This window comes from Onychomys torridus, chromosome 7 (assembly GCF_903995425.1).
Source record: "Onychomys torridus chromosome 7, mOncTor1.1, whole genome shotgun sequence".
In the NCBI taxonomy this organism is placed as follows: Eukaryota; Metazoa; Chordata; class Mammalia; order Rodentia; family Cricetidae; genus Onychomys; species Onychomys torridus.
In genome coordinates, this window is record NC_050449.1 from 35,682,305 (window position 1) to 35,799,288 (window position 116,984).

Below are 116,984 nucleotides of genomic sequence, written 5' to 3' on the forward strand. Positions count from 1 at the left end.
AAATACACACTAGAAAAAAGACAGTGTCTTCAACAAATGGTTCCAGTCAAATTGGATGTCTGCATGTAGAAGAACGCAAATAGATCCATACTTATCACCCTGCACAAAACTCAAGTCTAAATGGATCAAAGACTTCAACATAAAACCAGATACATTGAACCTGGTAGAAGAGAAAGCAAGGAATAGCCTTATTCTCATTGGCACAGGAAAAGACTTCCTGAACAGGACATCGATAATGCAGGCACTAGGATCAACAATTAATAAATGGAATCTCATGAAACCAAAAAGCTTCTGTAAGGCAGAGAACACTGAACACTATCATTCAGACAAATTGGCAGCCTACAGAATGGGAAACAATTTTTATCAACTCCACATCTGATAGAGGACTAGTATCTAAAATGTATAAAGAATCTGATAAAGTAGATATTTAAAAAAACAAATAATCCAGTTTTTAAAAGGGGTACAGATTTAAACAAAGAATTCTCAATAGACAGAACTCAAATGGCCAAGAAACACTAAGAAATGTTCAACATCCTTAGCCATCAGGAAAATGCAAATCAAAACTAATTTGAGATTCTATTTTATACATTTCAGAATGGCTATGATAATAACACAAGTGACAGCTCAGGCTGATGGGGATATGGAGCAAGTGGAACAGTCTTCCATGGCTGATGGGAGTTCAAATTTGTACAGACACTATAGAAATCAATATGGCAGTTCCACAGAAAGTTGGGTGGCAATCTACCTCAAGAGCTAGCTGTACCACTCTTGGGCATATACCCAAAGGATGCTCCATTATACCACAAGGACACTTATTTTAAAATGTTCATTGCTGCTCTATTCATAATAGCCAGAAACTGGAAGCAACCTGTGCCCCCCAACAGAAGAAGGGGTAAAGAAAATGTGGTACATTTATACAATGTAGTATATCTCAGCTCTTAAAAAAGTTGTATCATGGAATTTTCAGGCAAATGGATGGAACTATGAAAAAAATCATCCTGAGTGAGTAACCCAGACCCAGAAAGATAAAATGGTATGTACTCACTTATATGTGAATGTAAGTAAATAAATAATTGATAATGAACCTACAATCAGTAGACCCAGAGAGGTTAAGTATAGAGTAAGAGGCTAGCGGGTAAACATGGATTTAACAAAATAGATTTTATATTTGGACTGGGAATAGGGAGATCTTAGTTTGGCTTCATTATTGCCATGAAGAGACACCATGACCATGGCAACTCTTATAAAGAAAACATTTAATTGGGGTGGCTTGCTTACAGTTTCAGAGGTTCAGTCCATTATCATCAGGATGGGGAGCATGGCAGCAGGCAGGCAGATGTGGTGCTAAAGCTGAGAGTCCTACATCTTGACTCAGAGGCAACAGGAAGTCATCTGACTATTATACTGAGTGAAGCTTGAGAAAAGAGGCCTCAAAGCCTGCCTCACCATGACACACTTCCTCTAACAAGGTCACACCTCCTAATAGTGCCACTCCCTTTAGGGCCATTTTCATTCAGACCACCATAGGGGGACAGGAACAGGAGGATCAGGTTGGGAGGGGGAGAGGAGATAGGTTTGAGGGAGAGAATTTGGGAAAAGACAGCTGGAATTAAGAGGCATTTGAGGAGTAGATGGAAACCTAACACAGTGGAAACTTCCTAAAATATATGAAGGCAATCCTAATAAGACCTCCTAATAATATGGGATATGGATTCCCAACTGGTTATTTCTTGTCACCAAACAAGGCTTCCAGTCCCAGGACTGGGTTGTATTCAAGTGAGTTGTTGGTCAACAGGGTCCCATGGAAATCCCCAAACAACCTAGGCTATTGTCAAAACAATGGATTGCTCTCTGCAAACTGACAGCAGGGTCTCATTGTTGAAGATAACTTCCACACAACACATTGAAATTGGAGAAGTTGAGCTGGTGCCTATATGGAGCCTTCACCCCTATGTTCTAGTGTCTTTGGTAGAAGAAGGTGTTCTACAGGCTATCAAAGAAAAACATGAATACCAACCCATTCACAAAACCTTTGACTGACAATCTGTCCTGCCTGCAAGATATGCCAGGGCAATGGTGGCAAAAAGCTTATGGCAGTAGCCAGCCACTGTCTGACTTGACTTAAGGCCCACTCTGCAAGATGGAACCCATACCCAACATTGCTTGCATGACCAAGAACCAGAGACTAGATAGCTCAGAGACCCCAGGTAAAACCAAATACTACTGGTCTAAAAAAATACCAAGAAAATGACTCCTAATGATATTCTGCTATACTCATAGATCAGCACCTTATTCAGTCATCATCAGAGAAGTTCCTCTTGCAGCAGATGGGAACAGATGCAGAGACTCACAACTAGATTCTCTCTCTCTCTCTCTCTCTCTCTCTCTCTCTCTCTCTCTCTCTCTCTCTCTCTCTCTGTCTCTCTCTCTGTCTCTCTGTCTCTCTCTCTCTCTCTGCCTCTCTCTCTCTCTCTCTCTCTCTCTCTCTCTCTCACACACACACACACACACACACACACAGAGTTCTTGGTACATCTCTAAATGGGATGTCTCCATCAGTTCCCTCCCTTCAGAGCTCAGGGAACCCCATGGAAGATGAGGCAGAAAGAGTGTTAAGAGTCAGATGGAATGGAGAACACCAAAGACCCTCTGAATCAACTGAGCAAGGCTCATATGAACTCACAGAGACCGAAGCAGCAAGCACAGGGCCAACACCATCTGCCCCAGGTCCTCTGTGTGTATAATACATATATTTTTTTATTAAATAGTATACATATAGCTGAAAGCTCTAATATATCTATATGCATATATTTCATAGTATTATATATAATACATAAAATTATATATAATATATAAACAAAATATATAATATATCATATGTAATATATAAAATAGCTTTCAGCTTGGTATTTTTATGGGACTCCTGTATGTGTGAATGAGTGGGTCTCTGACTCTTGTGCCTGCTCTTGGGGTTCTTTTCCTTCTGTTAGGTTGCCTTGTCCAGCCTCACAGCAAGGGTTTTTGTTTTATCTTTTATTTTTTCATGTTTGTTTGTGTGGTGGTTTGAAAAAAAGTGGTCCCCAAAGGGAAGTGGCACTATTAGGAAGTGTGATACTGTTGGAGTAGGTATGGTCATGTTTGAGGAAGTGTGTTATTGTGGAGGCAGGCTTTGAGGTCTCATGTGTGCTCAGGATGCCCAGTGTCTGAGATCACTTTCTGTTGCCTGCATAAGATGTAGAACTCTCAGCTACCTCTCCAGCACCATGTTTGCCTGCATGCCACTGTGTCCTGTCATGATGATGATAAATGGACTGAACCTCTGTCTTTTATAAGAGTTCTTGTGGTCATGGTGTCTCTTCACAGCAACAGAAACCCTAAGTCAGAAGCCTGTTTCTAATGAAAGACTGAAAGGGAGTGGACCCAGAGGGGAGGGGAGGCAGAGAAGAACTTGGGGGAGTAAAGAAGGGAGAAATTGTAATTAGGATATATTGTAGGAGAAAAGAATCTACTTTTGAGAAAGAAAGGAATATTTTTGATATAAGTAGGCTGAAGAGTGAAGGGAGCTTAGGGAGTGTAAATAGTTTTTTACTTTTATTTATTTATTCTGTGTGTGTATGTCAGTGTATGTGCACATGTATGTATGCTACTGTAGGCATCTGAGGGTTAAAAGACAAGTTCTGAGAGTTCATTTTCTCCTTCTACCACATACATTCCTGTAGTTGGCTGTTTTTTATTATTTGTTATTTTCTCTTTGACCCTTTTTTTTGGGGGGGTCCCACCACCCAGCTCCCAAATAAATATACACGGAGATGTATTCTTACTTGTGAATGCCCGACCTTAGCTTGGCTTATTTCTAGGCAGTTTTTTCTTAAATTATCCCCTCTACCTTTTGCCTCTGGGCCTTTACCTTTCTCTATTTCTGTATATCTTTTCCTTCTTATTCCATGTCTGGGTGGCTGGACCCTTCTTTTCTCGATCCTTGATCTCCCTCTTCCTAGATTTCTCCTATTTATCCTCTCTGCCTGCTAGTCCTGCCATCCTCTCTCCTGTTTCGCTATTGGCTGTTCAGCTCTTTATTAGACCAATCAGGTGTTTTAGACAAGCAAAGTAACACAGCTTCACAGAGTTAAACAAATGCAACATAAAAGAATGCAGCACATTTTTCATCATTAAACAAACATTCCACAGCATAAACAAATGTTAACACGTCTTAAAATAATATTCTACAACAGGTACCAGAGATCAAACACATGCTGTCAGTCTTGTTGGCAAGCCCTGTTATCAACTGAGCCATTATGCTGCCCACCCCAATACAGTTCTTTTAAGAACTTTTGCTTTGAACTGAAGCCAAGAAATGGGTGGTAGCATGTGGTAGACAAGTGTGTTTCTTAACACTGGTATTATTTAAGGCATGGCTGGATGCTGCTGGGAACATCCCAGTGATGGGAGTGAGACTGATAATGTGAGAGAAAACTGTGATGAAGGCAAGAGTATCCATCTTGGACCAGAGCTGGAAGTGCATCTTTCATATTTGCCAGTCAGTGGACTTGGTGAAGGGCTCTTGGTGAGTGGCTCTCTTTTATGTCCTGTGTGAGTTAAGCATGACTTAGGGAGAAGCTACTAGGGACTTAAGAAGAGAAAGTAACCCAGGAAATGGTCTCTAAGAGAGAATTTTCTGGAAAATATGAGAGGGTTGTTTGGTTGAGGTGCCTGTGCATTTAAGCTTTGGTGACTTACCTAGTGGGAAGCCCATGGACACAGGTGTGTGGTTTCAGGCAGCTATATTCGGCTCCTGGACCAAGAGGCACACAGTTTCCAGAAATTTTTATTACCAAGCTTGACATATTCCAGATGACATTTAAGTAGAGCTGACAAAGGGTTCTTGCTAGTTCTAAGGGAGGGGTTATTTGATAGCCATTGGATCTAATGTAGGTGAAATGTGAAATATAGATGAGAGGTATGTCATAGATGAAGGGAAAATGGCTATTAGCAGACTAGCTTTGTCTGGGTGAGAGAATTGTTGGAAGATAAGGAAATTGAAAAGCTAAGAGATGGGGATCTGTGAATGTGGCACTTAAAATCAAGATGGCTGATTTGTTTGTCTGTCTGTTTGTTAGTTTTTTAATGTGTGATGGCTATTGTGAGTAGCCAGACCCTTGCTTGTCTATGGCTTTGGATAGGTCTTCTGCATGCATCTGAACTCTCCAGGAATGACTGGCTGCAGGCATAGGTATGGGAAAAAGAACCCTAAGGCCAAACTAGAGGCTACATCAGGTGACGTTGAGTGACCAGCTGAGACTCAGCAGGTCATGAGCACCTAGTATGGCAGAAGCCTAGCTGACAACTGGCTCACCCTTAACTCCTAACCACTGGCTCTGGACCGCTAGCCCTTCATGCTCTCTTAGCATGTCTTGGAAGGTGGGGAGCAGGAAGCAAAGCCAAATGGATTTCAGCTGTGCTTTAATATGTGCTTCTCCCTGCCCTCCCCCCCACACACACACTCCATTGATTTTCTACTTTGAATCACTTACTCATGCTTTGCCGGATGAATAAAGTTTGGAGCAAGGTCTGCTGATGGGATTAGAGGTATTTGGAAGGATTCTCTCCATGATTGCCTGATGCTAGCAGCTGTTACAATGCTGGGGGGTGAAATTCTACTAACAGCATTACTTCACTGAGCCTTGTTAACTGGTGCATGCCAAGAGCCAACTGTTTGCACCTGGTACCATGCCAAAATTTTTTTTCCTTCCTCCCCAATCACCTACACGGGGCAAACCTTCATCCCCAGCATACTTTTTTCTATTAGTATCCCTCAAATAATAAAAAAAAACAACTCTATCATTAATAAACATAATAATGACCCTTTACTGAATGTCTCCCACATGCCAGGCATTGTATTATTTCTAATAATACCTTAACATCCAGCATATTGCAGCACACATAGGGTAACTCACCATGGTATGTTCTGTCAGTCTACTGTGTGGGTTCTGCGAACTGAACCCACCAGTTGTCAGGCTTGGCTGCAGGGGCCTTTATTGCAGAGCCATCCCACCAGCCCTGGTAGGCTTTTGTTTTATTTCTGGCCTCTGTGCTTTGGTTGTGTAATCTGCTGTACTCACAGTGACCTGGTGAAGGGTTAAGACTGTGATAAAGAGGTTACAGCTCAACAATTCTTAAGCAAGATCACACTGTATTAAAATCTGTCTATAGACTGGGGACTCAAAGTTGGACTTGAAATGGACATGTTCACACTTGTCCTCATTGTGTGCTGAAATAGGTGCAAAGATGAGCATTCCTCTGGAGGTTAATTACCCAGGAGAGAGAAGCAGGCCCATGAAGAAAGAGGTGCAGAAAAAAAAGTGAGAGAAAATCCACACCTGAGATGTAATTGATGGATCTGAGACACATTAAAGAACTGTACACGCCGGACGGTGGTGGCATACGCCTGTAATCCCAGCACTCGGGAGGCAGAGGCAGGTGGATCTCTGTGAGTTCGAGGCCAGCCTGGGCTACCAAATGAGTTGCAGGAAAGGCGCACACAGAAAAGCTACACAGAGAAACCCTGTCTCGAAAAACCGAAAAAAAGAAAAGAAAAGAGAAGAAAAGAAAAGAGAAGAGAAGAAAAGAAAAGAAGAGAAAAGAACCCATATACTTAGTGGGCTGACGCTGCTTAGTCACACTGAAGCTTGTCCAGTGGGGGTCCCCTGTCACCAGGTGTCCCTTCCCCACCATTCCATCGCCACTTCGAGTCTACGTTCCTGAAACAGCAATGCCTAACAACACCCACCGGCTGCAGTCTCTGTGTTACCATGTGCCAGCATATAAGTTTAGTGTTTTCATTGTTGGTGATTTGGTTTCTGGGGTCCTGGGATTATGTGTAGGGCAAGTATTGTACCACCAAGCTTAGCTTTCACCTTAGCTTTCCACGTGCTTAGCTCCCAACACCACTTTTCTTCATGAACTAACCCCCGACTCTTGCTGTAGTAAGCATATGTAGCAGCTTCTTCCCAAACTGCCTCTTTCTGTAACTGCCCTCCATCCTGTGCACATGGCCATCATTCTCATACTAGTTTCCCCTGCTGTGCAGAGGAGGAACCACCAGTGACTCTGCCTTTGATATCATGGCTTTCTCTAGCAAAAGAGGCCCAGCTCTTCTTCAGTCTTGATGCTGAAAGCCTGGGGTTGACTTTGATGGGCAGGATAGGGTACAGAGTTCTGAGGAAGTGGATGACTGCCAAAAGTGTGCCAGAGGCTGGTGTGTGACATAACTATAATATAAGGAGCATGGTGGCCAAGCATTGAGGAGAAGGGAAGAGAAAACAATAGAGCAAGACTGGATTGTGTGTGTGTATGTGTTTAAACATAAAGTTTGGGGAAACAGGGTAAAAGGTTCATGCTTTGTAAAGTATAAGGGAATTATTGGTGCTATTTTTATATTTATGTCTGAACTTATGTCCAAATAAATGTTTAATCAACTTTAACATATATATGTTTATGTTCAATTTTTATGAATGAAAACAATGAGTGGGGCCTGGATGTTCCAGTATCAGTTCTTACAGGACGCATACTCCATTGTCTTGAACTTGTCCTCACACAGATATCATGCCTATCAAACCTCTTCAGGGCAGTGCAGACAGAGAAGGATGTTGAGCACTGGGAGTGGGAGGTGTTATGTAATGGTAACAGGAGGTCATTGGGCTCTTTGAGCAATAGAGAGCATGCTCCTACACAGGAAAAGCAGCCTTTGGGGAGGCTAGATCCGAGGAGAAGAGATTGCCAGTGCATATCAAAATGGGAAAGAAAGGCAGAGATGGATACTAGATTTTAAAGGTAGAATTGATACCGGTAACTGGGAGGCCCAGCCTCCAGTCACCACCAGGGTATGCAAAGAAAAAATAATCCACAAATGGGGTGAAGGCTTAGGGAAAATTCTTATCTGTCTGAAGGCTAGACCTTTCTATCTGAGGGGAAAAATAAGGAAACACATGTACTTTCTGATGGTAGCTTTCTCTTTTACTTCATCTTGAGAAAACCTCTTACTCTCTCCTTCCTACTACTCACTCTCTCTTCAGCTCCCTGTGCACCCCCCCACTCTAACACATACACTCACACACTCCCTTCATAGCTCTTTACACAGTTCCTTCATATTGCTCCTATATATAGCAGCAGCTCTTACACACACACACACACACACACACACACACATTCACTCATACACTCCCTCACATCTCCTTCCTTCCCATAGTCAAACTCTGGACAATTATATGTTACATTTTCAGGGTCTGACCTATTTTCATAATGCATGATAAATCACACAGTTTTTCTCAGGCTAGAGATGTCACACTGACCAGCCAGTGAGTAATGCTTGGCCATGCACATAGCTCTTTCCCAGACAGAGAATGACATTGAAATTCAGGACTTGACAATAACAGTTAGTTGGCTGAACCTTGAGTGGTTGGGGTATATGCAGAGAGAGAATTACTGCAGGGGGTTATGTCTACCAAAATTGCTTCAGTTCTGACCTTGATTCAACAACAAATACCTGGAACTTATCTTTGTGTATTCCCTGCTAGTATGTTTTGAATTTGAAGCCCAAAATTAGCTGTCTTTGTGACTGAGAATACTATTGCTTTCCTGTGTCAGTTATGAAAAATGTTCTAGTATTATTAGAATTATACAGCTTAAGCAGAAATCATCTTCCTGACCATCCACAGCTATGTATGTACCCAAAAGATGGAATATTTTTATGAAATGAACACACAGGCAGTGGGGAAAATACCCATAGATGTTATAAGGGAAGAAATGAAGTGGCACATGAGAAAAATTACAGACAGAAACAACCAGTCATTTACAGTCAGTGACTCCATGGTCTTTCCAGCTGGGCCTCCCCATCAGCTGGTGGATCTACCTGTTAAATACTAGTTGTCACCTGCTGTATACTCCCATGGTCTCCTAAAATTGACAGAATCTGTCTTTTCCTTGTGATGCCATTAATAGAAAAGAAGACATTGGATGTTAGCAAAAGAAACAGGACTGGAGAGGAAGCAGAATAGTTTTGTCATCGCCAACTTGAATTTGGGATGCCCAGAAGGTGTTGGAGGGATCATGAGGTGAGGACACAGTTACCAGTTCAGTGGTGTACATCTGGAGGCAGCTGTATGGAAGGGATTGATGAAACTGTAGGACGAATAAGGGAACACCAGGAAGCTAAGCTGCTGGCTAGGGCTTGGGCCTTAAGCAGAAATCACCTGTAGGAGGTAACAGTGAGGGAAGGAAAGCCGGTGAGGAGCAGTGAGGAAGAAACAGGAGAAACACCTTGGTGCTGAGGATCCAAACACAAGTGGGATGTTTTCAAATATCAACCCAGATATTCTTTTTCCCTCACGATGCTCTCAGCCTCTCCAGGCAGTAGCCAGTGCTTTTCCACTATGCTGCTGTCTTTATCTAGATGCCTAATGTCAAAAAGCCAGCATTAATGAGGGTCTTCCAACATGGTAGAGAAGATGTGGTGAGACAGACAGCAATTGTGCTAGCTCGATTCTCTATTCTGATAAACCCACCAGTGCCATCTTGCCTCCACCATGTGATGTTTTTAAATCCCAGTTCCTTCCTGAAGAGTCCAACTTCTGGACACCAGCAATGTATGTGTCATGGTGTGAACTTTAGAAGGCTTTTGGGCCCATTTGAACCGTGGCCAATGCCTTGAGGAATGGATGGTGAGGCCAAAGAGGAGTCTGAGTTTCAAGGTATGTTTTCCAAAAACAAACAAAACAATGCACATTAAAAATGGACTAAAGGCCAGGGAGATGGCTCACAGGATAAAAGTTCTTGTCACCAAGCCTGAAAGACTGAGTTCAATCCCTGGGATCTACATCATAGAAAGAGAGAACTGACTCCCAACAGTGGTCTTCTGGCCTCCATATACACACCATGAATGATTTACCCCTGCATATTAAATAAATAAATAAATAAATAAATAAATAAATATTAAAGATAGGCGACACTGTGTTATTAGAGAGTTGAAAATTAATCCTATGATGGGGCATTACTAAATGCATAATAGAATGGCTAACATCCAAAGCAAAAGCTGACAATAACACATGCTGGTGAGGAGGCAGAGCAACAGGAAGTCTGACTCATTGCTGGTGGGAACACAGAATGGTGCAGCCTTTTTGGAAGAGAGTTTGGCAGTTTCTTCTCTTAAGTAAGCACTGGGTAAAGTGTGGCTTTTAAATTGGAAACAAACATTCTATTTGGAACTGGTTTAAAGAAACTTGCACCATATGCAGATTTCCTTGAAGTGGCTAAACAAAGAGTCAAAAGTGGGTAACAAGAAAAGGAAATGCTCCTAGTGCAGGCCTGGCATCACAAGTGTGTCCAAACACCTGCGGGACACACAGTTTGCAACTTTATGTGCATATGACTGGCAGCCCATCATCCATGTGGTTATAATTTCTCACTGTAACAACACACTGACACTTCCTACAGAAAAATTATTCTTTAAAAAAAAAAAGCATAATGGATGTTCCCGAATCTGACCGATTCTAACTTTAGATGTGTTCAGAGGCAGGCACCTGCAACAGAGTACTCAACCAGTTTTCAGGCCAATGGCAATAAAATATAGGAGGAAAACAGTGGCAGAAGGCAGTCCTAATGGACACACATGTGTATTCATCTGGTAGGAGAAACTTCCATAGGTAAATTACAGGTGGAGAGAAAGCAAGGAAACAATTTTGGCTGTGTTTTAGGTACACATCCTGTCTTTACTCTGAAGCTATCATCTGTACACACTCGCTCAGGTTCTTTAGATCAGTTGATGTTGCTGACCCAATAAGAACACACTTTCACACAGAAACATGCAGAGAGAAGACTCATTGGTAATTAAAAGCATAACCACCCCAATCCATTCCAGAGGCAACCAAGTTGTCCTTCAAATAGTAAATGTGGACCTACAGGAGGTACATCCATGCAATGGAATATTATTCATTGAGAAAAGAAAGTGCCTACAAAGTCACAAGGCATGGATGGATGAATCATATTGTACATATGCTACATATACCACATTTTGTATCATATACCACCTTTTTTTCCCTCCTCAATCTACCACTTTCTATAGTTAGCATCTTAAATGTTTCCCTTTTGTTAAAGGCATAATGTCTAGCTTGGGACTCCTAGGGGATGATGAAAAATTCCATTTTTTTTTTTTGAGACAGAGTTTCTCTGTGTAACTCTGGAGTGTTTCTTAGAACTCACTTATAGCCCAGGCTGGCCTCGAAATCACAGAGATCTGCCAGCCTCTGACTCCTGAGTGCTGGGATTAAAGGTGTGTGCCACCACTGCCTGGCCCAAAATTGCATCTTTTTAAAAAAAACTAGTATTTAGTAATTATGAATAGTGGGTTTATTATGACATTCTCACTTGTGTATATAATGCATTTGCATCATGTTTACTCCCATTACTCTCTCTTGCCCCTCTCCCACTCATGCTGACCCTGCCTCCCTTCCCAGTCAGTCACCCTTCTCCTCTCATATCTTTTGTTAAGTGCTCCACTGAGTTTCACTGGATCTGCTGACAGAAGCACGGACATCTTACCAGTGGCTTCACCTCTGAAGAAAATGTCTCTTCCTCACCCAGCAACCACTCATTGCCTGCAGATCCTTAGGGACAGACGGTCCCTCCTGAGATAGGACCTAGTGATGACAAGTCTTGTGGTTGTTGAAGACATGTGTATTGGGACTCCAGAGTCTCTGCCTTCCTCTTTTGCTTCCCGGCCATTATGATGTGAGCAGCTTTGGTCCACCAAGTATGTCCTACCAGGGTGCGGTGCTTCCCCAGGGGTCCACAGACATCAACACAGACCCTGGCTGTGTTAGAACCATGGACCCAGACATTCTGTGGCAGCACAGGCTGCCTCCTACATCAGCTTGTTCCTCACAGCTCCAGTTCTGCCTCTCTCCACAGCACATGAACAGTGCACTCTGTTTCTTTCTCTCCCATCTCTCCACCTCGTACTTACTCAACTTAGGGGCGCCTATCTGGCCTGCACCATGTGGCTGCAGGCCAAGCCTGTGGCCTCTGGCTGTCAGCACTTATTTTCTTATTCTGACAGCTGTGGGGGCTTGGAAGTCAGCATAGAAGCAAAAAGCACACTTTATGCTAGGCTTTGGGCTTTAGGAACAATCTCCTGATTAAAGCTAAAAAGGGCCCTTGGAGAAATGACAGGCTCTAGAGATGTGGCACATTATCATTCAAGAAACTGTTAGGGAGAAGTCCCACAAAAGACCACCATCCACATATGCAATCAGCAAGAGCATTTATTATCTCAAGAAAGATTCCAATATACAGGGGCCCACCATCCCACACAAAGGCAAAAGGACAATGACCCTGAGAGGAGCTTGCAGGTTCCTTTTAAGCACAGCTAAAGGGAGGTCCTAGAGCAGTTAGGTCATTTTGGGTATGATTGGCTTAAGCAAGTAGCAATCATATTAATATATTCTAATTGGCCAGGGCTAGCCAGAGGCTGATTAGGGCTACAGTTTTCCATTTTGGGGCAGGCCTGGACAAGTCCAAGGCTTTGTCCTTGAGCTACTGTGGAGGCTGGCTGGCCTAGTATGCACTGACTGTGGGGGTTAGCTCAGTAGACCATGCTTGGTGCGTCCTATCTCCATTGTCCCTGTGGTCAGAGGCACCAGTGACTAATTGCCCTTTCTTTGTGGCTTTCTTTGTGGCTCTTTCAGAAACTGCTTGTTCAGTCCCAAGAAACTGAAATTGAGGCCTGATCTCTGAGAGAATACTGAGCAGCCTGTTATGGTGTCTGCTGGGTCATCTCAAAACTAAGTGTAAAAACTCTTCTTACAGCTCAGACTTGATGCTTTCCACCCAAGCTTTTGCTTGAAATAAGTGTCCCTTTGGTGGTAGACCTGTTTGAAGAGGTTATAGAATCCTTAGAGATGGAGTTTGGCTGGCAGAATTGGGTCATTAAGGGTGAAACTTTGAAGGCTATACCCAGGTTCTGCCTTCTGTCACAGATTCTCCTTTCTGGTCCTCTGTGCTGTGAATGTTTCCACTGCACACTCCCACCATCGTGAACTTCCATGAATGTTCCTGCCCTGGTGGACTGAAACCTTTTGAAACCACAAGCCCAAATAATTCTTCCCTTCATGTTGTTTTTGTCAGGTGCTATGGTCACAGTGCTGCAGGAGTGACTAATGTATCTAACAACAATGACCTCACAGTGACAGTCAACAGTTATGGCTTCTGTTCCCACCAGGACTGGGGCATTTGTCCCCAGATGGACAGCTCCTGAAAGAAGACACTATGGAGACAGAATTTGCTGGTAGAAGGTGTCAACCTACTAGATGACTGATGGACAGACTCTGAAGCCTGATGGAGATATTCTTCAAGACTGTCCCATCTATGGCCAGAACAACTTTTGATTTCTTACTTCCTGGTTCAAAAGGCATCCATCTTTTCCAGGGTAGCCTGTGGGGCTGCTCCCCCTTGACCTTGGTTCTTCTAGGTATCTTTGAGACTGAAAAGTTAGAATGGAGCTGCGGCCACATTTGCAATGACAGAAGATTGTCTCCATGCCTGACATAGGGCTGTCAGTGTGGGTTGCAGGCACTCTGTATTCATATGCTTTGAAGAGCTGTATGAGCTTTATGTGAGCTCTTGTCATAGGAATGGTGTGAGATCCAACAATGTTGAAATTGCTGATTATTTGGATTTATAAAAGAATTTCGTCAAATCCATCTGTCTAAATATAATAGAATTTCCCCACAATGTATTATGGAGAGGCTCCCAAAATGCTCCTGGGCTCTCTTGGCTCTTCTGATTCATTTCTTCTGTTTTCACTCTGACATCCAGCTTTGGCCACCCCCATTCTTCATTAAATAGTGGTGTTTACACTGTATCACAGTGGGTTAGGAATAGATGCCAGTAGTGGGGGAGGGACCTCTGCCCATGTTCTTGATTTTGAAGAATGAATGTGTTGGGGTGGGATATGCACACAAGATGAATTGGGCAAAATGTGTTCCAGCTTCAGCATGAGATGGCCACTGTGACTTCCTGAGAGTTGAAGAGGAGGGAGGCTATCAGCAGCTTCAACCACAGGATGGGGCCTGGGGAAGGTAGAGAAGGATCTCATTTTCTTGGTCAGTAGTTGTATATGCATGCATGTGTGTACATGTACATGTACATGTGTTTAAATCAGTGCTGACTTTTTGTATTTCAGTATGTATTTTAAATGACTCTAAGTGATTTTAGGGGATGGATTCTGAGATATAATCTCACTATGTTTCAAGGTCAAACAGATATATACAAACTAATTATGTATCCCAGGATGGTTTCACACTTACAATAATACTTCTGCTTCAGCCTTCCAATTTTGGGGGCTACAGGCCTGCCTGGGAAAAAATTATATAAATAATACAAAATCTAAATGCTAAAGATCCATAATCATGTTGGAAGAATTTGAAAAAATAGATCAAAGTAGGGTTAGATTGCAACTCAATATGTAAAATAAACCCCTGAGGGCTCAAATTGTGATATACATGAATTATTAAGTGGGGAATAATGGTAAAATCTTTCAGGCATAAGAATTTTAGGTAAGATGTATGGATGCTTTGCACTATGAAGCTAAGGTAAAGCCTCCCACCTTTAAGTTTGGGCTGTGCACACTGTCTTCCTTCCAAAGAGTATAATGTTGTGGGGAAAAAAGAACAAACAGGAATGACTTCAAAACTGGAGGAATCTAACATGACTTCAGACACCATGTTAACATCAGCATCCCAACACCAAGTCACATGGATGTGTTGGGATGACAACAGCACTTGGCTTCTGTGATCATTCTCCCCCAGGGACACAATCCTAGTTTAATTATAGGAAAAGCATCATTCAACTCCCAGTTGCATAATATTCTGTAAGATTTCTGTAGCAGTGTGCTAATGAGCACTCCTGAAGACTGCCAGGGTCATAAAACAACAAGAAAAATTTTAGAAAATTCATAGCCAAGAGCCATCTAAAGGGACATATTACTTCAATGTGCTATAACACCTAACATCTGGTGTCCAACTTTTGAGGCATGAATTCACAAAAAAAGCTGCTTGCCTGTGGCTCAGGCCAGAGCTACACATGCCTGGAGTCCCTACCCCACAGGCTAAGTTTTTGTTGTAGCCTCTCTGCAGCAAACTCCATAGGTTTTGAGATCCAAAAACCTCAGGAGTTAGCCACTTTCATACATTCCCCTATAAAGGCAGCTGACTCTAGTTTCTTCCCTTTGGCTTTCTCTGAGCCTCCTTCTCAGGCTGCTGCCACACTGTAATCTGAATCATCATTGTCAGCAGATTTGGCGAGTCAATTGAGATTTCTTAAAGGGAGGAATTAGTTAAAAGGAAGCTTTTTTCCCCATATTAAAAAATGGAAAACATTTTTTACAATGTAGGGAGTTTAGTCTCTGTTTAGTAATATGATTGACATTCTGAAAATGAAACAATTAAATGAGAGGATAATTAATGTTGATGGGATTTACATAATGTCAATTATAAATATTTTTTTTAACATTTCTGTTTTATCATTTAAAAACTTGGTTAATATGAATACCAAGATAAAAGTTTTAGAAAAACTTATTAAAACAGATCATAGAGATACTCAGACCCAGACAGAGGAATTTAAAGAACCAATTTCAGCATTTCATTATAAGATTACAGAGAAATACCCTAAGGCTTTCAAACAGCAAACCTTAATCTGTCCAGTAACCTTAGAGGAACTACCAAATGACATAGATACTCCCAAAACTGTGTATGAGCTGATTGGACTCCTGTGCAAATGTTAGATTTAAGGAGATTCAAAGAAACAATAGCCTCATATGGCATCCACTCATCTTTTGTGAAGCAGATGTTAAACTCGTGGTCAACTCATAATAGAATTATCCCTCAAGACTGGAGAGATTTGGTTATAGCAGTCTTAGAGGCTGGTCCCCAATTACAATGGAGGATCTGGTGGAAGGATAAGGCTAAGACCATTGAACAATGAAGTAGAACTGGATATATAGAAATTTCCCAAGATCAACTTCTTAGAGAAGGCAATTACGCTGATGTACAAAGACAATCTTTATATGATGACCACACCCTAACTTTATGCCAAATGGCAGCCTTGAAAGCTTAGGACAAAATTGAAGAAGTGGAAAAAAAAATATTGAGTCATTTACTAAAGTTATACAGGGCCCAAAAGAAACTTTAACTGATTTCTTACAAAGACTGATTTCAGTAGTAAATAGAATGATACAAAATTCAGAAGCTAGACAATTAATAATTGAATCTCTCTCTAGCTTTTGAAATGCTAATGTACAATGAAAAAGAGTAATTAGGCCATTAAAGGCAAGATCAGCACCCTTGGAGGAATAGGTCTGAGATACAATATTGAATTTCATGGTTGTGATGACACTTGAATAGGAGAGATGATTTCCAGAGGTTTGAAGAAAAATAGTCATGTCATATGTTTCAATTGCAGTAAACATGGCCACCTAAAAAGGGACTATAAACAGGGCATTCCTAGAAACAATGTTATTTCAAGGAATAATTCCAACAGAATGTCCCTCCCTTCTGGATTATGCAGAATGTGTGGCAAAGGCAGACACTGGACTAACAAATGTAGGTCAACAAGGGACAGACAAGCTAATCCTTTGCCTTTGCCATTGGGAAAATCCCTTAGGGGCCTCTTGTAGGCCCCCATGTAAAATTCAAGTCAGTCCTTTCTTGTCATTGTGGAAGAAATCCTTCCCAGAGCAATTAAAGAATCCAATGCCTATTGTAAAAAACCATACTGGTCTGGATGATAGAACAGTTATAGAAGAGAGAACAAAAAGTTCAGAAGAAACCATAAATCAAAATTTTGGTAAATATTAGATTTGGAAACTCCCCAAAGTTAGGGTTTTAATTTTGTCTTTCAGGAGAATGATGGCTAAGGAATCTGAAGACCACTGGACAAAAGAGACATCCAAAGAAAAAGGACACACCACCTAGGGAAAAAAATGACCCACAAAAAAGATTTTCTGCAGTGTACCATGATCATGCCTAACAGAGACTTTGAAGTCTCCAGAAAAAGATGGGACCCCACAACAATGATTCCATCAGAGCAATGATAATGCCATTCAGCTGACAAACATCACCCAAAGATCTGCTTTGGACTACAAACTGCTCAGAACAATTATCAAGATGGCTAGCTGAGATGATACAGCCTCACAGACTACTCCAATAAGGATTTGACCAGAATCTTAAATTTTCTTTTTGTCTCCATAAGACTACCAGTGCCACCAATCAGCAGAAAGTAGCCTAGAAAACTATGCCCACATTCCCCAAAAATGGATTATGGATGTTTGTCTTTGTTTAGAGGTTGGTTAAAAATTGTTATTGGTCATAGCCAGTCTCTTTCTAAAAGAAGAAAAGGGGGATATGATATAGAAATGTATTATATAGAAATGATAGGATAAGAAAGTAGATTATTAAATCTACTCTAAAAAATGATAGGATAAAGAGGTAGATTATTAAATCTACTCTGAAAAAGAAGATATAGAAATGATAGGATAAAGGGGTAGATTACAGAATCTACTCTGAAAAAAAGACATAGAAATTATATTGTATACAAATTTTATATATTGATACAAATTTGAGATTATTTTTGTTAGAACATACTGTACCTATATTTCTATTCTTGTTTAAGGTATTGTACCTATACAGCTCATTTAACAACATAATGCAAATTTCTACTACCTGAAAGTTATTATTACCAACTATTTAGGATAATAAATAAATGCAGATTAGTAATTAGTCACCTATTACAGCCGAACTTGTACTTAAGTTAGGTATGTTTTCAAGGTCAAACAGATATATTTTAGATAGAAAGGTCATCTTTAAACACTTCAAAGATCTGCACAATATGGCATTTAAGATGTTTTAATGACATACATTTTTTTATAACCATGAGACATGTCTGCTCCTGGCAGCACCAATCTACTTCCAAAAAGATGATGGGCATCAAAGAAACTCCATATAGAGTTTACTTTCTTTGTGGCAAAAGTTAGTCACTGGGCAAAAATGTGCTCTTGCCTCGACTTCTGACAGTATGCTGTCCAAATGGACGATCAGGACACAAAAAAAGGACTGCCAAACCTTTGCCAAGACAAGGTAGGAAGGCCCTTTAGAGAATCCTTCTTCACAGATGTGTCTGTCAGATATGTTAGGCATGTAGGCTGAAGACAGATGCCCCACAACGTTGCTGAGGAACCTTGGGTGACTGTCCAGGCAGCCAGCTGTTTCTCCCATTTCTCACATTTTTTGGAAGTCACTTATTTGCACTTCCTGCTTACTTAGATAATATTATTTCCTCCTTGGGTCTCTGAGGAAGTTGAAGACTAGATAGTTATAGTTATAGTTTTCTTTCTTAACAAATTTAGAAAAGAAACTCACTAAAGAGGTGTATATAAGTATATAGGTATATAAGTTTATATGTAAGTTTGAAAGACATCAAAAGATAGTTTTTGGTTGGTAATACAAGCTAGGATAGAACATGAATTAGGTACAACATTTTGGATTCACCAAAATAGGATAGATAATGGAATATTTTCTCTGAGTCTGCCAAATGTAAATGGACTGGACATTGTTAATGTAATTCTTGAAAGTATATATTATATATATATTTTATATAGTTTTTCTTATATGTTATAACCTTTTTATTATTTTAGACAAAAAGGGAAAATACAGTGATATATTGTGTACCCTAACAAAATTTGCCTGAAGATCAGAAGACAGAACAAGCCACTAGATTAAACATCAATACCAGACAGTGGTGGCACACACCTTTAATCCTAGCACTTGGGAGGCAGAGATCTATTTGGATTTCTGTGAGTTCAAAGCCCTGGACTACATGAGATTGATTCAATCTAGGAGGAAAACAGAGCCAGGCAGTGGTGGCACACATCTTTAATCCTAGTGTTTGGGAAGCACACATGTCTTTAATCCCAGCACTAAGAAATAAGTGATGGCTGGGTGGAGAAAGGCATATAAAGCACGAGAAGACAGGAACTGAGGCTTTTTCAGGCTGAGAAGTCCTAGAGGTAAGATGTGGCAGTGACTTGTTCCTTTGTCTCTCTGATGTAGCATTTACCCCACTATTTGGTACCAGTTTTTTTTTTAAATTTATTTATTAAAAGACCATTTAGCAATTCATGCTACATCTGGCACCCAACCATGTGGCTCTAAACCCCACGCACCCCTACTGGGGCTACTCATGTGACCAAACCCTAACACCCATGAGCTGGTGAGTTTCTCTGCCCATTTGAACCGTCCTTCCCATGATGCCTGAATACAGAGGCTGTGCTGGCTGTGCTGGGAGCCCGTAGGCCAGACAGCTCACATGGCAGCAGTTCTTATAATCACTAGATTCATTCGGATTGCTGGGCAAGACCATGTGGATTTTGAGCAACAAACCTGGACATAGAAGTGATTACAGAAGCCCGAATAAAGTATGGGCTCTGTTGATGATGATGCATCAGCATTGGTTTATTAGTTGTTAACAAGGTACCATGTAAGATGTTTAATAGTGGGGAAATTCATTGAGCCTGTGGGAATTCTCTACACTGTCTGTAATTTCTCAGTAAATCTAAAATAGTTCCAAAATGTAAAGCTGATTTTTAAAATCATAGCACATGAGAAAAGAAACCCAGAGCTTAGAAAACGTCAAACTTAGAAGAACATTGGTTAGTCAAAGGCAATTTTCACCACCCAGAGGAAAAAAATAAGTTTCCTTCAAAAGAGGAAAAAGAAGTTACCCAAGAATTAAAACCTTGTATTTTGGGGCTGGAGAGATAGCTCAGGGTTTAGGAGCATTTTATGGGTCTTCCAGAGGTCCTGAGTTCAATTCCCAGCAACTACATGGTGGCTCACAACCATCTGTAATGGAACACTCATATACATAAAATATATGAATAAATAAATCTTTGAGAAAAACCTTACATTTCCCAGAGAAAGGAGCCCATGCCTGCTTACCATCCTCCAGAGTAAATCCAGAGCTTCAGAATCCAAAGGTAGGATCTATACTGTTTTTCTGTGGGATGGGAGGCTGTCCAGCCCCCAGTATGCCATGGGAGCAAAGCAGTGGAAATGACTAGAAGGGGCTTCCAGGCACATTGGCCTGAGGCATCCTCACAGTCTCTACATGTCTCACTATAGCTCAGGGACCAGCAAATTGTTTTAATGTGTAGTCAGCTGTATGGATTGTGACTCAGCATCCTAGCAGCCCTGGAACATCTTGCAGTGAGGATAGTGACCCATAGCCATTCATGTGGTCCATGACTGGAGACCAAATAGCAGCAGGAATGTCTGAACTAACTTCACAGTAGATAGAGGCTGAAGATTCCCACACCTTGCTAATTTATGAACCTCCTAAGCTTCAATAAGGTTTTGAGAAAAGAGAAGAGAAATTTCTTCAGTGATTGGTACTGAAGTAACTAGGACTTGGAATCTATCACTTAGAGACTCTAAGTCCAGATGTAGACAAATAGCTATATTTTGTATACTCTGAAGTGGGTAAGCTGATAATTCATACTCATTGGACAAAGGATGGCCATTTTAAGAAGACTAAGGCTGATAAATTTTCTGGGCTCATGATACACACAGGTTAAAGATCCTGTATTAGTTTCCTGAGACCATCACAGAAATGCACACTGTCATAGTTTCTTAAACCCCCATGTAGGCCTGCCATACACCAGCTTCCTCTTTCCCCACCTTAAGCCTTTTAATTTCCTCCCACTCCAAAGGGGTCTTAGGGTTTCTATTGTTGCAAGGAAATACAATGACCAGAAAGAAAGTTTGGGAGGAAAGTGTTTGCCATTCATCATCGAAGTAGTCAGCACATAGCCAGGACAGGAACTCAAACGGGGCAGGATCCTGGAATCAGGAGTTGATGCAGAGGCTTGCTCCTCATAAGTTGCTCAGTCTACTGTCTTACAGAACCAAAGACCCAGGGATGGCACCACCCACAATGGGCTGGGCCTTCCTCCATAAATCACTAATTAAGAAAATGTCTTACAGCTAGATTTTACAGAGGCATTTTCTCAATTAAGGCTCCCTCCTCTCTGATAGCTCTAGCTTGTGATAAGTTGACATAAGACTAGCCAGCAGAGAGAGTATTGGCTTGTTTTTGCTGTCTCTATGGTATCTAGGCTGCTGGCTTTCATGGCTGCCAGTGAGACAGAGGGGAATGGGATCAGAGTGAATTAGAATGCCTCGTGATTCCCCAACCCCCGTCTCTGTCTCTGCATGTCTCTTGTTCTGATCTGTTACCTGCTTCCTTCTTCCTTTGAGGCAGAGTCTCTCACTGGACCTGGAGCTTGACCAATCAATCAGTGGTCAGCAAGACCCAGAGATTCTCCTGTCTTCATAATCTCCAAGAGTGCTGAGGTTACAGGCATATGTGACCTTGGTTTGGTTTTTATATGGGTGCTAGGAATTTGAACTCAAGTCCTCGTGTTTGCTTAGCAAGCATTCTTACCCACTGAACTTCAACCCTCAGAGATTGTGTGTGTGTGCGTGTGTGCGTGTGTGCGTGTGTGTGTGTGTGTGTGTGTGTGTGTTTGTGTGTGTGTGTAATTTTGCTTTTGTTTTGTTTGTTCTCAGTACTGGGGATTGAACTTAGGCTCTCCTGTTTAAAAAGTGAGATCTCTTCCACTGAGCTAAAGATACAGCCCCGGCCTTTGGTTGTTGTTCCCCTTACCTAGATCCACACAGTTTGCTTGAAAGTTGGTTCTGGTTGGCTTTGCTGGTATCCCTGCTGCCTGTCTGAGGAAGTTTGGAGAGCCTCATAGTCCATTCCCCTGATGTCCTGTGGTCCTTGGCTTTTGTTGCCAATCAGTACATTTTTTAAAATGAGCATATATTGTTCAGGTGTGTTCCAAATATCAAGAGCAGTTTAGAAGATTGTTTACACTGTAGATTAAGACTAGATTAAGACTATTGATGAGGATCTTGCCAAAGCAGAGTATCTTCTTGTGCTCTGAGATGGGGAGTGGGAGGAGGGGGACCTGATTTATATCTGGATGCTGTGAGTTAGCTGTTTGCCTTGGATCTGCATGTAAATGCCAGCTTGGAGAGAGGATTGCTTATACATGTAGTGAAGTAGAAATAAACAACCAGGCTCCTCAAATGCCATTAATAAAACATTGGGGGTGTTATTTTGAGTTAAGCAGGTCTACATGGCTATGTTAAAGATGACTGAGAAATGTTTTCCTTTGAAAATGCCATTCCTTAGGGGAGGACTCGAAATCCATTTCTCACTTAAAAACATTTGTCTTTCTTTCCAATAAAATGTCACAATGTACTCGACAAGACCTCTCCTACACCATTGTCTTTTTTGAAGATGCCCAATGCTCCAGCATGTCTGAATGTGAAGGAGTATGAGTCACTCTGTCCTCTGGCTGGGGGATGATTCAAATCAGCACAGCTGCAGTGGGTACCCTCCCACACACTGGCTAGACTTCAGCCTTGCTTTGCTTCTATGACATACTTCTGCAGAACACATCAAGGACAGAATTATATTTTGACAAATGTCCCCTAAGTTTGGAAGCCATGCACTGGGGTAACATGTAATTACCAGGAGAGTTAACTGCCCGTCTGTGGTGGCTATGGTCACTGCAGAGATGAACTTGGGCCTGTGTGAAGACATTGCTCAGCATTCTGTCTATAAGGTCCCTTCTTCATCTCTTAGCATGCCATGTAGTGAAGTGGATGTTGAAATACTAGAGAGACTCCATGAGCATCTACTCTAGTTTAAAATCACACACACACACACACACACACACACACACACACACACACACACTCCTGTATGTGTATATGCATATATATATATATATATATATATATATATATATATATATATGATTTTTTTCTAATATCTCACCATATCTGCCTCAGTTCTAGGACCTCTGAAATAGAAATAGTTGGTGTGGACTGTGGGCTGAGGACATGCATTTCTAACTAGTTTCTGATGAAAACCGTGGTCACAGGAGATAGGCAGAATGGCTATCAAAACACAGGGGGTTTATTTTAGATCTGGGTTAATCTGCAGTCTCATGAAAATGTTGAGTTCTCCTTTACTTCAACTGGAGAGATGTTTGAGTTCCTACTATGGGCCAAGCAAGCACTTTGCTAAATCCAGAGAGTGGAGTGCATGGACTCATTTTCCTGGGGAAATATCTTAGTAGGAGGTAGACAAGCAAACAGGCAATTGCCTTAAGATGTGATGGGTACCCTAACCATCCACTCTGTGGGAACCCAGGGACCCCTCCTCAAGGATATGGATCAGCTCTCTTTAGGATAACTAATTTTTATTAGGAAATTTCTATGTATTTGCTTTGTCCAATCTAATATTTGGGAAGCTGATTAATATATACATTGCTTCGTGTACCTATTCTTTTCGTGGCGAGAATACTTAGATCTACCCTTGGATTTTTTTCAGGATCCCAGTTCATTGTGACTGACTACAGTTGCTATGTGGCACAGCAGGTCTCTCGGACTTGTTTCTGTCTAAATGTACTTTTCATCATTTCACCAACACTGTCCCACACCCTCCTTGCATCACATCTACTGTACAATGATCTCCTGGAAGATAACCTGAGAAACATTTGGTAGGTTTTGTGTGTGGTTGTTTTTATATTTCAAAATGATCTTATCTCTGAGTATAAAGTTCAGTTCTGTCTCTTCATATTCCCCATTCCAAGAGGCACAGCGAGTTTCTGGCAGATCACAAGCACATGCTCTTCTTTCTGTACAAGCAAGCGTGGAAAGGAGAATTCTTGTTCGCCATGCTTGGGCAGCTGGAGCAATAGAAGATGTTCCTGTAAATGTTTCGCGTTTCTGTTCCTTTTAAGTGTAATTAAAATAACTTGTCTAGTGCGTAGGTTACAATATTTGCTGGTAAGCAACTCACTGATATGGCTCCTGTGAAACACTGGATAACAGTGATTAAAATGCATGACGGGGTGTTTTCTGGAATGAATCAGTCAAGCACCGTTTTAGATGATGAACACCGAATGAGAAAAATGAGAGCCCACATCACTTGCATCACTTCAGCATTACCTGAGAAGCTCTGTCTGGTAATTCTCATAGGAGAGGATGTTCACATTCCTCATAAACATTTGCGAACCTGCTAATACCCACTATTTAAATTACTCTGCTTAACATCTATGCTGATAAATGAGATGTAAAAAAATGTAAAACCATTTTCTTTCTTTCTTTCTTTCTTTCTTTCTTTCTTTCTTTCTTTCTTTCTTTCTACTTCCTTCCTTCCTTCCTTCCTTCCTTCCTTCCTTCCTTCCTTCCTTCCAGTATTTTAAAACAGGGTTTCTCTACATAGCCATGGCAGTCTTGGAACTCTCTCTGTAGACCAGGCTGGCCTTGAACTCAGAGATCCACCAGCCTCTGCCTCCCAAGTGCTGAGATTAAAGATGTGCGCTAACATGGCCTGGCAAAAACTACTTAACCAATGCCCTATGGTGCTTAGTTGTCATGGTGTCCCTGGCTTCCTTGTACCCTTGCTAGTTTTTGATTGAGATGACAAAGAAAACAGAAGGTGGGACTTGGGGACCTGCAGTGAAGAATGATGATGGCTGCTGAGCCTGGTCTTCTTACAGAGCGATCGGCAGCTGTGAGCAGCAGCTCTCTCTATACTGGGCAGCAGGTGCCAACCACACAGTATCAGATCAAAGCACCTTAGCAGAGATTATGATTCAGATTCTGTTTTGGAGTGGGCAGGGTCTCACTGTTTGGCCCAGCCTGACCTCAAACTTAACATCTTTCTGCCTGTGAGTGCTGATTCACAGGAGTGCAGATTTCTTGAGAATCCCTGCCTCCTTTACAAATTCCAGCAGGGATGACATCTTTCATGAGTCAGAAACTGGTCTGTCCCTACCAGGAGATGCTGTCCTCTGGCACCACCATGGATGAGTGGACTTAAAATCCACTAGGGGAGTAGTGGAGAAACATTAACTTCCTCATATAACTATTTAGTTACCAAGGAAACAAATTAAACTTTACTAACAATGAATGTTAGTTAATACTGATACCCTCATTCAATTTGTAAATCAGATAGCTGCCATTTGTGGCAGGCTAGTCCCCAGGTTCCAAGGGAAGGATGGAAATAGCACAGTGTAGCAGGTTTAACAGTGATGTTTTCAGTCATTATCTCTTATCATACTGTGATTTAGTCAAGTTATTTACATTAATTTAAGTAAAAATCATAGGTTTTAAAAGACCATGGCTAAAGAAGAGTCTGATAAAAAGATCACAGACAAAATACAAAAAAAACATTTTAAGACATTCAACTTAGTAAGAAGATGAAATGAAGTGTCCATATGTGAAAACCAACCCTTATGACAGCAGGTGATACTTACAATGACTATATATACAAAATAGAACTGTGACAAACTAAATGCTACATTTTGTAGTAGAAATGAGGAGACTTTTAAAAAGAGTCATCATAGAAAATAACACTAATCAAATTTTTTAGGATTGAGCCAAACATTTTTTCAGAGAGACACTTGTAGTGTTAAATACTTACATTAGAGGGAAAAGAAAGAGATGTTTAATTAGTTCAGTCTATATTTTGAGAATTCATGGGGAAAAAGCAAAAGTAACTCAAAGAAAGCAGGTAACAAAAATGGGCAGAAATTAATGTAACAGCAATATGGTCAGAAAAGATTAGCAAAACTGAATGCTGGCTTTTTGAAAACTAAGTAAAGTTGGGACTGTAGAGATGGCTTTGGGGCTGAGTGCTTGATCTTCTTTCTGAGGACTGAAGTTTGGTTCCCAGAACACATGTAAGGTAACTCACAATAACCTATAATTCTATCTCCAGGGGATCCAGTTCCCTCTTCTGGTCTCCATGGATATTGCACTCGTGTGCACACACCCACACACAGACACACAGACACACAGACACACAGACAGACACACACACACACACACACACACACACACACACACACACACACATATGTAATTAAAAGTAAAATCTTGCTGGGCATGGTAGCCTTTAATCCCAGCACTCAGGAGGCAGAGGCAGGTGCATCTCTGATCTACAGAGTGAGCTTCAGGACTACACAGGAAAATCTTGTCTCCAAAAACAAAAACAAAAATAAAAAAAATCTTGAAAATACAATAAATAGGTATAGTAACTTATAACATAGCATTTAAAGTTTAACCAAAAGTCCCTGGAAAGGCATAAGATCAAAAATTGACTCAAGAAGAAATAGAGAATTAGAAGATCTTATAATTGTTTAAGAAACTGAATTGATTAAAATGTATTCCCCGCTCCAAAAAAATACCCCTATCTCTACACAGGATTTGAGGGTGAAGCTTCAAAAACAGGCAAACAAACTTTAATCTCCAAAAACAGCTGTGGATAAAACCAGATAATATTCTAGAACTCACAGCCAGGCAAAATCCTCAAAAGATACGAAAATTGGACTGGGGTCTGTGGTGTGGCTGGTGGCAGAGCTTGCCTTGTGCACATAGCCCTAAGACAGAGATGGACAGAAATGGAGATAATAGAGATGAATAGAGACAGAGATGGGTAGAGATGTGCAGAGAGGTATACAGATAAGTTATCAGAACTACAAAGATTATCAAAATAGAGAGAAACATTCAATATACAAAAGCATCCGAATTTCAACACCAGCAGCAATTAGAAAATATATTAAGAAAGAAATACAATTTCCATTAACAACAAATCTTAAGTATCAGGATTTTGAACATAAATAATTCTGAAGCCTCATGAGCAAAAATGAAGGCTATTTGGAAAGAACTTAAAACTCAGAATGGATACAGATACTATGTTAGTCATACTATGTTTGTTTTATGAAGGTGACTGCTTAAAAATGGATCTTTGGATATAATACAATTCTTATAAAAAATTCTAACAGTTTTTGGTTGATTGTTTTGACTCAGTAGAACTTGAGCTGATTTTAAAATCCGTATGAAAGAGCAGAGACCGAGACTATCTAAGTCATCTTAGATAAAAGGGGATAAAGTAGAAAGATACACTCTTCAGTGTATTGAGATGTGTTATAAAACTACAGCAATTGAGACCACAGTTTTAAGGCATAAGTAAATAAATAGGCCAATATATAAAACATAGTTTAAAAAAATCCATATGTAAAGGAACACTGAAAAATCTATGGAGAAAAGACAGGCTGTTACATAAGTAGGTTTCAGCTTCTCATTACCCAGTGGTAAGAAAAATTGAATTTTATTTCAGTTTCATACGAAACATAGTCTTAGCAGATTCATTATGTAAATATGAAATTTTTAGTTAAAAATATTTAGGAGAATAGCTTTACCTCCCTAAATTTTCGGTAAGAAATTGTTTTTTAAAAACATAGAGTGAGACACTACTAATCACTGATGGAATAAATCAGCTGTATTAAGATTAAAAATTTGTGTTCTGTTTTTTTAAAAAAAGTAGAAACGAGAACAAAAATATATCTCAAGATGGGAAAATGCATTTTCAGTGCATGTAAATATAAATACTAGACTATAAGTGAATTATATGATTCAGTAAGAAAGAGACAAACAACTAATTAGACGAACAGATGACAGTAAAAATCATACAGGAATTTATGGACTGATAGAATTCACCCCAGCAAAAATGAAAATTTAAAGATACCTATTTTCTTCTTTAAAATTGTGTATCCACGGCCAGGTGGTGGTGGTGCATGCCTTTAATTCCAGCACTCAGGAGGCAGAGGCAGGTGGATCTTTGTGAGTTCGAGGCCAGCCTGGTCTACAGAGCAAGATCCAGGAAAGACGCAAAGGTACCCAGAGAAATCCTCTCTTGGAAAAAAAAATGTGTATCCATATGAGTGCAGGTGTCCATGGAGGCCAGAAGAGGGCAGCAGATCCCCTGGAGCTTGAGTTACAAGCATTTGTGAGCTACCCAGTGTGCTTGTTGGGCACTGAAACCAGGTCCTCTGCAAGAAAAATACATGCTTTTGACTGCCGAACCATCTCTCTCCAGTTCCCTTTATATTAAAACCTTGAAATGTAGTTTCGGGTTCGACAGACTTGGGGGGAAACAACTTTACAAACCTAGTAGGCAAGAAGACACAGCAGCAGAAACAAAATGAGACAAATTGATAACAATCACTAGAAGAAACAGTCTTCACCACCCTTGTGACAGTTCACATTCCCCACGATCCAGCAAACTCATGTAGGCATCTGTTGAGAAATGTTTAGGTTTGTGAACCAGAAAACAGGAAGGAAAAGGTGCATAGAGGTAGCATTGTGTGTGGGAAAGTGTGCATATGTAACTAAGTAGTCAGTTGTGGCTTACTTCTGTCGTGAATTCCTAAGCCATGATGGACATGAATGAATGAGAGTTACACACACACCCCTGGATGCTTCTCAGAATGATAAGCATGGAAGTCATCACTGTGACAAAACCCAAGAGAAGTGATTGAAGAGGGGAAAGGGTTTTTTTTTGTTTGTTTGTTTTGTTTTGGCTTACGTTTTTAAAGTTTCAGGTGGTATTGAGAATGGCAGGAGAAAACAATGCTGCTTTACGAGAGTGGTCAAGAAGTACACACAGAGAGAGGCAGGGCTTAGGGCAAGGTTTGCCCTTCCAGAGCATGGCTCCTTTAAACCACCTCTTCCAGGGAGGCCCCCTTTCTGCTTTCCAGGGTCTCCCAACAGTGATGTCATTCTGTTTTAATCCATCAACTGGCTTGTCTAAGTCAGAGCCCTCGTGGTTTAATCACCCCTCAGTGTACCAACCTTCAATCTACCAGCTGGGACTCAGCTTTCCTCAGGGGAACCTTTTGGAGGGACGTGTGATATCCAAACTCTGACAGGACCTATAGGTATGTCCTATCTATTATAATTCTTTAAACCGTGTATGTATTGTTCTACAGATATACGAGATTTCACAACAAACATATAGATTAAATATTTATAGTTCTGTAAATACTTGGGCTGTAGCAGGGATCTTAAAGAGTCTTATTAATAAAATCAAACCTGAGGCCAGTTATTGGGGTGAATGCTGGAAGATCAGAGAAGCAGAACAAGCCACAGCTACCTCACCTCACCAATTTCTCAGCTGATCCTGTTTCCTTAGACTGGATGGCTCTCACCTTAACTGTGCTGCTCAAAAGCCTGAATGCTTAACCAGCCAAAAGGCTTCTAGTTCCTGGTCTTCATGCCTTATATTCCTTTCTGCTTTATACCACCACTCCCTTGGATTAAAGGCTTGTTTCCCAGGATTAAAGGCGTGATTCATCGTGCTTGGCTGTTTCCTTGAACAGATGGATTTCTGCCTCTGGAATGCTAGGATTAAAGGCGTGGGCTACCACTGCCTATCCTCTATGTTTAATATTGTGACAGTCCTGTTCTCTGACCCCAGATAAGTTTATAAGTGTACACAATATTTCGGGGAACACAATACCACCACATTGGGAATTTTTCTTTGATTACTTGCAAATGTGTTTCTCAAAACAGCTTAACAAATTAGATATCACATTTCTAAGCTAAAATAGCATTAACAATAGAAAACATTATTAATTTTTGCTAGTATTTATGGAATGCTTGTAGGATTTTCAAAAATAGAGTGTATAGACATTTCCCTTCTATGCTATTCTTATACAATAATTACTTTGAATTTAACCCTTTAGTAATTTTTGTACGCTTCATAACATACATTTGTAAACTCATGCTGGTGTTTAGTTTGGTGGGATAACATAAGTTGAGACAAAAGTCTTTCTTTAGCACAGGCTGGCCTTGAATTCAGGGCAACACTTCTAGTTCAGTGGTCCAGGTGCTTTCTTAACAAGCAGGTGCCACCATTCCAAGTGAGGTTTTATTTATTTTTTTAATAAAGTCTTTTTTTCCCTTAAGACAGGATCTCATTATATATCCTAGGCTCCCCCATGAAATCACAATCCCCATGACTCAGCCTCCTGAGAGTTGGGATTATAGGTGAACATCACCCTACCCCACTACTCAGAAACTTTCCCACCAGGCTATCCAAACATTTGCAGTCCATTGGTCAGGACAGGGTTAAACAACAACACTTCAACTGAAGGTGTTTAAGACCCACAAGTGTACACATTCAGCATGCTGCTCTTCACATTCAACATGACATCCAGGATTATGATCACTTTGCAGAGGGCCCTAAAATGTCTATGTTTTGAATCATACTTCACACAGTTCTATCACAAGTAACTCTCCTGCTACAATTTTGTATTTAACTTAGACCCCAATTTAAGAGACATCTTTCCAGAGAGAGCTGTGTCTATGGTTTAGATTATACAGCTGTGTTTTTCTAAAATTAACTCGGACATGATGCCATTGACCTGGACAGAAGGCCTCCATAAGGAAGAAACAGCCCTTTGAATTCATGCCAGCAATTTGAATGAAGATGTAATTGTAGATACAATGCAGGGGGAGGGCTGATCCTAGAGCTCCATATGCAGTGAGCGTTGGGTCAGCGGTGATTTCTTACTTTTACAACACAGTCTTCCTCACAAGAGCACTTAGGAGGCAGTGTTTTCTGTTCTCTGTGTCAGGGATAATTATGCTATTCTTTGTGATACAGAGACTTGACAGTTTGACTTGCCCCCCCCCCCCCCCCCCCCCCGTCATCTGATCCTTGGTTTAAATGGTGTCATGGCTGGCAGAAAGAACCTCCTGTGGATAAGAAGTGACTCATTGTTAAGCCTTACCAAATGATTACACCTATTCCTGCCTCCTCCCCCCCCACACACACTAGTTAGTCTAAGAAAAAAATGTTTTTTATCCTATAGACAATTGAGTGACTTTGGGATTGTTTGCTGGAGAGCCTACAGGTCCATCCTTGGCACTCAATGTAGATCCAATGCCTCTTATAATATTTATCACTTTTCCTCATCTACCTGCAATTTTTTAAATATTAATTTTCTGTATTCCTGTTACTGCTTTAAAGAATCGTTGGGTTACTTGGAGAGGAAGGGAAGAGAGTGGAAGTTGGAACACGAATGAGAGAAGTCTTGAAAAAGTGAGTTAGTCAGGTTGGGCTTGGTAAGTTCAGTGTGCATGCATCAGTTCACAAAACAATTCATCATGTATGCTCCTTTCCCTCTGTCTTTATATTTATACCGTAATTGGATCGTTATTGGTGAAATTATTAAGGCAACTCCACATAGTTAAAAGGGAGGTTTATTTTATGGGGTAACTCACAAATGAAGGAATAGGTAACAGGGTCTGGGAAAGGTGTAGCGCAGTATTCTCTGGAGAACTCTGCTTGGTCTACCTCCAGCATCCAGGGTCCAGGAACCAAGAGAGCTGGCACATTCGGATCTTGGGTCCTCAGGGTCCTCTCTTGGCCCCACCTTGTAGGTGTGACTGTTACTGAAGCCTCAATGGGAACTGGAAATTCCAGATCAAAGCTGGAATGGCTACCCACTACATCTCCCCATTTTGTCTAAATAAGAAGGTTCTAACCTAATACAAGACTATATACAAAGGAATGGTTATCAAATATTATCCAGGAGTAATGAGGGATAATGACCTAGATAAGATGGAACTACAATCAATCAATGCAAACAATATCAAGCAAGAAACACATACTAAAATCCAGAGAAGTCTAAAGTGTAGGTAAATGGCGTGTTACAAAGATCATTCTAAAAAGTGTCTTATCCTAAAGAACCTGAATCTGATATTTAATATGTTCTATCTAAGAGTATATATATATATATATATACTAAGTTGTAACTATAACTGCTAGTCTTCAATCCCATCAAAGACCTGAGAAGGAATATAATGGTACCTGAGAAATGGAATATGGATGCAAGCAACTTTTGGGAATCTTTCAAGAGTAGACAAAGATAGCGAGCAGCCTGGACAGTCACCTAGTGTTTCTCAGAATTGTTTGTGCATTCATATTGGCTACAGGCCTAGAGTATCTGACAGACCATTTTCAGAAGCAGGAATTCTGAAAGACCATCTTACCCTGTCTTGGCAGAGTTCAGAAGTCACTTTTCCTGTGTCCCTCTTGTCCAGAAGGACAGCACTCATATTGTCATCAGTTGAGACAAGGGCAGTTCTTTGCCCAATAGGCCGTTTTGTGCCAAGAAGACAAACTTCCAAATGAAAATGTCTTAGAAGCCCAACATTCTCTTGGGATCAAATTGGTGCTGCCAGGAGCAATTGCTCTCATGTCAACAGAATTCTAAGTTATTTAAATGCCATATTCTCTAGGTCTATGAAGTATTTGAAAATTACCTGTCCATCGACCTATGTATCTGTAAATCTGGGTAACCTAACTAACATAACTATAGAGATGACAAGCATAGGTGACTATAAATCTGTAAGTCTTGTCTACCTAAATAACCTAAGGACTAAGGCTTCATGTAAACAAGGTAAACAGTCTATAAGCAAATGTATGGTAAAGGACGATGACTTCAAAATTGTGACAATATACAAGATATTTATAACAGAGGTAGGAATGTATAATGTAATATGCAATATGACAATAATCTTAAATATATATCAATATACAGAATATCCTAAACAGAAGTAGAATGTACATACAGTATGACAGATATAAATTTACAGTTGTATCAATATACAAATATTTCAAATAAGAGTAGAAATATATGTACATTATAACAACATAGTTCTGTATTTGTATCAATATATAAATTATTTTAAACAGGAATGTGAAGAAGATATTTTACATTTGTATCAAGAATATAAGAGTCCATAACAGTGCAAATTACAGTGCAAATTATCTAAGGCTGCTATTTTACTAAATTTATTTACTAATAATATATACAGTAATCTACCATAATAACTTATACCTATCCATTCCATTTCCTAGTAAGCCACAAGCCACATGGCAAATTATAGATTATTAAAAATGGGTTAATTTAAGATATAAAAACAGCAAGAAGCCTGCCACAGCCATACAGTTTGTACCAATATAAGTCTCTGTGTGTTTACTTGGTTGGGTCTGAGTGGCTGAGGGATTGACTGTGGGACTGGCGGGTGAGAGCGATTTGTTCTGACTGTGAGCCAGGCAAGGACAAGAAAAATTCCAGCTACAGATTATCCTGTAGTAAATTCTAACAAACTAAGTAGCTCTTTGTGGCTTTGTGGTTGCTCTGGTATTTGTTGGTGTGGTTTTGAGACAGGGTCTTGCTATGTGGCCTAGGTTGGCTTTGAATTCCTGATCCTCTTCGGTCCCTACATCCCAAGTCCTAAGACTAGAGGCATGTGTCACAAGCTCTGACTCTTTAAGGAGATCTAAGCACAACTATGTTCCTTTTGTTTATAAGATGGTATTTATTGCCCCATAAAACACTTGAGGTGAGTCTTTTTAGTTAATTGGGAAAAATTCAAGTATTCATTGCATTTTCTTTAGTGCTTTTGTGTGCGCATGAGCATGGGGGTGCATGTGCAAGTGTGTGCACATGTGTGTAGAGGTCAAAAGTCAATCTCAGGTGTCATTCCTCAGACACTGTCCACCTTGTCTTGGGGCAGGGAGCTCCGGACATGGAGCTTTCTCATTAGATGGAACTGTCTGGTAGTGAGCTCAAGAGATCTGCCTGTCTCCACCTCCATCTTGCCTGAATTTTTGTTTCTTTCAACCCGAGTTCTAGGAAACAAACTTGGGTCTTACTGTCGCCAACACTGGTTGAGTTTTCATAATCTGAAGCAGATTTGTGGGGTGGGGGGGAGCGGAGGGGGGAAGCTAGCCTAAAACAACTTTGTATGAATCAGTCTTTTAGAACGGAACTCCAGGTTTGGTTTGCTTTTGCTGCACTAGCTGAGAATATTTTCATTTTACATTCCTACCTGCTGATACCATTTAGCAAGACGATCTAAGTGCATTAATAATGGGTCGGAAATGAGTGTGTTTACATAATTTTTAATAAATGCAATCTGCTCATTTTCTTTTCATTAATGCATTACTGTTTTTAGTAGCTTTTAATTTCTCCTGCCTTTTAAGAAAGCCTACACGCTGGATGGTTTCCCTTCTTAAATGGCACTTCGGCATTCAGAAACACCAGTAAGCTCTGGGAAACTATTCCCACAAGAGGCTTCTGGGAAAAAGCTTTTCCAGTAAGTGGATCAGTGTTTTTAAGATGCTAATAACTGTGCTGATTTGGTCCCTCCTTGGGTTGCAGTTAAAATTAATTGAAAAACAACAGAACACTCCTACATTTCACACAGAAACCAAATAGTGTCAGGGAACGGTGAACACGCAAAGCAGATCTCGCAGTAATTACCGTTGGAAACCAGTGGCTTCATTCACATAAGGAAATATTTTCCTCATATTTTAAAAATAACTTACAATGTTAAAAGGAAAGAGAAGTGAGTTTGATTGTCATTTTTAACAATTTGTTTTCTTTTACATTACATGGATGTCTGTGCCTGTGTGTTGCTAGAAGCATGTGAGTGCTGTACCTGCTGAGACTAGGAGGGGCCGATTCCCTAGAGCTGCGTAGTTGTGAACTGCCTAATGTGGGTGCTCCGGGAACCACACTCAGGCCCTCTGCAAGCACGCTTAAACACTGGCCCATCTCTCCAGCCCCATTGCTATTATGGGAACAGTTCTCTCCTGGCTAACCTTCTGTAAAGCTACTACAGCAAGACCAAATGCCGTTGAGCTAACACAAGATTTCCTTAAACCACTGTACAATCAGTGCACACAGAGACCCATGTTGCCCTTTTACCTGATACTTTGGGCAGCTCATCATTCATCTGTAGGTTGTACAGCTTCTCAAAAAAAAGGCTAACTACCTTGTCTGAGACACATTGTGCTCAGTGTGATTAACCACTTCACCCCGCTTCAAATGCCCACCAACCTTGGGATGAGTCACACCACCCTTTTGAGTTTCACTGGGTTCTTTCTGGTTATTCTTCAGTCTCCTTAGTTAATCCCCCTACCATTGCTAACTTCTATTTTTTGAAACTCTCTGTGTGTGCGCACATGCGAGTGCACCCATGGATGATGTGTTTGGACACCCATGCCAGAATGCATGTGTGGAGGTCAGAAGAAAACCTGTAAAGTCAATTCTCTACTTCCATCTTTGCATGGGCTCCTGAGATCCAACTCAGGTCATCAGGGTTGTAGGCAAGCCCTTTCCCACCCAGCAGCCATCTTACAGGATCCTGATCTCTACTTTTTTGTTCCACATATTCCCCACCCCCTCTCAATTCTTTCCAGAGTTTAAAATACCATCTGAATGTACGTGGCTGCTATATACGGCTGGTTTGATGAGTTCCTGACATCCATCTTGCTGCCCACTTGACACCTCTTCTTGGATCTTTTACAGACATCTCACATGCACCACATACAAAACTCAGTTCTTGATTTTCTTTTTCAAATTATGGATTTCTCCCAGCTCAGTAGATGATATCAGCACACTTCCATCTCAACAGGTCAGAAACATTTTTGTTACCTCTTTGTCCTCCCTTCAAACCCCAAATATGACTCAATCCCACAGTCTGTGCCTCCAAAATGGAGCTCTCCCCACACCTGTGTCCTAAGTTGAAACCAGAATCTCAGAATCCGTGGATGATCAAGTCCATCTTGCATAGTATTTGCATAGAACCTGTTCACATTTTCCTGAGTATCTATATTAACTCACTTCTGGGCTACTTACAAAGTATATAGCAACGCATAATGTGATTGGACTGAGGCCATCAGGATTTCATGGCAAGCACTTTGAGCCACTAAACAATCTAACTGACCATGGCCACAACAACAAAAAGAAGGAAGGAAGGAAGGACGGAAGGAAGGAAGGAAGGAAGGGAGGGAGGAAGGAAGGAAGGAAGGACGGAAGGAAGGGAGGGAGGGAGGGAGGGAGGAAGGAAGGAAAGAAGGAAGGGAGGAAGGAAGAAAAGAAGGGAGGGAGGAAGGAAGGAAGGAAGAAAGGAAGGAAGGGAGGAAGGAAGGAAGGGAGGGAGGGAGGAAGGAAGGAAGAAAGGAAGGGAGTAAGGGAGGGAGGAAGGAAGGGAGGGAGGGAGGGAGGGAGGAAGGAAGGAAGGTAGGAAGGAAGGGAGGGAGGGGGGGAGAGAGGGAGGAAGGGAAGGAGGAAGGGAGGGAGGGAGGGAGGAAGGAAGGAAGGTAGGAAGGAAGGGAGGGAGGGAGGGAGGGAGGGAGGAAGGGAAGGAGGAAGGGAGGGAGGGAGGAAGGGAAGGAGGAAGGGAGGGAGGGAGGAAGGGAAGGAGGAAGGGAGGGAGGGAGGAAGGGAAGGAGGAAGGGAGGGAGTGAGGAAGGAAGGAAGGAAGAAAAAAAGAAAGAAAAAAGTTAAATGGTTTCCTCACTTGTCTAAGGTCTTCTAGTGGCTACTTGCTTATTTGTCCCTCAAATAAATTCAAACTGCTTCTCATGGTTGACAAGGTCCTCCCTACCTTTCTAACCCTAAAGCACACCAACCTAAAACATTCTATCCATACTGGCCAAGACACAATTCCCCCTGGCTCTATTCTTCTGAAACTCTCTCCTGGCTCCTCCATCTTTATGCCTCATCCCCTTCCAGGACAAGTTGTGGGAGTCAGCTCTCTCTCTTTCCACCATGTGTGTCCCAGGGATGGAACTCAAGTCATCAGATGTGTCAGCAAGCACCGTTACTGAGTCATCTTGCTGGCCTAAGTTAGTGTCATTCCTGAGATTCACATTTAGCCCATGAATTTCCACCTCATTCTAAAGTATAGCTTCCTTTTTATGAGGAGACTAGACCAGCATGTGTAATCTTCTAAGCTACTTTTAAAGAGAAGTTGGCTTCTGTTGTTCTCTGGTTCTGCCTAAACAACAACACAAGGCAAAGACATGGGCTCATGTAATGGGCGTTTCTTTCCTCCTCTTCTTACTCAATTCTCTTCCTCTGCCTCAGAGGAGTTTGTTAGCCAGCGTTTGCTGCACATTCTAGTGTTCAATCTCATGTGCTTTAATGCAAGCCTTGGATCTCATTTTTCTTTGAGATCAGTTTGAGAGCATTGTATTACAAAACCACAAACAAACCTCAGGGGCACAAGAGTTCTCTGAGAAGCTGAAAACCCAGTGATTGGAGACCAGTTACTTTAAGTAGGTTCCTGGTGCTATGAACTGTGGGGGAGGGGTAGAACTTTTCCTAAATATTTATATGGCTTGGAAAGGAAACGCTTAAGATCAAATACTAAACATTATAAGGCTGGTAAGAATGAAGTCTTTTTCTTTGCAACTCACCCTGAGGTTGCAACACACACACACACACACACACACACACACACACACACTTCTAAAGAAATAAAATAGACCCTGCCTAAAGGAAATGTCCAAGAAATAGTTTTACAACATCTTAGGGGGAAATTATGGCTTTTCCTAGAGGAACAACAAATCCAACTCCTGTGGATTAGCTTTAATATTTATTGCCTGGCTGTTCGAGGTAATCCATTAATTTTTTGTTACGAAATCTTGTATTTATTCAAAAGGAACAGTATCAAGATACTTCTTTTCTTCCCTTCCCATCAGTTTAGCATCCCACTAGGAATGTTTTGTTAAATTCAACTTTCTTCCTCAGGGAACACTTGTCTATATGTTTCCTTTCTCAGTTCTTGATTGCAGTAGGCTTTTTTCTTTGAATTAAGACTAAGAGGCATTGTTCTCATAATGTTCGCACATTATCTCAGTGTTAAGGTAATTTTATTTACCTTTGTGTTGGCTAATCTTATATCAACTTGACATGCATACTAGAGTTGTTTGAAAGGAGGGAATCTCAATTGAGGAAATGCCTCCATAAGATCCAGCTGTTGGGCATTTTCTTAATTATTGATTGATGGGGGAGGGCCCAGACTATTCAGGGTGTTACCACCCCTGGGCTAGTGGTCATGGGTTCTATAAGAAAGCAGGCTGAGCAATACAGGGGAAGGAAGCCAATAAGCAACACCTCTCTATGGCTTCTTCATCAGCTCCTGCCTCTAGGTTCCTGCCCTGTTTGAGTTCTTGTCTTGACTTCTTTGATGATGAACAGCAAATAAATCCTTTCCTCTCCAACTTGCTTTTTGGTCATGGTGTTTCCTTGCAGTAATAGAAACCCTACCTAAGACAGCCTTTTAGCACAGGCTGCTTGGGTGTTTTAGATGAGACCTGTCTGGAAAGAGATGATACCTTGACAGCATTTGGCTAGCCAGGCTGGCTAAATGTCCCATGAGAAGTGGGGACCAGTGTGGGGCTCACCTCAACCTCTGGCCCCTTTGCAATCTCTCTGCCACTACTAGCTGTTTTTTGTTCCATGATTGAGCAGAATCTTCTCATCCTACTTTCACAAAAGGAAAGCACTCTGCAATTCACGTTTTCCCAGCCCTCATGCATTTGCTTTCTTCTGGCTAGAGGGACAACTCAGAATAGAATTAGCATAAATAATGTAGGAACCAGTGAAAAGGCTTTCTTTCTCCTCCCAGGTCTTTACACAAGTGAAATGTTAGAGACAGAGAGTCCATACTCAGTGACCCAAGTTCGTGTTTTAAGAAAGGACATTTTCTATTTATTTATTTATTTATTTATTTATTTATTTATTTATTTATTTATTATTTTTGGTTTTTCAAGACAAGGTTTCTCTGTGTAGCTTTGTGCCTTTCCTAGAACTCACTCTGTAGACCAGGCTGGCCTCGAACTCACAATAATCCTCCCGAGTGCTGGGATTAAAGGTGTGTGCCACCACCACCCAATGAAAGGACATATTTTTAACAAGGGACCTAACCATGAAGACTTTTGTTGTCATTCTATGGGCAGGTGTGCGTACGTGCTTGCGTGCGTGCGTGCATGGCTTGTCTGTCTCTACTCTTCCCTGTCTTATTTCTTTAAGGCGAGCCTCTCATTGAACCTGAAACTAGACTAGTTAGTATTCAGTAAACGTCAGCAATCCTCACTTCCACAGCACCGGGGTTCTAGGTGTAGACACCCATGCCTGGCTTTCTGTCTGGGTGCTGGGGATTTGGACTTAGGTCCCCATGCTTGAGCAGCCAACACTCCCACTGAGCTCTCTCTCTAGCAGCCCTTGTCATTTTGTTCTGTCAGATCAGGACACCTGAGAATGCTAGTTTTTGGTGACTCTGATTAATCTACCCATCTTATTGTAAAGTTTTAGAGTCATCATACTTTAAGTCCTATCATTTTATGCTCCCTACAAATTAGGGAAAACCCTCAAGTGGTTGAACTAGGAAACCTTCGTCCTGATACAGCTGTGACGTTATTGGTCCCTTATTGGTTTTGATGAGTCTTGGTGCCTCTTTGGGAGTACAGAGAGAATATAAATTTTGTTGGATCTGTGTTTTTAAGTTATAATGCTGAAATTATGATAAAGTTCTTATGGTCATGATGATCTGCTATCATAATAAGAAAACATTTAGGGTTATATGGTAGAGACTCATTTCTTTATGATTTAGGCAGCTATTGCTTTGGGGACATCGTTGGGTAAGTTGTTCACTGTGGTCCAAGGGAGTGTTGACAGTCTAGGTGGTAAGGTTTCTAGCCCTCTATTAATTTAGTTTTCTGAATGAAAGTTAATGAGAAAAAGTAGTTCTCTACAAAGATATCAGGCTAACCTACAGTTAGAGCATGCTAGCCTGTGGGAGACATGCCTTAAAATCTGAAATTTCCATGAGTCAAGATTCTGCTTATCCTGAATTAATATTCACGGTATTACCGCTCATCTCTCTTGGAAGTTCAAAGTAAGCATTTAGAATCTGGAACTTTTTTTTTTTTAAACAAGCCAACTTGTGTCTGTGTTATTCACAGTTCTTTTTTTCTCATTTTATGCTGTGAATATTCTGATATGACACCCAGGCGCATTCACATTAGACGTTGAATCATTTTCTCCTTGTCGAATCAGTTTGCCAAATTGCTTTCTGATCACTCTTCACGCGGCAGACTCTCTGCTCTGCATGGATGCAAATGTTCCTTACCAGCACGTGGCAAGCACCACTGCAATGATCCTTGGAAAGTGTGAACGAATGAACACAATTATGACCACACACAGTTACGATGCTGGACACTCCAGGTCCATGGAGGACGAAACACACAGTGAGGACCAGCATGAATACTGAATGATAAACATTTATGGAAATTACAGTTTGCGTGGGAAATGTTCCCCTCCACCCTCCGCTCATGTGTCTAACCACTTGGTCTCTAGTTGGTGGCCTCATTTGGAGAGGCTGTGGAACCTTGGGGACTCTGGCTTAGCTAGAGGAAGTCAGTTGTTGTTGGCCCTTGAAGGGGGTGTCTATTTCTGGTCCAGCTATAGCTCTCTATAGTCAGCCATAGAGCAAATAAATAAAGAATAAGATAGAGTGGGCGTAGACTGAGCTGCATCGTGCCATCCCTGCCATAGTGGACTGTAGCCCTTCAAACTTGGAGCCAAAATATGGCTTTCCTTCCTTAAGTTACTGTGTCCAATATTCTGTTTTTAAAAAAGCCAATATAGTATATAAGAGAATAACACTAGGAGCCATGTCTTTTCTGCTTTGGGCTAACATATAATCTAGAATCAAAAATCTATATGATGACAGTCTTTAAATAACTTTAATAATTTTGATTAGATTCAATACAAAGATTTGCAAACCCTGAGACAATTAAGCACATGACTGTCTTTGATTCAATGTTTTTTTTTTTAATCCCAATTAAATTAGGACTACATAGTTGGATTTTTTTTTTTGACCCTGAAGTACTGCATAAGGAAATTTAAGAACTAAGAGGGGGAAGCCAAGGATGCTACCTCATGAGTTCCTGGTTATTAAAATATTATTGCCATTTAAACATTTCTCATTAGGCCAGGTGGTGGTGGAGCATGCCTTTAATCCTAGCACTTGAGAGGCAGAGGCAAGTGGATCTCTATGATTTTGAGGCCAGCCTGGGCTACAGAGTTTGTTCCAGGACAGGCTCCAAGGCTACACAGAGAAACACTGCCTTGAAAAACAAACAAACAAACAAACAATAAAGCATTTCTCATTAGAGATTTATCATAAAATAAATGTATGAGAAAACCCACATTTATAGGAGTGGGTTCATGTTTTCCCCTGGTACTTGACGCTATATGTGTTTTAACTTCAACTTAACACTTCTGTAATGTCCCCTCCCACATGCAGTATGATTCAAAGCCAAACAATATTAAATACAGTGGGAAAGCATTAGTTATGGAGGAGGCTGCCTTTGTGCAACATATTGCAATTTCATCTAATGGGAGAATATCTCGGTTCCCCAAATATTTCACAATGGATGTTTTATGCTAACAAACAAAACAACGGCTAACCTAGAGGCTATGTGCAAACAGAAACCTACCACAAAATGTACAGTGAATATTATTTCTCCACTTGTTTCCTCAGCAAACAGAATTTGATTGCCGACTTTCGGAATGATGACTCTTTTGTATTTTATCTCTATCTATAGACACTGAGATCTGTCCCTCTGCCGTGGTGATGTTTTCTTAGAAGAGAGCCATATTTCAGTGAACATAATTAAGCCATCACTAACAGAACCTTCCATTAGTCAGAGCAGAGTTACTGCTCTTGCTTGGTAGATACATAGCAAAGCAGTTTACATTCTCCTGCAGGGAAAAGGCCACTAAATATTTCATAAGCTCTTCTCGATCTGATTGTTTATGTCACAACATTTTAAAGAGATACTTTTTTTTTCTGCAGCGATTTTTGTTGTCATGTTAGAGAAATAGATATTAAGGGCAAAATTTGCATGGGATGCCCAAAGCTGGTATTTTCTCAGAACAAGGCTTACTGTGCACATAAAAATAAATCTCATGATGTTCTTCAGAAGATGCCCTTGGCATTTGATGTGTTTTCTAAAGCTATATTCTGGTAATGTTCTGTACCTAAGGTGTTGGGAGGCTGGGATTGTAATTTGATTGCTTTGGTTTGAAACAATTTGGGGTTCATGATAAATTAAAAGTAGACACTAGAGGGTGCTGTCTGACCTTTTTTCACTGGTCTGGCTGCCGGTGTCAGCACACTCATGGGCTGAAAAATCCCCCAGTGATTAGATAGGTGGGTTTGGGAGGGAGTCAGAGGGGGTCTAACAGGGTCGCTTCTTAATTAATTCAGAATTAGTAAGAAACAATGCTTTGTATCCCAGCCCTGGTGGTTGTTATCTTTTGATAATTATTTAATTCCTTTGGTTGCAAGGAATTTTATTAGATTTCAAGCTCTCGCTAAATGTCAAATGGTTCTAAAAATAGTTGGAATATTAGATTATGTTAAATAATTAGTGCTCTCCAACTCTGCCATGAAGATTTTGAGTAAAGCACATACCTAACACTCGTTAAGAAATCAGTTATAGAATCCCCAACTGTCACAAGTACCAGCTTCCTGCTCCCCAGTGTTTCCCTTGGTATCAAATACCCAGTCAACAAGCTTTTCAACGGAATTTCTTCTCTCCTTTCTACCCTCTGCTGAGCACGCTCTTCTCCCCCTTCCTTCTTGAGTACAAAGACAAGATAAAGTTCTAGAATTATTATTTTTTATTTGTTTGAGATAGGGCATCACACAGCCTGAAATGGCCTTGAACTGCTGGTCCACCTGTCTCCACTTCCCCGGGGTTAGGATAAGAGAGATGTCTGGCCATAGCTAGGCCGCAAATTGTCTTGGTCAGCTGTTGCGTGCCTTATGTTTATCTAGTATCATTTTCTAGCATAAGAATATTTGACGGCCGGTACGATGGCTCATTTGGTAAAGGCAATTGTCCTCCAGCCTGATGACTTCATTTGGGTCCCTGGGACTCAGGTTGAAGGAGAGAATCAACTAGCAAATTGTCCTCCGACTTCCAATGCATGTGGGTGGGTGAGCACATATGGACAAATAAGTAAATATAAGACAGAAACCTACAGACTGCTCAAAGAAAGGTGTGTGTTCTCATTTTACATGGAAGAAAACGAAGGTGTGGCACTGGGTGTGTTAAACCACTTGTGTTTGGGGCAGAGTGTGAGATGAGTCAGGGCTGGCTCCCCTTTTTTCTGCCTTCAGGAAAATGAGCTAAAGGGCCTGTCCGTGTGTTGTCATTTGTGTGGGGGTATTTCTCAACTTGGAGAGTGGTGCTTGCCCTGAAGACACCGTGGAAATCATTGCTGTGGAATGCCAGTCTCCCTTACATGCTCAGGGCCAGTTTCCAACTCACAGGGTCTCTGAAAGTTATAGTCACACAACTTGCCTTTGCCAATGGAACGGGACAGTGACAGGAAGTGAGCCATCCAGGCAAAGGAGTGACGGGGGAGGGGGGTGGTGGGAGGAGTGTGATTCTGCATGCCCTCTTCCTTTGAAGCCACATGTTGACCTGGTAGCATCGAAATCTAATGCTATCTCCATCCATCTCCATTCCAGGAGGCCAATGAACAGAGAAGTCCCCAGACATGAGCAAGAAGTAAGCCTTGATGTTTCAGCCTGTGAGACCTCAGAGTCCTGTGCTACGGCACCATCGTGTGACTTATTCTAAGGACTTCAGACAAGTGAGAAAGCCACAGGAACAAAATTGTAGCAAAAAAGGAGCAGTTATTTTATTTTATGTATGTATTACGGTATGTATGTGTGTGTATAGCTCACATGTATGTGAATGTATATGTGTGTGCACCTTTGTGTACATATGTTGGTGGCCCAAAGTTGACAGCAGATGTCTCTCTGCCGCTCTCCAGCTCATTCCTGAGACAGTCTCTCTCAGTTGAACCCAGAGCTCACTGATCAGATACATTCATTCCTCATCTTGCCCCAGGAATCCTGTCTCTGCTGTCCAAAGTTGAGATACAGTGGGCCACCACACCTTCCCAGCCTTCACATGGGTTCTGAACTCCAGTCCTCACGTTTGTGTGTCAAATATCTTATCCACTGAGCTATCTCCTCAACCCAAATATTTACTTTAAAAGCTAAAACCAACCCAAAACAAAACACAGCATTCAATTTAGTAACTTCCAATGACATGGTCAGGAAAATCAATAAGGTTGAATTACTAAGTAGTATTTCATTCCCTTGGATGATTTCGTTCACGCTTTATCTAAGGAACTCAATGAGACATTCGTGTGTTCGACCCATCTGATCCGATTGTGAAAGCCCTGGTCTTCTCTGGGGTGGATGGAAGAGGTGTGACAGCTTGGCTGAGTCTTCTGACCTCAAGGAGCCAGGACTTGAAGTTTTTACATCAACAGAGAACAAGCAGCCACCATCCGTTTCTGTCCTAACAAGGATGACTACTGGGAGTTGGCTTGGACAGATTCTTTTGAAGACTTCAGTCACATTCAGTGTTTTCCTGAAAGACCCCAAAGTGTCTCCATCTGTCCCCATTCATTTCCTAGCTCGAAGGCACCACGTGTGAATGCTCAAATCTGCTGGAACTTTCTGGTCCTCCCAACAGGGGTAGTTCAGAGCAGCCTCTGACTACACCTCACTTCCTCAGCTCAGTGGCAGAGAGATGCAGATGCCTTTATCAGGTAAAATGACAGCCATTGGCTCGGAGCCCCTGCACAAAGAAGCTACACATTTACTCAGCTTTTTAGAGTTCCCAGGAAAAATATTTTTTTGATTGCCACTGATTTGACTCCAAGATAACTTCAAAACAAACTTGAAGTATGGTTTACTGTGTTTCTAGCCTTAAAAAGGGAGGTACCCCAGGAATAGAGTTAGCAAGCCCTATGTTAATAATAGTATGCGCTTATGTACAACTTACAAAGGAGGATGCTGCCTGCCTCTTTTCAGCAGAATACCCTTGTGCTACGAGGATGCTCTGTGAGCACGTACCAACAAGGACATCACACATACACATTAGAGCTCTGGCTGACAGTGCCCACCCAGCCCAGTGCCTACTACTGTTTCCTTTTGTTTTTTAATCCTAGCACACTACTAGTCTACGTACAGAACTTAACATCAATAGGAGTGAGTCCAGCCACCCAATAATGAGAATATATGAACACAACGTTTATTTAAGGATAAAACACATTAAAAATTATTTGGTTGATTTGTAAAAAGTGAAGGGCTGGGTATGAGGGTCAGGATGGGGTGGGTGAGGTTCTCCAAGTCTGCAAACATTATATCCAGTGGCTGAAGCTGGTATGGCAAGGTGGAGGCCACAGCAGGTGGGTGGGGAAGGAGCTAAGCATGAACAGAGGGTAGTCTTTGCACATCAGAGGTCACATTTCTGAACAGCAGAGGGGTTCCTTAGAGGAAGTCACAGCTTTAATTCCAAGTCACAGCAACAGGCTGGTCTCTAACTACTGGGGTCCAGAAACCTCAGGGGACAGACTGAGTTTTCTGGCCAGATTTCCTATCAGACTTCTGTAACCAGAGATTCTTCCCTGACTGGCTTTTGGTCTGAACCAACGTCCCCAGTGCCAACTGTTTGGGCATTTGTGGTAAATAGATGCTTTCCACCCCCCATTGGCTTTGAAAAGCCACCATTGCATACCATGGAAGAGGAGCTAGGAACTTCAGAGTCCTCCAGACCTGACTGCTGGAGGAAGGTGCCGTGAGTTTGCAAGGCTGTACACGTTCAAACAGGTTTTGACTTGGGGACACACACTTTTTATACCTACAGGGCTGAAGGAAGCACCTTGAGTTCATTATGAGGTTGTGCCTGCTTTATAGACAAAATGCCATAGTGAAATCTGGGCCATGATGAGAAGAAGTGTCCAGACTTGAAGTTCGACTGAAGAATTCGAGGCTGGGGACAGAAAGGAGCATAGGACATGTCAGTTAGACAGGCTTCAGACCTGCCCAGCAGCACTCAAATAAAAGGGAATTAAAATCCAAGTGGCCCTGATTAATAAAGAAAAATTAATCCAACCTTTAAGAGAGCCCTGTGCACCTCAGAAGGAGACCAGGGAAATCAGGTGCCAAGGCTATCGGCTTCCTGTCTGTTTGGTTTTGTTTTTTTGAGATAGAGTCTCACTGTAGAACCCAATCTTACCTGGAACTCATGTGCCTCCTGCCTCAGCCTCACTACAGGTGTGTGCCACCATGTCCAGCTAAGATTACCAACTTCAGCACAAAAGGGCTTAACTGAAGTATAATGGTCAACACATAGCCTAGAAATTTTGTTCCAATTGTCCACATCTTTTAGACGAAATACCAGGGGCCCAAAGTGGGTTGTTTGTTTGTTCGGGTCCTGGAATTCCTTGAGTACTCCCGGTCTTTCTCTGGGACTCTCACAGACAAGATGCTAAGGAGGCTTCAGCTGTGTTTCCCTTTGTGGCTAAAGAGCTTCCTAGGTCACTTGGCTGCCTGTCCCTTCAGAAGAAGCCCACCTCTGCAGCTCCTGCCATCTTCCTGCAGGGATCCAGTCACACAGCTGCACAGAGGCCCATCGACCCGACTGGTGCAGATCTGCTCGCAGCCCCCATTGTCCTCACACCAGTCCAGCCCTGGAAATGAGCATGTGGGAGAGACTTAATGATAGAGACAGCAGCCCTGCAATTCATAATCAAGGCGGGGGGGGGGGGGGGGGCTTTAAAGAGAGCAAAGAAGAAAGAGTTGTTAAAAGCCAATGAAAAGGTTTTCCTGGAGGACATAGGCAGTCCCCTCATACTGGTGTCTCCGGTGTCACCTCCTTATCACACGTCACAAGCGAGGCACATCTGAGCCCTCAACTCCCACTGTCTTAGTAATTTACCATGTGTTTTAGGGAACATACATACTTTTTCTCCTAATAGGTCCCACCGAAATGATTTGCTCTTTGGGCTCTTTTGTATAATCTGTGGCGATCCTGGAATTTTGTGGGCAGTTCTGAAAGACAGAGCACCAGAGGGAGATTTCACACAATTAAGCTGATAACTTATTCTTCACCATGTCTCCACCTCCAAGAGAGACAGCAGCTTCGGCCTCCAGCACTGTCGCTGCTCAGATTAATTAGAACCAATGCATTCTTGATCATCAAGCCCACTGGGACTCTAGGCTTTATGTCAAGCAGAATTAAATATACTCTCCACACTAGAATGAGATTCAAAGAGGCTCTCTGCTCAGCAATGAAAATTGTTGGATCTTGTCTGATACTAATGTATGCGGCGCCATCTGATAGTAGCTCTGACCATAATTCACATCTCGCTTCTGTAAACATGAGGGAAACATAAAGACGGAGGTGAAAGACTAGGATCTAGAGCAATACCATCTTGGGGATATAGCCATCGTGGTGGTAAGGATGCCAGTCTGGCATAGGAGATGATGGATTTGTCCCTTGTCTGCAACCCCACCCAATTCCAGACTGTTGGATTCTAGTGCAGATCTGATGAGCTGCAAGTACTTGGATATGTTGTATTCTGAGTTTGAGTACCAATGGAGTGGTGCTCAGCCCACAGGCTATTCAGTTCAGGATGCAGGACTCAACACACTCCTGGAGACTACCGTGATGGGTCTTCCTCAGGCCAATCTTATCTGTTCAGGGTATAGACATTCTTGGGGACATTTTCAAGATGTTACAATAGGAGAGTACATAATAGTGATGTCTAGAGGCCCATAATGCTGTTAGCATCCTACATTATACAGCTCAGCTCTCCTACACAGCATTTGTACATCCAAGATATCAACGGCTCCAGGAGCCCTTGCCTAGGTGAAGTCAATGGCCTTGTGGTATTTTAGAGACTGAGTAGTACATGGACATCATTCCACCATATACTCCCTACCAAATATCACCACCCACTCTTGAGTGTGCTTAGATAGCTCCAGGGCTGCCACCAGGCATCTGCAGTCACTGTGGGGCAGCTAGAGAAAGGCTGAGAGCATTGTTTTTTGTTTTTTGTCACTTACAATTTTGCAGGAGTATTTTTCTGAGTCACAGAGGGACACTGCACAGTGAAGATGAACTTCATCATAATCTCCGATGAATTTGAAGACAGTGACATGAAAACGACACGTTAGGGACACTCCGTTCTCCTCAATGCCGATGGTGTTATCTTTGATGTTCTGACACCTATTCAGGAAAAAAAAATTTGTGGACTCCTATATTGGTGAAATTATTAAGGCCACTCCACGTAGTTAAAAGGGAGGTTTATTTTGTGGGGTAACTTACAAATGAAGGGATAGGTTGTAGGGTCTGGGAAAGGTATGGCGCAGTCTGGCAGTGTTCTCTGGAGAACTCTGCTCGGTCTACCTCCAGCGTCTAGGGTCCCAGAACCAAGAGAGACCTCCTCTCGATCCTGGGTCTTCCGCTTCCTCCCTCAGCCCCGCCTTGTGGGCGTGACCATTACCGAAGCCTCAATGGGGGTTGGAACTTCCAGGCCAATGCTGGGATGGCTGTCCACTACACTCCTAGTTTTGTTTTTTTGTTTTTTGTTTCCCTCTGAGAGGTTAATCCTCATCTTCATTTCAGTTTTTTACATCTCTTCTAAAATGGCCAGAAACACTAAAACGGACTTTGCATTTGAAAGTGACCTCCAGATTGCTTCAGTGTGCCATTTATTATCACTCCCTCCTGTTTTCATTGTTTTGAAACATTGACTGCCACCTTGAATTGCTATCCTAACAGCAACTACCAATGAGATGTCTGTGGGGGACCCCTCTCAATTCCCCCCCATGCTCTGGGATCCCAGTCCGCCCCCTCACAGAGCTGTGTTCTACAGAAGACAATTTAGCAAACCCAAGTCTCACTTCCTCTGTTTTCTCCAGTTAATTATCGATGTTGGCAGGGGCCCTAATTCAAATCCCTTGGGGACTCTTCCCACACTAAAGTAAGTAGGAGCCGAAGGGAAGGAGGGGCAGGATGGATGAGTCCCAGGGATTGTTTTGGCGGAGGGGACTGCCTCTTTCCCACCTCCTTGGCTTCTTGTAGTGTCACCAATACCCAGTTCCCACCGCCAGCACATCCCCCAGGCACAGTGATTTTGCTTCCACAACCACTTAAACGTTCCCCAAATGCATTATAGTCTCTTTTGTTTGTGTCTTCATGCAATGGTTTCCTCACTGGAACATCTTTCTGCTCCTTTCTTGGGTCCCAATCTACAGCACCCACTCCCACATAAATATCTCTTATTTAGATGGCAGGAATAGGTAGCCTTTCCTGAATCTGTCAACAAGATCCTGTTGAGTTCCTTAAGTGTAGGGTTAAAGTCACAATCATCACTGTGGCTCTGGCACACTGCATGGCATATGGCAGATATTTGAAAATCATTTTTGGATCTATGAATGAATGAGAGAAGGAAGGGAGAGAGGGAAGGAAGAAAGGGAAGGGAGGGAGGGACAGAGGGACGAAGGGAAGGAAGGGAGGAAGGAAGAAAGGAAGGAAAGAGGGAGGGAGGGAGGGAGGGAGGGAGGGAGGGAGGGAGGGAGGGTGTTGCCATGGCCACTGTGAGCTCAGAGGAGCCAAAAGACTTTCTAAGTGATAAAGATTTTAAAAGGTGCCTCTTTTTTCTTTTGGTTTCTTTCCCCCAAGCCCACAGGATTAAATAGCTCAGCAATAAGGAAAATTAAAAATTGAAGTTATCCTTCAGCGTTCCCACACCTATTAGTTTTCGTAATTAGACAAAATGCAACTTGGCTTTTCAAAGCAATAGTCTCTTAAATGCTTTGAAAGAAAAACTAAGTGTGCTACAGTTTTCCTTGTCATTATCATTGGAGGGTCTAAATTGGTTCAAGGATCTTCAGACTCCCAATCTGCACACAGACCTTCTCGCTCTAACCAGGCCCCCTCCTCTCTCCCACGTGGATGGCATGAAGTTTAGGTATCAGAGAACCATGCAACAGGACAGAGTCTGGACACTCTGTTAGAGCAAGCTAACAATTTAAGAGCTCTTTCCAATGGCTTCCTGTCTAGACTGTTTCTCTTGGCATGGGAGTGTGTGTGTGGGGGGGGGGGGAGAACTCAGTTTTCTTTAAGAGACTTTGACCGTGCTCCAAAGAGTATATGGGCACCACAAATTGGACTTGGTGTATTTTCTTTTCTTTTTTTGGGGGGGGTGGGATGGGGCACTAGGGTTGGGGGATGGACCTGGGAGGACCAGGAAGTAAGTGCGCATTATGTGAAATTCCCAAATAATGGATAAAAACATTGTGTGTGTGAGGGGCGGGGCAGAGAAGAATGCAAACAAGGCAAGAATATTGATTGACACTTGTCCTTTTGCATGTCTAGGCACCTGGACAGAGGGAGGTGTGGCCTGGGTCTCCGGATGCCTGGGCTGGTGGTAGAAGCTGGTGTTGTCTCTGCCTTCCACATAGTTGGGAAGGAACAGCAGGCCTGCCTAGTACATGAGGGAGTCCATTTTGCTGCTCGTTCATGAAGCTGAGCGTGTTTTCCCATCAGCCCACTGGGGTTCGGGAAAACAATAAGCCCATGCCTCTAAGAAAGGTTAGAAGGACTGATGGATTCTAGTTCTCTCTGAGGATGAGATAATTTCCCACATAACAATGGTTTAATTTGAAGGCCTTTATTTAGACAGACCCAGGGGTAAGCTGAGATTTATGAACATGTTTGCTGGCTTGCTCTCCCTCTCTGGGTCAAGTCTATTAAATACTATTTTTAAAATGCTAACTACCACCTCGTCCTTCCAAGGAGGCTGAAACTTTGTCATTTGGGTTTATAGCTGTAGAATGGCACATACCTTCGATAAAGGAATGTGGTAAGAGGAGGAAAGAGATATGCACGGGAAAAGAGGAAATGGTATTGTTAACACTGTCTCCAAGGACTCAGAGACACCTAGCAGTCTCCAAGTCCTCCCCCTGACTCTGCTCTTGGAGGGCTGAACATCTATTCAGAAAGATGAAGGCTTTAGTGAGGACTTTGCTGAGAAATTCCATGGCACGCCTGGACAAGGCACTAGGTATCACCCAGTGTGATTCTGACAGGTAACTACTTCTCTGCCTCTGCCTCTCGCTGGTTGGTGGCCTTGAGTGATCTAACTTCTCCAAGGTTGTGTTATCAACAAAATGGTGGATATTTATACCTTTCCCAGAGGCTCCCCCAATTCTCCTAGTACCCCCAATCCTCTTCTTACAGTCACAAAGCTAACGACAGCTTCCTGAGCAGCACTGCTCCACCACAGAGGTAGACAGCAACCTAGGCAGGGAAGTCCAATGGTGGGGGTTTCCAACAAGGGTGATCCAATGAGCGAATCACAGGTCCTCCCTGGGAGTCTGATCTGGAGTTAGATGTGCTCTGTCCTTAGTGAGGCCAGGATTGCCAGCAGCTAACTAACCAGAGCAATGGCAGACATAGACAGATAGGAGAGGGCAGGAGAAAACAGGAGAGCCTTGACATCTCCTTGAATGCAAACATCCCTAAAATGCACCCACAGCTGTGACTGAGTTTTGTAACCAGTAAGTTCCTTTTTTATTTTCGGATAAGCCAAATAACACTGAATTCTACCAGTTATGATAGAAAGAAATCTGATTAATGTAGTCACTCAAATTAAGAATCCTTGTACTGGGCTGATGAAAACCTGTTGGAATGAGGGGGTGTCTGTGCTGGCGGACTAAACATCATTGCATTTTACACTTAAAGTAAGTCCATTTCTTTGCATAGTGTGCCATGATAGTAAAATAAATTATTAGAAAATGTATTAGCATAGGTGTAAATTTGTCCGGCACAACCAGTGTTTTTACTCATTCTTATTGTTTGGTCAAGTCTTCTCATTCATTAATTGAATAAATTTTGTTGTGCAACCATGTTTCAGGAAATATACGAGGGGGTAGGCATATGATATCGAGGTTAAGGAAGCTTGGTGAGCATAAGAAACCCCCTCCGATGCATGATTCCACTTTCTATAGTTTTGGTTATTCACATTCAACCCCACTACAAGATTTTTGGCCCGGGAAACTAAGAAATGATCCCTTAGGTTTGAAATTGCATGCCGTTCTGAGGACTAGGTTGGTATCTAGTCAAGCTTTGCTTAAGCCAGCCAAGAGTCAATCATTCCTTTGTCTTGTGTGTCCACGCTGTATATGCTACTTACCCACTAGTCTTCAGTAGTGGGTCTCAGATATCAGATTGATTCATGTGCATTCCTAGTGAGTGTGCTAGTAATCTGTATGTCGTAGCCTGAAGCAGAGTCCCGGGACTTACATTACTCACCTCACTCCTCCTGCAACATCAGCACCAAGTCCCTCTTACATCATCCTAAGGAGATGAAGGGTGAGTGCAGTACAGTAAGATGTTTGGAGAGAGGCCATGCTCACATAACTTTTATTGCACTGTATTGTTCCAACAGCTCCTTTTAATTATTAGCTGTCCTTGTTAATCTCTTAATGTGCCTAATATACTTTATTATGGGTATGTTGTGCATATACAGGAGAAAATGTAGTGTGTTCAGAACTACCTATGGCTGCAAGAAGTCATTGGGAGTCTTGGGATGTGTCCCCTCACAGAAAAGGGTGAACCGTGGTATTCTAATTGCCTTTTAGTTTCAGTATTATTGCTGTTGTTGTTGTTGTTTGACAGCACTGGGAGCTGATCCCAGAGCCATAGCACGTGCTGGCAGAGAACTCTACCACCGAGCTCTATCCTGATCCCTTCTTTCTTATTGGCACATCACTCATAGACCTTGACCTTCAGCTACTCTCCCTGCATCGTTCATTTTCAAAATTCCAGATTCCTCTTAAACTGAAGGTTGAGGTAGGCAAGTCAGAATTCCTTATTTAAAGCATCATATGGCAAATGCCCCATGACAGGAGATCTGCCACTAACTTATGTGAGTTTAGGCAAGTTGCTGGATCTTATACAGTCTACCTCCCAGGGTATGACAATGAAATGAATCTGCTGATACAAAATGTTGGTTCTGTGGGTGTCAACAAAAGCTAACGCCTATTCCCACTCTCCTATTCCCACAGAACATGTTACAGTTAAAGGCTCGGAGTTTGTTGTCAATGACAAGGCTGCACGGCCACTCACCCTCCTTCAATGATGAAGTACCGAAGCTTGTCATTGCTGTCTCGGGACGGGGTGGCATAGCATTTGTTGAGTGTGAGGATCAAGTGTGTGGAGTCAGCTCCAACCACGAAGACCCCCACATAGAGCACGTCTCGAGTGGTCAACACAACCTCCCCCTGGCGGTAGGGGTGTTTGTAGGAGGCATTTTTGTAGAGTGCCATCTTGGTAGTAAAGCTGCCCTCTTGAGTTGGAACTGTCAGGTTGATGACACTAACAAAGAGAGACTCAAGTGTGAGGTAAGCAACCAAAAGAAAAAAATCCCACCCAAAAACTAAAACCCCCAATCCTGTTATTTATCCAATTATCTACCATTTTTCAAGCTCAAATGTAGAGGGAAGGCAGAGCCTACAGTCCTCAAGTATAAGGCTACCTAGTATAACTTGGTCCCTATGTGGGGCAATTTACATTTAAATTAAATTAAATAAAAAATTCAATTTATTAGTCCCCTGAGCCAAATTTCAAATGCTCATTGGTCACAGGTAGTTACGAAGCATTCCCATAATTTGTCTAGACCATTTTGTTTCTGGAAACCTGAATTACATTTTCTCCGGTGCTTCAAAGACAAATGCTAGCTACTCTGATGCTGCTAACCTTAGCTGTCAAGGAGAGAGAGAGAGAGAGAGAGAGCGAGCACATGAGAGCAGCCCATAAAATTCTGTACCTTAACATAGGTTTCACAACAGAGTCCAAGGAGATCTTGATATCCAGCTCATAGGCACATGAAAATTCTACATTGATCGTGCGGTCCCTAGTGATGATGTTGCCCGTATTGTTGGCGCTCTCAATCCAGATTGTGTTCTTGTACATGATATGAGTGCCATTGGACTGCAGATCAAGGGGAGGTCAGAAATCATTAAAATTCGGGAGCATGTGGTTAGCATTTCAAATCCATCCCCCAGAATTATAAAGAAATGGCCTTGTTCCATACCAAACCCAGAGGCTAGAATACATCGGCATGGAAGCAGCCTCAGAACCAACCGGAGGAAAGAAGCCTGGCCATAGATGTGAGCAGTGCCCTGCAGTCTGATGACCTTGAGCGCCCATGGAAGGCAGATTCCATGTACCACTGAACTCCAACTACAAACAGACATCTGCTGGAACTCAGGCTACAGAAAGCATGAGATGCTGGCAATGCCTGGTGAACGTAGATGGAATTGGCAATTCTTTTTCAGTCCTTAACTTGAAATCTCTCTTCTAACAAACATGTTGCCCGGTCCATTTATAAGTACCACCTGAACAAGTGAGTTTCGCCCCCTGAAGCCATCCCCCCTCTGATAAAAGCACTAATGAACAGAGGCATAATCTTTATTACATCATAGGAAAAGACAAGAGGAGTGAGATGCTTCATTAAACCAGACACTGGAAACCCTGACATGACAAGCCGGGCCATCTCTGTATTCATACAGCCGACTCCTTTCTTCAGTTTATGACCTAAAATAGCTGGAGCAGGCTCTATTTACCTGGAAAGACAATAGAAGCATAAGAAAAGAAACAAAATGTTTGCAGACGTAGAGAACAAAGAGCCGCAGTGGTCATTGCAAGCCAAGGAAAGAAATGAACCACTCAGAATGCTTCTTCAGTTCACTCAACCACTTAGCGCCAAATGAGGATTGCTCCTTCTGCCTTTGAGTTTTGCATGGGCGCTCTGCTATTCATCAGTAAGTGTATTTCTAAGCAGACTACCCTGCCTTTAAGGATGACCAAGGTCCAAACTCCAGGGGATGTCGCTACCTCAGCCAAGTGCCCCCTCCTGCCCCATTTTCTCACCTGCACGATGTTTCCACAGTTCCCTTTGGTGTTGTTGATCTGAAAGGAGATGAAATCCTCCCCCTCGATGCCCATGCACTGTCTGTCATTGATCCTCACACCCTCTCTCTCAAAGCCCAGCTGGAAGAGCTTGCACTTAGAGATGGACACTTCCATCTGGGCTGCCTTGCAGGTCACCTCTGCATCGATGATGTCATGGGAATCTGTGGGGACAGTGAGGAGGGCAAGCCTGTCGGTGGGAGTCATTCTTGCTGCAGGGGTGGGCTGGGGCCCCCACGGCCATGTTTCTTTAGAAGCAGGAAACAATCTCCACTCAGAGGCTGCAAGCCTTCTTAATTACGCTTTGATCACACCAAATGAGTGCATGAATTCATTCAAAGCAATAACTTGGGCGTTGGTGGAGGCTTATTAAAAAGATAAAAATGCTAATAAAGTGCCTTTTGTCTTTTCTGTAGAAACCCAGGCCTCCCTCCCACACATGCTGGTGGCAGGTACTTTTCTGTAAGTGACACACAAAGTCTATCACAGTGTCATCTGGCTGGGGAGCAGATGCCTCATGAAGAACAGTGCTGGTCTGACCCCACCACCCAGAGCCCCGCCTGAGCCCAGCTCAACAGAACCTCTAGTGAGTCCTGGTGAGCTCCAGCAGAAGGCTTTTTCTCTGAGTATATAAGCATTCAGTAATAAACACTAGAGAAACAGAAAAATATTTTCACGTGCCTACATGATGCACACTGTCCCCTCCTATGAACATTCTAGTCAATTGGGTTTTTAATATTTGAACGACACTAATATTAGCATGTGTTTGTGAATTACTTGGTTTGGAAAAGATCATGGAGCCAAAAGACAAAAGACTTCCCCTTTAAGCTGACATCCATGTGTGCTTGGCTGAGGACTACACCATTTCTAACTCTGGGGAACCTGCTGTTCACATCCAACATTTCAGCCATGTCTTTGGGATCAAACATCTTTGGGGCAGAAAAAGTTGGCTTGAAGTCAGTCTTAAGGCACCTGGCACTCTCCTAATTCCTTCTTGTTGGCATCAAACCATTTACTTATGTGGGAGTCTAAAAGAGCAACTTGGGTCTCTCAAATTGCTTCCTAGCTCTTAAAAGCTTTGCTTTTGGGTTTCTAACACAGTGGGGGGTGGGGGAGATACACAGCCTCTTCCCTGGCATTTCCTTGATAAACCTCATTAGACCTTCTGGGTGGAGATGTACTAGTCACTCACTATTTCCATATGGGGGTGGCTCAATGCATCCACACAATTCTCCTCCATTGTCCAGCTCACAGGTCCTGTTGGGACAGTCTGCCCCCACACAGGGGTCTTCAACCACTCCTGCTAAAAAGGAAAACACAGAAACACACAATTTGATTTTCACACCTACACGCAGTAGCACTGGGTTGCACTCCAGATTTGACACAGTCCAGTTGGGAATGGTCAGGTGGATACCTGCAAGTTGACAGACAGGGTGACCTCCAGAAAATATTGGCAAGTTCTCTTAATTGGATGTTTACTACGGCTCTGCACTATGCCTTAAGCTTTAACTGAATTAGTGTGATTGACGCTCAAAAATACTCCTCAAGCTGAGTATTATAACACCAGTTTCACAGCTAAAACTTACCCAAGGTCATCCAGGAAGGTATGTTGTAGAACTAAAACACAGACTCATCTGCCAAGTCATTCTACAATTTCTGTATCCTCCATACCATATCACAATTAACACGCTCACCACACCCTACATCTAATACGTTTTGTACATATTATAATTCCTTGAGTTTTCTATATTTATAGAAAAAATCGCACCCAAATAATTTGTTTCTCTGTTTCCAGCACCCAGCCATCTCATAGGTAGTGCTCAATAAATATTTATCAATAACCAACCCCTTAGGACTCCTAAGACCCCAGAGAAGCCCTCCTAGCGAGACTGTTCCTGGTGCACCTTCTCCACAAACATCTACTTGGTTTTGTAAAAGTGGGCAGATAAACAACTACCCACAATTCTCCAGTTCAATCAACAGTACCATTTTGCTAATGGGAACAAAGAATAAGGTAACATGAAAGCTCAGAAGATGTGAGACACCAGCCTGTTGTCATGAACATGTTCCTGCAACAGATAACTCTTCATGCAAGGCATTCAGCACCTCCATCTGACACTCACTAACTGAGGGCATTCTCTTTAAGAGACTCATTCGTGACATGATGAGTTTTCTTCCAATCGAGAGAGAAAAATACTTGTTCAACGTGCCACAGATTTTTGCTAAGGAAGAACGTGTCCATTATAAATAAGCTAAGATTGCTTTGGGAGTTTTTTTTTTTTTTTTTTTTATGGGGTTTAGAAAAGGTCACACATTCAGTTATAAGAAACAAGCTCAGGAGAGCAATTGTACATGTGATAGTAATTAATAACAAGAAACTGGGTACTTAAAAACTACTAAGCAAGTTGATTTTTAAGTGATTTCGTCACAGACACATACCACAACAAGGTTAATAACAAAGTTCAGGGGCTGGAGAGAGCTCAGCAGTTAAGAGCACCGGCTGCTCTTTCATAGGAGCCAGGCTTGGTTCTCGGCACCCACATGACTGCTCACAACTGTCTGTAACCCTAGTTTGAGGGAATGCAGCTTCCTCTTTTGGCCTCTTCAGACATTAGACACACACATGGTGCACATACATATATAAAGACAAATGCGTACATGAGATAAAAAAGAAATAAATCTTTTTAAAAATACAGCCTTCGCCACACACACCTTGTTCAGTGTGGCTGGCTGCCAAGCCCTTCTGGTGAGTGACTGTACATGGCGAGAGTACAGGGACAGTTCAGCATCTAGCCTTAGTTTATAAAGAGATGAGAGAAGGCAAGCTACCAGCCTCGTTTAAATATCTCTATTTCGAGAAGGCTTTCTGTTTTTAAGACCTTTCACTACTCACCCAGTGTTCAACGTTTGACACAGGAGCACATGGTGGGCAGTCAGCAAATGGTGTCAATGGCCAATACCATCCGAGAAGGGCCAAAGAGAGCAGAAATGATGAACAGTTCATGGCCCACAGGAAGAAGAGCTCACTCCAAAGTGTAGAGGTCCCCACTTGACACACAAGGCATAACCACTCCCTGACAGGAAGAAGCTTGTGTGTGTGTGTGTGTGTGTGTGTGTGTGTGTGTGTGTGTGTGTGTGTAGATTTAGCCAGACAAATTTCAAAGTTCAAACACTTACCTTTTAAGTTATTTAAAATGTTTTCCTTATGAACATGGTAAACTATTAGTTACCAAAAAGATTTACAACAGACTAGTAATTTTCTTAACTGGAACCATCAAATATATTTTTAATTAACTGCATCAATTTTTGGTTTTGAACTGACCATACCTCCACAGTTAATCTTACCTACGCTATAGACTCACCAATGCTTGTGTGGTTTGGGAATGGTCCTGGATACATACTAGCTCTTGGATGCACTCAGGGTTGGTATTGTGTGTCTGGCTATAAACACATATTCTGTTGGTCACACCATCATACTGTACTGACGGAAATGACCATTTATATAATGGGCAAACCTATGCTTATTACCCACTTATATATGTATGTATATATTAAGAATTATTTCATTTATTTATTTAACCCAGTAAAAGTGTAAACGCATTGGATCGTGGGAATGCTACATATAAGTTTCTTATTGCAGAAAACAAGGCATGAAGTAGAAGTTTTTATTTCACCATCTAGATGAATGTGTGAACCCTTTAGACATCCATCTACAGCTTCCTTTGAAGACAGAGCCAGCTCAATCCTGCTCATCTTGCCGCTTGCAATGCTCTTCCCTTTCTGAAGTCATGGTGGAGCTGAGTTAAGAACTAAGAGCAACCAGGAGTCCCAGACTAACCATATCCTTCCACCAAGCCACTAAACTGATGCTTCTCCAACCAAGACATGGTGGACATGGTGGGCTAGTCTACCCTGGAAAAGTTCCCTCTTTGAATCTCGGGGACAGCTCACAGCTTTCCAAGCCATGGAACAGATGGAGAAGTAAAGATGGGGTGGACCTGACATCAGACTAAGCAGCGCTACCCTCCCCGCACCCACATAAGTAAAAGAATCCTCTTACAGCAGTTCTCTCTCTCAATCCACTCGGTGCTGAGGATGCCGAAGGAGCGGCAGGCCTCCCCATAGGCGGCCAGGGAGCCACACAGCTGGAACTTCTTGTGGTTGTAGCAGCCGTCCAGGTAGCAGGACTCGTAGAAGGGGAGGGGGTCAAGGAGCCCGTAGCAGGGCTGAAAGAAGCCCTTCATGTCGGTGAGCTTCAGGCAGTAGCCGTCACCCTGCATGGTCTGGATGTGCACATTATCACACGTGGCTGCGTATTGTGAGAATTGTAGCTCGTTGCAGCTGGGGGCGAGAGGTCTGGTCAGAATGAGTGAAGCAAAAACAGCCATCTGAGTTCTCCCATAGAAGGTGAGACCACGTCTGTTGTACCTGTTGGGCTAGTTAGCGCTGATGTTCATAGAATATGCAGACATCAATGCTAACTAGCCATATGACCTTAGGAAAGCCAGGCCGCAATGGTCTCCACCCACTTAAAAAAGTGAAACAATTTCTATTGTTCCTATCACTGGGATAGAGTGAAGATAAAATACCAGAATGGACTAGTAGCCAAAGAGCTACATGCCAACAGGTATTGATACAACAACCATTCACAACTTCGGTATAGTTCACTGATATCATTGGCATAATAATGATTAACAGCATATCAGCAGAATAACAACAGTAATGATGCCTGCCTGCAGAATTAAAGACCCAGGAGGAAATTCAGGAGTTTCTAGCCACTTCCAATTTAGCTGTCAGAGATCAAAAGCAAACCTTTCACAAGAGGGCTGTGTGCAGCTGAAGAGAGCTCACAGAAGGAAAAACAAAGACAGGCAGGAGGAAACAGAACCAAATGAAAACAGAAACACAGCCCCTCCAGGGGACTAGGACCTTGTTTATTGGTGGGAAACCCAGAATGGCCTAAATGTCCAAAAACAGCTGCTCTACCTGTGGGTCACTGGGTGGGATGTGGAGGGAGACAGTACCAAGCCAAGCCAGGAATCAGGGAATCTAGTCCTGGTGTGGCACTCACAGGACCTCCGCATGCAAATAAGCCACTTGTTTCTCCAGGTAAAGAGGGATCCTAGGTCTCAAGTAGATAGTTGGTGGCAGCTTCAGATTCTAACCCCAGCACACTCTTCCGAGTCACTGAGAGCAAGATCACATGACAATTTAGAATTATATCATCTAAAACCAGCTCCTGCAGTTGGAAAAATTACTGGGGCCTCCCATGCACCTCAGCTCCAAGGGCCAAACTCAGAGTTCTGCCTGACAGGAAGGGAGAACACACGAAGGAAAGCACACTCCCTGTTCACACCTCCTCTGGAAGTGGGTAGACCCCAGCAAGGAGTCCATGGTCATGATGTGAACTACTGGGACATACTCACCTCTTCTGCATACCATTGGTTTTCCAGCTCTGGGCCAGCACTACACTGCTCACCACAGGTTTCCCCCGCAAGGTCACATAATCGTCAGTCATGTCACCATTGAAGTTGCCACACAGGCCACACACTTTGTTCTGCAGCCGCTCACTGATGCTGATTTTAATGAGGTTGAAACCGTTGTAGTGTATCTGGATGTCGGGGCTGGTGTCAATCACCAGAAACCCCTCGCTGCTGTAGATTTTGGTTGCCAAGCCAGTTATAAATGGAACATTTACTTGTGTGCCATTCACCTATTAGATGGAGAAAGATAGAAAGACCTTACCCAAGGGCCAGGATCGGCCCATCTTTTCAGCAAAGGGCCAGATGTTACAGGCCCTGTCTTCTCTACCACAGTAATTCAACTCTGCCCTTGTGCTGGGCCATCAACCACCATGTGTAACAAAATGAGTGGGTAGCTTCCAATAAAGCTTTATTTACAAAGTCAGAGAGGTGGGGAGGCGGCTCAGTCAGTATAGTGCTGCCCTCAAAAGGATGAGGAAATGCTTTCTATCTCAGGAACCCACACTGAAAAAGTTGGGCATGGTAGCTCATGCTTGTAATTCCAGAGTTGAGGAGGCTGAAACAAGAAAATCTCTGAAGCTTGTAGGACAGCCAGTCTAGCCCACTCCTCAAGTTCCAGGAGGGTGAGAGATTCCTATCTCCAAAACAAACAAACAAGCAAACAAACAAACAAATAAAGGTGGGTGGCACCTAAGGAATGATACCTGAGGTTGTCCTCTGACCTCCACAAACACCAGAGCACACATGAGTCTACATACACACACTAACACACAGACACACCAAGTGAATTTGGCCACAGGCCATAGACTGACTACTCCTGCCCTAGAGTTTAAGGGGACACACTTATCCTGCAGTTTCCCGGAAGGAAGCAAAGTGTAGGAACAGAAAAGTTAAGAGGGAAGAAAACATCAGATAGTATTGCCCTGTGTGAATGGATAGATTTTTGTGTTAAATTTTCCCCCAGCATCTACCAATTACTGAAAATGACATCATAATCTTGTTCTAAGGGGAGTCCAACAAGGTTACAATGGGCCTGGGGATCTCTGTCATGTTTACTGTTTTCTTATTTATAACGTGTAAACCTGAGGTCTTCCCAGATGCCTTATAAACACAGTACTTTCTGCATTTGTCATTTTCCCACTTTATAAAATTTCTTGGCCTGTGGGATTGGATATAACATGTTTTTCTTGTTCTTATAAAATAAATTGGATTCCCCCCCACACACCCGGTTATTAGTGATGTTGTTCCATAAAGAAAAGATGGCTTCTTAAAACATTCTGCCTTTCCTTTTGGCTAGCTTGGGGTATTGTTCGGCAGTGATATCTGTGTGACTCTCCTGAGGCCACTTTTACCTCTTCCTGTATTCTCACCAGTACAGCTGTGTCCACGCAGGCCAATTTGCAAAAAGAATTACAGTGTCAAAAACAGTTGCAGCTTTCCTGGAAGTTAAAAGCCAGCAGTAAAACACAGATTCTTGCCAGGTAGTAGTGGCGCACGCCTTTAATCCCAGCACTGGGGAGGCAAAGCCAGGCAGACCTCTGTGAGTTTGAGGCCAGCCTGGTCTATAGAGCGAGTTTCCAGGACAGGCACCAAAACTACACAGAGAAACCCTGTCTCGAAAAACCAAAACCAAAACCAAACCGAAACCAAAAACAAACCCCAGATTCTTCCTTTAAGCTTACAAAAAGCCAGTCTCAGGGGGTTGGGGATTTAGCTCAGTGGTAAAGCACTTGCCTAGCAAGCGCAAGGCCCTGGGTTCAGTCCTCAGCTCCAGAAGAAAAAGAAAAAGAAAAAAAAAAAAAAAGCCAGTCTCTTGCCTGGCACTATATACTAAGGTATTTGATGGCCCTTTAAATAAAAGTGCATTCAATGTTAGATTCAGCTGACCTGGTAGTGGAAGGTGGATGAAAGGTACAATATTCCAGAACATGTTAATGTGGCTTTCTCCTCCTCACATCCCCACTTCTCACCTAAGTTCATTGTAATGGAGCTTGGCTCCATCTTTTGGGTCAATCTGAAGGGCCAGTCCGGTATAGCTGTAGACTGGGGCTCAATAATTCATAGTTTTCCTAATTGGAATGAGTAGGGTATTCAAATCAAATATTAGTTATGGGAGTGAGTGTGTCTTTCACATGTATTTATATGCAGGTCTTAGATTTACAAGCAAAAACAGCCAAGGCAGTGGCCCTAAGGAAGAATCAATCTAAGATAAATTTGACATTTTCTTCCCGCTGGAGTGTCATCATGGGACCTCTGGTAGAGGCAGTTGCTCCACTGGGCTTCATTTGTATCATTGTTTTTATAGGCAAATGCTTGCCTTCTCTTTTAGAGAAAGCATGGCAGAAATGAGGATTGGGCTTAGTGTAAGTGGACAAAGCCAAGAATAATTGCAAAGGCTCTTAAAAGCTAATAAGATGCCTTTTAGAAATTAATCCAGGGTAAAAGCTGGCTTATCTACCATTTTATCACCTGGAGCTCAACTGCCGGCCTGTAGTCATTACAGCCTGAGATTCTAAGTTTCCTGCAAGGCCTTTGGAATCATGGGTAACAGAGACAGTGGCCCATTCTTGTGCGCCCACAGGAGTTTTAGGCTTCAGTTTTCTAAAAATCTGGCCATGTGTGTAGGATACTAGGAGCAATCCCTTATTATCCTTCAACTCAGTTATTTGGGATAAACTACAAACCACTATCAAATGCCCAGTTCCCTTGGCTCATTTCTTAGGGATCAAAGCCAGGTCATCACCTTAACGGTGTTCCGGTCATTGATGAGAATCTGCTCTTCGTTAATGTAGAAATAGACAGGTGAGATGATGGTGAGGTTGGGCGAGGACCACTTGTCGAAGTTGATGATGAGCTGGAAGGAGATGTCCGGCAGTTTCTGGCAGATGGTGGAGAGCACGAAGGCGCAGTTGGCCGGGAAGCGCAGGAAGGCACCATCGAAGGTGCGGAAGACGCCGCCCCCTGCCGCCAAGCAGTAGGAGGTCTTAGTGCTGAAGCAGCCGCGCACCCCGCTGCGCAGGGCACACTCCTCATCCGACTTGCACTGACGTGGGTCGCACTGGATCAGGTTGCGCCGGAAGCAGCGGCAGCGCCTAGTGCAGTCTCCATTCCAGAACAGCTGCTTGGGCTGGAAGAGGGGTGCCATTCGAGTTAAATTGTGATCTCAGATTGCGGTCAAGGCTGGAGACCCCAGAGCCCAGCCTATCCTCCCTTTAATAGGGCTGGGGTTAGCATTAGGGAGCAGGAGGGAGGCTGCCTGGATTCAAACGCTTATCCCTTTGATGCAATTCCGAGGCCAAATAATACGCAATTTAGACATTATTGGTTTCCATCAAGAACTCTGGAATCTTTATGGCTGGGGTTGTTGAACTAATCAGAGCCTACCTGAATGTGCAGGGAGCTGTCAGAGGAGCTAGGTGAAGAGGAAAAATACATCGTAGATTTTCTTAAGCCTGAGAATCATGCTTCTAAGAAATATAGGCTCCACTTTAAGATGAAATTTAAATTCACTTGGGAATGAGAGACCAGTGCTTTAAATTTCAACCAGTCAAAAGAGAATGATAATCAACTCCCATGATCAACCATTTCAACATTTCCCAATACTCACTCTTCCAAATACTTCTTCCCCCACTCCGGCCTACTTCTGATTTATTTCTACTGCAAGCATCTCTATTTCCCTGGGCACTAAAGGTGAGATGTCTAGCCAACACCTAGGTCTCATAAAGGAAAGCTCTAGGATCAGGCCATTCAAACGTCCATCCCAGCCCTGTCACCCTATATATGCCATTTGGGGAACATCACTAATTCCCATAGTGTCAGTTTGTTCATCTGAATTGGAGGTCAAAATCGCATCTCCCAGGGCAGTTGTGAAGGTCAAATTAAGTAAGACATGTAAAGCACATTCCCTGGCATCAAGTAACCACTCAATACATACTCACTGTTGCTATTTTTACAGAAGAGCCACTCAGCTTCCTTCAGAGGAATTACTCAAAATCACTTAAATGCCTACAGCACAGTGTCTCCTCAACAGGAGCAGACATTGTTTTATATTCTTCCCCAGATGGGCAAGAATCTGTAGACACAATTCTACTTGGTAGAGTTTATAGTCTTCATCTTGTACTTGCTCTAGATTGGGAATGTTGGGAAACAGTCATGGCCGTCCATGTGGGAGAACCACAATAAGTAGACCGTGAGAGAAAGGGCCACTCTGTGCCTTTCAGGTGGAGCACCCCTTGTCATAAGAGCTAAGGACCAGAAGAGTCTTGATTCGGGATCTTTTCAAACTTTGGCGTAATCACATGTATATGATGAGATATCTTGGGAATAGGACCCATTTTCAAACACGAAATTCATTCCTGTTTAACATATTCATTGTACATTTAGCGCGATAATTTAATACAATACTTTACATGTCTTGTATCAAAGTTTCATACTGTGCAATTTTTTACTTATAGCATCAGGTCAGTGCTCAAAGGGCTTTATATTCTGTAGCACTTTGTATTTCAGATCTTTGGATTAGAGATGAGCAATTTATATCAATTCACCAGACAGAAAAGATGTCTTAAGACACCGAAAGGGGCCTATGATTCTGTCTGGTCACTGTTTTCTTCTTTGACTACAGATTTAACAATACCCTGAGACTGACTGATTGTGACTCAGATTCAAGGGTGAACAGAGGGCAAGCTCTTCCAACCAGTGCATCACTCATCCTCCAAGTGAAGACATCAGAAGCCAGGTCCTTGCTCCCTCTAGATCTACAACATATTCTGGGGCCCAGAAGCTTCACAAACTGACTCATTTCTTTTATCAGATTTATACAATAATTGAGTGGTTGGTCTGGCCTCTGTTTGATAAGAACACAGACATTACCATCGGTGGGAAGGAAAAAATAACCTGATGTTTGTGGATATGATCAGGGGTAAATAACTCACTCACAGAAGAACTTGATTGTGAAACCAGCATCAGAGGAAAGTGCTGGCCCCATGCTGCTTTCTTTACCTTAATTAGACATGACAACGACAGCTGGGTGATTATCCTACATGCTAATGAGTAGATGTGTTCTCTCTTTATTTCCAAAGAAATCTGCTGTATAAACAAGCCTCCAAGCTTGTTTGAATTGAGGCAAATGGATGTGGATTATTTGTTCTGTGACTCTGCCACTTCCCAGATATAAGCTGTCATCAAAACCCACTGACTTTCTGATGAGAAACCAGATAATAATGTTTATAGAACTAATGGTTGCCAAGGGTTGTTATGAGACTTTCTGGAGTGTTCTGAGTGTTCTATACACACTATTTCACTAACATGTCTGGATTTATTTTTTTTATTTACAAAATATTTCTCAAGAGAATAAGAGCCACCACCATAACAACAGCCACTGCCAATCACTGAAGGACTGAATGCCAGGTACCAGGCTGGGCAACTAGCCTGGGGCATATAGATGACCCCATTGAGGAGTCACTTTCAGCCACATTTCCTTCATAGGGAAGCAGAAGGTCAGGGAAATGACACAGCTGGTTCACTGTCAATCCTCCAACAGGGAAACCGTCAGGGCCAAGCTCAAGCGCTGTTCCCTTCGGCCACACTGACACTTAGGATCCCTGTGGAGGGGCGCATGACACAGCTAACAGACAGACCCATTTGGGCCATCTCCAGGCTAGGAGCAGAGTTTCCAAGAGTGCTCTTGCAGTCTGGAGCCTGGTTATAATCGCTCCCAGATTCAGAGAACACTGAAATGACTTTCTTCCAAACGTCCTGCCTCTTCTTTTCAAATGATCTTCCTAAGAGTTAATTTGGGCACTAGCTCTCCAGAGAAGCTCTCTTAATAATCCTATGATTCCATGTTACGTTCACCCTGTCTTTCTAATACAACCTCCAGATGTCTTTTCCAATGAAAATGAAATTGAGCATAATGCCTACATTTCTATTCTTTTATTTATTCCCCAAATAAAGGCAGCTCAGTCAATTTCAAATGAGTCAATGCATCTTTACAGAAAGGAGACATTATTTATTTTTGCCTAGTTGAGTTCCAGTTCAGACACTTCAATTAGATTTCTGGCAAGCACTCCCACCTTCATTTAAAATTGATCTGCTCTGCGGGGCGTCATTTTTCACTTGTTGATATGTTATTTTGTAATTGTTCTCTTCTTTAAAGCACAATTTTTGTTTCTCTCCCGAATAGGTATTTTTAAGTCCCTTAAGTCAGGGAATACAATTCCTTGTTCTCTGAATCCTACTCAAATAGTAGCTGGCACACAGCCAGTGAAAGCTCAGTATGTGAGTCTACTCACATTTAAAAGAATATTGGCAAAAATCACTGACTGAAGACCTTTTCAAGGCTCTTCTTAGCTTGGTGTTATGGAACATTTAATATTAGAGGGCTAGGGATGTGCCTCTGTGGTAGACCCCTCTCCCAACATGTTCAAGGACCTGTGTTCTATCCCCAGTACTGCCTCTTTCCCCAAATCTAAATGGTAAAATGATTTAGCAAGCCCATATGTTTCCTTGGGAAATGTGGAGGAGGGCCCTCTTCATGAGCATTCTGTTTATGTACCCCTGGCCCCCATCCTGGGAGAGGCAAAAGGTGGGATGAAGGCTGCAAGGAAGCAGTCCAGACTCAGCTTCCTAGGGATGATATCAGGATAACAAATCGCACATGTGTGGGAGCTTCCATAGCCAGAGAGGGAAGGCCACTCCTCCCAGCCTCCAGCCCCATATTTTCTGCTTAAAAACATCCTTAACGGAGACAGCCACAAATGTCAGATTCACAGCCACTGTATTTCCAAACTAGAGTCCCGTCAGAAGCTTTCAGACGGAGATTTACAGGAAGGCAGTCAGAAAGGCATCAGAGAGAGGAGGAGGCCTTGCCCATGCAGAGGAGGCAGGAGCGGGGAGGCCTGGCTGCAATTCCAAATCTCACAGAGAGCATAGGCCTCCCCAAAATACTACTTAATGAATGTCTCAGCTTCAGCTCACCTACCCTACAGTAAGCCCTACATTCATCATAAAGGAGGAGGAAGCCTGGGCAGTTCTGGCTGCCCGCTTGGCCTTGGAGATGAAGCCAGCCTGGTGTGGAGAAAGAGGCCAGCGGCCTCCTGTACCCACCTCATAGTATTTGCCATCTGAGTAGCAGCCACAGTTGTGGGGTAAGATGCAGCTCTTGCCATTGAGGACATAGCCGGCGTCACACTGGCAGCCTTCCACACAGTAGTGATTGCAGTCACTCTTCAGGCGGATGGCGGCACAGCGAGGCTGGCAGACACTCACACAGCTCTCATAGTGGCTGTTGGGAGGGCAGGTGACGGCTGGAACAGAAGGAACTAGTCACAAGGAGCTGTAAATGGCTTTCTCACAGCCAGGTATGAGGCTTGCACCTCTCCCTCATTGATACCCTTGGCTTAGAAAAAGCCTCTGCCTAATCCCTTATCCCTTAAATAACAGCCTGGTGTGCAGAGAGAAGGGGCCAGAGTCTCCTCACAGAATCTTTGTCCTTTCTTCAGTGTTGGCTTTTGCAGCCTTTATTCCCTGCCACTGTAAAAACCCACCAGACACAACAAATCCCCACTTGGGCTAGAAAAGGCATGCACACCAGCCCCGGCTCCCGGGCTTCATTCATATTGATCCTCTTATTCATATCCTGCTTACCCCAACTCCCTATTCTTCAGACCCCACTTAGAGAATCGGGATGTAGTACCCTCTTCCTATTATCGATATCGTTTACCCTCACCTCAAAACCTTATGCTATACCAGTGGCTTATCAACAAGAGACTCCTGAAGCACATGATGTCTGAAAATGTGTACTTTGTCGTGTGTGTATGTGTGTATGTGTGTGTGTGCGAGTGTGCAAATTGACCTAAATAAGTTATGTTCTACCAGTTCTGAGATGCATTGGTGGAAGGTAAGCGAAATATTGGTGAACAATATTGGGATCTGAATTTGTATGCTTAGAAGAGCACCAGGCACAGAGTGTTCAATAAGTATTAACCAATCATTAAAGCAAGTCTTGCTTGAAGGTTTTATAGAAGCTGCTATCTTAATCAATGCACACTAAAAGCACAATAATCATTTCTGTGGAAACTTCTACTCTACACTATATGGATGCTTTGAGGGGGCGGTTACCCTTCATCTGGTGGCAAAGAGGCTCTGTTAGAGTGCATAGTCCTAAGAATTTTGACGCATGGGTATGTTTGTATAAGCGCTACCATAGTATGTTATTATATTTTCAAAAATGTTTAGTTCAAAAGATAATATCCTCATGTCCTAGAAAATACAAACTGCCTAAGCGCAATAACTAACAAATTACAGCGGGTTCTTGCATAAATTGCCCATGCATACAGATGCGTGTCCATGCATCTTATGCACAGCCTTGGTTTTTACATAAATGAGAGCATAATCTACAAATCTTGCTGCACATTGCTTTTTCATGACAATATTTCTTCTATTCAGTCTTGACTGCCTGTCTTTACACAGCTCAAGGTGTGTGCCTTTTATATGAATATCATTGTATGTGTACTTTTGCCCTCATAAATTAGGCTATAGAATAAGTTCCTAAAAGTGGAATTTTTAAGCCAAGGGATAGGAACGCCATTATTATTGTTGTTGTTGCTGCTGCTGCTGTGCTGTTGATCCATCCCAGGCCTCACACATGCTAGTTCAGCTTTCTGCCATTGAACTGCGCCTCCAGCCCCTTTGTCTTTAGCAGATACCATCGAGCTGCCCTGTAAAGGAAGAGGTTGTACCAAGGAAAGACCAAGGAGATTTGGTATCCTGAGGTCTTGATGACTACAAGCAAATTTTCTGATTTCTGGAAATGTGGAAAGAAAAAATAAAAATCCTATTTCTGCTGTATGTGCATTTAGTCTGCATTTCTTTGAGCCTGATTGTCTTTCCATTTGTTTGTAATCATTTTTCTGCCTCCTGAGAATTGCCTTTTCTCATCCATTGCACACTGTGTTGTTGAAGTTTCCTCTTATTAAACTGTAAGTGCTCTTTATAAATTAAAAATGTGCTTTTGTGTGTCGCATGTATTATAAAATATTTATCATTTGTTTCTGACTTTGCCTCTTTCAAAAAATTGGCACTTTTTTAATTATGTTTTGCCATGTAGAGAGGTAAAGATTTTATGAGGTCAAATTTATCTGGTTTTCCTTAACAGCTTTGAGTGTGTGATTAGGAGAAAAAAATCCAAACTCCTTTGTTTCGTTCTAGTACTTCATAATTCAATTTTTAAATGTTTAATCTTTATTCTCTCTGGACTGTATTTTGTACCCAGAAGTGAAGGAAAGACTGAACTCTTATTTTTTCCAAGAGAGTTTTCCCACCATCTCCATACTATTTATTAGATGAATCTTCCTTTCCTCAAGTTATATGAAACCAGGCTTGCTATATATTGATTCTGTTGATTAGGTCATCAAGTCTTTTGCTGATATGCTCATCTTTTAGTCAGTTTGTCTTTCCAATGTTGTGTTTTATTCTTGTTGTGAACTTGTGCTAGCTAACTTGTTCCTGTGAAAGTATTAACAGTGAGTATTAATTGATTAATAGAATATTAACACTATTAATAAAAAGTATGAGTAGCAAAGTATGGCTGTTGTCATATCCGAGAAGACACTCATCTCTGCATATTTAAGACCTTGGTTTCTTCCCTGGCATCCAAACAGCACTGAGAACATGGTGGGTGATCAATAGACAACTGACTGTCAAAATGAAGTTTTCAAATTTCTAACACTGATTTATTGCTTCTCTACCCTCTAAATGTGCTTCTGGGAGCTGGAGAATGATGATGGGTCATGTGTATTGTGTTAAGAACATGACTCCTGTTGATGCCAGAAGACCTATTTAAAATTGGGCCTGGGTGGATGGCAGGATGCACAGATGCCTCTGAAAAGCAATGTAACAGAGTGGAATGAAAAAGCTCTTTGGAATCAGACCAACCTGGCTCTGAACCCTGGTTCTATCATTAACAGGCAGGGTCACCTTGCACAGGTTCCTTGCGTTCTCTGAACTCATTTTCACCCCTACAAAATGGGGTCGATGTTGCTGCTCTCTTACCAGGCAGCTGCTAGCATGAGAAAGTTTAGAAGCCGCCAGCTCATTCTTCCCTTTTCCTTCCCATGAGTAACAAGATACTTGTACTTCCACGATTTCGATGTTGTCATTGACGGTGGGAATAGTTGTAGTAGCTATTCATTTTTAAAAATTAATCAACAGGAATTTGTTAGATTTGCAGGTGAATAAGTAAAGCAAATCCTTAATGACTAGACTCTGATAAAGAGGAAACCCAGACTGATGATGCTAATCAATTTTGACTGATCATATGCCGAGTGCTTAGATGGGGGTCAGAGAGACAGCAGTTCCCAGTGGCTAATGGGGAAACACTGTCTCTGCACACACTTTCCCACTCCCCCAAGTTGCTTTCTTTATGGACACTGTATACATCTCAGTTTCCCCCTCTAGAAGGAGTCCACAAGTCCACATGCCACCTCTTGAACAGGGCATGGTACATGGCAAGAGCTAAGGAGCACTGCCTACTTAGCTACAATTTGCACCTCTTACTATGTTCTCACCATCTCCTGCTCCACATCCCTCATGAAGCAACTAAAATTAGCTCAATAGCCTCAGTTTATGGGATTTTAGGTGGGGCTAGTAATTAAGACAATTTATCTCCCATTTTCCCTCCAAGGCCATTTGTTCAACATGGGTACAAATAACGTAATTGAGTAATAAATTATTCCATTGATAGGAGCAGCCGATACTGTTGAGAAAAATTGGCATTTTACCTTGTTACCAATAAAGCGCATGTTGAATGGGCAATTTGGTTTAGCCCCCACCCCCAGCTTCTTTCTACTAAAAGTACCGTTTTTATAGCTAACATGTGAATGATGAATTGAGTTAATTTCTAAAGGAATGATGACCCCAACTTCCCAGAGGTCAAAGTCACCTAAGATACAAAGGATCTTGCCAGGCCAGGCTTCCTGCTGAATATCTCAAATTAGAAAAACTCAAATTAGAAAGTCAAGCCACCTGCAACCCTGCCCCTTCCCCATCCCGCCCACATACCATCTTCCAAAGGTACGTTTGTCCTCATTGCAGCTTTCCTCTTTCTTGCCCATTCACATCCACCATCCTCCCATCTGCTCTGTATTTTGGATCTTTACCCGTTTGGAAATGCTGAAACAGGAAATGCTAAGCCACTCTGCACTGGGATCCATTCTCAGTCGCTCGCTGACTGTGATGTGTCAGCCTGGGACAAACTGGGGGCAGCTATGGCAGAGATGGAATCCAAGGCTAAGAGACTGAGGCGGGCAGACTTGAGTCTCAGTGCCATGAAAGTCCCTGTGACTAGGTCAGCCAGTGCACACAGGAGGCAACCAGTGTTTGGACAGAACTCCAAAGAGGAGAGAGAACTGGATTGCTGGTAGGGAGGACAGGAGGAAATGAAAAATCTTTTTCATATCACAAGTCAAACTCCATCACAGAGTAACTCTGTCCTCAGATGGAGGGTCATAAGGCTTCCTAACTCAATTCTTTCTCCAACCCATGAGTGACAAAAGCTGAGGCCCATTAGTTGACAGTGAGTTCTTGTTGATGTTAGCTCCTTTAATGTATTTCCTTATTCATCACAGCTAGACATGATGGCATTTGACATACATTATACCTGACTCTCCCCAACCCTCACTGTCCAATCCATTTCAGCCATCCCAGAGTATCAGAGCCAAGATGTGAGGCTCCAGAGAAAGAGCTAGCTCCCTGTGACAGACCTCAAGAAAAAGCAGGCTGCAGCTCCCCTTCCAAACTTGCTTTCTGATTCCATGCCATGCTTAGGTCTCTCTGCCAAGAGCCTGGTTTTCTGAGTTAGATGAAGACAAACACTCCAGTCCCACTATACCAACTCCAGTGAATCCCCAGTAGCCCTGGCGATTGCCCTAGTCCCAGACCTTTTGTAGACACATTTGTTTGATTGACAACACTAGAGGCTGATTTGTCTGGACAGTCATCCACGGCATGTCCCCTGCCTTCCTTGCTTGAGAACTGAACTTGGATGACACAGTCTTGGAATCTCTTCCCTCCCCTTCCTCCTCTCTCCATCTCTAACAGTTTCCATGAATCCAATGGCTGAGTATGGAATGCAGGCTGACTGATCATTAAACCACAACAGCTCTGCATCCAAATCTCCCCTTTCCAGAATGAAAATGAGAGTTTGTTCTCTGTGGAGCCTGCTGCACCCCTTATTTAGAGCTCTGAGCAACCAGCGTTAATTTGCAGCCTTTTAATACAATCAGATCTTTTATACAAAGAAATGTGCTATAGTTAATGAGACTATGATGAGAAAATAGGACACGGCAAGTTAACTAAAGACCCATGGTGGTTTCATCATCAACTTTTTCCTATGTGCACATGATGGATGCTGGCAAATATTCTAACTAACTCTTCTCCTCTAGTGTAGAAGCCACTAGTGTAGCACATGGGTGTTGGGGTGAGAAGGTCAAATCCAACCTTGCCATTGAGACTGTCTAGCCTTAGTCAAGGTACTCAAATTCCGTGAGTTTCAATTTTGCTAATCGGGTTATTAGAAAGAATTAATGAGATAACACTGATAGAGTATTTTAGCAGTGGGGTTGACTCACAGCAAGTCATTAATATAATACCACCACCTAGCATGTATTGTGTGCTGGGATTCCAATGATCTGATTTGACACTTCTGATGTTACTGTCGGTAAGTGGTACAGGCAACATTATGGCTGCTCTTCAGAGAAGAAGCTGAGTACCAGAGAGGGAAAGTGAGTTGGTTACTCCAATTTGAGGCTAGAATCCATGAACTCCACTCCCTTTTCTAATGCTCTCAATATCTCACCATGCTCTACAGTCATGAAGTTGACTATATTATATACATGCACACAGACACACAGACACACACACACACACACACACACACACACACACACATATATATATATATATAATGAAGACTAATATATGATATGTATGTGTGTGTATATATATATATATATATATATATATATATATATATATATATATATATATATATATATATATCTCAAACAGAAGAACATATATAAGGAAGGTATGTAAGTTATCCATGCAATGATGGACCCATGAGGTTCTAGAGTCAATGAACAAGCTAGCCATCCAACTCTTCCCCCATTAGTCTCTGGGAAGCATTTTATCGTGTACTTGGGATTCAAATGCAGCTTATGGTGTTCTGTGCTTTAGATACATGGTCTCATGCCATCCTGCAGGGCAACCTATCAAATTCATGGTGTTGACCCCTCTCTACAGAGAAAAAAAAGGAAACTGTAGGAGGTTACACCTTCTGTTTCAGATAATAGACTCTGTTGTAAAGTGCATATTCTGAAGCCACTCTTTTCAATTTGCTCTCGCTTCTATGGAGTTGGTAGACCAGCCTCCCACACCTGTCAGAAATGAGGAAGAGCAAGAAAGAAAGAGAGAAGATGGACTCACTACAGGACGTGTAGTTCCTCCAGCCAGTCACTGCAATCCCTTGAGTCTGGCAGGTGCTGGCATAGTTTTGTAGCCAGCTGCAGGCTGTCTGCACAGCACCCCCATCAATACAGGAGTCAAACAGACAGTTTTTGTAGAAGAAGGTGGGGTTGACTTTGCTGTGACACTTGGCAAAGCCAGCATTCTGGTTGGGGATGAGGCTGCACAGCTGCTGTACTTTGGAAAAACCTTCAACTTTGGCACAGGATGGGCAGCGGTCCCCACAGCCCACCTGGCAGAAGGTGTCTCTCTTCACCCAGCTTTGCCCAAACTCATTGATACTCAGTGCAAGCAACCCCATGGGCATCTCCAGGTCATCATCAGGGTTGCCATTGTAGCGTCCACAGAGGCCATAGGTGCTGTTCTGCATACTCCGGGGGACAGTGATGGACAGGAAGGTTTTCCAGTCATACACAACCTTCAGGCCAAAGTCAGTTTCCACCACCACGTGAAAGCCAAAAGAGAAAATGTTTATCTTCCCTTGTCCTAACTTCAGGGGCAGGTACAACCGCTCATTGTTGACCTGTAGGAGACAGGGAGAGAACAGAAAAGCACAGTTGGCGTGAAGATTCCTCAGTCCTCTTAGTCACCAGTCTCTTGAAGGACACATTCCACAGGGGGCTTGCCCAGGTAGTTCATGGGCTTTGTAGAGTGTTGTTTATGCCAGTCAACTCTTATTATTAGGATTTGAACAGACTTAAATGACTATCCTTTGTACACTAACATACCTATTTATTTCAGTGCCTTCTGTTTGTTTACACAGCATTATTTTCCCCTAGGAGTTCAAATTGTTTTCTCTAAGGTAATGAGAGTGTAATAAAAATTCAATTAACATTGAGAATAAAATACCAAAACCTAGAATTCCTGTGTTTCTATTTCTAGCTCTACTGTGGATTTATTTTAGGCAATCTCCAATTTATTCATTCCCTTGGGATTTTTTTTGAAGATGATTGTTGGTTCCTCTGCCAGACACACCACTCAACACTAGCATCTCTCTCATCCTCAGACCTACTCCCATGTTGCCTCTCCAATAATGCAAGATTGTCTGAGTCTAGAACCATGGCTACTAGAATCACTCCCTTGCCTGGGCAAGCACAGCATGTTATTCTGGCTCTGGGTTTTTTTTATTAAGAGACCATCTAAGATTCAAACAACATCTGGCATCCAACTTGTGGGGCACAAATTCATGAAAAAGCCACTTGCCTGTGGCCTTGCAGGCCCAGCTCAGGCTGGAGCTGCACGTGGCCAGAGTCTCCATCCCACGTGGGCTGGAGTCCCTAACCCACTGGCTAAGTTTTTGTTGTAGCCTCTCTGCAGCAAACACCATAAGTTTCGGGCAGCTCAAAAAAAAAACAAAAACAAAAACAAAAACAAAACAAAACAAAAACAAAAACAAAAAAAACGTAGGAGTTAGCTGCTCTCTCACGTTCCCTCACGAAGACAACTGTCTCTTTGGCTTCTTCTCTCCTGGTGGGTTTGGGGCTCTCCCTGGATCCCCATCTTGGGCTGTACCACACTAGGTAGCTGCCTTGAAATCTGATCAGGCTTCTACTGTTCTGCTTCTCTGATCTTTTGGCTTTCACCCTGAACTCTGGCTCTGGGTTTTTTTTTGTTTGTTTGTTTTTATTTTGTTTTTTGTTTGTTTGTTTGTTTTAATTAAAAGACCATCTAAGATTTGAACATTTTATATTTATAATTCTTTTATATTCTCCTGTAGGTCAAACATACGCATATGACAATTAAGATATACATCAAACCTCCCTTTTGGTACATCTGGTTATAGGAGCATCTGTCTTACCTGCAAGATTAGAAGCATCCATTATGTCCACCTCTCTTTATGACTTCCTATATACCTCACAGTTTAATTTCCCAAAAAACCAAGCACACTATCTTAGCCCACCATTTCCTATGATTCAAGAGTGAAGTTGTTTTCCTTGTCCTGGCCAAGTGACTCATACCAGTGACTGTGACTGTGGTACAGTGTTAACACAGATGTCCATGGTCCACACAAGGCAACCCCTGGCTAATGAATGGCCCACATTGGTGACCATCTCTATGATGTAGGTTATTTTCAGAGTATCTAGTATCCCAGAATCTAATGCCAGTCTTTATCTCCTCCCCTAAGCTTTCCCTCACTTTCTTAAGAAGCCCTGTCTTGAAGCTTGCTTCTAAGGAACCTTCTTCCCCTAAGATACCAAGAAGGTCCTTCCTTTATGCCCTTTCTCTAGGTCCATATTCACCCCTCAACACTCATCTCAGCTCTCTGCTTCTATGCACATTTTTCTAGGCAGAATCCATTCATCTAACAGATATTAGTGTGGCAACTACAATCTACCAAGCTTTGTGCTAGGCTGGGGCAAGGCATGAGCTCCTTCCTTTTCCAGCAAGGCAAGGACTTGATAGTGAGACTGTCTGATAAAAGCAGTGACACAGGTACAGAGATGCATGGGCTTCAGACTCAGCCCGGGGGACAGACTCAGAAGGGTCTGCAGAAGATGATACTCACATGGAGTCTTAAAGAATGCATTGGGTAGGTGAGGTGAGGAGGAATGAGAGAAGATAAAGGGAACTCCAAGGAAGGAGCATAACTCAAGCAAAAGCCCAGACCAAACAAAACAGCTTCCTAACAATGAAAGATGATCACACTTTAGTGCTGATGGAAAATCAAATGCAACATTGGGAGTAGAAGGTAATCTGAAAACAGAGAGGCTGGAAGGACAGCCTCATTTTTAGTGTCATGACAGAAAGCCTGACCTATGGAGGTCACACTTTGGGTGAGGGGAGGTTATCTAAGATCTTAACAGGAGAATTTAAATAGAATAATGAGATCAGAAGTCAGATTACAAAATACACTGTACATAAAGTAACAAGTAGGAGATCCAGAAAGAAGGATGGCCCACAGAGGAGTTTTGCAAGGAAGGGAAGAGGGATGGGAGAGAGCTTGAGGAGGGATGGGCTTTGGTGTAGAGTAAGCATGTTTGTGGTTATCAGGGAAAGTAAAGGCTGAAGACATGGGAGGAAAGGAAGAGGGCAGGCAGGCTGCATCCACGGGGTTAGGGACAAGGGGAAGGAGAGATGCCTGCGTCTGGGCAGGGGGAGAATAAGAGACACGATTCCTCAAGGATGGAGGGAGGACAAAGAAGGCAGAACACAGCTTGTTTTCCAACAGGAAGCCTTAAAGTAGAAGCAGGCGGGTCATGTGCCAACACAGATCACCAGGGAAGGGGAGGCCACCGACACTCAGAGCCACTCTGAAGGCTCACACTCCTGGCCAATGAGTGCAGCTTGCTCTTCTGGTATTCTGAGTTCTTTCCTACCTGATGTCACACGGGAGATACCATCCCAGGGAGGTGCAATAATGGGATTAAACCTTGCACATGTCACTGCCGAAGAGAACCTTGAAAGGACGCATACCCTCCAACTCTAACAAGTTCAAGTCTCCCTGTCTCTGTTGCCCCATGATGCCCTGTGTCATAACCCACTGCCGCGACTTTCTCTGGCAATAAGAAGACTAGGGACCTCAGGAAGAGGAGGTCAGGCAGAAGGAAAGTAGGAGGCTGGTATTGCCAAAGTGTTAGATGGGTGGAGATAAAGGTACCTCAGAGGGCGAGTAGAAGGCACAAGGACAGTACTTACCACACATAAATATCTCTATGTTCAGAGGGAACTGAACCCATCACCCCCGAAGATACCAACTCCAAGGATGCTAGAGACCCTTCTGTAAAATACTGGCATTCTATCCATAGAACCTACACACATTGTCCATCAGGCCTATTCAACCACATGTTCCCCTGTTCAACTCAACACAAAATCATAGATTTACTTAAAGCATTATGAATTATTTTGTTTGTTGTTGTTGTTGTTGGTGGTGGTGGTGGTGGTGGTGGTGGGGTGTGTGTGTGTGTGTGTGTGTGTGTGTGTGTGTGTGTGTGTAACTCAGGTATTAGCTGTGCAGATGATGATGCTTTGTGACAATATCAAAGAGGTGGACACACTTGCATGACCATCTTCAAGTTACCTGTAAGGAGTAGATGCCATGCTAACAATGCTGTACCACATAGTTTAGGGGAGAGTGAAAAAAAACTGCATATGCAAATAGATACAAATATCATACCCACGGTTTATGATATTGGTTAAGCCTGCGGATGTGGAACTATGGCAGAGAGCTCTGACTTTACTGGAGAGATCACATGTTGGCATTTCAGTGATGGTTTCCCTCTGTAGATTTCATCCTCACACCCCACACTCTGCCTTCTCTCTGGGTCTGCCCTGGTGCTTCCCTGACCCAGATGCTCTCAGCTCACTCTCTGCCTAGTAGACAGGCTCCTTCACTTTTAGATCTGGGACACCTCTTCCAAGAAGCCTTCCCTGAAGCCCTAAAGCTGACCTAGACAAATTCTGTTCTGTGTCGTGCCCTTTGTGCAGAACATTTTTGCATGTTTCATTTTGCAAGGTTATGCTGACCTTGAATGCTAGATCCATTTCTCCCACTAGACTCTTAGTTTCCTTCTTATGAGGGAAACCATGTTTAATTACTTTTGCTGTTTTTTTTTTTTTTTTTCATTCTTCATGCCATTGTGTAACACATTCTTTGGCTGAGGAGATACTTCCTATATAATCACGAGGACCTGGATTCAAGTCCCAAGAATACACAGAAGGCTGAACACAGTGGCACATGTCCTTAATCCTGTATTCTGTGGGAAGATAAGAGGCATAGATAGGAGAATCTACAGATGCTTCCAGGCCAGCAGGCATGGTGAACTCAGTGAGGAATGAGAGACACTATATCAGATAAGGTGGAATTTGAGGACCAGCATCCAATATTGTCCTATGACCTCCATATGCATCCTGTATGGAATTCACGTGCTTATACCCAAACACATGAATGTGTATGCATAGACACAGAGATTTTTAAAAAATTTTCATTCATTCATTCATTTATTTTTGTTTTTTCAAGACAGGATTTCTCCATGTAGTTTTGGTGCCTGTCCTGGATCTGACTCTGCAGACCAGGCTGGCCTCAAACTCAAACTCGCAGAGATCCACCTGGCTTTGCCACCTGAGTGCTGGGATTAAAGGCGTGCACCACTACTGCCTGGCTAAAATTTCATTTCCTAGCGCAGAGAAGCTTGTTGAAGCAAATTGCATCAGAGTGCAGCTCCAAAGCCTAATCAGAGGTCGAGAGGCTCCTCCACAGCCCTACCTGGTCTATACAGAGCATGTTTGTTTTCAGTTTCATTTGGCCTTGTTGATTTTCTCATTTCCTGCAGCACAGTTCAGTGTACAAGAAGGTCAGAATCATAGAAAAAAAATCGCATGTCTCAGGGAGTGACTTTTATGTCATCCTCCACTTCTAGGAGCACCGATGGTGACCTGGGGCTCTGGGCTAGTTGGTCTTGTACTTTATTTCACACTGTCATGATGACAGCCATTATTCTTCAGCTATGGTGACTAATAATAACATCATGGGAAAAACAAATGCAAATCACTGAATAAGCAGGTCCTGTAATGCATATTAATAATTCAAAGGAACTGCTAAATCTATCCCATGGGCTCCCAAAGTAAAAAGCCTTCAGTGCTGCCTGAATTTGGCCTTCTTGTCAGGAGTTTGAAAGCTATGTACTCTGTTCCCAGCATGGCACTTAGAAAGAAGGGTCCTGGCCAGGAGTCCTCATGACTCCTTCATCTCCTCATCCTTGGTGTTCTTTTCTCTCTAGTTGACCCTGTTGTGAGTGGAATTTTTTTTCTTTAATTTTGGTTTTTTGAGACAGGGTTTCTCTGTGTAGCTTTGCTCCTTTCCTGGAACTCACTTGGTAGCCCAGGCTGGCCTCGAACTCATAGAGATCTGCCTGGCTCTTCCTCTCGAGTGCTGGGATTAAAGGCATGCGCCGCCGCCGCCGCCACCGCCGCCGCCGCCGCCACCACCACCACCACCACCCTGCGTGAGTGGAATTTTGTACCCCAGAAAGATAAACTGAGGCCTTAACTTGTGGTACTTATGAATGTAGCCTAAATTGGGAAACATAGTCTTGTGGCGCACGCCTTTAATCCCAGCACTCGGGAGGCAGAGGCAGGCGGATCTCAGTGAGTTCGAGGCCAGCCTGGGCTACCAAGTGAGTTCCAGGAAAGGCACAAAGCTACACAGAGAAACCCTGTCTCAAAACAACAACAACAACAAAAAACAAAAACAAAAACAAAAAAACAAACAGAAAAAAGGATATATCAAGATGAAATGAAATCATGGTAGTATGTGACATCCAATGATGGCTGTCTTTCAAAGAAAAGGGAGATATGGATACTGATAAAGAGGGTGCAGAGGGTCCTTATGGCTCTTATCCATGAGTGCATTTCATAAAACTGGGACAGGGCATGTTCCTAGAAGGTGGGATGACTCTTTGTGGGGCTTAACCCAACAATGGAAGAGAAAGAAAGGTGGCACCCAAAGAGAATGTGTAGATAGATCCTCTGAAGGAGAGAGGAGGCATGAAGTGTTCATAAATGTGCTGGCTAGTGGTATTTTGTTTTCTTTTGTTCTGTTTGTTTATTCCTCTTGTCTGATGTTTGGTTGTTTGGTCAACTTGACACAAGCTAGGATCATCTGGGGAGAAGGAACCTCAGCTGGAAAGAAGCCTCCATCAGAGTGCCTGTAGGCAAGTCTGTGGAACTTTTTCTTCATTCAAGGTGCATGTGGGAGGGCCCAGACCACTGGAGGCAGTGCTGCCCCTGGGCTCGTGGCCCCGAGTTTTCTAAAACAAAGCAAGCTGAGCAAGCAGTGTTCCTCCGTGTTCCCTTTAGTTCCTGCCTTGGCTTCCTCTGATGACGAAAGCCAAATCAACCTTTTCTCCCCCAAGTTGCTTTTGGGCATGGTGTTTATCACAGCAATAGGAAGAAAATGAAGACACAAAAAATCCAATGAGCTATCTGTGCAAACAACTAGGAAGAGGTTAAAAAAGAAACCTGTACAACCTCAGACATCTACACCGCATGCAAGACAGGTAGAAGCGGGCCATGTAGTAAAGCAGGTGGGCAAGGCTTGTCAGCAGATAAGTGTATTTTAGAGGGGAAAATATCCAACAACCTTGAAAAGAAAAGAAAAAAACAGTGGAAGGGTAGTGAATAGCAAGGAGATGATTAACTGCATGAAAATGTATAAACCTAAGGGTAGAAATGTGTCAGGGAAGGTGAAAGGAGGAAAGGCCAAAAGTGAGGTAATAGCACAGACAGCAGGAATGATCCCTGGGTTTTACCTCTGATGAATCGGAACAGGCAGAAGGTTTACAATGAGCAGCTTCAACTTTCAAGACATCTGCTGGAAATTTTGATCTCAAGGCTGTGGAAGTGGCTTAGTTGGTAAAGGGTTTATGCACAAACAAATTCCCAGAAGCTACATAAAAAGCCAGGCTTGGTGACACATGCCTGCAATCCCAGCACTGGTAAGAAGAAACCAAAGAATCCCAGAGTCCTGTTGGCAAGGCTAATCTAGCCAGTTAGTGAGAGGTCTAGTCTCAAAAAATAATAATTGGAGCTGGAGAGATGGCTCAATGGTTAAGATCACCAGCTGCTCTTCCTGAGGACCCAGGTTCAATCCCCAGCACCCATATGGTGGCTCACAACTGTCTGTAACTTCTGTTTCTGGGGATCAGATCACTGTCTTCTCTTGGCCTCTGTAGGCACCAGGCACACATGCAGTGCACATACATACATACACACAGGCAAAATTCGCATACACTTAAGATAAAATGAAAATGAAAATAATGTGGTGATAAAATAAGAAACCTAATTTTAACCTCTGGCTTACAAATATAGATATACACACCATACATGGAAAGGCATGGACACCTATATACATACATGAACATGAAATTAAAAGAAGAAAAGCAATCTAATATGGCTAAGAGACAAACAGCTGGCATATTCCTCACTAGCCTCATTGGCCCATTTAATAGCTCATATTGCAAAAGAAATGACCAGCATCAGAAGGAAACCCACAGGAACCTTAAAAGAAAAGGTCATGATGTCATCTCAGTCATTCACTTGACAAGTGTCACAGTTGGGTCACAGTTCCAATCCAACCTGGGCTCAATAGTGAAACTCTTTGTCAAAAACAAAACAAAAACATTCTAACTAATAGCAAAATAAAGCTGCTGCCTTAGATGCCAAATGCTGTGGAAAAATCCTTTTCTACACTATGAATATGTACTACTCTCATTTGCTAATAAAAAGCTAATTGGCTGACAGGTGGGCAAGAGAGTCAGACTAGGAGAATTCTGGGAAGAGGAAGGACAGAGTCAGAGCATCACCAGCAAACACATAGAAGTAAGATGAGAATGTCATACTGAAAAGGTACATGGCTAAACACAGATAAGAATTATGGGTTAATTTGAGTGTAAGAGTTAGTTAGTAATAAGCCTGAGCTATTAGCCCATCATTTATAATTAATATAAGCCTCTTTGTGGTAATTTGGGAAGTGGTTGCCAGGTGTTTGGGAACAGGTGGTTGGGACAGGAAATGTCTGCTTACACCAAGAAGTAAGATTACCCAATAAATGTAAAAAGAAGGCAATTCTAGAAGCTGTGCCCTCTCTGTGTCAAAGCTAGCTGGACCCCCAGGAGGAAGAAAAACTAAGAGGATCTCTTGGGTTAATACTAGCCCATTATGTTTAGCTTAGTTCACTTTATTCCAGCATTTAAAAAAGAAAGCCTACAAGATGTAAAGAAGTTCTACTGGAGATGATGGGTTCCCCTGTGTGGGGAAGATTCACCCCCGAAATCAGTGCCTGGGAATCAGCCCCATAGTCTACTGGCTAGCTGGCTGGTAGTTAGTATCAGGCCCAGATAAGACAGTGGATCAGGGAGGGCTGCTCTGACATGGGGGCTGCTGTCTACAGGCTGTTCAGGGAGCTCACAGGACTCCTTGGCCCTACAGCTCCTGTCACCATGGTTAAAGAAGACTTTATGGATGAGAGGGTTGTGAGGCCCTGGTGAGTAAAGACAGCATAGAGAGCCCTCAAGTGCTCCAAATGTGAGCAAGACTCTGGAACTCAGATGCTATGTCAGCCAACCGGGAGAATGGAAGGGGTCAGGGAGGCCAGACAACGCAGATGACAGGTTGATCTCAGAAAGTAGGGGTGACAAATGAGGACATTAGTGCCATTGAGAGAAGCACGGCCTGTGCCAGGCATGCAGTTTCATACAGATGAAGCTAGCACTAGAAGGCTGTGGGATTGCCCAAGTTTGCACAGTGGTTACCAATGCTAGATTTGAATCTAGACTTTTGCTCTTGATGTATCCTTCCATGAGCTAAGGTCTATTGCTAGGACCGCCTCTGCTTTCACTTTGCTGCCTGTGACTTGGGCAATCCTTTGCTCTCTGACCACCCCCCACAAGGCCTCTCTATAATGGCACACTGTGGTTTCCTTTGGATGCTGGACTCCCATGGCTCAGCAGCATCCAGCTGGACCAGGACACTGTCTCCATAAGTGCCAAATCCATTCTGGAGGTTAGCCTTTTACTACTCACCAGCACAGTGTGCTTGTAAGCCCGGTGAATCACAATGCTGTAGCCAAACACAGTCACGTCCACTTGCTTCACCCACAAGGCCAGTGATGGGTCCCGATCCTCATTCTTGGCTGTTACAATGAACTTGGGGAAAGAGTCTGAGATAGATCTGCTTCCTGTGGTGCAAAGGATGAGAGGGCAGCTGGTCTGGAAGTCAAAGGGGTAGCCATCGAAGGTGAGGTAGTGGCCATAGCCGGAGACGATACAGGAAGCATCAGTACGGGGCTGGCAGTAGTATAAGCCACCCTCTTCCATGCAGTATTCATCATCTTTGCAGGGAATGGTCTCACAGTGGACACTGTTGTCTGTGCCATTGCAGTAGCAGAAGATCTGGCAGTCCTGGTCCACCCAGAAGGTCTCATTGGTGGCAAGCTGGTGCCCCTCAAAGTTGCAGCCGCATTCACTCCGAGTCACGCACTGGCTGCCCAGCAGGGCATAGCCTTCATCACACTGGCATCCCTCTGAGCAGCTATCCACACAGATGGGGCCCAGGGCGAGGGTCTCACAGGTCTCTGTACATGTCATACACTCCTCAAAATGGCTGTTCTCTGGGCATTCTAGAGCTGAGGTGGTCAAAGAAAAGGCAAGTTTGAGATATGAACAGTGGGTAGAGACAGAAGTATGTTGAAGTGTGCACATTTGTGTGGCTACATATGTGTGCAATCACATGTGGGTTCATATTTGTGTGGGACAATGAGCTCAGTGAAGCTGTATGATTAAATACTGTCATCCTCACTGGATGATTAAGGGTCAGAGGATGCTCACGGGCTCCATTTGTGTATTTGATCTTCCATGTAGAAGATTCTTTGTCTACAAACCAGTACTGAACACCTGCTGCATGTGGACCCTCTCCTGGGCCCTGTTGTGTGCCTCATCGCAACCACCTGGATTAAGAGAAGTCTTTTTTTATCACTATTCTATAGGGGAGGAGATGGGAGGCCAATGAGTTAACTTATCTACCTGATAAGAACCGGGCAGGTGTTCAAGCAGATGTCTTTACTTAGATTCCAAAGTCAGTGTGTGAAGCACTACAAAAACACTTGCTTTCTCACCATAGAGATAGATCTCTCTCAGTGCTGGCGTGTGCATATCTCTGAGCTCTAGTTTCTCTTTCGTTGTTGTTATTGTTCAACAATGGGTATATTTACCTGATAGGATTATTCTGAAGACTAATAATTTCATATGCTGAGTCCATAGTCGAGTATCAATAAACAGCACACTCCCCCACCTGGACCATCTTTCTCCTAAACATACAGCCTTGCCCTGATGTTTCTCTCTTTGTCCTTTATTTCTCTGTATCTGGCCCCCTGTGGTCTCCTTCATCTTCCCACCATGCTCTGTTTGCAGTGATCCCTCTGCCTCTCCTCACACTGCTCTCTGCCAGGATACCCCCCTACAGAGCCAAGTCTCATGGCTCTTTCACGAGTCTCAAAGCACACTTTTTCTCCCAGAAGCCTTCCTTGTCAGATCATCTCTGCCATAGATGAGCATGTTCTGTGAGGTTCTGGGTAAGCATCCCACTTCTCCCCATGACAATTTGACAGGAGCAGGGACAGAATCCAAGAGCACAGAAGAAGTCTGCCTGCAAGTCTGTGTGGTCTAAAGATCTGCAAAGGTCTCCACCTCTCTAGGAAAACAAGATCTCACTCATATAACTTTCTTCGGCTCTTAGACTTACAATCCTTCCTTGCCAGTGTCTTATAATCCAAGGACGTGAAGGACACTACAGAGAAATAAATTGCATGGATATAATAGCTCTGCCCACGAGGACCAACTCAATCGTTCTGCACTGTGGACTGAAAGCCAATCTTTTTTTTTCCTCTAGGCTAAAGGACTCTCTCCATTTCCATTGACTACAATACCATACGGCTTTGGAGTTGAAGGCTAGTTCAACACTGATTATATATGTCTGGATAGAGGGATTTTCACACTTGTCTCTAAATTATGAATGCTATAGCACTGACTGCAGGTTTATGGGGAAAGCAAATAACATGACTTATTTAAATGGCTGTTGCTTATGACTTACTGTGTTGTCTGGATTTGTCTCAAAGTCTGGAACATAGAGACGTGGAGTAATAAAACTTTCCCCTGCCCCTGAAATCACTCTGGGAAATTACTAAATTGGGGGTGTGGCTCTGCCAACAAGAGGGCTGGTTAAAAATGTCTAAACACAGATAGCATGATAGTCTCTTTCCAAGTTCAAAGAAAATGCTGTTCCTTGTCTGTAGCTGCCACTCAATCCATTCTTTTTATTTTTCAGGACCCAGTCATAACAAGCCCTCGATACTCAGATAGCTGACTGATCGAGTGTGCACACTTTGGTCATTCTCAACAGATCCAAATGAGCCAACCTAGTGGATGGGCCAGGTGTAAGCCTGGCTCCCTTCCCAATGAAGCTATATGCTCCATGTGCCCACCTGTGCCCAAATCCCCCGGTAAAGAGTACTTACACAGGCTGCCTCCACTCCATTGGCCTGGATGAGGCTTGGTGATGTGCCTTTCTCAAGAGCCCTCACAGCCAGGCCAGGCTAAACTGAGTGCCACCCAAATGTGCTGGGTACAGTACAAAACGACCCACCAGCACTCCTTCCCAGCAGGAGCTAGTTGTCTAACAGGATGACCTGGCAGTAGCATAGATCCAGGGTAGGGGAACTTGGCGGTTCCACACCATGTGTGAAATCCAGCCAGCAAACTGAGTGTGAGAGCAGAGACAGAAGCCATGCTAGAGAGGCTGAAGCGAGGAGGTGTGTGGGAGAGCAGAGCAGAGTGGCTTTGGGGAAGTAGTTCAAGATCTCACTAGGCAGAGCAGTCAACAGGAACGTAGTGGCTCTCCTGCTGAAGGTGACTTTGTGAAGAGTTCAGCTTCAGGACTCATGGCATCTGTTACTAGTTCCTTCTGAAGGAAGCTCAGACTCATCAGGAACATACTCTCCCAAATTGACAGCCATCAGGCCTGCCACACAACTCATTGGATTTCTGAAATTCATAAATCAGAGGCTTAAAGGTGTGTGTGTGTGTGTGTGTGTGTGTGTGTGTGTGTGTATCTGTGTGTGTGTATCTGTGTGTGTGTATCTGTGTGTGTATCTGTGTGTGTGTGTGTATCTGTGTGTGTGTATCTGTGTGTGTGTGTGTGTGTGTGTGTGTGTGTGTGTGTGTATTTAACTCTGTTGAAAGAGCCTATAGCAAAACAAAGATATCCCCCGAGAGCACTGGGTAACTGATACCCAGATGTTTGTCTCTACAACACCCCTCACCAAAAGGAACTAGAGCCCCTTGATGTAAGGGCTGAATGCCACCCAGGGAGGAGAGAGTTCAGAGATAAATATGAGCCTCCTGTTTGATCTGAAAGTAAGACAGTGCTAAAAAGCACACCAGAGGTATAACAAAGGACAGAAGTCAGTTTGAAGGTTTCCACAGGCCAAACAGGGAACAATTTTAACACCAAGAATACTTCTTAAATGTGATATGAAATATAAGACCTTAAAAAACCCCAGAATCAATGTCTATATTGTTGAGATGAGGTGGGAGAGAGACACAAGGTATGAGTGGATAGGTCGATCAACTGAGGGACAATTGGGAGAGATGAGGGGGCTCTTACCTACAGCGGATGGAGAGCCCTGACTGCTAAAGTAGGGAAGACAGTACTGGACCTGGAAATTGTTGTCATCTGCTAATCACAGTGCAAAAGTATAACACAAATCACAATCAACAGTAGGTGCTGAACCAGAACAGAGATTTTAACAGATAGCAGCAAAGGAGCATGTAAAAAAAAAAATCTCCCCACACTTTGCATTTTGGTTGTATGAGAAAACTCATGGGAAATCTAGAGAGGAACCACTCCACCTATACCTTGGCCTGGACATTAGCATGCACCTCACCAACAAGGGGCAAGCTGGATATAGCCTTAGTCTGCTTATAGAGCCCATGCAGGAGGCTGAGTGGGGTGTACAGTTGAGGCTCACCACAAGTGACACCAAAGTCTAAATAAGGAGCCATCTTAGTTTAAAAGGGCTCAGACAGCTAAGGGTTTGTTCCAATCATATTGTTGGACAATAAACATGTATTGACACATGAACCCAGACCAGATCTGTGCAAAGGGGAAAAAAAAAAAACGTAAAAGGCACTACTGAGTCAGATGACAAAAATTGGATGTGCATGTTAAATTGTTATATCTACATAAAATTCCTAAAGTAGATAACTGCCTACAGTTACATAATCCAGCATCCTAAATCTCAGGAAATATCTACTGAAGAACTAACAGGGATGGGTGATTGACTAGGATCTCAAATGTCCCCCAAAAGTTAAATGTTTGGTACATGTCTTTGGAACATTAGGGGTGTACGTGAAATGGACAGTGGGAACCCAGTCCTTTCTCTCCCTCCCATTCATACAATGAACATGTTTTCTTCCCCACCTGCACCCCACCATGACACACCCTCACTGCAGGCCCAGAAGCAATAGGGCCAACCAACCCTTGAGCTGAAACCATGAACTAAAATAATGCTTCTCTCTTTGTAAATTGGTTACCCTCAGGCATTTTGTCACAGTCACAGAAGGTTGAGGAAATGGTCATGATATGAGCAAATTACTCTCAGATTGTGGTTGGTGGGGGGAGAGTAGATGGGAGAAAGGAAACAAAAGAAATAGACTGGATACAACAGGTTTAATCTGGTTAATGAGTACATAGGAATGCTCACAAATTTTGTGTAACTTTAAAACTATTTAAAAAAATTTTAAATGATCAAACTTAGAGTGGATGATGACACAGAGATACACAGACCAAGAGGTTGGTGTCTTCATGGTTTAGGTTTTGGTTTAGGGACGAAGTTTTTAGTGGGAGAGGGTGATGTATAATATAAGTCCTGCTCATGCCATTCTTGCTATCCTGCATGGGTTCCACACTCTCAGCCCCTCCCCTTCTGCTTCTTCTGATAAGCTGGGTGTTGGGTATCTTGTCTGCTCAGGAGTTATTCTAATGACTTCTAGGATCACCACTGCCCGGCTGAGAGAGATCACATACTCTGGGGACAAAATGAAGAGCCAGATACATGGGACTGTCTTAATAGCCAGTCTCAGGTTTGCCCTAGGGAGAAACACTGATCTCCAACACCCTGAAAAGCTCTACGGCTGATTGTGCCCTTCCAAAATGAATGGAGCTCTTCTTTGCCCAAGGGGAAGGTATCCACAGAGCTATCACCAAAGCTTCTGGTCCTTTAACCCGGTGTCTGTGCTCTCTGTAGATAAAACCACCAGTCAATGGCATAGCTACCTGCTCTCCAGTGAAAAGATACTGTGTGTTTAGAAATGAAAAGAAGGGACTTGGGAGGTGGCTCAGCTGATGAGGTACCTGCCACACAAGCATGAAGGCCTTAGTTATGTGCCCCAGCATCCATATAAAAGCCCAAGTGTCTATAGCCCCAACACTGAGAAAGGTGGATTCCCTGGAGCTCTCTGGTCGGTGAGTCTAGCCAGTCTGTGAGCTCTAGATTCAGTAGGAGACACTGTCTCAGAAGATGGAGGGGCTGAAGAGACAGCTCACCAATTAAAAGCATGCACTGCTTTTGCAGAGGACTAAGTTTGGTGCCCAGTACCCATATTGGCCTGTAACTGTAGCCCCAAGGCATTGGATGTTCTCTGGCCTCCAAAGGAACCTGTGTGTGCGCGCACGCGCGCGCACACACACACACACACACACACACACACACACACACACAATTTAGAAACTTAAATCTTCAAGCCAAAAAAAAAAAAATGTAAGGTTTTGGAGGAATAGTGGAAGATATCGATGTCAATCTCTAGCCTCTACACACATGTACATGTGCATATGCACACATACAAACCACACACACACAAAAAAAAAAAATGAAAATAAAGATGATAAACAGTCTAGTTTGAGGATGGGACCAAAGACGGGCCATCAGTCTCCCCTTGAGCTCAGTCCCACTAAGAAGCCCTGAAAACATGGTAGAGCATGCTTCCCCAGCCCTAGCCTCTGCATGGTGCAGCCTTAACTTACGGCAGAAGTCATAGGTCCTCCAGGGGCCCACCTCCACGTCTGCATTCTTGCAAGCACTGGCATAACGGGCCACAGAATCACACAGCTCTGACTCGTTGCCTCCACTCTGGCACAGGCGAAAAAGGCAGGTGCGGTAGTAGGCAGTGACGTTGACCACCCCATGGCACTCCAGGAAGGAGCTGTTGGAGGGGTCATTGATGATACCACACCGGGAGCGGCTCCGGTAGAACTTGAGCAGCTCTGAGTCATTGTTACAGGCCTTCAGCAGGTCCCCACACTCGCCATTGCAAATTTCCTCAAATGTCGTCCAGCTCTCCAAGAACACTGCCAGGTTGTCCGTGCACTTGCCGTTCGGAAGGCAGAACTCATCGCTGGCATTGGCGTTGAAGAAGCCACACAGGCCCCCAGTACAGTTGAAGTACATGGTGGACAGCCGGATGTACAACAGGCCCACATCAGAGTACTGGATTGTCACCACGCCCTTGGACTCCACAGTTGTGCTGTTTTTGTTCCGATAAATCTCCAGCCTCCCCGAAGGATGGAAAAAGGGTAATTCCACATCTTGACCATTAAGCTGAAAAATCAAAAGTGCTGCCCTCAGTGACAGGGACCCATGCAGGACCCACCACTTCTGGGGCTGGGAAAGAGCTGGCTCTGTGTCAGGACCAGCTCCTTGAAAATACTAAGGAGCTGAGCTTGAAAATACTAAGTATATGTAAACTGCACACAGACACCGACTGTTTATTCACAGGCTTGTTTCTCTCTTTTGAAACCCCTCTTCTCTCATTATTTTAGTGTGTCCCAGATCTTAAGCTAGTCCCACACAGACACACTGAGTGAACTAAACGGTCTTGAGAGGCTGTATTCCTCCTGCAGCCAATTTCCCATCAGGCGCTGTTTCCCTGACGGCGCCCTTCCTCCACACCTTTCTGGCTCCTTCTTTTGCCATCAGATTTCAATTCTTTCCCTGTGCCCCAGACCATTGGGGCACATCGAGGAGAGCTAATGTCTCAATGTCCATTCACCTATCTCTGCTATTTACTAGATTAATCTGTCAACTCACTAATGGGGCTGAGCACACAGCCTCTTCCTTCTGCAGACATGTGTCTTGTAATCTCCCTAGGCTGCATGATGGGGATGTGTGTTTTCAGAATGCCACTCAATTCATGTTAGACTGAAAGAAGGAAGAATCCTTTCCTAGCACCGCTTCATCTCAGCCACGGCAGCTGAGGGACCCTCACTCAGCCCCTTGGCATCTTCTCTGGATTCAAACATTGCTCTAAGTGATGCCCAAGATTCCTTCCAGAACTAATGAGCCTGGACACCTGATGATGGCTACATTAGCCTATGTCAGGGGGAAAGGAGGCAGCATGGCAAGGCACCCCAAGGAATCTTACCTTGACTTCCATATTGTGAACTTGAACTCTCTTCTACATGTAGAAGAGATATTATTACATCATGAAAACATAAACAACAACACCCAGGCTACTTGCACTTAAATCCCATTGTGAAGTTGTGTGTCTGTCCTTGAAGGAAATTTCTTAACCTCTTTGTGCCTTGGTTTTGACATCTATATGATAAAGGTAATATTACAACCTACTTCATGAAAAAGACTTAGAATAGTGCTTGGCACGCAGCCTTCTGTGGGGACTTATTCTTATAGAGAGTGAGTTTTACTCTATCTATTTCTGAAAATTCCAACCTGGCTCCATTTCTCCACCTGCTAGAGTCTCATTTTGGGTCAATCATTTAAAAAAATGCCTCTATATGGGAGCATGTTCTTTTTACAATCCACTCACAGCCAGAGGAAGGAATCCAACCCAGATGAAAGAGGCAAGTTCCATCACTCCATCCAAAGACCCTCAAAGGAAGCAAGGAATCTTACCTTGACTTCCAAAGCCCCGACTCCTCCTATCTTGACCTCTTGGTCAGCCACAAGGATCCGAAGACCCCGGAGCCAAGCAGGCCCGGCATCAGGCTTCTTCTTGTTGATGTCAATTTCCAAGTACTCAGGACGCTCAGGGCACGTCTTGAGTAGTGTGTAGGAGAATTCAGATGGGAAAGCATAGGCGGCACCATCAAATGTGTGTAGCACCTGGTTCTGGCTGAGCAGGCACACAGTCTCCCGCTTGGGGAAGCAGCCCTGGTAACCATCCTCCACAGCACACACCTCCCCACTCCGGCAGGTCTTGTTGAAGCAGTAGACATCCCCCCCCTCCTCACATAGGCACTGCACCGTGCAATTGGCCGTGGCCCAGAAGAACTCCCCCATGGTATAGTAGTGACCATCGAAGTCACAGCCACATTTGTGCAATGGCACACACTGGCTGGTGCTGAGGACAAAGCCCTCGTTGCACTCACAACCTTCTGTACATGGTGTGGCACAGTTCTGAGAGGCCGTCAGATCTGAGCAGGTGTCAGGGCAACTACTGGTGCATACGGAATAATGGCTGAAGCTTGGGCACCGCACGGTAGACACTGGTGCAGAGAAAAGAAGACAGCTCGGTCAAAGGTGAGTAGATCCAAAGCCAACCAGTACAGGGGCTGGGAGAAAACAAAAATACTCCCCCTAGATTATTCAGGGCCCCAGAGTGAGGGTCAGGTGGCCACTTACTGGGGAAGAGACTGAAGGGGGGTACCTATAAGTATTGACACAATTGCTTTCGACATCTGCTGGGGCTGTGAGATTGTACTTGAACTTACCCACTGAAGTTCACCTTGATGTTGTCTGTCCTGACTAGCTTAGCCCCACTCCTGAATAGAGAGTTATTACTTAGGGATCTACAGTCCTGAAGATGTTTTCAAATCCTCCACCAAGGACATAGCAGATGCCTTGATTTTAAAGAGCATGGCCCGTTCTTAGAGGAAATAAAACTTTCAGGAGAAATGAAAATTGTACCCGTTAGAGCAGCAATTTGAAGGCATGAAATTTCAAACAAGAAGGCACTTAAAATATTTGAGTGTGACCAAGGCAGCCTGTGGAAATGAAATTCCTGGGACATTAAAAACGAGAAAGAAGCTGAGCAGTCTGCAGAGTTCTTGTGACTGTTCCTCTGGGAGGCTTGCTGGGAGCTAGCTGCCTTCTGAAGGCTGTCCGTGCCTTAGAAGCTTGCTTCTCTTATTTAAAAGCATTCAAGTCTACATAAATGTTTGAATCTAGTTGAATTCAGCAGTCATAAGTCCAGTAAACCAGCTCTGAATTAAATATAATTCATCCCAGTAAGAGGGGTAGGGTAGCTATAAGACAAGAACCAGACCACTAGGAGAAATATACATCCACTGTTTATAAAAATTTAGTTGGGCAATTTGGATGCTCTTGGATTATATAAGGCTCAATGAGAAGCCATATTCAACTTGAATGTGAATTATGAGATAGCTGCTCAGGGTACAATGGAGGCTGGTCAGTCACTCACACAGCATGAAAGATTCACTGTCACTTGGTAGTGTGACCAATATACTGAGATTTGAATCTGACACATGATGATTTATGTGGATCCAACCCACGCTTGTGGAGGGAAGCTCCCTCTAGCCTTGGAATTCAGAGAAACTTTTAAATCTCATCTCCACCACCTCTCAAAGGCATGAACAGAAACTATTTACTCCTACGAAGGGAACGAGGGACCAGGAAGGAGACAAGTTATTATTGTGCATTTATATAAGTAGGAAAGGGGAGGCTTAAATGGGACAGTGGGGTGGAGAGACATAGTAAGAAACTAAGCAGTATGGGAAAACTTCATCCACAAGCCTATTGTAAAAGGACCTGGATACTCCCACAGGTCCAAGGCTCCCCCTGACTACTTCTGGCTAGGCAAGAAAAGGGCTTCCTTCCTGATAGGCTGTGTTCTCTGTTCACAGCCCTTTCTCGGACCAGATCAGATGCTGCAGAAGAAACGGCAGGAACTCTGAAGGCTTTGTGGGTGGGGACCAAAGCTAAGGCACTAAAGAGCCATGGCAGAAGCCTCGGCCTAGGAGGGAAGCCATTCCCCCATGCGGGCTCTTCCCCTAAATACCATCTGCACTTCCTCAACAGCCACCCCAACTGTGGAAGCCCTCCCCGCTGGCTCAGCTCCAGGCTGTTATCCCCACTATGGGGTTTCCCCTAGCCATGTATTTCCTATTGTTCATTTCCTGTTTTCAGATGCCTTATGTTCGTCGACGGTGCCGTATTTTTTAGTTCTGACAGTGGGAGAGGTGAAGGAAAGATCTCTTCATAGTTTATTCTATATAATTTATGGTATTTCAACCCCACCCTCACTCTTGGACCATCGTTCTTAACAGGGTCTGGAGGAGGCCTAAGCTCCTACCCCTGCCCCAGGTATAGGGGACACCTTTCATAAGATGGCACACCAGCTTACCACACCCAGTTTGGATTCTCCAGTCTCCGATTGGGATGCCCAGGGCTTGACACACCAAGGCGTAGGCCTGAATGGCTTGGCAGAGGAGCGTGCCATTGTCCCTCACACTGCACAGGTCGTACACACAGCTGTGCACGAAAGCCGTGGCATCCACTACAGTGCCACACTCCCAGAGTGGGCCGTCTGTCTTGTTGAGGAAGCCGCAGTAGTCAGAACCAAAGTAGAGGGCCTCTGTGGCAGCATCACACTGAGTACAATTGTCCACACAGCCAGAGCCACACTTCCAGTCGGCATGATAGACACGCCAGCTCTCTCCCAGGTCCAGCACCGACATGGCAGGCCTGCCATCTGGTCGGAGGAAGTCATCCAGTGGGTTTTTATTGTAGTTCCCACAGAGCCCACAGGTGGAGTTTATGTAAGAGCCTGGGATGGAAATGGAGGCGTAGTGCTGACCGTCGAACGTCACTAAGAGCCCAAAATCTGTTTCCACGGCAGTAGACATGCCACTCTGGTAGATTTTCACTGCCCCCAACTCTAAGGTGACGGGCAAAGAAGTCACTAGGTCATTAACCTGCCAACAGCAACAGTAAAAGGCAGGTGAACAGGTGGCCATGCATGTGCTGCAGCACAGGTTGGCAAGGGATGGCAGAACAACTGTCATGGAGAGAACAGTCGCCCCAAGTTCCCAGGCTTCCATGCTCTTACCTCTTACTGTGGCTAATGTCTGGGGGGAAATACTTAGATAATGGTGAGCTGTGGGCCAGAGGGCACTGGGCATTTGAGCCCAATAGCTCTGACAGTTCTTGGGCCATTGTGCATGTCTCTGGGTACTGGCTGGCTGGTACCCTTCTTGCCCGGCACTAGCCTGACTTCAAACTTTTGCCAGAAAGGTATATCACTTTGATTTCCCTTTTTATCTCTCTAAAGACCCATTAAGTCCGGGGTATCGAATATGCTCTATGACCCCCTCACCACCCTCTGTACCCCAGGCCCTCCTGCCAGATGATATGTGGTTATGACAACTTTGCTATGCTGATGGTCTTGGAGGTCAGGCTAGGGCCTTACTCTAAGCATGATGCACTGTGGCTTCTTGATATCTGAACGACACCATTCCATCACCAGCATCAACAAATCTGAATCCTTGCTAAGATTCCTATGCCAGAATCTGAGAAGTACGGGGTTAAAGAAATAATATTCACCCTTGTTCCTCAAGGAGCTCCCAGCCTAGTGAAGAAGAGGTGCACAAACAGATATTTATAGTAGTCAGTTTTAAATAGGAATCAATGGATGTAACGGAGAACTGAGTGAACACTTAACCCAGCCTCAGGGACTCATACAAGGATTTTAGAGGCAGTTAAATCTGATTTGAGTTTTTGAAGATAAACTCAAGTTGCCAGATAAAAACCCTGGGGTGGGCATTGAGCAGAGAATTCCAGGACAAAAGAATAAAGGCAGGGGAGTAGAGGTAACTGTGTGGGATAGGACCAGTCATGAGATATTCAGGAATGCTGAGGAAATCAGTAGCCAGAGATGAAGCTTAAGACACAGGCCAAGTCCTAGGGCTGCTCTGTTGACAAGCAGTGTTCTAAGAGTTTGGGATTACCAACAAGTGAGTTGGTCAAAATTCCCTTCCTTGCATAACCTAGTGTTTATCTAGGGAAACTAACCACTAGCAAAACAAAGGTATATAATGTCTAACAATGTGTGAGTGTGGATTACAGATCCCAGGGTTCAGAAAGAAGCTTTATAACTATAAGTGAATGGCCAGGACACAGCTCCATGGGAAGGTGGCATTTGAGAGAGGAAGGAGCTTTGGAGGGAGAGGTCACAGGGAGAGATCAGGAGGCCCTAAGGTGGGGGTGCTATAGTCAGCAGTGTCTCCATGCAACTGAGCTGAGCAAGCAGGCGAGGGCAGTGGGAGCTGATATCAGGCAGAGTAGCAGCCAGAACAAGAAAGGGCTCCGGCTTTAGCTCTGGGCAAAACGTTGAACCAAGAGGGTATTTAAAACAAAGGATCTGCTGAGATCTGACTTCTGCTTTGACAGAACCACTCTGGCTCCCATGTTGAGAACAGACCTTGAAGGGCCTTTCAACCACCTTAAAAAAAAAAAAAGACAACACAAACAGAGCTGAATTTCTACTCAGTAGGGAGAGAGCCTCTAAAGGAGTGTAAACAAAGAAACCCGCACAGGAACTTGGCATTTCAGGAAGCTGATCCTGGCTGGCAGGAAGTGTTTGCTGAACTAAGTCAGAAGAGAAGCAAGGAGCCTAGCCAGGCAGCTGCTGCCAGGGCCCAAGAGAAGGCAGAGGTAAAAACCAAAACCAGACACCAAGTGGGAGGGACAAGCTGGGCGGCCTACTCAGTTGTCCCCCTTAGTCTCTCTTGTGGGTGGATAAGAACTGGGGGAAGACTCAAGAGTGAATCTCAGTCTGCTGGAGAACATGAACAGGTGGTCTGAAATGCCTCTAACAGAGAGCCCAGCTTTATTGCCACACTTACTCTGCCCAGCTTCTGAAGATGTTCATGTTCAAGAGCCGGGGTGGGATGATTAGTCCCATCAGCGTCCTCAGTGGGCCTGACTTTAAATACACTTGGACTTTCCAGGCTGACCTAGATTCATACCGGTTTCTGGCGTATGGAAACATATGGACAGGGGTCTTAGCTTCCATTGGGTCATTACATCCTGAGTTGGAAATGAGGTGATAAACTGTCCAGATATTGCTCTCAACGTTTACTAAAGTAAACATCACATGTATTCTCTGAGATTGGAAGCAGACCCTCAACAGAATTACCCTAACTGGTCTATTCATAGTGATATAGGCTCTGACTTGTTTGTACCTCAAAATTCTGACACCTTCTACTTAGTGCCCAGTTTTAAAGCTACTACTACATTTTTAGGTGTTTTTCATGGCCTCACCCCACTCCTGGTACCAATGTTCTGTCTCAGACTGCTTGAGTTACAATAAAAATTTTTTAAACCACAGAATATTCAAGAAGCCAAGAATTTCAAGATAGGAATGTCAACAGATTAGTGTTTGTAAAGGCCAGTTTTCTGGTTCATAGCTATGTATTCATGTGATAGAAAGGCCTTCTTATGGCCTTCTATAGGGCACTAATCATATTCATGAGGGTTCCACCCTCATCACCTAATTATTTCCACCACCCCATCTTCTAACACTACCCTCATGAGAATTTATTCATAGAACATCAACATCTGAATGGGGAGGGCATAAACCTTCAGACTTTAGCAATGGTAGAAGATTCATTCCTACTTTTAATTCACTAGCAACAGACAGATCTCTTTGCTTTTCCTTCTCCTTGTGTTCTAGGTACTTTCCTTGTCAAAAGGTCTCTCCTAGGATGTGCACAGGGATAGGGTGGGGAGGGAGAAGAGAAATCACAAAGTGTGGGTCTTGGAGATGGTAATATGGAACCATCATGTGCTGAGTGCCTACTGTGTGCCAGGCTCTGTGCTGAGGGATGCACATGTTTGTTGTAGTTAATGTTCATGAAGCCTGAAAGGTTCTTAGCATGTTCTCTTTATTTTAATTGAGGATAGAGCTTGTGACAGAACCGGATACCTGCTCAGGTCCAAAGCCATGCTTCACCGCTGCTTCAAACTGCCTGGATCAGCTCTGAGTGTGACAACCAAGCACAGGCTATAGCCTAGGTGCCTGATCCAGAGACACAACTTCCCTCACTTTGCAGAAAAGAAAAATGAAGCCAGACGCCACCCTGATGGCAGTGATAGCACAGGTATTGGGCAGGTCCCAATCCACAGTCAGAGCTCTCCACCCCCTGTGGGCTAGATGGCCTGCACATCCCCTGCAATGTGGAACCTAAACCATTCAGGTTCAGGATGGGGAGAAACCAGAAAGCCTGTAATCACTAAGAGATATTTGCTAGGTGTGGATGCTGGCTTTCTTTGAAATTCATTAGCATGTATAACCCAAATTGTTTACTTTATCATTTGAGAATGGACTCAGCAGAGTCACCATTGAAAGAATGCAGCTTCTAATCCAGCAAATGGAGACAAGGTTGGAGAAAGGGGACCTGTGGTTTGCAAGGATGCAACTTGGGCCATTCCAGGCATGGCACAATATGGCTAGGAAGTCAGCTGCTTCCCAATTGTCTTGGGCTCCTTCCTGTTTCCTGGGCCTCTCTCTGGCTGTCCCCACATCACCCTGGGTCAGGGCCCTGCATCCATCTAGCCACTCTGCCCAGTGTGGCAGGTGGATTCAGAGGCACTGGAAACCATTTGGCAAAAGGAAAAGGACGCCATTGTTAGCTTGCAGTTGGAGTCACATAACCTTTTCTTTCTGAAGCATTTATATTCACATCCACATCTCCCTGTCGCTACAGAAAATTGAGGAATCCATGCCCTACGCCTGGACAGTGGAACAGAGCCATGCGAAATTAGCAGAGCTGCGGGGCCTGAAAGAGACGACAGGATCCTTTCTTTCATTAAAAAAGAAAAAAGAAGTAAAAAGTCCAAGCGTGAGCAAAAAGGAATTTTAATCAAAATGGAAAGTAGGGGCGAAGCATGACACTTTCTTTTCAACTACTGGTCTCAGACACACCAGTTTTACAACACAGGGGAACTGGGAAAGCTGGTGAAAAAAAATTAGCCAGAGATGTATCTAACCACAAGGATAAAGATGGCACTCAATGGCACAATATAAATGTGCAGTAGAAAAATTCCAAACTTCTGTACCAAAATCCTTCACTGATATAGGATCCTGTCCCCAGAGAGACTAGCCAAATAACAAGCAAATTGGCATTTCAACTGTGATCATAGCTCACTTTCCTGATTATAAAGCTCATGAGCTGCAGACTTGAGAATGGCAGAGCCAGAAAAAGTGGAATTAGTTCCCAGGCTTTTGCCTTTTGTTGACTAAGCTGCAGCAAAGAAAACTACAACACATTTATTATTATTATTATTATTCGTTCTGTTTGGTATTCTACTTAACAACCATGCAACAGGATTAAGGACTGCATGGGTTGCACCCTTGTGGTCTCCAAGTTATGACTATTTGAATAAATACATGGTTACAACAAGGTCTTCATTAGCATTATGAAAACTGAGGCCTCTACCAATTGAGTAATTGCTAGTAGCTTCAGGCTTTCCCTCAATGCCCCTATAACAGGAGTCATTTCCATATGCCAAACAGGCCAGCAGAGATTTGTGTTCCTCTCTGTGGGTGTGGGCAGAAGTGGGGGATTCTGCAGAGGGGCATTTGAGTAAAGCTTTCCTGGGATCTTTTCATACAGGACTTACTAAGCATATCACCAAGACTGCTTTAGGGTGATGCCTGTGGAGACATCAATCAATGTAGAAGTTTCTCTGTAAATGAAATAACAGTTCTTGGGCAGGATGGGGTCCTGAGGTAGGTTGAGTATGACCCTAAGGCTATACTGAATTAGGGGTAAGTAAGCACTCTGTGCTTCCCCTGTAGCCTGGGTGTGACCATATGACTTTTAATTATTGCAAGCCAAGTCTATGAGGAACTAAGCTTGTCTTTCTGTTACAGTGACTTCTGAGAGACATGTATGTATGTGTATCCATGTACATATGGAAGTATGTATCCTCCAGTAAGGGAACTAGGGGTGTAAATGTGCTTTTTCTTTAAAGATATGGTCTCACTATGAGGCTTTTGCACAAATAAACTTTGGCCCATTAAAGCATCTTCCAAGGCAAGAAGGGCATCTACCTGTTTGGCATTATAGAAAGACCAACAACAAAATGGTAGACAGAGGGAAGCTTTCCCCAGGCTGAAGCATTTCTGGATTCCCCATCTCTCCATGATATATGGAGGGTCTTACCTTGACTTTTCCATAGCTCCCTTTCGGGATGAGAATCTTGTAGCCATTGACCTCAACAGAGAGCTCCTTCACCCATGAGACAGCAGAGCCCCCTCGGTGCTCATTCTTGGCCTCCACACTGAAGAAGGGGAGGCTGGAGGTTTGTAGACACTGTCGGGCCAATAGGTAAGCACAAGAGCCTTGGAAGTGGAAGAGGAAGCCATCAAAAGTGTGGTAATGTGGCTCCCCAAACACCACACAGGTGCTGGTCTCCACAGGGCTGCAGTAGAAGAATCGGCCCTTAGGTTCGCACACCTCGTAGGGGCTGCAGGAGGTCTCCTGACAGTAGATCTCATTGTTAAAATCCAGACAGCGGCACTTGATGGTACAGTTCAGGTCATCCCAAAACACCTCCCCTCGCCGAAGGAACTGTCCTGGGAATAAGGACATCAGAGCCAACGCTTACTACTTCCCCTTTGTGCCAGGCACTGGGACAAAGGCTTTGCTTTGATCTTGCCTTCTCATGCCACTCATGAACCCTCTTAGTTAGAGATTATGGACTGTCAACCTCATTTGACAATTGGGGAAACTGAGGCTGAAGAGCAGTTGAATAATTCATTCAACATCTCTCAGCAACTCAGCCAAGATTCCAAGCTGAGTGGGTCTGAATCCAGTGTGAGCTGCTGGCATTGTTAACTCCCCAGCTGGTGAGCAAGCCCACAGACAAGCAAAAACACATTGCCTTCATCTGTGGGAAAGTCTCTGACACTCAGAAGCCATTTCCTTTTCAAGAATACGAGCAAGGGCATTCCAAAAGCAGACCCTGCGGATAGCCACAGGACTCGGCAATCGGTTGTTTATTTCCTAATTTGTTCATTTAATCAACAGTCCAGGCAGCATGTACCCCAAAAGGTCAACAGCACAAATCAGGAGGCAGACATAAATCCTAGCTTCCTGGGAATATTCTAGAGAAGACTGACCTCTTCTGTGCTACTTTCAAAGGTACATAAATACTACAGCTGCTGCTCAGGCTGAATTTCAAGCCTTAAAGTTCTTTTCCCTCCAGCTCCAGGCCCTGCCCAAGTCTGGTATTTCTCTCTTTATCTTCTGGAGTGAACCTCCTGACCAAGTCTAGGTCAGGGGAAGACCAGGGGAATGGCTTTAAGGCATGTGCTAATTTTTAATAAATATTCACTACCATTTATTTGGCAGACATTTAATCTTTAAAATCATTTCCCTGAATAAATTATCTAATACACACACACACACACACACACACACACACACACACACACACACACACACACACACACACACACACACACACACACACACACACACACACCAAGATTCCCTAATATCTTGCAGGCTGTACAAGCCTACCAGCTTAACCCCAGAAGAAGACAGGGGACCTTAGGAACAACTCTTTCTATATCTGTCCAACAAGAAAATGTCTCAACAAGCAATTATGCCTCCTACCTGTTGCGATTTGCACCTAAAAGGAGATAATAGATACATTCATATTCCTAGTAGGTTGTGTGCATCAGCCCTTAAAACAGGCCCTAAATCCTCCAACACTTTGGCACTAGCTCAAGGTTGCGTATCTTTTAACAGCCTTCACTCAGTGTCATTTCCAGTCTCTGCATTTCCAGGCTTCCAATAAATGAGAGCAAAATATCTCTGAACAGATGAGGTTTGGACTGAAAGGTAGATGCTCTGTGATAATTTTGTTTGTGAAATGATGATTTAATAAGCCATCTCTATGGAACCGAGTCCCTTGCTATAAGCCAGGCCAAATCCTGATCTCATTAGATTGATATATGTCCAGTGGCACATAAAAATGCACAAGTCCTGTGTGGATATTGAATTTGCCCTGCATATGAAACCCAAACACATAACTCAACAGGAAAAGAAAGCCGTGAGAGTGAGAACATTGCACACAGCTGACATCAGACTATCCCCACAGCTCTGCCAGCCAAGGCTGTCTATCACCATGGTGTTCATTCCCAGGACTCAGGTGAGAGGTCACCGCTGAGAACTCATGGTGTAGTCCACAGTCAGTGAACTCTTCAGTACTTGAGCAAAGGGAAGACATGTTGGGGTGAGAGTCCGGGACTGAGATGAGGAAGCAAGGGGACTGTATCTCACACAGATGTTAAGTAGTGTTGTGTTGACCTTCCCATGAGGGAAGAGAGACAGTCTCAGGAATCATGAGGGACTCTGGGCCTAGATGCTTTCCTATCCAGTTTAATATCCATTTAGCTGCCTAGCACTTGCTTCTTATTCCAACATGAAGGACATCACAGAGTCTACAAGGCTAAGATGCCCCGGCAAGCCACCATCACACATAACCTTGCCTTAGGGCAAAGTCAGAGGGTAGGTAAATCAGTGGATGGATGCAGAAGGCATGGGAACTTTAGACCATATGAAACTGGCTTTTCTATATATTGAAAATTAAACCTGAGTCAAGAGAGATGTCTGGCAGCAAAATATGCAGATTATGCTTCCTCTTCCTACCCAAGGAGGAGAGATCCCCTTATCCCAATGCAAAAGGTTCTTACAGATCTGCAATCACTTTACCCCAATACTTCCTGTGTTTCCTCAATACCCTGTACCATGTTTATTATAAGTGCTACACCATGTCACCATTATGTCTGTCTATTCCTTTTACTGTAATATTATCATGGGCAACTCTAATACTGACATCTCTGCTACCCAAAGAGTAGCTGGGGTTCAACAGGTTTCTTACATTGTTCTTTAGAAAGATAAAATGGGTGAACAGATGGCTCAGTGGATCAGTGGACAGATGGAGGCATGTGAATAGATGGATTGATCAGAAGAATAATGCATGGATGGGAGGATGGTTGGATGGGTGGCTAGGCAAAAGAGTGAATAGAACTGTAGATGCAGACAGGGTGGATGGAGAGGGGAATGTTGGATGGGTGAGTAGCTCGGCAAGAGGATGGAGAGGTAGATGACAGGAGTGTAGTGCAGATGGATCAGCCAATAGGTGGGCATTAGATAAACAGACAATTTCTTGCTTCTTATTGCTGTAGCCTCTACTTCTACACGCAGAGATATTAACAGAAATCCTGTTTCCTGGATACTTTGAATACATAGGAGGCAGGAATCAATACCCAGGGCTGCTCCTGTGAGAACTCCAGGGCTATTGTGTACATCTGAAGAGATCTTGGCAGTTGAGAAAAGATGTCACACTACAGAGGCCAATGTAAAGGGAACTCACCAAGGAGCCTGTTCACACAGACCTAAAGCAGCTTTGATTCCCCCAATCCCTGAAATGTCTTTCTACCCCTGAGAGGATTTTAGGATCTCCCCTAAAAACTCTTTTTCTCCCTGTACTAGGAGCTACTGATTTACCATTACAGGGACTTGGCGACACTCCAGGTTCACCCACTCCTGTGGATCTACAAAGGGCAGATGGCAGAAGAAGAGTAATGATGAGGATGGAATCTTAAGCGGGGCAACAACAACAACAGCAAAAATAACGCGAGACAGGAGGGCTCCCTTCTGTCCATCTGGCTGAGAAATCACTTAAGATCCTGGTGCACTTTGGAGACATTCCAAGCTAGTAGCTACATGCACACCACAGGCAAGGGCTCCGAAGTGCACCACATGCAGGGTTGCTCCCCAGGGCGATGAATGTGCATGCTAAAATTACCTTGATCTCCATCCCGCAGCTGAGAGATGTCAAAAGAGTAAGCCACCAGGAATGAGTCCTCTCCCCGTGGCTGGAAAGCTCTCCTGTCAATCTAAGGGAAAGGAACCCTGCTCTGTCAGAGAAAAAGAGGAGAGGTTTACCCCTGGAGGTGCAGCCATTGGCCGGGTCAATTTCCTTCCCATCAACTTTAAATGCCCAGCGTCCTGGAACATTGACATTCGTGGTCTCTTGGATATTTACAATCTCAGGAGTTCTTGACCCTGGAAGGCTGAAGAAATTCGTGAGGTTTCCACCATTAAATCCCGCCTGGAGAATGTGTTTGAGAGAGAGAGAGAGAGAGAGAGAGAGAGAGAGAGAGAGAGAGATTGAGTGCATACCATCCCTGTTACTGTTACTTAGCTGAGCAAACTACTTTATTTTAAGAATTCATCACCACTTGGAAACAAGAGGTTCCTTTTCCTGGACTCCGCCAGGGTTCAAGGTGTGGAAGGCCTGTCTAATTCACCCCACACCCACATTACGGTATCAAAGATGGACAGGGCTAGTCCCCTCAGTGCAACTACAAGATCAGGCATGTGTTTCTAGAACAAAGGCATTGGCAGGACTCTGTCCACGATGCTGGGAAAAGCAAGCAAGGGATGTAGTGATTTAGACCTACAAGAGGATGATACAGGAACCTCCTACCTGTGCCATCACACCTCCAAGGCCTGTCAGGGGGTCACCACCACTGGCTGTCCCAGTAGTCCAGTTGATTTCATAGTAATTAAAGAGTGTGAACGTGTACGAGCCGTCAGACACCAGCACAGCCTGGAAGGTGTTCACCTGCAGAATGTGCAGAACAAGCTCAGGAGCTCATCACCCAGTGGTGGCTCCCCTCCTCCCACAACCACTATGCACCCCCCCACACCCTCCACCCTACCCCCAAACAGCCCCGAACTGCACCGCAGCCCAGCCCTCACGCTCTGCCATCCCTCGAAATTTGTTCTCGCCTCCAGTGGAAAAAAAGCAAGATGTGTAGGACTGTGCATCCAAAAGAGAAATTGGCTGAGATAAACCTGGAGTCTGACTCAATCCCCCCACCCCCCCCCCCCCCCCATCCCCTGACATCTCCCTTGGACCAAAACAGAGAAGATGCAAAGGACCTGCCTGAGCATGCTATGACTTGAGAGCACCGATAGATGGCGGTATGAGAATAAACTATAGGAAAGAGTCAAGCCGGGGGACCTCAGCACAAATACCTACACCCACAGCGAGAGTGGGCAGGGTGGGGCGGGGAGGGACGCAGTGAACCCAAAGCTCCATCTAAGTGGCCCTCTGGTGTGGGCTCTCCCTGTTCCTGGAAAACATCGCTAGTCTGGATGAGATGTCTCCCCTTTTTAAAATGAAAGTTGGGAAGTGATTTTTAAGAAGCACTTTCTGGAAGGAAATTGTTCCTCTAATTGAGCATTTATGCATTACTTTGTATCTGTAAAATCCTCAGTGCTCATCTGTAACTCAGACCAAAGTTAATATGGGCAACAGTTTGGGTTCATTCCATTTCGAGCTAAGCAACTAAGGACTGAGTGGAATGAGTTGCTGGAAACTGAGCAGTGACAGGGCTGTGGAACATGGGATTGGAGCCAGAGCACCCAGCCTACTCTTAGAGCACTGTCACTCCATGCTTTCTTAATCATCAACTTTTGAGAGGATAGAGGTGTCACATAAATCCAAACCAACCTTGCAGTTGGTCCTCAGATACAAGCTGCATCAAGCTTCGGCCTTTCCTATTTCCCTTCCCTAATCCCCCACCCTTGGGTCTGTGTTTTCAGGAAATGCAAATCAAAGTAGAATTAAAAGTAGCAGTTATGACCTTTCTCTGTTCAAGCCCAGCCCTTTTCCCATCTGCCCGATAGCATCCCAGTTAGCATTCAGTGAGAGAGCAGAGGAAGGCCCAAATTCCTATCCTGTGTAATCAGACTGGGGTGGACGATCTTGGAAGCCCATTCTAGACTGTCCCAGGGAGGAACACCTTGCTAGTAAAGAAAAGCCCCTTTTGTAAAAGAGCGCCTTCTCCTCCGGCCCCGTGCCTGCCACAGCAGATGGCGTTTATGATAGAGTTGGCTGGGTATATGCCTTCATTCTTTGGGCCTGTTCAACAAAAGAGGAAAGTGGGACACAGAAGTGAATGATCAATAAACTCAAGGTTTCTACAAGATCACTAGTGGGGCCAGAGGGGAAGGATAGGTGCAAAGGTAGGGTCGTGCAAGGACTGAAGCTGGACCTTTTTCACACCAGCATTCCTGCTCTGAACAGAATTTCTATCAGTTTTGGGGTTTTTTTTGGGGGGAGGTTGTTTGTTTTGTTTTGTTTTGTTTTGTTTTGTTTTGAGCTGAGGATCAAACCCAGGGCCTTGTGCTTGCTAGGCAAGAGCTCTACCACTGAACTAAATCCCCAACCCTCTATCAGGTTTATGTTGGAAATATCTTTGGCTCAAGCAAGTTTTGAGAGTACCTCCCCAAATCACGCCATCCCTTCTTACTCCTAAACCAACCAGCCACTCCAAGGCTGACTATATCACACATGCACAGGCATATTCACCCCTCACCTGCTCTTACACACACACACACACACACACACACCTATGCACATATTTTTCCAATACTCATTTAAAGACCCTTCTAGATCTGTTTTTGCACAACCTTGTTTTTCAAGAATTCAGAGAACTTCTCAGCATAGTACCTGGAGGAGGCATGGGAAGAAAGGGTCCAGGACCCAGCCTACAGAGTTCAGTGTGAAGCCTTTGCTCTGTCTCTTAGGAGGTTTCAATCCCTATTATTGTCTCCTTGGATTATAGCACTTGGGGAATGTTTATGGGGATTAGCTGTGGCTAACCCCTGGTACTGCCATGGCTGGTACACAGTACCAGTAAACACTGTAGTAAATACTAGTTCTTCTTAAGCACATCTATTTCCTCTCCAGCTGTGCTTCCCTGACACTTCCTTCTCTAAGATCTCTCTAACCCTGGGTTTAGTGGAGCCGGTGATGGGCAGTCTTGGGTGGGACAAGTGGGTCCATTTCAAAGGGGATGGATGGGCACTTTGCTGATCTACATCATCCTTTTTCTTCTCTCACAGAGCTCAAAGCCCTCCAAGGTTTCACCATTCACCCTCACAGAAACAGATCTCACTGGCTTTAGAAACTCACTCCCAACTAGAAAGCAGAAAGTACCCACATTATCTTGCCATTTTTATGGCCAGTAGAGGTTTGGTAGGGGGGAAATGGTGGTCAGCATTTGACGGGCGTTTCTTCTCTCCTCCACCCCTTCACTGACACTAAAATTTATCGATTGCTGGCACCCTGCATCCCAGCGCTGTAAGATACGAGGTTTAAAGGACATAAAACATCACCCGAGGAGTCGTTAGTGATCCATAACGTGACAGAGGGAGATGCATGCTTCTTTAGAGGTTATTTCTAGCCAATGCATCTGCTGTTTAAACGTGCGTCTTTCTGTTCTGCAGGACCTCTTAGCAATAAAGCGCTTTGAGCTGCTCTCGTCAGACAATGCTAAAACACACGCTCATTGCATCCTGGCTGTGAGTTGCAAGACCAGCACTTTTTAACCTCTCTCTGCTATGCAGGAATTTCTGTTCCACCCCTAAATAGTCAAATCATTGCCAGGAAAACAGATGGGATTAGAAATAACCCTAAGAAAGAAGAGGATTTTTTTTTAAGTGTCTTTGCTTACTAGGGAACTGCAGTTGAAGACGCATATGTTGGCAACTTCAAAAATCTCCCCTATCATGGTCACCCAAACAAGCTGTACACATTCATGGAAACTGGGGTTGTGCCCCTGAAGGCAGAAAGTTGATTGTCTCTATGATATTACCAGAGATAATCTTTTTTATTTGATTTTTATTTTGACTGCTCATTTGGGATCTCAGAGCAGATGTTGAAACTTTATTCAGGAACTGCTTTAACTGCCCACTCTAATTAACATCAAATATGAATCATTTCAGCCCTGGTCACAATAAAAAAAAAATGTAATAACATAACAAAATGAACCAGGCTGTTTGTTCCCAAATCCAGCATGATGCTTTCCTCTTGCTATCAGATTTTATGGAGGGAGGAGAAAAGGGAAATTATTGATAGTATGAAACCTTTGTGCCCCTGGCAAGTGAAAGAGACCTTTGTGTCCCTCAAAAGATCCCTAATTACATGGCCTTGGACAAGTCTCTGTGTCGTGGTCACTCCCCCAGATAGAACACTACCTACTGCAGGAATGTTGTCAGGGGACTCCTTTTAGACATTAGTAATGAATTGTGATTGGAGAGACACATCTGAAATATTTCAGCTGACTGGACCGGTTCACGCTGATATTTCCCTCTGTTTCCTGGAAAGTAGGTGGCAAGACCCATTAGTTTAACTCAAGCAAACTGACATTCCTCAGCTCTACCAATTAGACTCCTGCTCGGTAGTGGGGATGGACAAGAATTAGCTGTCAGAGACCAGTAGAAAGCGGAGAAGTTGAATGATTACAGGTGTGGTACTGCTGCCTCCATAAAACGTGACTTCCTCCCAGGTCACAATGAAAACCCAAGTGGCAGAGAAGGTTGTCATGTCTTTGAAGTACTTCCTGATGTCCTTGGTGGCTCTTCTCAAGATGGCAGGGTCCATGGTCTCTCTGTAATAGATCTCCCCCCGAATTCCATTGTGCACATCTGCCCAGAATGGAGCAATGAAGGCCCTCCCATCCGTCAAGGGAAAGGACTCCGGCGTAAACTGGCTCACTAGCACGTTGAAGGAAACAACACCATTGTTATTGACCTACAAAAATAAAAGAGGTTTTGCACAGTGGACCTGAAAACAGGGCAACTTCAGGGTCACCAGCTAGAACAGACACACAGCCAATCCCATCAGTGAAAAGGGCTTTTAAATTGCTGACTTTGAACCCCTAGACACCAGCTCCATTGTTCATATGAGGAGGTTCGCTTCCTCCCACACAGTCTCATGGGTTTTCTCTCATGTTCAGTGTGTAGCCACATCATTCCTGATTAATAATCAGTCTCGTGTTTATGTTCTCTGTCCTATCCCTATGTGCATTTATGGAATGCTACTGGGGTGGGTGTGTGTGTGTGTGTGTGTGTGTGTGTGTGTGTGTGTGTGTGTGAAGCCAACCTAGGGGTAATAGAGACAAAAAGAGACACATGTGTTGAGAGTCACAGATGCAAACTAGACAGGGGGAAGCAGACCGACATGAAAGTACTGTTCAATTTAATAACTGAAGCGCTTCATGGTGTCCCCTGTGCCTTACTCCATAATGAGTCAGAGAAAGATGAATCAGACGTTCCTTTGCTGAACTCAGATCTCAGGGTGAGCCATATCATGCTCTGGGTGAGACATCAAAGAAACAAACAAACAAACACACAAATAAAAACTCTTTTGATGTTATAAGTACTTCCTCATTCAGAAAAAGGACAAGGTGAAGACCTAAAGATGTCCAGTTTCTGCCTGGCTCTTGTCATGGGAAAGTGCCTTTGTGCCTTCTCTGCATAAAAATTGTGACATGAGTACTTCACGTGTATGAGTAAATGACTACCTACTAGTTACTGTTTCATGATCTGGAAATGGCTTAGTAAATGCAGGAAATAACAAAACCTTGCTGCAATGTGGTCCCTCAGTTCACTAGGGACCTAAAATCAACCCTGTGTCTGAGAGAAATGGACTTAAGCTGGTGGCTTGTATGGCTGCTGTGGCAGAAACACCTGTGGTGGGAATATTTGCAGTTCCCGGGCAGAGAAAATCTAGGGATGATTGCTCTCTAGGTCAAATTGTTCATTATATTCCTATCCATCAGCAGCAGAGTAGACATTAACAGTGACCCTAGTCCCTTAGGAAGGGGCTTTGCAGCTGGACCTAGGGTACCTCAGAATGCATTGGAAGAAATTCTGTGAGGTTTAAGGTATGAGATGGCCAGAATAGGGGGATGTTGGAAACCTGTTGTCTTTGAGGAACAAAGAGCCACCCAGAGGCCTTTGAATGATTGAAAGACTGTACTATTCAGAGCACTGGGAACTCACAGTATAGTTTACCCTCCAATGATCCTGCCCTGAACTATGGTTTGTCCTTCTGCAAGGCCATGGATTTTTAATCCCCATGTCACACTGTGTGGTGGAAGAGAAAGAGGAACTGAATGAAATATACACTCTAGGGGCCTGGGAGGCCAAGACCCCCGGAATGGAAGGCCTCTCATCTCCAAAAGCAGGTCAGCACACTCAAAACTCACAGTCAGCTCCCTCAGACACAGACCAGGGAGGCCCCTGCTGTGAGGAGAGCATAAAAGCAGTTAGGATACCAGAGCCATGTATTTGCTAGGGAAAAACAGGTGCAATTAAAACACACAGGCGCACCTGCGGAGGAGGTTGGCAGTGCTCACATGTGTCTTGATTGTGTTCTAGGGTTGAGAGCAGTGGCTCTCAGACTTTTGTGGGCACCAGGCTTACCTGGAGAGCTCATTAAGGTAGATTAGTAAGCTTCCGCTCCCTCCCCCCAGGTTCGGAGTCAGCTGGGATGGAAGGAGACATGGCAGGTTGATACTTGGGATGTTTCAGGAGCCCTTAGTTAGTGTCGTAGGGGAGGGGTTTTTCCAGCGGTATGCCAGAAACTGCCAATGCAGCAGTCTTAGGGCAGACAAGGAAATGCTCCAAATTTCTTTTGTGTGTTCCTCCTAGGGTGAATGCACAGATTCTGCCTACGTCTCCATTGGTCCATGAGGGCAGAGATAAAGACAGGCTCAGCTGCTCCAAACCACAGTCTCCCCAGCACCTACTTCAACCATCCAAACAACACATCCTGAGAACGTAGGTGTCTGGGAGAGCTCTGACAGCCACGGAAGTGCTTCCTAGGGCAGGCTGGACCATGGCACCCTCTGGCCTAGCTACAGACCGAAGGAGGGTGGCCAATTCTGCAAACAACTTTTATGCAGCCATTGATTATCCATCTCTGGCGCTCCAGCTCAGCTTCAAATTGGTCAGATGCCCAAGAAGAGCAGATGCCTAAACTTTTCACACCCCCAGAAGGGAGCAGAAAATGATATTGCTCCTATTGTGGTTCATTGTATCTTTTTTTTATCTTGTTGAGTAGCAGAAATAATGTGGATGGCATTGGGGCCTCTGCTTCACTTCTGTGTTTAATCACCCACAAAGGCAATTTATTGCCCTGTATACTCCTCCACTATGAACATTAGCCATTAAATATACCTTTGACTTTCTTAATCATAAAACCCATCAGCTCATGAAATCTCAGAACTTGTCGTTTTGGCCGCCAGTAAATCCTCCATCCTCAGAGCCCTGGAAGGGGGTATTTAAAATGCTTCTCTTAATGACCAGCAAAATGGAGCACGGCTCCAGAGCCGTTTCTGCACTTACATAGACGGTGCGGTAAGGAACACCAAAGAAGAAAACAGGGATGGCCAACTTAATCTCAGATGAGCTTCCATCGTCTACTTTAGGGGTTTTGGTGTCATTCTGCCAAAATGGATACATGAGCTCCCTGGGCTGGGCTGTTAAGAGAGATGGTTGTTACAGAGGTTAGAGAGCAGCTGCCTCCTCCCTTTGGCAAGCTACTCCCCTCCGACCCACTAAAGCCAGCTTGTCTGAGTACGGTTTATAAGCCAAAGGCAGGGCAGACAGCCTTTCCACCCATGCTATACCTAGTCGAGGATCTTCTGTCTCTGGGCAAGGAGGAAACAAAAGGAACACAGTCTCTACTTAAAGCAAAGACCTATGTGCTTTATCCCTCTGTGTCCATGCATTGGAGAGACTGGTGGTGACAGTGAGTGGGGAGGTTATACCAGCGTGGGTACCTGGAGATCTCTCAGTGTAGGGAGGTGGCCTTTAGATCTGGCATGGTTGAGGAGGACTTGCCTCTTGAGTAGACAACTGGATGGCAAGAAGGTGGATGTAACCACAGAGCACCCCCTCCTAAGCTAAGAATTCTATTCACTAGGATGGTCGAATCAGCTTTTCCTAAGACTCGTATCCTTTCTGCCACACAGCAACAGGCATCAGAGCCCAAGAGGAATAATATTGGAACCAGCACAAAGTGGGGAGGAAAGGGTTGATAGTAATGGCCAGTGAGTGACCTTGACTGAGACTGGCCCAAGGCTCTCTGCCCAGCTCTAGCCACAAAAAGCGACATGGGATCCTCCAACAGAAGGAGCTGTGTGTGTGTGTGTGTGTGTGTGTGTGTGTGTGTGCATGTGCACATGTGCATGTGCTTGTGCATGTGTGTGTGTGTGGTGGGGTTAGGGGTGTGGAGTGCTGAAGTGCTGTGTAGGGCAGAAACAATGTTCTTCCTGGTCCTCTTAGTCAAAGATCACGTGTTACACAGACCCCTTCTGTGACGGCAGCACTTCTTTCCTGGATGCTTGGCATGCAAACTCTTGAGTTTCCCATGCAAACTCTTGCAAGGTGTGGGAAAAATAAGATAATGTCCCCAGGTCCTATGCTACTAAGGACCTGGGGCACAACTGCACCTCTGAAATAATCAACATGTCATGCCTGGTATCACTTTTCTCTGCCACTGTTCTTTCTTCTTTTGAATGAAAGTTGGACAACAGAACATTTTTCTTCCTTTGAAAGTTTATCTGCAGTTTTCTGGGGGTGGGGGTGGGGCAGCTGATCCATGCTAGGCTGTGGCCACAGTTCTCAAGCCCGTCCAGAAGCTGACACCCAGTCTCATGTCACCCCTCTCTCCGGGAAAGTCCCTGCTTTGCACTGATGGAACTGATAGGATGGAGGACAACTGGGCATGGCCAGTTCTTCCCCTTGGGGAGTCTTTTAGTGAGCAGACAGCAGCTCCTGAAAAGAGCTTGCAGAGTGGACAGACAGCAGCCTGGAGGGCCAGGCAAAGTGCCAGCTCCTTAGTTCTGGAGTGGGGAGTTGGTGCAGGTCCACCCTGACTCTCTTTCTGGGGGACAGCATCAGAAAATCAGGAAACTAGTCCAGTCATTAGTATTCACACATTGTGCCACACATCTCAGAAGTTTCCTAACCTGGAGGAGATGCTGTGGCTGTTTGACCTGTGTTTGATGTCACAATCAGCATTTAGAAAGGCCCTTTGAGCATTCTTATTGACATTATACTAACAAAGTACAAGTTTCTAGAAGATAAAAACTTCAAAAATTTGTTTGCAATTCTTACTATGGCATTAAACACAGGTACTTATTAAATTTGAAGTACTGCTTTGAATTACTAGCACAAATAGAATCAAACTACAGGTTTGTCCTTTGTGGGAAGCTTTTTGGGAGTCATGCCCAGTACTGAAAAGGGCTCCAGTTAACATGGCATAGTCATCATTTCCAGGCAAAGGTTTAATTGGTATTTTGTACAGCAGTGGTCAATCTTATCTGGAGAAGGGACGATCAAAACTCCCTTTTAAGGAAATATAAAACATTAATGATGGATGGAGACCACCCTAACTTCTCTGTCTGTTCCAAGATTCTTCACTTAGTTTGTGATTTTGAACAGAAATAACAGGCAGTTAAAAGTTTTCCATCTTAAGAACATTACAGATAAGTACATCTAATACTGTACACCCTCAACAAAGATCTGTTGAATAAAATAAGGCACTCAACAAAAGGGAACAGACGTAAACAACAGTGATTTCCATCTCAGAACCTATTACTATTGAAAATAGAACATTTGGCAACATAGCCTACCGAGAGTGTCAGAGTTAGCAACAGAAACACTATCCCTGCCCATGCTTGCTCTAAACTGGGAATTACACAATAAGTATAGTTGTGTTTCCAGGATTTCTCTTTTTCACCAAAGAAAAATACACTTCCTTGGAGTAGAGGTAGAAGATGGAGTCACTGGAATTATTGTAGGGAACTCATTCTATTGTTACTTTGGGTTACATCCTACAACTATTAACTCACCCAATTCTAGTACAGTGGACATGATCTTAAAGGAAAAGCCCATCTAAGACATGGGACCATGCAGCAGCTGAACTTAACACATGAACATGCAAAATAAAAGGGCTTTGGAATATAAGCCCTAAAAAAACAAGATGTACATGGATTGTCCTATCTTTTTAATCTAAAAACCCATGAACAGCAGTAGGAGGAAGACAGGCACATGGTCCTTTGCTAACCATAGACAGAGATACAAAGAGAAAATAAGGGATCCTGAGCACTGAGGGAATTCATTAGCTTATTTCATAGTTTGACATTGTTGGCCAATGTCATAGGTCCCTGAGAAACAGGTCATTAATACCAAGGCTACTACTGTAACTTCCTAACTTGGAGTTAAAATAAGAACACTGTGTAAAGTCTCCAACAATAAGCTAAGTGGAAATGGGATGGATGATGAGGGAGGGGGTGGACAGCCTCAACCCCTGCATGTACTTGCACTAGAATTAGTCTGTATTATTTTATAGACCTTCATTGGTATATAAAAATTATGTTCGAAGTTAAATAAGAAAAAGTGAGCATCGTTCAAAGTTAATGCATTTTACCCTTGACAACAGAATTTAATTTACTTTTTTTTTTCTTGTTGTATCTGCAGACACATGTACACCTGCCCTTGCAATTATGGTGCCAACAAAAGTGTCTCTTTATAAATTCAAGAGCATGCTGATCAAGAGCTTCATGAGATTCTGTCGTACTCACCTTGGTGCTGTACAAGTGCGAAGATGAAAGAGACCCAAATTCTAAGTAATGATGAATAATTCATCCTGGAATTTTAAAGAGAAAAAGGAAAAAAATCCCCTGCTTGCCAGAGTAAATAGAACACCAGGTGTGTTTGGTGGCAAATCCCGAGACACACCACAACCATCACAGAACAAATTCACATCACAACATCAATCCTTCAGAGTCGGTTGGAATTCTCAGAAGGCTAGAGGGTCCTCCTGCGTTCAATACTTGGGGAACAAAGTAGACCCCCAGAAGAAGGCTGCCTAGAAGTGTGTTAAGTGGTCAGGGAGTTAGATGGGAGTGATGCAAGGTATAAGGAGCAAGGGGAAGGTGTCTACTCTGCATCTGATTGAAAAAAAAAAATAACATCCAACTCCAAAAACACAGATCCCAGACTGGGTGTCTGGAACTCTAGCTTCTGTAAGACCTAACTGCCCTGATTTTTCAAGAGTATTCTCCACCAGGGTCAAAGAAATGTTGGTTAAAATAACATGTGTTTCTCCAGATAGGAGGATTTAGAGTATGACATCCTCTTCTCAATGACATGGAGCCAATCCATTATTTTACGGAGCAGACTCACAGGTGGTCTCAGATTGTCCGCTGATACTCTATAGTGAAATGAATGATGGATGGCTACCTTGGTGCTTAAGAAGCAGCACACCAGAGTGGCTCCTTGGAATTACAACAGAAATAGAAGCCGGCACATGAACAACACGTTAGTTCCAGGAAGTTAATTAAAAGAAGGAACATCACAAAAACTGAACTCATTTGCATGTTAATTTACAATCAGTTGAGCGGGTGGCTTTACCCTCTGTTAAGAACATAGATGGTCTGTACTGCTCCAAAAAAGCTGAGATGCAGGCACACACACGCAAGCAAGCTCCAAGTTCACCATGCACCAGCTTGAGAACCAAAGTGCAGTCCAGGAAACCTGCTCCTGACAGTATTCTTAAAGATAAACACCCTGCTCTTACCATTTGGGGCTATCAGGTTTTTTTTAAAGCCAAACTTTTAGGAAAAAGCAATGACTTGATACTGTGAGAGTCTTAAGGCAATCTTCAGCCATTAGTCATGCACACTGAAGTCTCCAGCATGTAGTAAACTCTAGCCAGTTTCGCTACCAATGGTAGACGGCTCCAGCAGATATCACACACAGCTCTAGGAGAGGCAGTGCAAGCTTCAAGCTGGAGGGAGGCCTTGGCGGAGACAGCACAGACAACAGCAGTGAGGAGGATTCGTTTAGATATTTGTACGTATGAAAAGTGCCACTAACCTGTTCTGTCGAGGCTGGAGGGACTGAGTGAAAAATATTAAGCCAAATCTTGGTGAGCCCAGAAAATTAGGCACAAGAATCCCCGTCAGTTCTCCTCACCTCTCTGCCAATTATTTCTGATTCCTGAAATGACGTCCGAATCCTGAACTCTTAAAACCAAAAATTCAGTTAGTCCTGCACTAGAGTCAGGGAGGGTTGAGTTGCAATCAAGTTGCTTTCTATTGATTAAGGAAAAGTAAATCTGAAGATCAGTTTCAGGATTGCGTAGAGAGGCTCTTTTCCTGAAAAACTAGACCTCCCCCCTCCTTTAAAAAGAAAAAAAAAGTGGATTCAGATGGAAATGTCAGGTACTTGGAGCTGAAACCTTGGTTCTCTCTGATCAGAATCACTTTGCACTGAAAAACACAAAGGAACTCTCCCTTTCTCTCTTTGTACCCCAAAGGAGGCAAGTGTCTAGCATTACAGAATTAGCATCCACCAGCATGGGAGAAAGCCCAGCAGAGCGCTCCCTCCAGCATTTAAATAAAGTTGGTTTTCTACTGAAGTTTTCTTTCTTTTCTTCCTTCCTTCCTTCCTTCCTTCCTTCCTTCCTTCCTTCTTTCTTTCTTTCTTTCTCTTTGTTTTTCTTCCTTCTTTCTTTCTCTCTTTCCTTCCTCCTCCCTCCCTCCCTCTTCCTTCCATTCTTTCTTCTCTCACTTTCTTCTTTCTTTCTTCCTTTCTTATCTGTTCACATACAGGCTCTACTCTGTTCCCTGTCCCGACAGGGATCTGTAAAGCATTTACAAGAAACTTCCTCGAATGTATCTAGGTTTTTATTCCTTGTTCTCTCTCCCATTCATACACAGATGCACAGTGGTGTTTCCCAGGCAAATGAGGAAAGGGAAACTATGCCCGAGACACTTCCACTGATACCCCTTAGGGTCTTCACAGGTGGTGGGGTACAGGCTTCTCCTCATGAAAGAATCCAGAAAGGACTTTGAAAGGCAGTTCAAACAAAAGAAAACTGTGTTCAGCTTGATACTTGCACAACACCAGTGAACATAAACTAAGTCCAGTCCCAGGTGATTAACTCCGGACAAACACACATACAAGCAAGACTAAATGGACTCAGTAGATTGTGTATACATTTGTACATATATATGTGTGTATATATGTATGCATGTATGTATGCATGTCTATGTAACAATAATAATTAAGAGATCATGAATTGGGGGGCGATTTGAGGGAAGGAGGGAGGGGTAAGAGTGATATAGAAATAATCTTCATGTACAAAAGAATCTCAAAGAAAAATTTAAACATGTGGAGACTGCAAAATAGCTGTTGCTACCACCAAAATTAAAATACTCAAAGTGGAATTCATTTTTTTTTAAAAAAGGAAGAAGTAATTTGGATGCAGCAGGAAAGGTCCTCTTGTAAATCAAATCAATAGGAATTTTAAATTTGTCCAAATCTTTCTCTGGCCAGACACTGAAATGTTGCCTGTACCCGAAATAAAATGAATCCAAACAATCCCAGCTTTGCATATGTTGTGCTAAAAGGACAAGAGTGTTAGGAGAACCAGGTTTTTACCAAAAGTTTCCCCCATCTTTTGCCAAAAACCTGTGATAATTGTGTAGGCATTGCACAATGCGTTTATTCTTTCCCTGGTAATGTGAATTCTCCCCATAGACCCACACGTACAGATGCCGAATGACTCCTTTCTTCCAAAAGGCACATGTTTATGTAACAGAAGACATAGTTGTTTGATGCCTATGTAAAACAGAATTCAAGTCCAAGACTCACCTAGAGTAGCATAGCCCTTTGCCTGGTCCTGATTAAGCGTTTAGTCCAGTCTCATCAGACCTGAATGTCCAGAGGCAAAAGAGGATCTTAAAAACCCTGCTGGTAGCATATACTAATTGCTTCAGCTTCCTTTCT

At 43.5% G+C, this 116,984-nt stretch overlaps 1 protein-coding gene across 1 annotated transcript; it reads right to left on the reverse strand.

The window, feature by feature from the left end:
- Positions 1-44,951: 44,951 nt before the first annotated feature.
- On the reverse strand, positions 44,952-113,834 carry Tecta (tectorin alpha). Its single transcript, XM_036192464.1, has 23 exons — positions 113,771-113,834; positions 110,526-110,659; positions 107,638-107,925; positions 103,807-103,944; positions 103,263-103,428; positions 99,465-99,877; positions 93,641-94,211; positions 91,171-91,763; positions 89,286-89,859; positions 83,231-83,832; positions 73,674-74,235; positions 67,296-67,495; positions 62,935-63,318; positions 60,135-60,421; positions 58,769-59,049; positions 55,901-56,011; positions 54,670-54,872; positions 53,564-53,727; positions 52,864-53,112; positions 47,793-47,955; positions 46,688-46,775; positions 46,298-46,414; positions 44,952-45,714 (listed from the first exon to the last, which is right to left on the reverse strand). The coding sequence occupies exons 1-23, from the start codon at positions 113,832-113,834 to the stop codon at positions 45,614-45,616; spliced, it is 6,453 nt and encodes a 2,150-aa protein (XP_036048357.1). The 3' UTR covers positions 44,952-45,613.
- Positions 113,835-116,984: the final 3,150 nt, after the last annotated feature.

What these genes read in the sequence shown, in the direction of transcription:
- Tecta (XM_036192464.1), bottom strand. Translation starts at nt 113,834, where the DNA reads ATGAATTATTCATCATTACTTAGAATTTGGGTCTCTTTCATCTTCGCA. An exon ending in CGCACTTGTACAGCACCAAG is followed by an intron (nt 110,660 to 113,770) that starts GTGAGTACGACA and finishes CTCTCTTAACAG; the next exon opens with CCCAGCCCAGGGAGCTCATG. An exon ending in ATGACCGGAACACCGTTAAG is followed by an intron (nt 60,422 to 62,934) that starts GTGATGACCTGG and finishes TCCATCTAATAG; the next exon opens with GTGAATGGCACACAAGTAAA.